Source organism: Trachinotus anak, unplaced genomic scaffold (genome assembly GCF_046630095.1).
Source record: "Trachinotus anak isolate AG129_WGS33_773 ecotype Australia unplaced genomic scaffold, CSIRO_AGI_Tana_v1 ptg000021l, whole genome shotgun sequence".
Lineage (NCBI taxonomy): Eukaryota > Metazoa > Chordata > Actinopteri > Carangiformes > Carangidae > Trachinotus > Trachinotus anak.
The window spans coordinates 17,487,069-17,600,848 of NW_027273872.1; the positions used below are offsets into that span (position 1 = coordinate 17,487,069).

The 113,780-nt window shown below is 41.2% G+C and overlaps 5 protein-coding genes across 8 annotated transcripts; 4 read left to right on the plus strand and 1 right to left on the minus strand.

Annotated features, from left to right (window-relative positions):
• Window positions 1-6,268: 6,268 nt before the first annotated feature.
• zdhhc15b (zinc finger DHHC-type palmitoyltransferase 15b) lies at window positions 6,269-12,453 on the plus strand. Its single transcript, XM_071506615.1, has 11 exons — window positions 6,269-6,430; window positions 6,852-6,878; window positions 6,996-7,090; window positions 7,187-7,307; window positions 7,633-7,702; window positions 8,000-8,032; window positions 8,117-8,237; window positions 8,434-8,566; window positions 8,744-8,870; window positions 9,148-9,266; window positions 11,191-12,453. Exons 1-11 carry the CDS (start codon window positions 6,313-6,315, stop codon window positions 11,232-11,234), a joined length of 1,008 nt encoding a protein of 335 aa, XP_071362716.1. The 5' UTR covers window positions 6,269-6,312; the 3' UTR covers window positions 11,235-12,453.
• A 1,059-nt stretch (window positions 12,454-13,512) lies between these two features.
• uprt (uracil phosphoribosyltransferase (FUR1) homolog (S. cerevisiae)) lies at window positions 13,513-19,079 on the minus strand. Its single transcript, XM_071506614.1, has 7 exons — window positions 18,497-19,079; window positions 17,238-17,280; window positions 17,080-17,149; window positions 16,794-16,856; window positions 15,541-15,702; window positions 14,689-14,787; window positions 13,513-13,741 (listed from the first exon to the last, which is right to left on the minus strand). Exons 1-7 carry the CDS (start codon window positions 18,733-18,735, stop codon window positions 13,635-13,637), a joined length of 783 nt encoding a protein of 260 aa, XP_071362715.1. The 5' UTR covers window positions 18,736-19,079; the 3' UTR covers window positions 13,513-13,634.
• Window positions 19,080-19,092: 13 nt separating this feature from the next.
• abcb7 (ATP-binding cassette, sub-family B (MDR/TAP), member 7) lies at window positions 19,093-42,129 on the plus strand. 2 transcript variants are annotated; one of them, XM_071506611.1, is made up of 16 exons: window positions 19,093-19,291; window positions 21,158-21,241; window positions 21,322-21,399; window positions 22,973-23,092; window positions 26,806-26,938; window positions 28,781-29,049; window positions 29,739-29,827; window positions 30,047-30,134; window positions 32,957-33,131; window positions 33,585-33,742; window positions 35,346-35,509; window positions 35,663-35,792; window positions 36,249-36,420; window positions 38,255-38,358; window positions 39,088-39,195; window positions 40,569-42,129. In XM_071506611.1, exons 1-16 carry the CDS (start codon window positions 19,142-19,144, stop codon window positions 40,785-40,787), a joined length of 2,241 nt encoding a protein of 746 aa, XP_071362712.1. In that variant the 5' UTR covers window positions 19,093-19,141; the 3' UTR covers window positions 40,788-42,129. The 2 variants fall into 2 exon arrangements, with proteins under 2 accessions (XP_071362712.1, XP_071362714.1); XM_071506613.1 differs by lacking the exons at window positions 19,093-19,291; window positions 21,158-21,241; window positions 21,322-21,399 and adding an exon at window positions 22,679-22,837 and having other exon boundaries at window positions 40,569-40,938.
• Window positions 42,130-51,191: 9,062 nt separating this feature from the next.
• On the plus strand, window positions 51,192-102,817 carry nexmifb (neurite extension and migration factor b). 2 transcript variants are annotated; one of them, XR_011694723.1, is made up of 5 exons: window positions 51,192-52,226; window positions 90,509-90,639; window positions 95,307-99,525; window positions 100,051-100,833; window positions 101,839-102,817. XR_011694723.1 is itself a non-coding variant. In XM_071506933.1 (4 exons), exons 2-4 carry the CDS (start codon window positions 90,558-90,560, stop codon window positions 100,226-100,228), a joined length of 4,479 nt encoding a protein of 1,492 aa, XP_071363034.1. In that variant the 5' UTR covers window positions 51,192-52,226; window positions 90,509-90,557; the 3' UTR covers window positions 100,229-102,817. The 2 variants fall into 2 exon arrangements, 1 of the variants encoding a protein (XP_071363034.1); XM_071506933.1 differs by having other exon boundaries at window positions 100,051-102,817.
• Window positions 102,818-105,624: 2,807 nt separating this feature from the next.
• rlim (ring finger protein, LIM domain interacting) lies at window positions 105,625-113,231 on the plus strand. 2 transcript variants are annotated; one of them, XM_071506935.1, is made up of 4 exons: window positions 105,625-105,912; window positions 107,144-107,369; window positions 109,361-109,465; window positions 109,553-113,231. In XM_071506935.1, the coding sequence occupies exons 2-4, from the start codon at window positions 107,201-107,203 to the stop codon at window positions 111,340-111,342; spliced, it is 2,064 nt and encodes a 687-aa protein (XP_071363036.1). In that variant the 5' UTR covers window positions 105,625-105,912; window positions 107,144-107,200; the 3' UTR covers window positions 111,343-113,231. The 2 variants fall into 2 exon arrangements, with proteins under 2 accessions (XP_071363036.1, XP_071363035.1); XM_071506934.1 differs by having other exon boundaries at window positions 105,628-105,912; window positions 107,141-107,369.
• The last annotated feature ends 549 nt before the right edge of the window (window positions 113,232-113,780 follow it).

The window sequence follows — 113,780 nt, forward strand, 5'->3', positions numbered from 1 at the left end:
AGTGTCCTTGGGGGACGTTGGGGGCTGGAGTACAATACAAAGCAAACAGCGTCTAAACCTGTGAGATGATAGACTTTCCAGCTGCCATCTGTGTCCAGCCTTTCTTTTCCCCAGCCTCTGTTTGTATCTCACCAGCGGCACTTAACAACCACTTCCTTTTCACTCAGTCAAATAAAACATATTGATACAACCAATCGTATTTATGGAAAGTTAACGTGGGGTGATGAAAATCAGTTTAAGTGAGAGGATTGCCTTTTGTTCTCACTGTCTCTGATTAGAAAAGGGTTATCTCCAGATCAGATTTTCCATGTGGTATTTTCAGTGGCAGAGATGTGGTTAAGTTTAGACAGAGCACAGGCAGTGTTTCAGCTTTCAAAGCGGCTCTTGAAGGCGACGAAGCTGCTACAATTGCCCTTTGATGTTCTGCACCGAATATTATCATGTGGTTAGACACAATGTAGTACTTTATCACTTGGCAAAATGCAATTAATCTGTTTGATGACAAGCACAGAGATCGAGAACAATGATAGTGATGAAACACGTTTTCAGTTTAGATCCTGTCGGCATCAAGGCAATGAAAATAGCTCCACGCAGGTTTTCAAGGGAGCTTATGATACAGAAATCGCCCATGACACGCACACAGTGTAATGAAATGCCTTTATTAAAAAAAATTTCCATGATTGTTGAAGACACACAGGTCTCCACCCTTGAGCAGATTTATTTTCACACATGCTGGGTGAGGTGTCTGCAATTCCTCCCCACCCTGTCATTGTTTGTTCTGCTGTTAAGTGTGAATATGAGCAGAAGCCAGGCAGAAATATATTGTTTTGTTTAAGGACTTCTCCCGCTCCACTGAGTGCTGTTTGCTGATGTCACTCTAACCCAACAGCTTTCCAGACGTCTGTAGTCCGCCGTGTCCATTGTCGGGGTGAGAACCGGACCTTGAGGCTCAACATTTCACTGTATGATGTAAAAATCCAGAAATGACATGCATTATTCTCCCTGGTTCCAACATTACTTATTCATACATGCATAACGCACCAAAACAAGTTTCTAGACATTCCTCAGTGCAATGCATTGGTGTTAATAGGTTAATGGTAGAATGCATTAAGTCTTTTTCTGTGTTGTGTTAAGCTAAATTGTAAATGGCGTGTGTGACTATGTTCTGTGAAGTCAGAGCTATGTTTTCTTGTACTGGTCTGTCCCTCTAATTACTCCTATGCTCATGTCTGATTTTTGCAGACATATCTTTTCTCTAAATATGGGCGACTCGGCAAAGTGACTCTTTGATCAACCTGGACACACACCAATGACAATATGTTACAACAAATGCAGACTTTCCAATATGCGTTCCATATTGACTTCAAACGGATGTACACATGATGAATTCCCTGTCCAGACACTGAAGCACGCAGGGAATGAAATGGAAATCATATCAACCTCAATACCGCATCATCTTGTGGCGCTGCAAAAAAACATAGAAACAGACATACAGTCTGCAAACACGCAAAACAAGTAATACCTCTGTTCCCCCTTCCTCACACACATACGTACATGAGCCCTGTTGCTCCCACACACACACGCCTCCCAAATGAATCACCCTCCCAAGTGCTTAGCATCATCAGCATTCCCTGAATCAGCCATGACTGCGGAGCACAACTGCATGACATGAGAGTCTCAGGGGTCAAATGAAATGCACACTCAAAGTGCCACTTCATCTTCAAGGCATAACAGTGAGCAGCAGCTCAAGTGCAAACTCAAATAATGCCGGATTGTGTCGGCCATTGTGCTCCTCTCACCAGTTAAAAAGCCTGCATGTTGGTACATTGTAAGCCCAGGCCCTTTTGCACTTTTCTGCAGCCACGCATGACTTCTCCCCTAACGGGCTCTCCTCCAGCCCCTACTGTCTGTTTATGTAGACTACCACCAGGGCGGCATGGAATGCACCTCCAACACACTCCGCTCACACACATCTCTGAGACAAGGAGTCTGCCTCAACCTGCTGATATGAGCTGTTTGTGTTTCACTTTTACAAGGGGCTAAATGTTTTGATTAAAAGGCCGTTACTATTTTGCTAGTCACAATGGCTTTGTAGTGGAGGGGTTTGCAGCCGTGCTGATGGACGGACGGCCGCTCCCTGCCTCCAGTGAGCGGCTGACTGAGAGAGGAGCTGTCATCACCCGGCTGCCGACACTGTAGCCTGAAGAGAGAGGAAGGCAGGGGTGCGTGGGGGCGCAAAGAGAGAGGGATTTGGATGGAGAGCAAGTGACAGACAATGTGTGGAAGTGGGAGAAGATGTCAGGGAAAGGAGTAGGCCTACAGAGAGTGGGGAGAGAACATGTGTGATGGAAGAGAGGAGGTCAGTACTGGGTGCAGCTCACCTCACACCCCTATCCCAGAAGGCACTGCAGAGAGGGAGTCTGCATTACGTAAAGGGGGGGGGGGGGGGGGGGGGGGGGGCAGGTGGTACTATGAAGCACACAAAGCCTCTGTACACAGCCTGTGATCAACAGTCCTGCTGGGCTGTTAGAGTCCACGGTTAAATGCTTCAGTGACTCTGGGGTCCCATGACATGATGAAAAGTTTCACAGCATTCAGTAATGGGGAGACTATTACACTAGTTTCAACGCATTGTGTTGGACGGCCACGTCAGAGGATGACGGCATGCCATAAATCTTCAGAACAAAAGGAGTAAGCTGGGGAAGCAGCATCTCTCTGAAGGGTTGGAGGAAAAATTAATGTGGTATATTAAAGATGAGAGTTACTCACTCTTAACCAGAAATCAGTGCTGATAGTGACATCAGCTGTGTTTGTCTTCCTGGAATAAGATCGCTTGCTCTCCCTCTCTCTCTCTCTCTCTTTTTTTATGTCTTAAAAAGATAACTGTGAGCCATAAAAACACAAGTCTATGTTCAGACAAATCTAATTACCAGTTTAATTGGATACACTGATCAAACAAACTGCCATGTAGCCTCAGTCTCCTTTGATGCAGATATCAAAACTTACATAGTGGGAGGAACACTGCTAATTTATTCACATGCAACTAACATATGAGTTATTAACCATATTCATGTTCAAATTTGAGATTGTTTAAAGAGCAATCCGTTGTGAGCTGCCCAGATGATTATGTTTCTCTTAGAAATGCTCAATGTCATTGGTATTAAAACAGTCTCACAGTGCCTCCCATTGGTGACTCCTGCAAAGTGCAGGCAAGATGTTCAGCACAGAAACAAACTGAGGCAATAAAATGTCCACAATTTTACCTCTGTGTGAACATTAAGTGTTGAAAAAATGTCTAAACTGATTCTAGGTTTGTCACTATATGATCCAAATGAGATTATTAAATGTTGCGTCATGTCGTACAGGTGTTGAAATCATTATTCGAGAGGTGTGGAGTGGGATGAGGGTTGGAGTTACGGGTTATGGTTAACACAGTAGCACTGAGCAGAAGAAAACACAGCAAACTGTTCTTCTTGGTGAGTCTCAGGCTTTTCAGTGTGCAGCAGCACATTGTCATCAACTGTTCCTTCAGCATCATTAACTTTGTTATTCCAAGGAGGCAAAATGAAGACAGATAAACAGACCATTGAAAAGGCTGTCTGTCATAGGGCTGAACCCTGACACTCTGGAGACAGTAACACACAATCCCCTTTACCTCCTCTGTGATGAGCTGACGCATGAAGCGCCTACAGGTTTCCCCTCAGACCTCGAAGGTGTAACAGGAAGCTATTGTGGAAATATCAGTCACAGCTTTGGTACTTTCCAACCATATAGCCTCAAACTGAGTCAGCCAGGGAAGGCTGAAGCAGCTTCCGATACTGCTAATACAAAGTCAGCAACCTATGCTTTGACTCTACTGCAGGATATGACTCTGCTTGCAAAGTTCATATGCAGTGAATGGTACCCTGTCATCTGTTAATGTAAACAGAAGTTAGGAGAACATTTTTGCATAATGTGTGCTGCGCATATTTCCAACTTTCTTACCAATGCTTAGATGTTAAACGACCCTTCTTTAATAATAGACAAATGTCGCTGCATTTGCCGTCATCTTGCTGTCAGTGATTCTGCTGTTGTTGTTTTGCACATGTTTACTGGAATACAGATTGTTCATATAATGTACTGTACATAGCGTGTCCAAGTACAGGATTCTTCACTTATGTAGCAATTATTTTCTCTTTTCTTTCATTATATTTTCCTCTGATGTATCAAATTAGTTTGTTGCAGCAATGCATACACTATAATGACCCCATAGTATCATTAAAGTTTAATGGAATCCACTCAAATCTGGAAGCTTTGCCAGCTAGCTGTGTAAACTGGGGAGGGCCGCGATGAAAGTCAGTGCAAAATTATCACATTAAGCTTAAATACGAAACAACCCGAGATGATGTAATTCACTCAGCGAGAGGGTGAACATGATTCTTTACGTTGAGAAGCTAATTGACTGCAGGAGCATTCGGCACTCACTTTCAAAGAACCCTGATCCAGTTTAGCTCTTGGGAGGTCAAAACAATTAAGTGATTTCTTGTTTGTGTGCGTGCGCCCTGCAGAGGTTTTGTGGGGTGAAATCCAGCTGGTTGTGTAACCTATAAATCAAGCACACAGGAGTAAACAAGAGCACTTAATTGAAAAAAAGTTCTGTGTTAAAGTTAAATTAATCCTGGGTTCAGGTCCAGTCGGTGAACTGTGCTGCTCTCAGTTATTGTCAGCTGTCTACTGTCCACTATCTCATAAAGGAAAAAACTTCCTTACTCTGAGATTCTGATAGCATAGAGCCTGGCTGATAATATAGGTGTATCCATATGTGCCAGATAATTGGTAACAAGAAACCGCAGTACAGACATGCGAAAGTTATGCTTGTGAAGATTTAGAAACACTGTTGGACACTGTTGGTGTTGCATTTTGTCCATCAGAGAGAAGTTACAAGATTATTTTTCAACTGTAAAATATCTTGCTACAGTACATGTGTTGGTCACATATTTTGCATTCATATTGAAACATTAATATTATATATTGTTGTCTGATACTTGTCTGACTTTCAGATTTTGATATCAGCCTCAAAATATCAATTTTGGTTGGGCTACTGTACTGGAATAAACCACTGTGTTAGCTCAAGGTGTGAAGACCTAATAAGACCGTGAAATAAAATGTGGGGACAATTCTAGTTAAGTCGTGCTCCTATGGGCGGGACCCTGCAGGACTCATGTGAATGGGCTGCACTTGGGTGGCTGGAGCTTTGAGTGTGGTGGCCATTAATTGTAGGAAAGGTTTGTGGTTTGATCCCAGCTCCCCCTGTCCACATGGCAAAATGTCCCTGAAAAGACACTGGACCCAAAATTGCTCCCAAGTTAAGTATACATTTATGGCAATAAAATTATGTGTGTATGTTTTGTGTATAAAAAAGAAAGAGTTAAACAAGTGTAATGTAAATGCCCTGGTACTTATACCTCCACACATTCAAAAAATGGTTGATAGGATTTTACACGGAGGACCTGTCAACAACCTTCCTGGTTGTTTAAAGAATGTAAAACCAGAACTAATAAAGCAAACACAGATTAGAGACTATGGGTAATGTTTCTTTTCTGAAGGTTGGTGCCGTGCAGCACAATGAACGGCTACCTGTAATAATGGTGGAGTCAAACCCTCTGTTGAATATAAAAAATGTGCTACCTAATGGCATCCCCATACAGAATGTATATAATTCTGTACTTTGTGTTTGATTTGCTTCCTGAGAAATAAGCCCAGACAGTTTGACTTACAGTAGAAGGAAAAGCACTGGTGTTATGACATTAAAGATTGCCCTGTTAAGCACCAGGAAATTAAAGTCGACCATCATTAACTGGATGATTTATCCTCTGACATGCCAACATCTCTTGTGTTGGAAATGCCTCATGTATTGAGTCTCTTCACTTGAAATATGTTTTTCTATGCGGCTTTCTATTATACATGTGAGCTCAAATAAAATGTGCCTGAGTAAATAACAGGGACAACAGTGGAAGGTCCAGGAGTCAGGACTTAGATGCTGAATGTATTCCTCTGTTGCCAGTAAACCATACTCGATTTTGGAGGTTGAGGGATGTTTATGCTTTGCTTTGGTTATGATACACTAACCTACACTTTCCTAAAATTCAGCCCTGTGTGAACATGTTACATTTCGAGTTGTATTACTTTTATACTGTAATATTATTTCAGATGGCAGACCACCAAGACGCCGGTCTCTCCGCTGTAGTGCGGCAAATCGCTCCCTGATGCCACCGATGGTTCAGCCCCAGGCATGGTAGTCGATCGCAGATAGGGACCGCGGTTAGATGGAACATGGCTCTCTCCAGAGGTTTGAGATGCTGTCAAAGGGTTTTCTCCTGGATACCTGTGCTTATTATAACCTCCGTGGTGTTGTGGTCATACTACGCCTACGTCTTTGAGCTATGCCTTTGTAAGTACGACGAGCTGTGGTCGTTTGTTGTGATCGTTTCAAACGTGGACGTCGCAGATCACCGCACAGCAGTGTTGACAAAAATAACGAGACTGAGAGGCTGAGCAGGAGCTAGCAAAGCAGGCGGAAGTGCTGTAGGGTGTGGGCTTTCATTTGGGCAACGAAAAAATGTAGCTTCTAAAAAGTGACTCGTGATTTATTCTGTCTTTGCCGCTAAGAGCTCAGTATTAACTGTTTAGCCATAGAAAGACTGTTGATGTGCCTCTGAGCTACAACCTGTCAATATAGCTGGTCGTGTTAGCCAGTGAAGGTTCCTCTATTGAGTAATCAAACCGTTGTCAACACTAACAGATAGCTACACTGTTTATTAGTCTCTTGCATCCGGCTAGTGTTTTGATGCTAATTTAACGTTTTTTCACAGTTACACTCACCAACACATTGGAAAAGGGTGAGTTCCCCTCTCATTCTTGTGCTACAAGTATTGTGCCTCACCTAACAGTAAAGTAACTTTTATGCCATTTTGGTTTTTGCATGTATTATTGTGACTGGTGTTTTGTGCTTTCAGTGGTCTATCTACTAGTATTTCATGTTTGCTTTGTGATGTTCTCCTGGACCTACTGGAAGTCCATCTTTACCCCTCCTTCATCACCATGCAAAAAGGTACCCTGACCTCATAAAGACTGAATTTATTAACTCATTGACTTATTTACTTGCTGTAGATGTGACGTTGATCATGATGCATGTTTGTTGCTCTAGTTTCAGCTGTCATACTCAGACAAGCAAAGATACGAGATGGAGGAGAGGCCAGATGCCCAGAAACAAATCCTGGTTGAGATTGCAAAGAAACTGCCCATCTTCACTCGAGCTCAGTCTGGAGGTAGACCGTGCTGTCAAGTAATCTTTTTTTTCCTTCACATGGTATTATTCGCTTACTTGCTATGTCTCAAAATCACTGGCGTAACAAGACAGGTACATTAGCCGCAGTCCGTCATCTCACACGTAATCTGTGTGCGTTGAAAGCAAGTAGGAAAGGGCAATTAGCTTCGTGTGCGCTCCAGAGCATCCCCATCCTGAGTAATCAGCCAATGTATCTCTTTCATTAGTGCTGATTGCTAAGACTAAGTCCGAGGCCGCAGGAAGTATGTGAAGGGTAAGCTCAGCTCAAATGTCGTTCATTCAACTGGCCATCCTCTTGTCTCCAGCTATCAGGTTCTGCGACCGCTGCCAGGTACTGAAGCCTGACCGCTGTCACCACTGCTCAGTTTGTGAAACGTAAGTCACCCTTTCCTCCCCAATCCATTCAACTAGAGAGATTGTCCTAGGCAAGGAGATATTTGTTGGCCAGGGGTTGTTGTGATAATTAGAAGGTGTTGCTTTGTTGGCACACTGTCTCATTGAAAGAATATCCTAATGATCAATCAGGACACTGGTTTTACCAAAAGGAATCAGCAGACCCCTGTAAAGATGGATATATTAAAAGCTGGAAGTCAAATTCAAAGAGTTTTGCACTGTCCATAGTTGCTGTGCTGTGAAAATGATATGTAGAGTTTTTGTGTTTTTCTTTTAAAGATGTGTGTTGAAGATGGACCATCACTGTCCTTGGTAAGTTGACTTGCCTGTATTTCCTTGTTAGAATAATTTTGTGTATTAATTTTAATCTGACACCAGAATTTCATTTTCTTTTAGGGTGAACAACTGTGTGGGCTTTTCCAACTACAAGTTTTTCCTGCTTTTCCTGTCCTACTCCATGCTGTACTGTATATTCATTGCAGCAACAGTCTTTCAGTATTTCCTCAAATTCTGGGTGGTGAGTGTTATTTTCTGTAATTTATTACTCATGCTCAACATGAGATAATGCAGTCATATGATGAGTTTGAGTTGTACATAGTCAGCACAATAGCACCTACACAAGAACAGAGAACTAAGCCCTCTGTCATGAATTATACCTTTCTAAAGCCCACCATTTTTCTCAAGTTTCTAGTTCTCCTGTTTCTCTCTCCCAGGGGGACTTGCCAAATAAGCCCGCAAAGTTCCATGTCCTCTTCCTCATGTTTGTGGCGCTCATGTTCTTCGTCAGTCTCATGTTCCTCTTTGGCTATCACTGTTGGTTGGTGGCCAAGAACAGATCCACTTTAGGTGAGGGTTTACATATTTATTGGAAAACTCCTTAGATCCTGCTCATTAAGCTGCGTTCTCACTGCCTACATGACAGGCGAATCACTTTTTGTTGTTTTTTTTTTTGTTATGATTGTAAATCCTTTTTAAAAGTAGATGAGGGGAGTTGAAGCATGAAACCTGCTTTTCCTTTTTTAGAGGCCTTCTCAGCTCCAGTTTTTGTCAATGGACCAGACAGAAATGGCTTTAATGTTGGCATACGCAAAAACCTGCAGCAGGTATTTGGAGAGAATCGGAGACTGTGGTTCATCCCTGTCTTCACAAGGTGAGTTTGCTGTCAAGAAACAGCGACCTAAGATGCATAATTAGCTGATTATTCTCCTGCTGCCCATTTTGCATTTGTTATGTACTGTTGAAAATGCTGAACTAGAGGATGATAATACCATGCAGTACAGATGAGCATAATAATTAAAAATAATCACAGCAGCTTTGGAGTAAATGAACAAAATATAGAATGAGGGATTGGATCATTGAATGGGATTAGGTAATGGGCAAGGTTCCTTAACTAGCTTCCATCTTCTTTTGTGCAATGTACACGTCAGCCAAGGGAATGGCCACTACTTCCCCTTGAAGAATCGGAGTTCTGAGTCCCAGAACCCCTTATTAGCTAATGAGGACATGTGGGAGGAGTCAGATGATGGCTCTGAGGAAGGAAGCTTAGGTGAGTAACTTAAATTTTGTCATACTGATACTTTCACACGCTCGCTGTAGTACCTAGAATACAATTGCTTTCCGGTATCTTTAAATCTTCAATAAATCAGGAACTATCTGCTTTGTGTGTCAATGATTTATTTTCCGCAAGTTCAAAAATGAGACAGTATTTGCAGTGTCAACCAAGACCTGATAAACAGGATCAACATTTCTCAGTAGCAGCAGAGTCTGAAGAGCGATTAACCTCAGTAAATGTGGCAGCTTTAGTGTTTCACCACAAGATAAAGTGCCTAATCCATAAAAATATGGGAGATTGGTGGCATCCGAAAATACAAATTTGAATGTGAGCTGTTTGTCCTGCCTCTAAGCTCTTTATAGATGGTGAGCAAGCAAATGCCTTTCCTGAGTAAACAAGTGTTGCCAGGATTTTTATAGTGTTGAATCCAGAGCTGAAACAATTACACAATTAACGGATTTGTCAATCATTACAAAATTAATCAGGAACTATTTAGATAATTTGTTAATTGTTTACGGCATTTATCAAGCAAAAAAGCCAAAGAGTGAACAATCAATTAACTGAATGAAAGTGTATTAATTGATAATGGATATAATCAGTGGACAAGCTGAATGTGAAATTGTCTTTGAAAGAAAGTAGGTGTTTGTCACAAAAGAGTACTCTCAATTAAACCATAATTGATAAAGTGAATTTCACAGTTCCATACTAAAAAGCTGCAAATCTTAGTGGTTCTGTTGCGCTGCTTACTGTCCTCCTATAATCGCTATAATCTTAAAAGTATATCCAGTCCTGCTAATGAGGTTATTAAGTTAAATAATGTATTACCAAACAGAAATAGTAATCATGTACTATTCTTTACATAAGACATGGGAGGCATTGTTATTATTATTACTGCCAATCCTGCTCTAATTGATAACTGTAATTTTGGTTTTGTCTAAACCCACTGATGTACTGCATCTGCCATATTTAGAAACCACCAAACAGTTAAAAAAAAAATCCATTAAAAACTTCTTGAGAAACAAGACCTGTGTAGCTGTCTTCCCAAAGCTCATTATGTGGTTAATTATTGTTTTTATTTGGTAATTTTCACCTCTCAAATTACTTTGCACTGTTACTTGTGGTGAGACTGATAAGTCAAAACAAAACCAAAGATAGTAAAAGACAAATACATGCAGGGATTGCTTCACTTAAACCGCTCTCTCAAGCCTGACACAAATGTTTTACCAAAATGAAGGTTCCTAGATTCCACTGCCTTTAAGTCTAACACAAAAATGAGTACAGACAGTGTCAAATTAATGCCTTCATACTAAAAAATTGCCTTAGTTGTTGGCAAAAATATTTCTCAAAGCTTCAGTGGCACAATAAAATGTAAAGACTTTATTTCATTTCCACTAGTTTGTTGTCACCAGTTCTAACAACACAACAACAACAAAAACATAAGAATTTGCTACTGGAACATGGAAATATATTAGTACAATACAACTGACCTGGATCCATCCTAAGACCCCAAATTTTTCAAAACTCAAGGGGGGGTTAATTTTCAAAAATGACAAAACAAACCAGTATTTTGTGCAGAGGGTCACCTTTGTACACCTTCTAGCACCTTCACGGTTGGCAGGACGACACTCTTTGTCACCTTGGATTTAAAAAGGCTGAGGGGTGTGATTGTGAGCGTTCTGTGCTTCAGTAATCACACCAGACAACTGTAGATTTGTACAGTATTTGTTCAGTTTTAGTGATCATCCAGTATAATAGTTGCTGTTATTAAATTTGAACTATAATATTCTGCTACCACCTGGTGGTTATATGCAACACGATGTGAACTACTAAATGAGCTGAATCGCTTACAACAAAAACTGTGGGGAAAAAAAAAGATTCATTAACATGTTGACATTTCTTTTCTTTTTTTTCATTCCAGTTGAGGACCAAGACCCCTCTGTTACAATAGAGATGGAGGAGTAGTATTTTAATGTAAGGACAATTTACACTGGTACAGAGGATGTAGATTTATATTACACTCACTATGTACCATGAGGCAAATGCATTCCAAATCATATGGATGCTCAGACACTGAAAAAAAACAAAAGAAATCTAAAGGGGGCCAAACGAGTGGATTAAAACCTGCATTTGGATTATCATTGCCACTTTTACCCAGGCATTTACCATAGTGAAGAGCAAAGGAACTCATTGGATGACCAGCGGCAGCAACATGTCTCCTCATGGATGGACAAACAGTATCAGTTTCATTTGGACAAAAAAAACAAAAACAAACTTAAAATATTACCTCACATAGAAAAAGGCAACTGTTAAGTACCACGGGGCGTGTATTTGCTTTACTTCTTGTTATTCATCTGCAAGCACAGTCCTCTGTGAGATTCTGAATTACTGTTAATTGGGAAGCTTCTGTCTGGCACTGTGCTTTTTTTTATATGCCTCTCTTTCAGTGTTGGGTTGAGTTTACAGTGTTGCACCTTAGAGCTCGGTGTGTGCAGGGTGGTATCTAATGTGACCTCACGCCCATAATGCTCCAGAGTTCTCTTGTAGTGATTCGGTTGTCTGGCCTCTACCAGTTTGGGTCTTGCAGCATATTAACATAATATATATATATTTTTTCCAGTGAACATAAGCATATTAGAATACCTGACTTAACCTGCGCCTTATTAATATATTTATACCTGTGTTTTGGGAGTCCACTTCTCCTAAGAATGTATCCAGCATCCTGCTTTTGAGTAGATGGTGCCTAGGCACCGATTTATGAAAGAACCTATCATATGTTTGAACAGAGTATTTCATCATTAACGTTTGATTTAGAACGCCTTCACCAATGTCTGATCAGACAAGTGACAGTAATCAAAACTAGCATACAGCTCATTACGTTTGATAATCAATGCTGACATCTGAATCAGAGTATTACAGCAAACTTAATATAATATAGATCATTTTTCAGTGGAATCATATCCTGAATATATACATATATATCATGATTTAAATGCTGGTGGCTACAGTGCTGATTAAAATAAAAATAAACGGCTCGGTTTTGACTTTTAAGCCTGGGATGAGCACACAAGACATACTGTGATAAACATTTTTTCTCACAATCTTGTTTTCAACCATATCAGCCATCAGATAGCAGATATCATCAGATAACACTGCTTTGTGGATGCAAAATGATAAATAAAAAGTGAAAATATTTTTCATTATAGGCACAAAATCACATTTAGGAGAGGACATAGGTTCTTCTGTGTCTGTTTTTCATTTTTGTTCTTTTTAAACATGCAGATGAAATGACTGATCCTCATCCACTGGTTGGTAGAGGTCAGTGGTCTTCTGCAATATGATGTTCTGATTTTTTACTACCTGTGTTTATGTGTTTTGATATTGTCATTGAAACAGATTCTCCTTATCAAGATTGTTTGTCTTACGGACTTGTGTATTTAGCCAGTGTACTTTATTGAGAACCGTTTCTGTCATTGAGTTCACCCATTTATCAATTATGAGTAAAACGTTAGGCCTTTATCAAACCTCAATGATGTACGGTCATGACACTTTATCTTGCTTCATCAGATCCTTTTTTTCTACTGTGTTGGGTAAGCCAAATCAAATGCTGCTCATGTCTGAGAAATCGAGTCATTTATTGCTTAAACCTGTGTCGTTTTTATCTTAGGTATGATTCGGTGTTTGAAAGCATGTATAAAACATTAGGAAAGATGTGGATGTTGAGTGTTTCATATCGTCTTGTGTCTATTTATTGTTATAATGTTCAGCTTTTTTCCTGTGTATTGAGTTTACTGATTCATAACTGCTGCAGGCAGTGTCTGTTTATTTTGCTCCATCAAGTGACACTTAAACTATTGAAGCAATGTGCTTTTATCAAAAAGTAGGATATTTATAAAACGAGAAGATGACAAATTATACACCAATTGCAAACAGGAAATAAGAGTTCAGCATCACTAGAGCACATATGGTCCCTTTTAAATGGTCTTAAGAGTTTGTGATTGTGGCGCTTCCCTTTTTTTAAACGCCTCTGAACCAAGAAAAATACTGAAACTGATTCATTTGCTGTTCTGTCTGTTAACAAATATAAATTCTTTATTGATCCTTCAGTTGTTGTAACATGCAAAATAAAATGCTCCATGTTGAACTCTTGTATATATGGTTCAGTGTTTTTTTTCTTTCCATAGCAGGAGTATATGCAGAAAGAAAAAAGCATAAACAAATGATTAATTCTGTATCCTCCTAGTAACTTCAGAGATAGTGTTGCATTATTTATTTTGGCACAACAAGGTGAACATGAGATAAATCTAAATTAACAACAAAATACACTCAAAACAGATTGCCCATCATGTTCCTGTTGTCCTCGGTTTAGTCGGTACCAAAGTACCGCTGTCCAAAATGTGTCGGAGCCACTGGGTGAACCTCTGTGGTCAAGATGGTGATATCTGGGAACTCCTGGATTATAGATTTGGCTCCTAGAAGATAAGTAAAAGGTGTTACAATATGAGATGGAGTTTTAGAGTTATTCTAATGCATTAGTTCTGTCAGGAGTTGTTAAAAGTGGTAGCTGAAAATGAAGCAACATAGGAAACTAGCAGCCAATATAAAACTTATTTTCTATGGTGTCTCCAGAGGATGAATCTCGTTTACTTTAGTGATCCCTCGACTTTCCCTGAATGCTACTAACCGTCCTTGAGGTTGACAAAGCACAGCGAAAAGGAATTCATATTTACTTAAGTGTTAGTGTAATTATTAATAAAGGATGGCGTGCCAATTCCTCTGGCATTACATAACATTTTCCTCTCAGCCTGCTAAGACTGTAGTGGCCACTAGGAGGCTTTAGAGAAATAGAAATATTTTTATTGTTCGTCTTCAGAAAAATCTGAGGTTATTAAAATCAACAGACTTCATTCTCTTAGGAGAATTAAAGGGCTTAGAAACTTTAATGGTAATATGGTAATAAGCCCTTCAGATTTCAATATGTTAAAGTGGAAATTTTGGCTCAGTGACAGCAGTAAAAGAAAGGTCAAGGGCTTAAAAAAACATTTTAAATCCTTCTCTGGGAAAGCGTGAATATCCACATTAAATGTCATGTAAATCTGGCCTGTAGCTGATGGAGAGACGACTCCCAAGGCCAACAAATTACCCCATCATTTTCAATATTACAGAGCTTTACAGAGCAGCTATTTATATTTAAAATAAAAAAAAACCTCTTGTTCATTAATTTAAGACCATTGTTGGTTGATCTCTTGGACGAAACTGATGATCAGCAGTACCACTGAACAGCAGTGTGGTTACCAGCTGTATGTTGTATCATGACAATGATACAACAGGAACAGAAATGGAGAGTGTGGCCTGGTGGGTAAATAAAAGTAAATTGGTGATGAGCTGCAGTTGCAGTGAGCTGGCTGAATTGGTATACCATGAGGCGTGGAGAAGAGGCTGAGGAGGATAATATGTCTGGGCTGGACTCCGTGCTCTATCAGCACCCTCACTGCTTCAATCACTGTGTTCCCTGTGCCTGCAAACACAGAAAATTCAAGGTTCGACATTTGATTCACATTCCACCTTTTACAATGTCACTACATTTACAGATATAAAAACTGTGTTAAGGCAAAACTTTCCGACTCACTTTTACAATGAATTGGGTTAATTAATATTTCATTAAATACAAAAGATTTCAAATTAAAAGCATTACCATTTGACTATGTGCTTTAAGCTGATGCATTTTGTTAGCATCACAAAAAGGTACTGAGCTGTGTGTTGATTGATCTGCCTATGACTCTGGGCACTTGGCAGGCTTTAATTTCTGACACTGTTAGCTTGCCTCAATGTAACCCTATGTTCCATCAGTCTGACATAATAAAACATAATTTCAACCTGGCTTGGCTGAAATCTTTTTTTTTTTTTAAAACAGAGCAGAAAAACACAGCTTTTTGACATTGGGAAACCAGAGCTATTAAGATACTATTTTTGTTGGCCCTCATTATGCTATTCAGCAGCTTGGTGGCTATCTCACAGGCAGTGTATAATTTCCACCATGAGAGCTATAATTATCAGAACAGTGTGAATGGGCCTGTATGATGTGGAAATGCAGACTTGGTGTGAAGGTCAACTCCAGGGAGATTTCTCAAAACGAAGAAATACATGGAACTGTTTTTTTTTTTTATTTTACATTTGCACAAAAATGAACATCTCTTGACATTTACAAGCTACTGACGAGTAAACTGGAGTCATCAGCGGGATAAACTGTGCTCAGCCCTCTGTTACTTACTGAGGATGGGGTACATAAGCAGCACTTTTCTTCTGTACACATCTGGGGGAAACTTGGCATAGTAGACCTTGGCTTTCTGTGTCTCCTCGTCGCTCTGGATGAGGATCTTGCCAATGCGGATGGAGCGGCAGCAGTCGCGAAGACCCTGCTCCATGGCTTCACCTGTGGGGAGACACACAGAACACAACTGGGATCAAAATCTTGTCCATTTAATTAAAAGTGGTGTGTACAACTGTTCCAGTGTTACTTTTTTCCTCTATACTGATTTACTTGTACCTACATGTGATGTATGTATGACTATGCCCTTTGCAGTGAGAAACACAGAAGCTCAAGTCCAAACAAAAACTTGAAGAGATTCTTTTTACACCCTGTAACAATACTTGAGCAATGGTACACTTCTATTTCAGTCCTCCAATGGTTTGTGGTGTACTGATTGTTGTGATAAAATATATTGCAATTTATTTTAAACTTTTTTGACTTCAAATAATGATAAAATTGTCACGTCTAATCTAATGAGGTACTGTAGATGTCATTTCATTCATCTCACTCTGTAGAGTGCAAGGCTAGTGCCAAACAACATACACATTTTTGTGTAATCCTACAGACAAACAAACAAATAAACAAACACGAGTGAAAACAAATCTTCCTTGGTGGAGGTAATGAACAACTAACTGTATAAAGATCAAATTAAATTCTGTCTCTGAACACAAAGTCTACACGCGTGTTAAGATGCCACTGTTGTCCGGACTTCCATAAAAACCAATAGGTGCAGATGTTTTAACTTCCATCGTAAACTGCTGATGCCTTGCTTTAGATGCAGTGTTTCAGCTGGGCTGTGTGTCGAACAGGCCTACGTTATCATAAAAGGAGGTTATGTTATGTTAAGATTTTTGCATATGACTGTGATAACAGTCTAATTAAATCTGAAGGAGAAAGAACGGGAGCGAGTCGGTTCCGCTGACTGCAGTGTCTTCAGAGAACATGCTCCGCAAGGTACAGAACTGCATCTGTCTCGTCCCTCACGAAACATTTTTCTGATATATTATTTAGTACTCATATGATCAATTCAATTTCACTGAGGGAAAAGAACTGCTGATAAAAATGTACAATTGAGCGCAGCCAATAGCCTGTCTTGACGTGTAAGTACAGTACAGCATGAGTGCACAATTGGGACAAATCACATATGCATTGAAGACATACTTCATGCCAGTATAAGAAGAAAAGACCCTATTTTTGCAGGTGGTTTAACTTACCACTCCTCATAATGCTGACTCCACAGTTGCCTCTTTCAAACTTGACACCTTCATACTTATACCCTGCAGGAAAAAAAATGAAGTAAAATGTAGCTGTTCTGAACAAACCCACTCAGTTATATACTATGCTGCAGGTAGAACTATAAAAGAAGCCCTGCATTTATGTTATTCTAATCGGTCAACTCTGTCCTGCTGGGACCAGGAGGACTGTACATGTAAGAGCTCAGATTCAGTGTCCAACCTTAAATCGTGCCCACTGACTTTGTTGCGTGAGAGGCGTCCTCACCTGTTGGCGTGGTCACAGTACACTCCGAGTACGGGAGCTGATTCAAGCCCTCTTCAACTACTAGTCTGATCTGTTGTTGGACAAAAAAGTGATATTGATGTTCGAAAATGTACACACTCACACACTTATGTTACGTAGTAATGAAGTCATGAGCTTACCAATCGATCGGCACAAAACACAAAATCTCCTCTGCTGGTTGTCCTGAAAATGTAAAGATTAGTTTGATTAGATCGATTGAGGGCATTGGCCAATACTCAGCACTGTTCTGATACCTGTGACCTTGTCTCTCATTCAATTTGAAATCTTTATCGAACTGTGTGGAACTGACTGGGGTGATCCCTCTATGTGTATGGGTAAGGTAACATTAGGTTGTAAGTACAATAAGTGGACATGTTCATACACTATCCTTATTTTTATTGTTCTAGGGTGTTTACAAATTTATTATTAACTATTGAATTTGAACAAGTATTTAACCCCTCAAAATCCTGTTCTCTGTAATTGCCCCATTAAGTTACTTTAAACAATTTATCAAATATACTGTTTATCTCTTATCAGCTTATCCCAGCTCTTCATTGAACCTACATAATGTCCACACAGAATGAGATATTAAAACCAGACTCCATGTTTTTTTTTTTTTTTATGGCTGCATCATTCCTTTTATGTGGAAATGTTCTACATGTCTTGCACAAATTTCCCCAATAACTCAGCCTGACATATTTCACATATTTCCTCACTGGAAATTGAAATTAAGGTCTGTTGGTCTGAAAAACGTTTGGCTGCACAGCATGAGTTTATTGTATAGGCTGTCCTACTGGCAGGACAGTGAGACTGAAGATGCTGATGTTGACTCATTGGATAAGCACCGGCGCTGATACGGATCATATATCAGGCAGGTGCATCTACACTTCACACACACCATTCAAGTGTTAGAAGACCTTTTACTGTGCAGAACTGTCGATATGATTTCTTTTCTTCTTGGACTGTTCTAGTTTAGGGAAATGAAGAGCTGTTCAACTCTTCTTCTGCTTCTCCATCATATTCAAATCACTGATGATATTTTTAAGAGACCGTATACTCACAGATCATATTTACTATTCTTTCATAGCAAGGAAATCATATTGCAATTATTTTAGCTGACATTGCAATTGCATTATGAGTCACGACATCATTTTCACCATTTTTGTTAGGTCTTGTACCAAACTAGCATGTTCCTTTATGTTTGGAGAATAGGATTTTTAGGCTGAGGCATCTTTGCAGCACCACAATGCTTCACTGATGACATGTTGTGATGCATTTTATGCAACTCCTGCGATTTGGAAATTGCACTTGGCCACATTGAGATTTCGATAATAGTTAATAGATCAATTGTCCAGCCCTGCTGTGGTCTGCATGTCAAGATGGAAGAGTGTGGACTCACTTGTCTCTGATTATAGTCTGTAATTCACGGATCTGGTCGTTCAGAGGAAGCAGTTTGAGCTGAGGGCCCAGATTATCTTGGCTGACTGGCTGCGCGGTTGCATCACTTGGTTCAGAGCTGGTCAGCACTACAGGGGCGCTGCTGCCGCTGCTGTTGTTGTTGTTGTTTGCAAACCGTACTTGCTTCATGGGGAGCTCCTGTCCACTGACACCGTTCACTTGCTGATCATGGCAAAGCATCCTGAGCTGGGGTTTTTTTTTTTTTTCTCTCTTTTCTTAAATCTGTGCTAAGGTCAGATACCGCTTCTTGACCGAGCGACCCGCTTCCTACAGATGCAGCCGCTGCCTGACAAAGACGAGCGAGCTGACAACGTGTTCTTCCTTTTAGCTTCGACTCTTGTTTTGAAATGAAATTATCCGGCTCGCCAAGCTACCGCATGAAGGCTGCCCAGTCAGGCCACATTCACGGACCTTAAGATACTCAATCACGTCGTGATAAAATCAAACTAGCGGCGGAAATTTCCTCTGGTGTCACGTAAAGCCGCAGCCCCTGCTCGCCTGCTAGCTGTGTGACACTGACAGCGCCTGTGAAGACCGGATATGACGTACCCGGCGTGTTGACTGACCGCCTTCCTCCTTCGCCAACATGGCGCCGATGATGGCACCGCTAAAATGTGGCTTTCACTTTCAAAGACGAAAACTGGCGCTTCTCCTTCGACAGACGAGCTCTTATCACATTTGGAATAAAACCTGCAGTGGAAACGGGACCGACAGTAAACGCCAAAACACATATCCGGTGAGTGGGGGCTCTGGGGGGGCGGTCGGTCGGAGAGGACACAGTGTTTTGGTGCGACACTCACCAGGCAAGGACAGGGGTGGAAAGTATTTCTAACTAACTTTCAGGGAAGTTAGATTTGATGATTTGGTCATTGTTTCTCGTTTGTTTGTTTGCAAGAGCGGTGATGCCATGTAAATAATAATAATAATAATAATAATAATAATGTCGGCTAACTAGTGGCTACGATATCTACCACCGGGGTCAGAGTTAGATAAGGCTGACTGTCACACGCTACTGCTGATGTAACTGTCATCACATGTTCACAGTCTGTTATTGATTATTCTTTCAGCAAACACTCAATTTCAGTTTATTAGGTACAAGGTTTATAAGGTATCTCACTTAAGCTAAAGTCAAAAGCCCGCTGCGCAGCCTCACTTCACGAAGACTAACATGTTGATTTACCCATGGTCATTTCGAAAGCTGTTGATTTGAATAGTTTTGCGGTACCAAGTGGTGTTTGTGATATTTTGTTCTCCCCATTTATTTAAGTGAGGCCCCTGCATTAGCTTTAGTTAGGTGTACCCGGTCAACTGGTAACGAAGTGTGTTTAATTTGGTGAATAGGATGCCCTAGGCAAAAGTTGTAATCTTACCAAACAGAAAAAAATAAGTCGCAACGATTGTGAGAATCAATAGTTTCAGTAAATTTTCAAGCAAAAAAAAAATAAATAAATAAAAAATAGTACAACAATGCCAAATATTCTCTGATTCCAGCCTCTCAAATGAAAGGATATCCAGCTGTTCTGTGTCATCTATAATTGATGATGCTCTCAAGTAGTTGGTGTTTTGATCAAATAGAATAAAACATTTGAAGACTTAATAATTGGCTTTGCAAAGTTGTGATGAGAATTTCTTTTTTTAATATTTTCATAGACTAAACAAGTGGTTCTCAAACTGGAATGTGGTGTGGACGACCAGTGGAAAAATACAGAATGAAACTAAGCTGAATAAATGTTATACATGTAGGGAAAATAAACAAGCAGGAGGCTGCTGATACTATCTTGCTGACCTTTATTTCACTAAAATGCCAGAACAAGTCTGAGAACCACTGGATCAAAGGATTTAAGCAATCAATCAAAAATTATAATATCAAAAATTAAGTCAAGTTTGAGCTTTTGTGATGTAGGCTCAGTTTGCAAACAAATCAAACAGCTGCAGTTCATTTATTAAAGTCATTTTCATGACACTGGTTTATGTGTAAATTCTACTTTTCACAAATGCTGTGTTCTTAAAGTATCTGTCTCCATCATGTGCTGCGTCATAGATAAGAGGGGGGCTTGCACTGATATTGTGTCTTCAAGGAGATAAGACAACTCATATCAGACCAGAGTCTTAGTTTAAACACAGGTTAAGTTTAAGTTCAGTGCTTATCTTTAACTACCCAGAGTATGATACTTGTAATATCAAGCACTCAGCACTTGAAGGCGTCTTCGTAGTTTTCATCCTTCATAAACCATGACTGTGCTTAAATTTTTTTTTTTTTCATAGGCTCACAAACACGATATACAACCACATGCTTTTAATTTTTTTACTTTGTTCATATGTTTGTTCAGTACGTCCCCAACCTTTGCATAATATTTGAACTCTGACTTTGTTGACTTAAAACTGTTAAGATCTAGTTGAAAACATGGCAAAGATGTTTGAATGTTTAGTTTGTTTTCATCAGAATAATTGTATTTGTGGTTCATCTGACCTTTTTTGTGGATTATTTGTTAGTTATGATTTTCTTATTGGGTTTCAGTGTTTGCGAATGTTCAAACATCCATAAAAATCAATCAGCAGAAATTAGAAACATCAGTCAAATGAGCCATCTCATGTGTTTCAGTTGAGTACGCCTCCACACTTACGAACAGCCACATGGAGTACAAACAGGAGCGAAAACTGTCGTCGGATTTTAGAGGCAACAAAGGTGAGTATTTGTGAGAGATAATCAGCGTCTGTTATAAAAATCCAACCCAGAATAACAACATATGTTTTTTTTTTCTACAGCATTTGCAAGTGATCGACAAACGAACATGTTGGCATGGAAATGCGGGAGGAGGGCTGAGCGCAGATCCAAAAAATGTGGTGAGTACAGTAGCTTCTTTTAGTCTTTAGGTATTGAAAGTTTTTGTGCCTCTATTTTTAAGGATCAATTTTGCATATGCATACTGAATAAAGAGCACATATGAACTGAAAATAATGCAGTGGATTCCAGCTGCAACCAATGATTCTTTTAAGTACTGATTCATCTAAGAATTTCAAAAATACAGACAAATGTCATTCACAAATTACCAAAGCTAAAAGTGGTGTCTTTGCTGATATCCATGTTTAGCAGTCCAGTGTTGTTCAGCTGTGTGGTCGGGATGCCAGCAGGGGTTGCTTTTCGTGCTGATGGAATCACATAAGATTTCTATGGCTGATATATTGATTTATATATATATTGTCATATTTTAATCAAAAAATTACATAGGTTGAAATGCCTTATAATTTCTCCATTCATACTCTTCAGATTCTATGTAAAACTATTCCTTACTCAAAATCACATGACCGATGACAGAAGTTTGAGAAATCCTTGACAAGTCACTGAATTGCCCAATTCTGGGTATTTTCTTGTCTTCACATGATAAGTGTGTGCAACTTATTTATTTATTTTCCAAAAGAGACATCAGTAGTTTAAAAAGTATCTGTTAACAATATGAACATTTCTATAGCAGACATGCCTAGTATCCTCAGGAAGTATTCAGATCCTTTCACATTTTGCAGTGTTGTAGATTTAATTTTAAGATAACTAAATTAGCTATTTTTGCCCATCAGTCTACACTCAATAACCCATAATGACAAAGTTAACATTAAAATCTCTTAAAAAAATCTTATTTATGAAAATATTCTGACCCTTCGCTGTCTTTACAGTATGAAAGAGTTTAACTCTGAAAGCTGCGTCAGACTTTCAACTATTTATAAATAAAACAAAAAATGTCATGAAGTCAGACTAACAGACTTTTATTATACATTCATTGGTTTCCTCCACATATGATAAAGAAACCTTCAGTTGTCCATGCAGCTGTTAATGTTAATCCTCTCTTTCCAGTGACACGTATAGCTTGATTGTGTTTGATTAAAGGCAGGTGTTGGGCACAGGTTCAGTGTAATTTGCTTGGAGGCGCTGCCATACAGCAGCGCTCTAACATGGTGCCACCATATTGAGTGGATTAGAGGAATTACTGCATATTCTTTGGCCTATGGAGAGTCCCTGTGGCAGGTGTGTGGTGGAGTGTGGGTAAACAGCCATGTTGGCACCAGTGGGCTCTCAACCTCAGCTGGGATGACAGCCCAGGTGTCTCCTAGGACTTGTAGTGTCAGGCTGGATCCCCAGGTCCACCTGGAGTCTCTGCTGTCGTAGCTTCTCCCAGATCTCCCAAGGGAGTCCCGATGACATTTGATGTTCCATGTGTCTGCCCAGAGAGCCATCTTTAGGTCATCGCTGAATGCAGAACAGTTAGTTGCCAAAATCAGCAAACATAAGGTCGGTTAGAAAGTAAACATTAATGTAAATACTACCCTCCCTCCCCAATTCTTCACTTTACAGAATAGACTAATGTATCAAACTAGGGGTACCATGTTCTAAGAACAGGCTTTTCTTTTGTTTTCCTCTCCACAGCTGAAAGAGGTGAATTCAGCCAAGATCCTGTCTGCAATGCTGTCATACGTGTGGCCAAAAGACAGACCAGACCTGCGGGCCCGTGTTGCCATTTCTCTGGGCCTGCTCGCTGGAGCTAAGGTAAGTTTATAGACAGTGTCATGGGTATTAAAGTTGGGTTCTTGAAAGTATTACTTACTTGTTATTTTTTGTCACATAAAGCTAATTCCATCTGTTTGATCAGCACTAAGTGTTGCTATCAAAGCATACAACAAGATGTTTTTATTTGAAGTCCACCCAGTTAACTTTGAGGCTCTGGTCCCTGTTTTATATTTATGCTTGGTTACACTGAGTCTTACTTCTGCTTTGTTGGTTTCCTCCATCCTAACATAAAACTTTTCTAACTGTAGCTAATGTTCTCCCTGATTATATTAGGGCCCATTTTCTCAGATACAACTTTGTCAAGATTAAGGACTGAAGGTCTCATAGGTTTCATAGGGCTTATATTCCCTTCTCTCTTCTTTATTCAGTGTACATCATAATATTAAAATAAAGTTTATTTGAGAATATTTAAATAGTAAAATGGCAAAGACAAGAGAAATGTAGCAAATACTGTACCTCTCACCACCAGAGCACTGATTTAAAGTGGTTAAAAATAATGAAGAAATTCACAACCCACCATCCATAAAGCTGATATTGTTCTTTACGATGCAAACAAATATTGTTCACATCTGTGTTTGTGCCACGGATGATGCTCTTGATGGTTTTGACAGTGTTACAGGTTAAAAAAAAAACTGTGGACTCATCCTATGTGTGAAATGATTGTAGACAGTGCTGCTATTATCTCTAGCTTCGTGGCAACTTGAATAACATTCTCATCCAGTCCCACAGTTTTAGAGAGCTTCGTGCTTGTTGCTGTTCATTTTAATTTGTGCTTGTTTTGAAAAATCGAGAACACAGAGAAGAGAGAACTGGCAACTGAAAATAGTGATCATTAATTTTTCCTCTGGTAAAAAAGGTATTGAGATCTTTTACAATCAGATGTCATCAGTGTGGTAAATACCCACAATCCTAATAAGAACAATAAGTCATGTAAGTGGCTGCTGAGATGATGTCAATTAAACCCACAACTTTTCCAAGTGTCAGAGGACAAAACAACTTTCCTAAACACTAACTCATGTTTTAAGAGAAAAGGCTGCAGCGTCAGTCTCTATTAAAACCTGTTTTGCAGCAGAATGTTGCACTGCTAGCTGAGGCAAATGTCTGGTTTTATTATCTGTGAGTGGCATGCCATTGTTGCTTGGCACTGCTGTTGGAAGACAGGGTTGATATGAAAAGCCTGGTCATGACGTGGGTTTGCGCTCTAGTAAAGATGCTTTGAAATCCAACAGCTGAGAGTTGGCTGCTCACACAGCATTGCTTTCATATGTTGCTGGAAAATGAACCCCAGAGGACAAAGAGCAAACAGTGATGTGGGTAGAAAGAAACTAGATACCATCTTGTGATTGGCTCACACCAATTGCGACACCCAACATGTTGATGTTTCGACCCAATGATGGGTAATGACAGTGGCGTTTTGTGACTGTGTATCTTGCATGGCTGTGACACTATTGCAATGACTAAATCTGTCCACTGCCTCTGTGGTAGTTTCCACTACAGTAGGTGTTTCCAGGACCACATTTTACCATGATCACACACACATCTGCCCTACCCTCCACCTCCTCTAGGGAAAAATTATACAAAGTATTACAGAGTACATTAACAAATAATACTGAGAGTTTATACTGGCAGGGGATCAACTAACACAGAAACACAAACTGAACAAACAAAAAATAGATACAGATAGAAATCATAATTGTCCATCTTTGCCAGTGCATATTCCCTTAATGGAAACTGTACCAAGGAGTCCCATATTTCCTTGAATGTTTCCTTTTTTGTTTTCGCAGTATGTAAGCAATTCTTTTAAAATGCCATTAATGAGGCCATCTTCTTGCTTCACTTGCGTGTGGATGCTTTTCTCTAATCACTGTTTTACAACTGTTGGTGTTGAGAGGGTTGATCATTCTGAAAATGATCTATAATAGTGTTAGACTCAGACTCAGTACAGCGAGTGGTGAGTAAATTTTTGTAAAGGTCAATTCTAAAACACAATAAAGTTTTGGTGCTTTTGATAAAATATTTGAAATTGGACATATATATTCTCGCTAAAACAAATAACTTCTCCGCTCTGACCTCCTTTTCTCAAGCAACACGAGCGCTCACCATGATTAAACTGTGTAAATGACTGGTGTCAGAATCACTGTGCACTTAAAACAGATAGAATTGAAAAAATAATTAACTACAAGCAACAATCAGTGCATGATGTATTTCCTCTTCCTTTGTTGATGGTCTCTAATTTACACCCTGGAAAACAATCACAAATTCTCAGCTCCTAAATAAGCTTGTCCTGCTGCTGCTCAGCATGGCTCCCTCTAGTGTATGCTAAGGAGGAGAGAACACACACAGGCAATCCAATCTTCTCCTATTTAACTGCTTGTCTGGGGTTAGCCTCAATGTCTCCGGTTTGTCTGTTTGAACTGAAACCACCAGCAGTGTGGAGGCAATTTTTAAATCAGCTGAATAATTATGTGGTTTACTGCATCTCCCCTCTGCACTCCACATTATCAGTGACATTTTTATTTCAAACAACTGATTATATAGAAGCTCTTGTTTTTGTTGGCCTTAAATGAAGCCCTCTCTCTCTCTCTCTCTCTCTCTGTGTGCCAGTCTGTGTGTCATGCTATAGACTCAAGCTAATTCCTGATAGCCTGTAGGGTCTACTTCACTACTTGACACAATATCTGTATTATGAGATGACATATCACTAAGTACAGATTGACATGGTGTCGATTTAATCTCCAGTGCTGGCCGTTAATGGATTAAAAGAGCACATCCAACCTTATCATGTACTAGTGGTAAAACTGGGGACATGTTTTGGCCCTGTAATAATAGCCTGAACCTATTTTTGTCATGTTCTGTTGTCTTGGTAGCAAAGTAGCAGATATTGTTTTTCCTTGAGGGACTCAGAGGACTTCCATTGTCTGAGAATAATACCCATGTGTATAATGCGAGATCCCTGGTGATGTAGCTTTTGCTGTATAAATGGTGCATTTATGGTGTCCTTTTATATTTTTATATATATATATATATATATATATATATATATATATATATATATATATATATATATATATATATATTTTTTTTTTTTTTTTTTTTTTTTTTACTCTGTTTTTATATAGTTGTTGTTATGATTATTTGTCAGAATTATATCATGCAGAATTTGACAGGGGTAATGGAACAAAAAGAAAAGTTAAAGAAAAGCCCTCCCCTATGTTGGGGGTTGAGAGGTTCAAATGAAATGGGTTTCAAATGAAAATGCTAAGCTGTGTGCTGCTGTGTTCTCTGGCTGTCCTAATGCGCTGCGAACCGCCTAGCCTGAGTCACACAGCTGTCCCCGTGCTTTTAATTAGCACTAATAACCATTTCAATTCCATTAGCAGGAAGCACCAGCCCCAGCACAGCCAGTCAAGAAGAATACACACTCACACAGTATACCATACTTACATACATATCCTTCATGCACCTGAATAGGTTATGTTGGATTTACTGCCTAACAACAGTGGAAATCTATCTTTCAAAGCACGTTGGGTGTACATACATAGATACTGTAGAGAGGCACTGCAGAGGACAAGAAAAATGGCACTGGACTATATTGAGCATATGTCTGTCTAATAGGCTATTTGAAACTATTTCCCCTCTTTTTTTCCTCCTGCTCTCTGAATGTGTTCCTCCCTCCCTCTCTGTCTTCCCAGATCACCAATGTGATGGTGCCCTTCATGTTTAAGTATGCAGTGGACGAGCTTAACCAGATGTCGGGACACATGCTGAACCTGAATGACGCGCCAAGCACTGTGGCTACCATGGCAACGGCCGTGCTGATTGGCTGTGAGTCCCAGACTTGTATTGCACTGGCAGGTGCCGCGCTCATCAGAGGGGACTGTGGGACTGCCTGTTATCTACAGGATGACCTTTCCCAACACATTCATATCAATGCCGCTCCACAACCTGCGCCTCCCCTTCGCATTATTTACATTATGTGCTCTGCGTCTGAGTTCACTTCTATTAATCCACATGGCCCTCTCGTGAGTACTGAGGAGTTTTCAGTATGATACCTGTGTGCTCCCAAAGCAAACAGAGCTGGATACATTTTCAAAGCAGCGGGGGAAGAAATTGCTAATGTCCTTTGAAGTGGTTGGATATATTTTAGAGTTACACAGAGGCCAGGGATGTTTCTTTCACTTCATCCCTTGAGAGTGACTCCCTTTTTTCTCTTCTCTGTCCAAATGGGCATAGTGAATACAAGAGGGTCCAGGGCTAAGATGTAGCGGGAATGTGAAGTTCCTTCCTGATTAGAGGATTTTTTTTTCTCTGAACTGCTGATGAAAAGCAGAAATAAATAAATAAATTTTGTAAATGTGACAACCACTGCAAGTCACTTTGGCCTTGAGTGAGATCAGCTTGGATGCAATGTACACTTAGCCCTGAAGCCACTTATTTTAATGAGCCCACTTAGGTCTTGCACACTAATGCTGCCTCTTGAATAACCGGAGCACATGAACAAGACTCCAGACAGGACGAATTAGGATGACAAGGAAGAATGAAGGGGATACTTTTTAAGAAATGAATTGCATTTTTTTGTTCCTTCTTTGCGACACTTGGGGTCTGCTACTTAGAGCCTGTGGTGATGGGTGTAATTTGGCAGAAAAGGTTGCACAGTGCTCATCCTACCTTGTCAGATGTGGACACATTGTTCATTAGAAGAGCATTCCTATTTAACGCCACATTATAGCCCCGTGAAGACCGGCAGACAGAGCGATTATTACCCTGACTTTGGTCTCAGCAGACAAGTCATGTATTCGCACAGCTCGGTGAAATCACCACATGAAGGCCATGTGTCATTCAAACAAAGACTAATATTAATTTGTGACAGTCATGCTAGCCATCTGCTTGTATAACAGTTTATGATAAATGTAAGGAATCAAATAAAAGATGTTTCATGGATTAGATTAGATTTGTGATTTTATTAAATTGAAACTCTTGTGTAGATTCCTTTTTAAAGTCTCAAATTATGCAATAATAAAAACCTCATGGAAAGGTACGGTTGTTTGCATCCACCCTCAGCATCCCAGATCTGCCAGGGAAAGTAGACTCAGACAGTGGTGAAATTAAGTCCTTTCATTGACAACTTGTAGTCACATCTTTTCATGTCACTCTTATTAAAACCTCCTCCCTCTTTTCTAGTATTCTGCTGAAACATGTAGCCTGCTCTCCGCCACAAACACACATACACACACACTCAAAACACTTGTGTACACTCAGATACCCTCCCTTCCCTCAGTCTGCAGTGTGCTGGTCTGCCATAGTAGTGAGGCTTCAGACAGCATCCTGCTCTGTAATTACAGAGGCTTGGGGAGGCTGCTGCTGTAGCATTGCAGGGTTTGCAGACCAGAGATGATGTGAAAAACCGGTCCTGCCACATCGTGCAAACCTTCACTTTAGAGCAAGTGACAGATGTCAACCCTGTCTAGTCTCAACAGTCTCTGTTGAGTGTTACATCCTGCACGACAGGAAAGGTATGGGTCAGATTCTTGCTTTGCTGCTTCGTAACGGTCATGTTGGTTTAGGATGGAGATAGATTCTTCCTAGGTAGCATCCAACCCTGCTGTTTGTACCTCCCTGTTTTTCACAGTAGGTGTGCTAAACTCTCCGTCTCCTCGTCTATCCCAGATGGCGCGTCACGGGCTTGTGCGGCCCTCTTCAACGAGCTGAGGAACACTGTGTTCGGCAAGGTGGCCCAGAGCTCCATCCGACGCATTGCCAAGAACGTCTTCCTCCACTTGCACAATCTGGATCTGGGTTTCCATCTCAGCCGCCAGACAGGGGCGCTGTCCAAGGCCATCGACCGTGGCACACGGGGCATCTCCTTCGTCCTCAGTGCACTCGTCTTCAATCTAGGACCCACAGTCTTCGAGATGGGCCTCGTCAGTGCCATTTTGGTGAGTTGTAGTGTGAAATTGACACACAGATGATGGTAGTCATTAGCTCTGGTCATTAAGTTATTGTAGGATACGACCAGAAACGCTGCTTACAATTTTCTGGCTCTTACTTCTTGATGCTGTTACAGATTCAGTCCTTAATGTTAGCTCAGGACCCTTCCATCACCTTGACACTCTTCAGAGCAGATTGTCCGGAAATTAATTTCAGGGATATTGTCTCATTTACATTCTAAATGGAATATGAATCCCCATGAACTTTTGGTGGCAACATAGAGCCCATTAGTGTCAATGATGAATCCCAAAGCTTTGTAGGAGCTTAATGTCCTCCTGCAGAGTATGCCCTGAACAGATGCCCCCCTCCTTGGCCAGCACTGAAAGAAAGGCTCTTCTATAGCTTCCTGCCATTATTCCACTCTGGACCCTAATGTCAGTTTGCCTGTAATGAGGGCAGACTTCATTGCCCAAATAGCTAAAGCATTAGCACGATTACTTCTTGTAGTTTCCCCTCCATTTGTAACACTCAATTTCATAGTGGAATGGTCAAAAACAGTACGCTCTCAAAATACTTTGTGACGCCAGTGTCGGAGCCCGATGGTCTGATGTGGTCGCTTTTTTTTTTATATCACAAAGCTGTTGAGTCACAGCTTGTATAAGATGCTTTGTCTTAACTGTGCTTTTCTCCTCTGTAGTATTACAAGTGTGGTGGACAGTTTGCAGCAGTGGCCTTGGGTACCTTGTCAACATACACTCTTTTCACCATTCTCATCACACAATGGAGGTAACACAAGGACTTTTGCACTTTTTCTGTGTCTGTCTGTAATTCAATTTAAATTCACTGTAAATCAATTCAGTCTTTTTTTATTGCTTATTTTTGCTAACACTTGACAAAGATTCATTGAGTAGGTCTGGATTGTCTGTACTGACAATAACAATGTTCACACGCAGGCTGAAATATGTACTTAAGAAAGGGCTTATGTCATCGTGTCTCTGCATGCAGGACTCGTTTCCGGATAGAAATGAACAAAGCAGACAACGAAGCAGGCAATGCAGCTATTGACTCCCTTCTTAACTATGAGACTGTTAAGGTGAGATCCGTCCCCCAGCATGCACACACATCATCACTATCATACACCCCTTTTTCTGCTCCCCCTCATCCCCGCCCCTCCTCACGTCTTCAGTCCTTTGGTTTTTTTCTCCTCCTCACTCATCTTTTTTTTCTGTTCACTAGAGCCAGGCACATTGGCGTGAACAAATATTTACTCGTCTGTGATAATAGTGTTTCTCTGGCATGATTGCCACTGTCAGAATTTGTTTTTTTAATCTCTCGCCGTCTCTTTCTCTCGCTCCCAACACTTTCACACACAAACTGTGTCAAAGCAAGGGCTTAAAGTTAAACTGTAAAGTTAAATTTAAATATCTCTCTGCGTGGGAGGAGTGACATTTATGGCTGAAGGGGCAGAAAGTCACAGCCAAACTCTGTATTCTCCCTAGTTATTATAGAGCAGTGTCAAAGCAACGTAAGCCCACAAACACAGGTTGGTAGTGTGGTCATGGAACCAGTAACATGTTTGCAAATGTATCCCTTCTGCTGCATACATGATGTTTATACTTGATTCATCCAGTCACATTGTTGCCTTTAGAATTTACACATCGATCAGAATCACTTCAGACTGTCCAACAATTAATCATAACCAGTAGAATCTCTCTGTATAGTTGAGTGATGTAGTTCCTATGTTTAGCTGTTGTGATTCGCAGTTCTTAGATGCACGTCTAAAGAGATGACACTTGTCCTCAGAATTGACGAGTCTATCAGTCTGATCTTAACCATCCAAGAGAAGATATGTTCTAGTTAAATCCTAAAAACGTATTTGTCTCAAAGTGATGGGCCGGAGACTTTTAATAAGGCCAGGGCGATGTCTTCAAATGGCCAAAACCTACAGCTATTCAGTTTTCACACAAGACAAACAAAGAAAAGCAGCAAATAATCACAATTGAGGAGATGGAATTAGGTATTATCTGGCATTTCCTTGAAATTGACTAATTGACTAACATTTCTATCCATCTACAGCACATTCAGAAAGTGTTCAACCTCCTGATCTTTTTTCACATGTTGTTAAATTGCAGTCTAATGCTAAAATTCCCTCATCAATCTACATTCAGTGCCCTGTAATGATAAAGTGAAAACTGAATTATAGAATTTATTGCAAATGTATTAAATTTTTTTTTTTAAATCTATCTATCTATCTATCTATCTATCTATCTATCTATCTATCTATCTATCTATCTATCTATCTATCTATCTGTGTCTTTAGCTTCTCTATCTATATTTCTCTCTCTCTCTCTCTCTCGCTCTCTCTATCTATCTGTCTATCATTCTCTGTCCTTTTCAGCTACTCTCTTCTCTCTCAGTGTGAAATTGTCCACTCTTTTTTGTAAATGTCATTCCAGTCACTAAGAACAATGAGACATTTATCACCGGACAACTCAGGACTATTTTTCTGGTTTAGTCACTGACCCAAATTGTACCTGAATTATATTATATTTTGGACTGAAAGTCTCTGCCACTGGAGGCTTTATTTTGAATAGAAATGTCTGCTGAGTGCCAGGGTGGTTTCTCTCACAGACACTTGACCGCTGTGATGCAGTGTGAGTGTAAACATTGCTTTACACTTTCTCAGTGGCATGGTTATCCTAAATGTCTATCTTTTGCAGTTTCAAGTCTCTTTCTAGGTAACCTCATTATACACACAACACATACAAGCATAATCAGCATCCAGTTTTGGGTGCTTTGTTGGCTGTTCCAGATATATTTTGGTACCCATGTTATTTTCTTTGCTGTATTATTTTGCGTCCTGTTTTTCTTAATGTTTTGTTCTGTGTTATTTTGTGTCATCTGTGTCAATGCGGCCGGATTTAGCATCACTCTGAGCTGTGAGTGTGCATATGTAATTAGATCTCCGCCCACTCAGAAATCCGTTCCACTTTCACAAAGGGCTGGATGAGAACCTGAACACTGTGCCTTGCACTGCTTCAGTTTGTCCTCCATGTGCTACTTTCTTGCCTTTTCTCTCTTGATTCCCTGCATTTCCCTATATGCAAATCAGTGGCAAGGCGGTAGCAGCACAGCACCACTGCCGTTAGCTAGAGAAGCAAATCGCCCACTTAACCAGAGCAGGGAAACAATAGTGCAAACTAAACAAACAGCAATATTAGGTAATTGGCAGCAGAGTGGAGGAGGGTCGTTGTTATGATTATGCTGTGGTTTTATGTGCTGAATTTAAGAGATGTGCTTTTGGCTGATTCACGAGGCTTTTTTTTCTCTAAATGATAGCTGTATGTCTTATTTAAAAGTGTGCTTCTTGTGTGGTGTAACACATTAGATCTGTACTCTGTTGGTAGGTGTCTGTGTAAGCTGCTACAGATCCAATAATTCTTGTTTAACTTTCAAGGGTTGTTCTTACAGTAATAACTGCCTGATATTTTATAATAATTCAACTTTTCTTTTGCCATAAGCACTATCCTCTGCCGAAGCTTGAGATCCACAGCCTGCTCAGCCAAGCAAGCGCTGGATTTTGTTCTCTTGCCCTCTCTTGTCCTTTAAGATCAGTGGGGAGGAGATGAAGATATAGAGACATGAAAAAGTGCTTTAGAGGCCAACTGAGACCTAGATTACAGCCAGAGTGGTCACTGAGAACAAATGCAGCCTTGAGGCAGGCTGTGCTAAAGTGTCCATCGGCCTGACACTGCTCTCCATGCTTCCTTAACCTTTAACCTTAACCATATTTTGTGTCTCTCCATTTTTCTCTCTCAACTTACACTGTCCTTCCTTTTGTAAATCCCTGTCTGTCTCCATGCCCTGTGCTCCCTTTTCTCCTCCCTCACTTCATGTTCCTCATCTCTGCTGCAGTACTTCAACAATGAGAAGTACGAAGCTGAAAGGTATGATGGGTTCCTGAAGATTTATGAGTCATCCTCTTTAAAAACCACATCGACGCTGGCCATGCTCAACTTTGGCCAGAGTGCCATCTTCAGCGTCGGCCTCACTGCTATCATGTTGCTGGCCAGCAAGGGCATTTCAGCAGGTGAGTGAGTTTGGAGTAAGGTCTGGAGGGGATTTTCCAAATTTGGGGAAAACATACTATCAAGAGCTGTAAACAATGAGAAAACACATCACCTGATCTGAATATCCCTCTTCACGCCCATGATCTGTGTATACAGCAAAATTGGGAAAATTGTGTATTTGAAGGAGGAAATGGGGAAAAAAAGGAAAGGAAAAAAAACACCTCAAAACAGAAAGAAATGGAGCAAAACACAGCAAGCATGAAAAAGTGGCACAAATAGGAAATAAAATAGCCCTGATGCAGAAAATGAAATCCAAAGGGGTGGAGATGTATTCAGACTGTAACAGGCTTTGTCTACTTTCATACCTTGGAAGAAGAAATCATTCCAGAGTTCTTTTCTAGATACATACATGACACAATAGAGCCAGACTATGTGCATCTGTAAAAAAAAAAAAAAATTTCGCTGTTGTGTAGGTACAATGACTGTGGGGGACCTGGTGATGGTGAACGGTTTGCTCTTCCAGCTCTCCCTCCCTCTCAACTTCCTGGGTACGGTCTACAGGGAGACCAGGCAGGCCCTAATAGACATGAACACTCTTTTCACGCTACTCAGTGTCGACACAAAGATCAAGGTAACTTGACATGCAGTTTGCCACACTATTGCAGTGAATCACAAAATGTTTTCTGTTTTTTTTTTAATTTTTCTTTTCTTCCTTCCTCTAACAAAAGAGAACAACAGAGATGAACCTTTGCACAATAGAAAGTTCAATATAAAAATTGAAACAAAGCTAAACTCCAGAACTCAGATGTTGTAACAGTGCATAGTGTTTAATTGCATGAGTGGTAAAAGATTTTAACACTGACTCACTAAGGACTGAGTTATTCTTCTGGCTGCATGACATGACTAACCTATCCACATGTGCTGTAAAAAATGATAGGTTGTAGTCAAACCATGTAATTACGTGCTTGATGTGACTCAGGTGCTTCCTCATCTATTGCTGCTTGTAGCGAATGACATTACACTGACATGACACACTGCAGCAGAGCTGTGATTTTTGGTGATTTATTCAGAGCATTTGATCAATAGGCATTTAGTCTTAATTTTGACTGATTTTGTGGAGCGTAAAATTTTTTTTGTCTTAATCATTAGCTCTAGTAACATCTGCTGCCCTTTATATGGGTGTAGTGCTACATTTTGTCAACCTGTCTATCTATAAATTCACATTGAAATTCTAAGTCATATTCAAATATATGAAACCAGCTCCTCTTGTTTAACGGAGCCATTAGAAATTGCCAAAACACTTCAGATTTCAAACACTTACGCCTGGTGTTTCTTCACTGTAATAGCAATCAGTTGTTTTTGTGAGACGTTTCACTGCATTTATTTATTTTTATTTCTATTTTTTTTATGACGCGACAGCCCATCTTGCGTCAGAAGAGCACACTTAAGTGCAAATGCACGCCTGCTGCCTAACAATATGAATGCCATTCCCATCTCCAGCCTGTAATTACAGTAGGAGAAATGAATCTGTCCAGTTATTTTTCACTCATCAGTAATACTCCATTGTGATTCCCTGTGGAATAGCACTGCCCAGCAGGCCATTACTGTCTGAATCCAATTCTTTTTTTCGTACAACACATTGGCCTATTATGTAGATGTAAAATAATTTAAAACTCCCCCTCACTTGAAACTGCTCCACAAAATAAAAAAATTATTATTTTGGCTTTTTTCCATGGGGAAGGGTGGTGGTGGTGGTGGTGGTGGTGGTGGTGAAAATTATCATCTGTTTATACTAATGGACTGTGAGTTATTTGTATTAATTGGCTGAGGTGGATTGTGGGTGATTATGTTGCTATTAGGTAGCATAGAAACAGAGCAGAACAGGCTTTTACTCAGGATAAGGACACGCTTTATTCATTGCTGACCTTGGCTGCATCTCAGCACTATGGCTCAGCTCAGTATGTGCTGAAAGTTTTCACGCCTATTGATCCTTCAGTCACCGTGAAGGGCAGCGTGCAAAGGTTCAGACAGTCTTTTGAAACGACCTCTTGAATTTGGTGTGAATGTCCCTGCTTTATGCAGTCTGTGTAGGTTCTGTGCTCCAGCATTATCGCTCTTTACAAGGTGTTGGAGTAACATTGCATCATGCTGGGCCTCTTCTGCCAGTGGCTGTTCTGTATCTATCTCCTCTGTTTCCGTTTCGTCTGTCTCAACCCTCTGATGGTTTGCTCTAGGAGAAGGATCTCGCCCCACCATTAGCTGTCACAATGCAGGAGGCCACCATCCGCTTCGAGGACGTGTATTTTGAATACTTGGAGGGCCAGAAAGTCTTAAATGGAGTGTCCTTCGAAGTGCCTGCTGGGAAGAAGGTGGCCATAGTCGGTGGCAGCGGGTCAGGGTAGGTCAGCTCTCATAGAAATACACTGTCAAATGTTTAGCTAGGAATGTGTGATCTCATTTGTATGTGTAGTCGGTCTTATCATCAGTAGACTGCAGGGGTACAGCTCACAGACAGAATGATGCTGATGAGTGATTTCACGTCTGCTTGCAGGAAGAGCACCATTGTGCGGCTGTTGTTCCGCTTCTATGAGCCCCACCGGGGGAACATCTACATAGCGGGGCAGAATATCCGAGACGTCAGCCTTGACAGCCTGCGGAAGGCTTTGGGTGTCGTACCTCAGGTCTGAGACACACCAACACAATCAAATGATAAAATAAACTAAAACATAGTAAATATTGAAAAAGTCTTTTTATCAACACCACCTAAATTGTTTTTCTGTATTTGGAGCTTCTTCACCACAAATGAAATTTAGTTGTGTCTTAGCAATTTTAAATGTAATATATTTGAAAGTTATTATTGATGATTACATACAACAAGGGGGCAGCAAAGAACAATGTAAAATTGATAGTTAACAACAGCGTTCAAAATAAGCTGAATTCAGATAGGTTTTCACTGCAGTGAGCTCAGAGGCTGATCTGAACAGATGGTACATGAACAGTATTTTTGTCATTTGCGTTGTTTCTCTTTCTCCCTCCTACCCCTGTCTTCGTATCTGCAGTCCTCTGTTTCTGTCTCTGCTGCAATAAAAACACTCTCTGAAGCCTCTTTTTTTTTCATCTAACTGTGTTGTTGTCAGGATGCTGTTCTGTTCCACAACACCATCTTCTACAACCTGCAGTACGGGAACATCAACGCTACACCAGAGGACGTGTACCAAGTGGCACGTCTAGCAGGCATCCATGATGCTATCCTCAGGATGCCCCATGGCTATGACACCCAGGTTGGGGAGCGGGGCCTCAAGCTGTCAGGTTTGCTGCACCATTATGACTACTGTTTAAATATGGTCTCTCCGCACAAGCAAGTGAAAGAGCTGTGTGTTTTGTGTATTTCCCTGGATGGTATACTAAACTGAGAAAAAAAAGGAAAAACCCTGGCTGTTAAATTCCAACATAGAAATTAAGGAAGAGCTCGGAAATATATTGATAGAGTAATGATATTATATTGTCTGGAATTTTGATAATTGGTTATTATTTTCATTATAGATTAATCAACCTATTATTTTCTCAGTCAATTAATTAACAGTTGCTTCTATAAAGTGTTTCATAAAGCCCAACTTGACATATTCAAATTGCATGTTTTGCCCAACCAACAGTCTAAAATCAAATCATTTTCTATCATAAAAGAAATACAAAACCAGCAAATTTGAACATTTTTAAAAGCCACCACAAGAGTGTTTGATAAATGATTGAATCTTTTTATCACAGTAGTTGCTGATTAATTTGTTTTTCTGCTTTCAATGGTTGCTTTACAGCAAAATGATAAAAACTTTCTCAATCTAGCTGTTCATCTTCATTACATTAATGACCTTTTTAGTGACCAACTCATTATCAGAAATAGCAGAAAGCAGAAATAGTCCAACCCAGATTATCATCACACTGGTATTGATCATGAGGTTTCAAGAATAAAATGCTTTGATATTTCATTATGTCAGTTTTGCACAGCCAAACAACTCAAGGCAGACTTCACATGCTTGGTCATTTCTATACAGGTTCTCGGAGAAATAAATAAATAAATAATATAATCAAGCCTAAATCTTTCACACACCATCTAAAATGTCCTCCATCTGCTGCCCAGGATGCACTGTGTATTGTCGAATAGTAGTTGCTGTGAGAAAGGACTTACTGAAACATAAGCATAACAAACTGAGAGACTGCAAGATGCAGCCCTGTAAGATTTAGGTTTGCACAGCTCTAAATTATATAATTATAATTTCTTGATAAATATGGGAAATGAAATAGTTTTTAAGTCTGTGATTATGAGCTGTTGTCTTTGGAAAGGAGGTAATAATTTAAATCCATTTAATAATTTAATTTGACATCCTTTTATGACACTAAGCCATTATGAGACTTAGGGCTAATCTCCAGCAGCACTTTCATTATTTTACCATTTTCCTGTGTGTAGTGTATGAACTTGGCATGTTGCCTTACAGTTATAGTTACCTGCATTTGATCTGCAGCGATATCACAAGACTGTGTAGTATTTGGCTCCTAGCATCAGTCTGCAACTCATTTATCCCTCGTAAACACACAGTGTGTGAGCACTTTTCACTCAACACTCAAGACACAATTACTGGCAGCACAGATTTCTTGATGCAGAGTTGACTGAGAGAGTGAGTGAACGGACAAAATAAAGACATGACTAACTTCTCATTAATTTCACTGCTGCTGTACGTGACAGCTGCCAGTGAGTTTGTGAGACGAGGGGGTGTTCAGAGAGTGGGGCAGTCTGGGCTGTTAGGCTCCTAACTTCCTTCATTGCTGTTTTCCACTGCCAGCAATATTTATATCTGCTGAACGCAGCTTGCTTTCAAGAGGCCACACACAGCTCATATGTAATAAAGGCCGAGTCAGACACAGTGGGAGATATCTTTGCATCCTGCTGATTTTTCCTCACAATTAAATTAAAGTGTGTTCTACCAGTCTGAAGCCTGTAGAATTGGTATTGTTGGAGTGTTGGCCTCTGTTTGAGGTAATTATCTGATGCAAAGGGCCAGGCAGAGACCTGCTGTATCTTCACATATTCTAAACCTTTTGTCTTTCGCCTGGTTTGCTTGTACTGATGGTGTCTGTTGTGTTGTTTCAGGAGGGGAGAAGCAACGTGTCGCCATCGCTCGCGCAATACTAAAGAATCCACCCATCCTCCTGTATGACGAAGCAACATCCTCCCTCGACTCTATAACAGAAGAGGTGGGCCTGACAGTGCACGAACACATAACACACTGACAAATACTGGCATGCATACAAAACATACCCACAAGTGTCCAGTCTCTGCTGCACGTATAGGTTGACACCGCACTCTGTCTGCGTACACATGAAGCAGAACAAACACCCACTCAGTCACCTGCTGTAGGTACACGATAATTCAGCTCACTCCTGCGTCACAACCCCACCACCCCACCCCCACATCCACATCCACACACACACACACACACACACACACACACACACACACACACACACAGAGCCATGTTCTCCTTTGCCACCTGCCACTGTTTTCTCCTACTTAATCTCCAGCTCAGCTTAAACTGCACAGTCTTTGTAAATGTTACAGTTAATGAGAAAGTTCAGCATGTCCTCTCTGAACTTCAAGAAAAAGAGTGGGGCAGTCGATGTGGTTGTTAATTGAGATTTTCTGTTGCTTTTCATCACGATTGTGTTTTTAAATCATCATATGTAAACACTGGAAAGAAAAACATATGAAGGTGGATGTTGCTGAGCAACATTGTGTTGACTTAGCCACTTCTTCAAATCAAAGTTTGGAAGTATATTTCATATATATCCTGTCATTCATGGACTTTTTTTCTTATTATTTTTTCAGACCAGCATTATTGCAAACCTGGGGAACTATTTTCCTTTGGATTAGGGGGTACTCTTGTTAACAGAGTGATAATTGTATTTGTCTTTGTGTGCTTTCAGAACATCCTGAGTTCAATGAAGGAGATGGTGAAGGACAGGACATCAGTGTTCATTGCTCACAGGCTTTCCACAATTGTGGATGCAGACGAGATTATAGTGCTCAGCGAGGTAAGAACTCATCCACTTATTTTTTACTTGATCTTGTACCTTCCCTGATTAACATTTCTAGTTCTAATGTCAGTTCCATAAAAGCAAATTATATGACGGTTCAGAGTTTCCAAGTATAAACATGCGGTGTGTTAATTGCCAGTCCAATTAGACGATTTTGCATTGAAGGGAAAGATGCTGACCTGCACTCTGCGTGACCTTCAGCACACTGTATCTGCCAGCAACAAGAATTTAGCAAGTAGCCTGTTTTTGCTTCTCATTTATTTTCAGTTACCTTTCTTCAACGTACGTGATGAAAACATGCTTTGTTTAGCTTTTCTCATTAACTCCAACAACAACAGGACACTGTTAGTAGAAGTGAATGTATTATTTTCTCCATAAGGGCTCATTAAAGCAGTCAGACTCGACTGGCTGTTTTGGTCAGATGGCGTGTCTTGTTTGTCTCGGTGACTAATAATGTATGGGCCAGCTTCCCAGACACTGATGAAGCCTCATCCAGGACTAAACATGTCTTTCAATGGAGATTGCTATTCAAATGGTTAATCTATGCAGCTTTTGGACAGATGTGTTTAAGTCACGCTGGAGGTGCCATGGAGACAAAGGCGGGAATTTTTTTTAATGTGGAAATAATCTTTGTAGTGCATTGTCACTGTATTATGTATCAGAAAATCTCTAAATGCTGCAGCATGTAAAGCACAAAAAGAGACAGAGTGAAGTCAGTTATCATGTGGAAATTGAGTTAATATGAAATGTAACACAGGTGAAGTGACATTTTCCGCCAGTGCTCAAGTCAGATGGGATAAAATGAGAAGAGGTTTCTTTGAACTGCGGCGAGTGAGCATGTGTTGTTCCATGTTTCCAGAGTCAGATGGCAGGGATCAGAGGGTCGTGGTGAGGAGGCATGTTTGCGTGTGATGTCGCCACAGCGTTTGGTGGTGTCACCAGCAGAGGACTGCCTGGGGTGCTCATTAAAATAATGAGCGGAAGCAGTCACGTGCCCGTCTTGGGTGCACTAAAGATGATGCCAACACCTCTGCATGCTCATGGGAGGTGGGGGAAGGGGGTGCCTACATTTGTGTTTGACTGTGTGGGAGGGATGTGTGTTTCTTGCGTGTGGATGCGTGTGTGTGTCTATCAGGCCATGTTTTTGTGAGAGGAATGCAACAGTTGTTGGGGAGGCGGCAGGGACTCAAAGGGGAGGGGGGGGCTGACTGACTCTCCACAGAGTGTGGCCAGTGTTGTGTGGTCACAAAGAGATGCTAACTATAGGACTCTGTGTGCGTGGCCCTTTCATTCTAACTTCATATGTTCAGCCATTTTTGTGCTAATTTATGTTTCTTTTTGTCCTTGATTCTCCTCCTTTTCTCTGCCAGGGTAAAGTGGCAGAGCGTGGTGACCACCACACCCTCCTCAGCATCCCGGGCAGCTTGTATGCAGACCTGTGGAACACCCAGAACAGCAAAATCCTGAACAACAGCAAGAGCTCGCACGAGCCGCCGGCTGAGCGCCTCTCCCAGAAGGAGGAGGAGAGGAAAAAATTGCAGGAGGAGATCCTCAACAGTGTGAAGGGCTGTGGGAACTGCTCCTGTTGAGAGAAGCTGCCACCTCCATGTCTCTTCATCCCTCACAGATGGCCTACGCTGGAATCCCTAGTCTGTGTGGTATTGGGGAGGGAGGGGGGACGTACATCCCCACTACCCACTCCCACTCCAGCCAAGCCTCCACCCATGTGAGTGGCCCTCCTCCTCCTCATGTGAATAAAGGCCACTGCTCGCCAAAGTGAAGGAGGAGGAGCAGAACAGGGAGCAAGTGTGTTTAGCACTGGCTGGTGTCCAGAGATAGAGCTTCTATGCCAGTTGCCTCAGCTGAAGCCAAGCATAAGAGACCTTGTATATCACATACGTGTGTGTAAGACATCTGTTAGTCAACATGGTTGCCCCCCTCCTCCTCATTTTTGACATCAGGTTTATTGACATCCTATATTGCACTGGAAACAGATGAGAGTACACTTAATGACTTACATATGCCTTGATGTTGACACAAAATTTGTATTGATTACATTTTTAAATTATTTTCCAAATAAACTGAACCTATAGTTTTCTTTTTTATCTTAAGGCTGTGTACATATTGCGATTTCTTCTGCAGTCAGGTGATCACAGTTAGAATACAGAACACAAATATTGTGTTGCCGTATGTGTTCGTTTGAATAACACTATTTCATAATAAAGCTGATACTTCAGTGGGATTCAGTCTTAATGCACATTGCCCATGACACTCTTCTAAAAATATCACGTTTGGCAGATAATCAAGTCTTATTGGCAAATCACAACATAATATGGATGTATGGTCTCATGAATAGCTCCTCAGTGACTTAGCAGTATGGCACAGTTACATTCATGTAAATATAACACTCTGAGTATGTAAAGAGTTAACTCTAATAAATCATGAATGGGTTTCACCTCACTGGAGCCACATTAAGAGGCAACAACTTGAAAGACTCCTCTGGGAAAATTTCACAGTCATATCATTTAGCCTTGGATGATGGGTCTCTTCCAGTGAAAAGTTACATTTGAGATTTTAATAGTGCTAAGACAGCTTTTTGGATTGTATGATCAGAATACAAAGACTTCCTCCTGAAGGTTACTTGTAAGTGTACATGTGTGTCCTCATTTTCTGAGGACTGTTTTGGCTGTGATATGCACATTCTGTTAGGAACCTTGCTGTAGTATTGTATCTATCAATAAAAATGTATTAGTCGGGTGTCTACTATACACACAATGTAAAGCCTGTGTTATAGTATTATGTTGACTGTGTAAGTACACTGCAGACAGACAAATACATGTTGGCTTTTTATCTAAATAAGGTTTCCAGATGCTGCTGTTATGATCAGGGTTTGGTGATATGACGATATAAATAAAAAGAAAAAAAAAAGTTTTTAATGTCTGTTGAATTAGACTGGTGGTTCACCAGATTAATGAACATATTAGAGGGTCACAAGATGATTAACGAGCCAAATAAGAAAAAGAAATATTTCTGCTTCTAAAAGGCATGACATTTATCTTTGCTTTTTGTTTGTTAAAGTAATGGTTTCAGTACTATTTATGAAGTGTGAAGAGGAAAAATGGACTTGCACCCAAAGGTATAGGTTAATGTTTGGTTAACTCACTCTCATGTCTGTTTGTGAAATATAAAGCTGAAGCCAGTAGCTGATAAGCTTTGTTTAGCATAAAGACTGGAAACAGAGAAGCAGCTAGCCTGGCTCTTTTCAAAGGTAACTGAAGCTGAAGTGTTAAATCCATAAACACAATAGTGATCTTCACATTTTCTCATTGTGTTCATTGTCTGGCGGACAGAATGACAGTGGATCTGCCTCAAGAATCCCTGCAGCTCTCTGGATCCTCCTCTGGGACCAGATACATTAGAGGACACTCTCTGTGAGGCCTTTCGGCGGGATTATAATTGAAACAGACAATAACAAAAACATTCACATAACGTGACAGACCAAGCCCTGCTGCGCCGCATAGTGAAGCCTCCACCACCTCCTGAGGAAGTCACACATTATAGATGAAAGTAGACTTTGATAGGGCCCTGCTTAAAAGGAAACCAACTGGATGATTACTGGTTGGATGGGTCTCCTTTCATGCGTCTGATGTCCAGGCAGATGAGTTGATGTTAATGGCATCCTTCTAATCTAACCTAGGAAGAGATTATGAGACTATTTATTAGCGACTCCCAACAATGTTCAGCTGCTGCCCCTAACAGGTTATTCACTAATTATTCAGTGAACATAATTCACTATGATCTGCTTGGGTTCTCTGAGACAGCCTTCAATGCTACACAGAGCAGAATTATTATTTTTTTTTGCTTTTCTCTGCTGAGGCAAAGCTTTGTGTGTGTTTGATACGGTCAAGGACATAACACTCTCAAGTACTGAAGTTACTGAGCAATCTGATATGGACCTACACAGGGAGGGTGTTTGCTTTGTGGCTATTTATGTTTAAAAAAACTGAATCACAGAATCTGTTGTTCAGTGACCCTCAATTGTTCTGTATGGCGTGCATGTGATTAGCGCTGTTGTGAGCTGTTTGTCTGCATGTCTTCAGGAGGTAATGAGGAAGCCATCTCCCTGTTACCGTGCAGCCTTCTGCTGGCGCAAAGGAAGACAGGCACACAAAGGCCTTTAATAACATCCTTAATATGGACCACAGCAGGAGAGTCAGCCCCTAATGCAAACCACGACCTTCTACTGAAGGAGAGATTTTCAAAGAACATCCTGCTGATGGGCAGATAGGGCGATGTCTTCTTGTTGCACCCACTCTTTCCATCTGTATGTGGCTATATCTTATTATCCTGCATGGTGAGCAGACATGGTTTTAATATGTAGTATCTCTAAATAAGAGCTGCATGTCCCATGAAAACTCAGGGTGCACAGGTGATAAGGGGGGGGGGGGGGGTTCAGCCACACACGTCAAATCCCCACTGACCCTTCCGTGGCCTGTTGCTGAAGTCTGCCGCAATCTTTTTCGTCAAGATAACATTCAGGGTAGGCTGAGACTCAGGGTGATCCCTCTGCACCAGACAATCAGCTCACTCCCATCCCACTACAATGAAACTAGTATGTGGCCAAGGGCGTCTACGGCTTGATAAATATGCATTGATGCCTCAGAGAAGATGTAGTTATTTCCACCGTTTTGTGTGGGAGTGTAAATTTATGTGCGTAATCCCTGTGTACTATATCAATGCTCCTGGTCAAAATGAGAATGAATATTCAAACATGCATGCACTTACACACACGGCTGATCCTTTTAAAGTCAATAAACACAGATATAGTTGGTATTACCACCTCTGCACATTTACAGCACACTGCAGATGATGCCATCTCTGAGCAGAGCCTGGATGATCCAGGCTACACGTGTGTAATATGTATGCTTGCAGCGGATACTAAACTTACAAATCTCCTGTGAATTTAGCTTCTACTCATAGGCGAAAGGGCTTTCTTCCTTTTTAGAGTAATAAAACTCTTTTCTACATCTTTTCGTTCAAGGTTAAATGGTTTTTGAACTATACAGTCATTTTGAAGAAGTAAAGAGTTCATATGTTTGCCAAAGGTATGAACTCTGTTTCTCAGCTCATTTATTCAATTTTCTACAAAACTTTTGGTATTTTATGTGAGATGTCACAGGCTGGCAGAGACAAACCTGTAGGGCTAGTACAAGCTACTAAAAAGGAAAATCCACATTCAATACACGGGAATACAAACAAAAATGGGACATAACAGATAGCAAACAAATAAAGTAAAATAATTTTAAAATAAAACACATTACATCACATCAATGTTACAGTGATGTTTGAAAAGGTGATGGACCTGAATAAGCTAAGCTGTAGGACAATTAAGTGAATAAAAGTAGGTTTTATTTTCTTCTTTTTCTTAAAGATTTCAATTGATGGTACATCTTAAAATGTAATGGAAGTTCATTCCAGATATACAGGGCACAGCAGGCAAATGCAAAGGCCTTATAAGTTAAAAGAAGAACCTTAAAATCAAGTCTTGCCTTCAAGGGTAAGCAGAGAAGAGCGGCCAGGATGATTGTTACATGATAAAAGGTTTTAGTTTTTGTCAAGGCTCTAGCTGCAGCTTTCTGAAGAAGCTGGAGATGTCAACCAGAAAATCCAGAGAAAGGGGCATTACAATATTCAAGCCCACAACTGCATGGATTACAGTTTCAGCATCATGTAATGACAAGCTGGATTGAAGCAATATTACTGAGATGAAAAAATGCTGCCTTTGTAAAAGCCTTTATATGAAACTGGACTGTCAAAATGACTCCAAGATTCTCTGTAGTCAAGCTTTTGGAAATATTGAATAAATGTCTGTATTTGTCTTGTCTAACAACTGTTTTATCAGAATTTAGCAGCAGAATGTTCATACCGATCCATTTTTTATTTTTGATTGCGTAGCAATGAGAATTAAAATTATAATATGTAAGTTTTCCACATTCAAATGTCTACAAATGACTAGACCTACATTATATATTTTTTTAGTTATATACTTACCTTATCCAAAGTGTTTCTAGCAATTCCTAAACCAGAGAAATAGAGATTTTAATCATGGTTGCCTGTCAATGATGTCTTATTCCCTATGTACATGCGGCACATTTTAAAATACACTTTTTACACCTCAGTTGTTTTCAACTAAATATTTTAACCGGATGAAGGATTTTAGTCACTGGATGTCTGGATTTAGGTTATCAGAGCCTGGCAAATGGCAGGTTAGGTCCCATCCACCCATGGATGTCCACGCATCAAATCTGAGATGTCCTGTGTCTAGTTAGCAGTTAGATTAGCAGTTTTAGCTCCCTACTCTTCCCTGATGTCCTGTGTCTGCTGTACAGCGCTGGTGAATCACTGATTTTGAAAATGACATTGCTCTGCCATTAATCCCCTATTCCGGTAGCTTTGGGGGGAGGACACCTGTGGATAACTCAGCTGCTGGGAAAAAACTCCTGAATGTCTTCATACATTAGCTGATAGTTAGGTAGATTAGCAGTCTAAGCTCCCAACCCTTTCCTGATGTCCTGTGTCCACCATACAGCATCGTCGAAACACTGATGGGAAACTGCTTTCAGTGCTTTTAACGGTTGTAAATGAAGAGGAGGAGATGTCTGCCGAGAGTTCAGCTCCAGGTAAAAAACTCCTGAACAACTGACACTGAAGGAATCCAAACCTTATCCTTATGGCATCAGTGGTGAAGACAACAACTCCCATGATCCTACGCTATTTCATGACATCACCCAACGCCATCTTTTGTTTTGATTGAGAGATCCCTAGCTGCAGAAGTTACATACTTTGCACTTAACACCATATTTGAAAATGATGTCACCAGAGCGAGACATATAGATAGAAAAAAGTATGGAGCCAAGTACCAATCCACGGGGTACACCAAACTTTACTTTAGAAAATTAAGAGATAGATACATATGAATGAGCCCATGGAAAGATCATCAACTGGTAACAATATGCTTCTCCAGGCAGGTTAAAAGTCTGCGGTGTCAAAAACTGCACTCAAGTCAAGAGGCAGCAACAATGATGTTCTGTCAGAATCAGCAGCAATTAATAAATAAATAAAGTAATTCTAACATAAAAGAAAGAATGAAAATTGGTCTATAATTGTCCAGTTTTTTAAGGTTTTTTTAAGCAGGGGTTAAGTAATGGCAGTTTTAAAAGCTGAGGGCACAGAGCTCATAGGAAGGGACTTACTAATATCAAGAATAGGACTCTTTTAAAAAGGAAACTTCCTTAAAAAGATTATACATTGTAGGGGCTAATATGCGGGTTGTAGGTTTGGAATCAGTTACCAGGCTGGTAAAGGCCTCAGGGGAAATTACTTCAAACTGTGAGAGTGCTGTTGGTCCAAGTTACAGCGCCTGCATCCATCAAAGAACTGGAGAGTTCATAGCCATCATTCTGAGAGGAGTGTGGACCGTGATTTTATCTCTAACTGAGTCAATCTTATTTGTAGGGAAATACAGAAAATCATCAGCATTGAATGACGAGGTAGTGGCTGGGCTATTCTGTGTGAGTTTAGCAACTGTATCAAGCAAAAACTGTGGATTATTTTTATGAATGCTAATCAAGGGGGAGAAATATGCTGTCCCAACAGCTGAGAGTGCATGGTTATACCTATTAAAACTCTTGACGCAGGCAAATCTCTTGTTTTGTCATACGCCATCTGCGCTCAAGTTTTCCACAAATCTGCTTAAGTGCATGGGTGTCATCAAGAATAGAAACTCTACAGAGTTCAAGTTGCGTTTGGCTTAAAAGCCGCAATTTTCCCGTCTAAGCTCTAAATCAGACCATCAGGCCTTGAACTGATGATGTCATCGGGTGTCACAGGTCGACTGACAGTGAATTAGTGACTGAATCTGTGGACATCTATAAATGTCAGTCTGCCAGCTGTGAATAAGAAAATGTCCCAATGAAATCACTATGGCTGCAATCAAAGAGTCCCATGGGAGTTGTTCCATTATTCACTGTCTACAGAGCAGCTTCAGTCTTTGTGCCTATGACTTCATCATCACTACTGTCTGCCTCTCTGTTGTACAGCTTTGTAAATTTACTGTATACTAAATATTACAGAAATAACTTCTAGGAGTAATGGCGTCTTGAGCAGAGAGCAAGAGCACACCCCCGCTCTGTATGTGTCTGAGTTTCCCTGTTCTTTGGTCTGGTAGCACTTGCTGTTTTTCAGTGTGTGTGCATGTTAGTGCATGTGAGCCCCAGTTGTTAAACTGTTGGTCCTCCCAACATTTATAACCACACAGACACCGTCCACATGAGAGATGGATCAGTTCAGGAAGCGGAGTTCAGGTGAAAGTGATCTTCTAGAATTTCCTCCACAGAACAAACCGCGTTTTGGGGCTAAAAAGCCTCTGACAATGAAAATGTTAAGACCACAGGCAGACAGGGATTTGGTTCGGCCAGTGGACCTTCAAAACATCCGTCAAGTTTTTAAGTTTTTACCAGCTCCGCCAGTGTCATTGGTGCAACTGGTCCCAGCGGATAAGTCCAAGGCTGAATTTCTTTCCCAGGCCAGCGGCAGAATCAATACTGGTTTGTTTTTATTGAGATGGAGAGAACTCAGAGCTGCTAAACAGCTTCAGTTTGACTTGGAACTGGCTTTTCTTCACCTCAGTGTGAAAGTATTGATGACTACAAAATCTATTTTTCATCATGACCGGTCACAGTAGGTATGATACCGCTAGCTAACTTGCCCATATAATGAATTTGTTTGGCAAACGTTAGTATTGCTAGCTAGCTTATTGCCAGCATTGCCTAAGGAGCATATCACGGCAATGCTAAAGTGAGCTAATGGTTGTGGTTAGAGTGTTGTTTTTTTTAGGTTATCGTACATACAGGGTAAGTTAATTCAGTTGTACTTCCTGTGAGTTTACCGGCTGCTTTCACTGGGTTTTGTTACACCTTGCTGACTGTGAATAGAAAGGGGTGGAAGGGGGGGGCAAATCGAGGCCCGAGGTGTGGTCGACTAAACATTTGTTATGGTCTGAGTTGTTGGTTGTCTACTTCGACATCTAGTGGGGCACTGCTGAGGAGGATTCACATGCTTGTTCTGGTCACGCCCCATCATTCAGGGGTGTCTTTAATACTGTTGGATGGGCTCCCATGAATCCGTATGAACCTGTATGTACATTTCAGGGCTGCTTTTTGAATCAATCTCACCACATCTCATACAGAGCTGATAAATCAGACTAAATGGCCTCTTCTTAGACTGTTTGGTCAGGCACAGTGATGCTAATACACAGACGGAAACATGCAGGTTACAACTGTCATAATCTTATTGGAGATTTCACACCGGCTGTCAGACCTGGTGAGCTTCAAAGCTTGAAATTTCAGCATTTACATTCTGCTCTCAGCCCTCATCGCCTTTAATTTTACATGGGCTTGAATGCCAGACTCACCTCCTGTAGATTTATTTAAACTTTAAACTGCGGTACGGAGAATGTGCCCACTTTTTCATGTTGTATTCAGAGTTACTTTTCAGCTGCTCAGCCTGCAAAACCTCATCTCATTATAATGTAAAACATTTTATTACTGTGCCAAATCTGCCAGCTCCTGTCATTCTGTGCTGGCTCATAATATTTTACAGTACATATCCTTACCTCGACATCACCTCTTTTCACCACGACTTATGTCACAACTGGTCACAAACGTTTTAAGTTGTAGCATCTATAACATTTGACTAAAACTTTGACTAAAGACAATACCAATTTAATAATTAACTCATTTACAAATGCGAAGAAGAGTATTTGGTCAAGCAATACACACTGATCCAGTTATGTGTACTACTGTGAGCCTTTGTTTTAAACTCTGGTTACTGAGACAGGACTTAAAATCATGACACCTTTAAACAAAAACAAGTATATGCAATATATTGATTTTTATATGCAATATATGATTTACGTTGTCAGCAACATGTCACAAGTTCTTGTTTTACAATGTAATAACAAAAGAACGATATGTATGTGACTCATAACTCATACACAACATAATCCTACAAAACCAAGTAGAAACTACACCAAAATTCTCAGCATTAGAAACATGGACAGTGAGATGAAATCCCTCTATGTAAGAAGAATTTGGACCTGTGCATTAAAAGAACTTGTAAGTGAAGCTTGTTTGTCTGAAATACAGAATTGCAAACAGTGCCTCGTACTTTGTTTATGATCACCGCACATCCCATTTTTATTGTAGCATGCTTCTTCAAAAATATTCAATGAGTATGCTATAAAGTCCTTTTAACTACGAGTTTGCCTGTTATGGTTTTGAAGCTTTTAAAGAGTGTGTACAGGGCTTGAGGAGATAATATAATAACATACAGTTTATAATAAACTGTTCTCTAATGCATTTTGTGTAAACCCAATAAAAAAAGCTTTAGAATTATTTTTGCACTAACTGGATGAGTTATATTCTCTGTTACAGCCACATATAGTCATTCTTTTTTTTTTTTACTGTGTTTCTTACATACAAATATCTTTAATTTAGTTTCATTTCAAAGAGAGTATTTCCTTTATTCATTCATAAGAATGCTGATATCTTTTAAATACTGTATCAAGTCACATTCATGACTTAGGAAGGCATATGAAACACAGGGATGCTATTTTCCCAGGTTTATAGTTGATATAATAAGTTAGATGGGAAATTTGGTGAATTGTATATTTCCTACAATAACTATTATGACTCTGTTTATGATGATAATATTATAGTTTCTGATCAATTCTTTATTTTATATAAATCATGTATTGCTGCCATCTTCACAGATAAGCAAACTCCTTAAACTCTGAATTGAAACTTTTTAACACACAGTACTACTTAGTATAGTTGAGTTTATTATTTCACATTACGATCATGCAGCAGTAGTGATTATCTCTGTTTACAGGAAAGACATGAAGAAACTTGGTAATTATAGCAGCATGAAAATGTTGTTTGAGTTGGTTTGAGAAAATGAGTTTTTTTTTATCAACTTGCAGTTGCTTCAGAGATGCTGTAAGACAATTTGTTTTCCTTAAAAACATCGGTCCTGGTGACTGTAGTGCAAAAAAAAACAATAAGTAATAAACAGTAGGAAAAACAAGTTAATTAATCAATAGGTCAATCACAAAAAAGTTACCTGCAGCAATTTAGATGACTGACCAATCATTTAAGTCATTTTAAAGATAAAATGCCAAAAGGAGAAAAGAAAAAAAAAAGAAAATACAGCTGATTTCAGTATCTCAAATTTGAAGGCGTTTTTGGTTTACAGACTGTTGGTGATAAAGAAGCTGTTTAAACATATGTCAACTTGAGCTTCCTACTCTCTGACATTTAATCCTGAAAATAATAATCAGATTAATCAATAATGAAAATAAGATTGGTCTAGAGATTTAGCTGTAAACTATAAAAACTATAAACTATAAAAATGCCAGTTCTCAGAGTCCCCATGTGACGTCTTCAAATGCCTTGTTTTGTCAGACCAACAGTCCAAGACCCGAAAATATTCAGTGAAGAGTGACATATTACTGAGAAAAACATCACGGTTTAACACCTGAAACCAGCAGATATAAGGCATTTCATATAAGCCATTAACCTGTTATCCAAATGACTTATTATTAACATTCTGTCGACTAATCAGTTGAAATGGTTTCAGATCCTATATTCAGTTTCTAGAGGCGGAGCAATGAGACAAATCACAGACACTTAATCTGAACATTGTGGTAACCATTTAATCATTCAGTCATTTTTAAGGAAAAATGCCAAACAGCTGGTTCCAGCATCTTCTGTGTGACAATTTGATGCTTTTCTTTGTCATAAATGATAGTGAAGATCTTTTTGAACCGTTGGTCAAATCAAAGTAGAAATTTGTACTTGTCACCATGTGGCTCTTATATTGGGAAATTTACTACATCTATGAAGTGGAAGCGCTGTTTTTTTAATTAATTAATTTATTTTTTGGGGGGTCTGGCTTCCACTAACTGACTTTACATTCAGTCTGAGGGGGACCGGATCTACTGACCAAGAAGTCACTGTAGAGGTCTGTAGAGTTTTTCATTCAATCGGTTATTCAGTGATTTGTCATTTGCAGTTTGCAGATCCAATTCATATTGAGAAAGAGAGAGAGAGAGAGAGAGAGAGAGAGAGAGAGAGAGAGACCTTCAAGTCTATCCAAATATTGCCTCCAGTCCGGCAAGTGTTATGAGTGGTCCTATCATCCAGCATAGGCATACCCGAGTAGCCTATTCATTATTCATGTCATTGCAGTTGCCCTGTTATGATACAGTCCTATTTGGAGAGGGCTACCTGATTTGCTCAGCGCGTCCGTCAAAGCCGTGCGTGGCCCTGCGTCGGCTGGCTGTGCGCGCTCATAGGTCGGACCTAGAAGAATCGGAGGGGGAGCAGGCGAGGTACGCGCCTACGAGACTGCGCGCCGCAAGGAGGGGGAGAGGTCCAGCTGCAAAAAAAAAAAAAAAGAAAAAAAAAAAAAAAGAGAAAAAAGAAAAAAAAAAAAGGAAGAAAAAATACGCCGTGACAATGGCAACATCAAGCATCTCGTAAAAGGCAGATAACAGGCGAGGGGGGCGCTGGGAGTCGGGAGTTTGAGTGGCGACGGCCCCTATTTGTCCCAAGAAAAGCGGCGATATTAGGACATGCTGGCTGCCCTGTAGCGCGTTTCCTGGAATACGAATTCTTCCGTGATTGAAAATGGAGCGGCGGGGGAGAGGAGAGTCGCGCTGTCTCCATCACTGAGAGGCGCGTCCACCTGCTATTACTGGAGGCCCGGGCTGCCGCTGCCGCTGCCGCTGCTGCTGCTGCCGCCGCTGCTGGTGCTGGTAGCGGCGGGGAGGGTGGGTGGGGGGAACATGCAGGGGAAGTGCTTGCATTTCGGGGGAAAGACGCATCTCTGATACTGTCCAAAGCAGCGGAGAAGGATCTCATTGCGACGGGGGAAAAAAACGCAGTTCGGGCGCATACGCTCTGGAGGTAGGCAGAGGAAACGTTATTATGCTGCTTTTCAGCGTGCTGTCTGTATTTGAACAGGCAGCCAGCTCTATTAGGCATGCACATGACAGCTCGATTTATACACACACTGATTTATATATCCCTTGCTTTTCCTGATTTGATCTGATCGGACATTTTATTCAAAGGGAGAACACACCAAGCATGCGGTGTAGTAGCAGCCCTGCCTCCTTGGGACAGCTGTCGAAGCCTACATTCATTCGTCTCTGCTCCATCGATTGCCTTTTTCCCTGCGAAAAATACCCCCACTTGTTTAAAGCCCAGGCTCGGGCTGTTCGCTTTAGGCTCCGAAATACAACATAAATACAGATGCCACGTGTGGTGGCTCATTTCGAAGCCAGGGATCTCGCACTGTTTATATGTTGTGGAGACAAACTGTGGCCTGTGGACGTCATTTTGAATCAACGCTATGCATCCCGAGCGGTGCTGCCCCGAAATGAATAAGAAATGAATAAAGGGGAATAATCTATAGTCCACACTAATGAATGATTCATGAATGGGCTATTGAAACCCAATGGGATAACACATCATCTTACAGCTAGGCCCCTCCACTGTGATATGGCGAATAAATGATTCATAAATGGGTTATGGGCACAAATTCTTAAAATTGGCCTAAACATCACCGTAGCAGGGGCACGCACAGGTGCACCAAAGCGTGTGTGAATGCCTGCACTGTGGGGTCACTGGATCAGTAGCTTACTGTGTCTGTGCTCCCCTTAAGGATGCCTCATGACAGATGTTTACTGGATGTCCCAGTCAGCCACACTGCCAGCCAGACAAGCCATGTAGAAAATAATGAGCTGCAGCCCATAATAACAGCCTCAGTGCTGTGGTTTTGTGGAGGTGTTAGAATTAGTTGTTAACTTTGTTTTAAATAGGATTTTAATTGGCTTAAATTTTAACGAGCTAGAAATTTGCCTGGCTGATGTTTATTGGAAATCCTCTCAAGATGGGATTTTCAAATAAGAACTTGGTGAATTTATTGCCACAATTAATGATCTGCACAGCACAGTTATTGACCTGGCATGACTTGGTTTGATTTATGTTCTGCAGCATTTGCAGCCTATTCGACAGCGTGTTTTTTTGACTTTCCAGCATCCACTGGGTACTTGTTGGAAGATTTGCTTTCAAAATAAAATGTAATCTTAAACTGACCAGTCCAGGGGCCAGTTGTAGTGAGCTGTTACGGTGCCTGTCGCTGCCCTCTCCCTGTCTAATGTGAAGACAGCAGTGGAAACCAGATGGAGGGCCATGAATTGATTGAGTCAAAGGGAGCCTATAAGAGGGCCAAATTGAGTTGACACGTTGATGTGGGTGTCATTATCATGTGTGACGGCACAGTGTGCCATTGGGCCTGAGGCTACATGATGTGTGGAGGGGGGAGAGGGCCTCCTGGCCCTGGTCGCCCGGCCTTGTTTGAGGATCACAGATGCGGAAACTAACAGGAGCTATCATATCAAACTGTGTCTCCATTCGGTGATATGCCGCCACGCCGGCAATGGAGGACTGTCTTTACAGCATGTGCCACAAACATCTCCGTCCTGATCAGTCTCATTGCTTTCACTAAAGTGTCATTCTCTGTTCACTTTAAATTGGGTGAGAAATTGAGCCCAATGACACATTTCAGCACCATGGCCCTGTTCCACAGTAGCAAGGACAGCGCTGGCAGGTTTTCTGAAAATGTGTTTAAAATGCTATCCCAGCGTTATGTTGCAGCAATAAAACCAGCAGCTTGTGTACATAGTCTCTTATCTTCCCCTGCCCATGTGTGCACTGTGGCTTCTCCTCTGCTTCAGCCTTAGGCACGTGTTGGGCCTCTACTACCACGTCTGTCGGACGGGACAGAGTCTCAGTTATACAGAATGAACTGATCCTCATCAATCTTCCTTTTTTCGTACAGGTGGACACATTATTCATATATGTGAGGATCATGCTTCTAATTCATATTTTACACCATGTATGTTCTGCTCACTGTAAAGCAGAATAAAGATGAGAAGCAATGATCAGGATACATTACCGGTGTATTGCAAACATTTATTTTATATGATTGATTATTTTTTTAGTAATTCAGTGTTCCCACGTGGCAGAATAGTGGCGAGACTGTCTTTTAAAGTGCACAGAAACTGCTTTTCCTGCCTATTTGGAGCCCTGCTGTGTTTTATGTCTGCAGTTTTCTCTGCACATTGTATAGCTACAGTAAGGGAGCACCTTGGCTCTGTCCCAGTTTATGTAGAAACATGCTGAGCCCATCAGGATCGACTGTATGTTTAAGCACACTGTGTTTATGACAGGCCACTGTATGCAGAGGCCTGCTGCGTCGACCCCAGACCTGCGTTTGGGCTGTGACATGCTGGCTGTGGCCCAGCGCAGGCTGTCTTTTTTTTCTGCACTGCTGCTGCTGCTGAGGTCTGTAATTAAAGGCAGAGGTAAGTCCAGGGGAGAAGGCTGGGCTCTGATTGCTTTTCATGGCCGCGAGGAGAGAGCTGCAGCATGTCCTGAGGGACTGAGGCGCTGCTGAGCTCTTTGCTGTCTGCTCTGCCCCCCAGACGCAAACTGTTCCAGGAAGACACACACACACACACACACACACACACAGACACACACACAGACACACACAGACACAGTTGTACTCATACGCTACTGGCATACTCATGCGCACACACACGTAAACATACTCAAATACATCCTGCTGCGCACACACACACACACACACACACACACTCACAGATACACACACAGTGGCTGACAGAGGCAAAAAATTACATCTGTAGCTGACAGGCAAACTGTGCTAATCTACTTTAAAGAATGCCCTGTTTTAGAAAATATGTGTCAGTATGAGGCAAAACTGTTACAGTGCAGTCGTGTAATGGATTAAAAACAGCGCTATCAGAAAGACATTAAGGATCTGTCCCTCGATTGGTTGCTGGTCAGCATTGACGGAGCAGTTGATGTGTGATTGGGCTGAGTATAGATGTGAGCAGAGGCTGCCTGTGGTTGTCTTGGACCAGCGCTCTGCAGGGGGATGCTAACCCCCCCCCCCCGTCCCCCTCCCTCGCTGTCTCCCTCCCTCCCCCAGCAGCAGCCAAAGCGATGAAGGCTGCTCTGCACAAGCAAGGGCCTAGGCAAACATGGACATGCTCACGTATAGGATCTGGGTGGGCCCCAGTGTTTTTAGGGGAAAAAGGCCCCAGTGCTCTCCTCTCCTCTTTCTGTGGATTCATTCATGACAACTGACTGGTTAAAGCTACACTGAGGGTTTAAACCGTCACATGCCTTACAAGTCCTATCAGAGAGAATCCCGTGGAAGGCAGAAGCAGGAGTACTCTGAGGATAGGAGGTTTAAAAAAATAAAGAGAGAGAGAGAGAGAGAGAGAGAGAGAGAGAGGGAAGCAGTTGGATACTATTTGAATGCCAAGTCCAGCCACGTTTTTGCGGCGTGTTCATGAATTAGTTCTGCCAGGATGATTAAAGTAATGCATCAGGATTTCTGCCATTAACAAATAAAAGTCCAATCAAACCGGGGTCTATTAAACCACTTTCCACGTTGCCTACTTGATCTCAATGTGTAGGCTGATGGCCACTGGGACCAAGAGCACGCAGGCTTGACGTTCATTGCTCATTTCCTGCTTCCACATCAGACCCTTATATTACAGATGGCTAGATAATGTGAAATTTCCCCTGTTTTACTCACACTCTCCCGGGCCCCCTTGTATTTCAACTCGTGGGACTCTTGAAACAGATAGTGAGATGTGATGCTGGGAAATTTGAGAAGGAGGTGGTGGAAAGAGGTGGGGAGTTAATGCAACGGACACAGGTGCACTGACATGAATGGTGTGAAAGCGGCATATTCACAACATGATTCGGGAGGGAGGAAGCTATATGACGGAGCTGGATTTTAATTGGTTTCACACAGTGTGCTCCCATGTATTGTTCCTTTTGTAATGGCACACACAGTGGCAATAACAGCTCTGGTTTTTGTTATATAATAACACTAATAGATTCATTGCCCCTTGTCTAATTTGAACATGTTTTCTTTTTTTAATCTTTATGTTGGAGCCGGGGGAGTCGCATATCAATGTTACGCTGGACGTGTATACTGTCAAGGTCCCGCATACTGCAGTAATAAGCCACCTTCATTAGCCTTATCTTTGATTTGGTGGATGGAAAAGTAAGGGGGTGGGGATGAGAAAAGGAGTTGATGACGACAAAAGGAGCAAAACATAGGGCAGATTGTAGTGTTAGAAAGGAAAAAAAACAGAGGAGAGGAGGGTTGGACATGGTGAGAAGATTAGAGGAAGGGTTGGATGGACAGAGAGAGAGAGGGGGGACTGAAAAAAAAGGGAGAGACATGATAGTTACTATTGGTGGTGGGGGTTCAGGGTGCGTCCTCCCAGCACAGCCGGTCGGAACAAACACACGGCCATGAGACAGACAGTGTTGTTTCTAATAGGAGAGAAACTTGCTGTGCCCTGGATGTTTCCCTGCACCTTTCATTTTCTAAATGCTGTTTTGTCTGTGCGCCACTTAACAAGCCACCAGTGCCTCAGAAAGGAACCATGCTTTATTTGCTGCTGTACATAATTACCAGCCATTCAAGACAGACTTGTTTGCTACTCTAAACGATGTTGTGAATTTATGTACAAATAAGAGACAGGCTATATTTTGCTGTAAATCTTTTCAGGGCCTACAAGTTGAGCGTTTACAATTCACTGCCAGCGTTTGGTCTAAGATTCGTTGTAATTCGTTTCACTTTAATTGTGGTGCTGTTTGTGGAGACTGTGTCATTTCGCCCTAATCAAGCATCACTGGTAATTGAATTGAAAGCTATTTTATCATACGTTAGGTTGGTGTAGAGAGCAGAATGACAAAAGCCTGTTGAGCAGATGCAATAGTCTTCCTGTCAGAGGCAGTCAGCTGACGACTCACACTTTACTTTTCATTTACCATAACGCGCCAGAGGCAAAACATAATCCTTGCGTGACACTTCTAAGCAGAAGTCAAATGAGAAATGTTTTTGAATATCTTAACACGGAGAATGTGAATTGAATTGCATACATGAATTTCAAGTTGGATTTGACCCTGATCTGTTGGATGATGTTGCTGATGATACAACAGCATGACTGCTATTCTACTACGGGTAATAATTATAATCATTCACAGCTAGTGGTCCTTGTCACAGGAGTGGAGCACAATGGAAATAATAATTAGGACTTCTCATTTCAGATGCATCTCAGAAGAGTGTATCAAGTGTGTTCTGTAGCTCTTTGACTTCTAGGATGTACAGCTGTGTGTATACTTGCTTGTTTGTCTGTGTGTGCTATTGCTCAAGTGCGCCAATGTTAGAATTTCTGCTGGCTCTGGGTTTTCCTCAGCTTTGTGACTCCTGTTATGTCTCTCTCTCTCTCACACACACATACACACATACACACACACACACACACACACACACAAACACACACGCATATATTTTAACATCATGACAGTGACCCAGTCTCTGCTGTCATAAACAAGTAGCTAATTGTAGCATAAAGAGACATGAAGGGCCAGGATGCCGGCTCCGCGTTTATTCTGGGCTCACCCCTGACAGCAACACTCAGTGACGTACTGAAGCTCTGTCATGCGCAAACAGACATTTTTCAACCCCCTATCTCTCAGTGCTCTTCTAACCCATTTCCCCAAGTCATCATTCAGCAACACTGTCAGAATGCAACCCACATATATCACAGTTGAGCCAGTAAAATGCTCTCCAGAAGGAGTCAAATATGCACCTTAGCGTAGCCGCCGCTGATAAAAGAGCTAATTTATCATTTAGTCACACAAAGCCTCAGAGATTCTTTGTAATATTTTTGTGTACTGGAATCCAGGAGATCTGAATTTGCTGAATATCTTTCTGGCTTTCTGGGTAATGCCAGAGTTGGTCAGTTGGAGTATTTAGCTTTGTTTTTGAATGGGATGCCACATTTATTTTTCAGTTTATATTTGTAGTCTTGATGCCCCGCCAAGACCAAAGACAAAGGAAAGTATTGTTCTACAGTCCTGTAACACTATAGGTTTTCCAACTACTATGATTAGGGCTGTGTCTCGTATCAAAAACTATAAAGTACTGAAGGCTGGGACTGGATGCTTGGTCAGATTCCTGCTTTTGTTTGCTTTTTTTTCATCATGTATTTTCTGATCAGAACCCTACTTTAGTTAATCAATTAGTTGATCGGCAATGAATAATCTGCAAATATTTTAATAATTGTTGGATTAATTTTTCTTGCAAAATTGCCTCCATATTCCAGATCTTACATTGTTAGGATCTGCTGTTTTTCTGATTTGATTCTGAACTGAATATTTTGAGGGTTTTTGACTGTTGAAACAGAAAAGAAGATGTCACCTTGACATTTTATAAACCACAGTGAGTTTGTCAATCGAGAAAATAATTACCAGATTAATTGGTAATGATAATAGTCCTTTGTTGCACTATAGTTAAAGCAAAATATAAACTTTGGCATTGGTGCCAAAACTCACGTTGGAAATCTTCAAACGACAGCTGACCCGAACAAATGCTATGCAGATGTGCTGTGAATAAGCTGTATTATCTGAAATGCTTAGTGGTTCACCTACTGTAAGTAGAAATGGGTGTATATACACTTACTAGCACTGGTGACTGACTTTAGAAAGAGTAACTTGGTTAAGTAACACATCACTATTTAGAGCAAGTAATCATGCGGAGTACATAATTAGCATCAGGAGTAACATTCCCCTGCAGTGTGATACCTCTGTGTGTGCAGCAGGATCTTCTTCTCATCCAAAGTGTCCAGTAATCTTCCAGTGTGAGCATTTCTATGATGATAAAGCCATGTTTCTGTCACTATGGGCTAAATACTTCAGGAGCATCGCAACACCAGGTATTTTTCTTTTATATTCAAATGACGTTGTGTATAACCTTCTCCTCTGAGATCTGTCTCTGAGGTGTATATATGTATATATATATATATATATATATATATACACACATGCTCGTTGATGAGCGGGCCTTTCTGCCTTTTGTGTGCACTATTTGGGATTTGCTTATGGTTTATTTATGCAGGTAATTCCATTGAGAGGGGAGAGCTGGTGTACAGTCTGCATGCATACTTTGTAGCCATATGATCTAATAGGTTTAAAAATCACTATCAAAGATGTATGCTGCCGCAGTGTTTTTGCTACAGTGATGAGGCCTCTGGAGAGGTGATACGGTATCTATGTGCATAGTGTGTGTGTGTGTGTTTGTACATATGAATTATCTGTTGTAGGGGCAGCTGGTGCACTGAGAAGCCCTCTGTGCTGACTGTTAATCCCAAGGCACACCAGGTCTACCTGGACTTAGTGACCTGACAGAAAATTAGCAATACCAAACACCCGTCTGTCTCTCTCTCTCTTATACTCTCACAAATCTGCCCACAACTATTGAGACTCCACAGTGAATGCAGTGACAGTCTGCCAAGCGCTTGGAAATATGAATGTGTATGTACGCATGTGCACATGCTTATTTGGCCCCCTGAGCTTCTATGTGGGCACGGAAGTTTGTTTTTGTGTACACATGAGTCAGTCGGCGTTTATATTATAATAATAGTAATAATACAATTATTTTTCTCATCTTACACTGTACAGAAATGATAAAGAGTGAAGAGTGTTATTTGGATAACACCAAGTGCCTACAAGGAACACATATTCAGAGGACAAAGGCACTATTGTCGAGAGAAAAGTAAAAATTTTGTAACAATTTACACTTTGACTCCCTCTCTCGGGGCTTTAGGAAATGTTAATTTAGTTCCCATTATAAAATGTATTTAAGTCAGACTAAGAATTAATTCCATTATTCTAGGAGGCAGCTGGGGCTTCTGTATCCGTCGAGACGGTTTGCTGCTCCCTCCTGAGACCTGTGGGTTTTCCCATCACTTTTAAAATCAATTACCTTTCTAACTCCCTCGCCTCTCCAACTCTCTCTAAGTACTCTCCTCATATTCTTCATTAGAAAACCCACCACTTCACCTATAGCTCACTATGAACACCTCAACCGGAACTGTGTATTTTTAAGTGTTCGTGGCACATTTGAGTGCCTCTCTCTGATTTATTATGTCTTACACAGTGGCGTACAGCTGTAGGCCTTTTCACAGATTGTTCTCCGCCACTGTTTTCACAGTATCTAGACACTGTCGCTGTCTCAAATATAAATAGGAAGACAATATGTGGCTGGGTAAGACCTGTTAGCCCTATGTGACACTAAAGCCACAACAAAGACCCTGCTGTACTGCTGCTGGGGAGCGACTGCAGCCCTTGGGAGAGATCATGTTATTCTCCCTTGTGCACCATCTCGCAAACATCTCACCGCACTAACTGAGGGGAATAAGCATGGATGGGTTTGACGGCTGCTTCCTATTTTAGTCATCGGCAGGTAGGCGGATGAGTTGAACTGCGGAGGATCTCTGTGCAGCGAAGTCTTCGTCTAATTAGTTTGTCTAATTATGTCTTTGTGCTGGAAATTTCTCAAATTAGTGGTATCGTGCAGAATGTGAGCATGCTCATTATGGTTGTCATGAGAATTGTTGCGGTGGTTGGAGAAGAGAAGAGAAAAGGAGAGGGAGAGAAGGAGTGTCATTGGAACCAAAAGCTCTCCATGGTCCAAATCCCTTTATCAAATACACATATCTTGTAATGGGAGATGTGGCGCCCAGCTTCGTCCCTGGAATTCACAGGGAAAATGCTGCTTTTGCCTGTGAAACACTTGACGCCCCTCCTCTTCCTCCCTGTGCAGGCTGGGGGGGGGGGGGGGGGCACCTATTTGTGGCAGACCACAAAAGTTCCCCTTTGATTTTCCCTCCTTGTGCGTCAGCTGCAAGAGTGTCACAGCATCAGGGATGTAAGTGTCTCACATGGAGACACTTTTTGATTTTCCCTCCTTGCGAGGTGCCACAGCATCAGGGATGAAGACCCCCTCTCCTCCTCCTCGCCATCACCCACGACTTTGAGCTGGCCACCAAGCGAGGACAAGCCCCCTGGATCGCCTGCTAGCCACCCAGCCATTTCCCTCCCTCCTCTTCATGGCTTCTCCTCTTTCTTCCCCTCTCTCCCTCCTCATTCCTTCCCCACCATCCCTCTTTCTCTCTCTCTCTTTCTTTCTCTCAGTCTCCCTTTTCCCTCTATCTCTCTCCCTCTCCTTCCCCCACTCCTGGGCCTTCAGTAATTGGTATTCCGAGTGGCAGCTGGGATCCATACAAACACAGCAGACAGAGGGAGAGAGTGAGCGAGGCAGAGTATGTGTGTGTGTGAGAGAGGGAGAGAGACATGGAGGCAGGGAGAAAGAGAAAGCCAGCAAGTCAATACGCTGGTTCATTAGAGCACTGAGTCACAGTGGCCGCTGCCTCGTTTGTTTGTGTTTGTCCAATACTCTGTCTTAAGCAGAGCCCACCGCCTCTGTCCGCTCACACTGGCAAACCTGACAGCAACACACCCCAGGCTGCCTGGTCGCCTGTGATATGGGCTTTTCTGTGCCTGAGAGTATTTGGACATACCGGCTTATGAAATAATTACCAAATCAATGGCTTTGAATTAAACCCCAGCAAGGCCTTTTCTCATGATTCTCACCAACACCAGCCCAAGTTCATGTCTAGAACTGGGCCGGTATAAGAAACTGGCATGACATATGTTTGCTCATCTGTATGTTATTCCATAATCATGCTTTGATTGAGTTTTTATTTTCCATGACTGATTATATGTCAGCAAAATGGGATATTTTAGACTGGATTAACTGAGGTGTTGATGAGACACGCGGCGACAAAAAATAGCAGGTCTGATTATGAAGGTAAAGAAAACAGGCCAGTTCTCTGAAATGGAATTTAGAGACAAGAAAAAGAGTGAGAGGTTCCATTAGGAAACAAAAATAGGACTCTGCAGTTATTGAAAATATGAAAGTGGATGTTCCAAAAAACAAGAGGGAGGAGTGTTCTCTGGTCATGGCAAGCTGAGAGCAGACCACTTGTCAGGATATTGAAAGAGAGAGCGAGAAAGAGAGAGGCAGGTTAAGAGAAAGGTCTGAAATGACCTGTTCCTCTCTTCAAGGCCTGTTTATTTTGGAGGAAATAGTAATATGATGGTGGCTGTGGTTGTCTGGCTAGGGCTGCTGGCTCTCAGGGCCCTCATGGTGCACAGTGACCTCTCATTACCACTGCTTGAGGGAGCGTGAAACGGAGGAGATCACTCCAAAGGGCAGCTGTGTAGATGCGCCTAACCTTTTTAAACCATTGGAATACGTCAACCATACAAATAACTCATTAACCTTATCCATTTAAATGAAAAGCTTCTACTTTTATCCCACACCCCCTTCTTCTCTTCAGTATTAGATTTGTTTAATTGGCCATTGCACGTGATGAAAATAGCGAGCCCCTTCGCAATGTGGTGTGGTCATGGCAAGCCATACAGCAGGGCAATTGGGATTTGGCCCCCTTTGGCCCCGACACTTAACGAAGCTGGTTTAAGATTTGGGGGGGGATGGAGAAGAGAAATGGAGGGTGGAGACAGTATGTTAGCATGTGTGTGGTTCTGTTGTTTAGGAAGTGGCCTCTGGCTCTGTACAGAGGCACAGGAGGGCATTGATTGGAGGAGCTCAATAGCTCGAGCCTTTTAATCACCTCGCTCAGAGGCTGCATTGTCCCACAGGCCCCGAGAATATGCGCTGCTAATACCCCTGTGCATATGCACACAGCCACTGGCTCCCAGGCTTCTGCAGCCCCTCACAGACCCACACGGCCACCAATCAATAGGCCTGATTACCTACAGGGAGGAAGACTGGGCTTTGTTCTCATTTGTCCATGGAAAAGCTTGCACCCCTTCCCTCAACATCTTGCCAACTTCCTCCATCCTTTAGACGCAATATGGTAACGTTTAATGACTGTGACTGTGAAATTTGACCTGCTGCGCCTAGACTCGGATCTGCTGCTATCAAACGACTAAATGCTTGTTCTGTGACTCTAGAATAATTGTGCTGTTCTGACCCAGTTGTAAAGAAAACATTTAGACTTACACATCAGGCTTCTAAAAATGGCATTTCTCTCACTCTCACTCTCTGTTTTGCACTCCGTCTCCATCTCTTCTCTCTCTCCCTCCCTCAATCTGTCTCTCTGCCTGCTTGGCTGTCATATCTCTTTATACTGTTTAGAAATGCTGTACATTGTGTTACAGGGTTGTGACTGATAGCCTGCCAATTTCAGCTGTGGCACATCAGAGAGGCTAACCCCCATCTCCTGAACACAGAGAGACCCACATTAAAGCCGTGACAGTGTGCTCCTTTCACTGCTCTCACTGATTCCATACTGCCTGATTAAGTGTTTCAGAGGGAAGCTGGGTTTTCATTTATTATTGGTGAAGGCCACTGGTAGCACAGAGGCCAAAGACGCAACATACAGGAGGGTCTAGATGCAGGAAAACACAGAAACTCCCTCCTGGCATGGTTTGTGTGTTGTAGACATGCTGCAGCTTCACACGAGCGATAGACACGAATTATTGTTCTCTCTCATCAGAGATTCTGAGGCCATTTATATTTCCATCTGCACAGCCTATCAATAAGCCTCTAAGCCGGGTTTCAAAAACTAATAACATCAATGACTTTAAAAGGGAAAACAAATATCAAAGGAAGGCGGCGTATTAGTGAGCGGAGATGGTGGGTGAATATTGAGATTTGAGTTTGTAGACGGTCTGAAGGGCAGAATAAGGCTGTTGTTCCGTCCCATGCCCTCATCATTATTACCTCCTTAATATACAAACACATAGTACTCACACTCTTAGTCTGACTGACGCCCTTCTCTGCATTTTTTGGTCTTGTCTCTCTGGATTTTTTCCCCCCTCTGCCCTCCCTCTCCCATCCCATCTTTCCCTCTCTCTCTCTCTCTCTCGCTCTCTCTTTCACTCTGTGTATCTCCTTTCTTCTCCTTCTGTCCTCTACTACCCCCCTCCTTCCACCCCGCCTGCCCCTGTCCTTTGGTTTTGAAGCCAAGTAAAGGAGTAGCCTTCTGAAGCAACGGGGAAATAATTTGTGGCTCTGAGAACAAAGGGAAATCTTTACTGTGAGAGTAATGGAATGGATTTTGTGATGTGGATGAAAAACATGTCTTCATTTTAGAGTCTCATTTTGAAAAACAAAATACTGATAAAAGGTTGCGATTTAAAGAGAACAATGATAAGGTGTAGTATCTGATGGATAAAATATATCCTTTTCTCAGGATCATTATTATTAGATTTATAGATATAACTTAGAGACATATATTATTCCAAGAAATCACTAGTTTTTGTTAACTATTTATCAGCTGCTTATTATTTATAACTTTACTGAGTGTTTGTCATTGTTATTGTGTTTTGATGGGGAAGTCTGCATCCAAATTGCAGCCACTGCAATTTTGGGACTAAAATACAGGTTTTAAAAGCACCATGTGCAATCCATTATGGTTGCGTATTGACTGGAAATTCCTCAAAGCTCTCGACAGACCTCCATGCTCACTTATTGAGCTGTTATCAATGAGCTGCTTTTGTCTTGGCTCAAGAGACTGTGGACATATTAGCAGGACATTTCTGGTGCTAGAAAAGAGGGAACTGGGGAGCCAAAGATGCAGTGGATCTGTCCACCAAACGCTCGCTCCTAAGTCTCCTCGACTGATATTTTCTATTCACTGATGTCCCAAACTGCAGATTTCTCGTGGCCCCCTTATCTTACAAAGTTGTTTTATTTTTCCACCAATGGCTATCTATGTGATGGAGCCTGTAGGAGAGCTTCTTAAAGAGCTTCATTAAGCCAATGTGCTATTGTCTTTCTGCACTGAACACCACTCATGATACTAAACTCCATTCTCATGAAAAGAAAGAAATTTCTCAACAGAAATTGCAGCTTTTAAAACTTACCTTGAGTATTCTAATGAATACATCAGTTTGGGACTCCTCTGTGTTCCCGATTGTCAAAGTAACCTGAAATTGCGTTATTAAATAATCAAAATTACTGAAAAAATAATATGTGCCATTACTTCTGAAGAAAATGAAGATGTGTGCACAAGTAGTGTTTTAGGATTTAATGACCCTTTTCAGTTTATTGTAGGTTGGCTCTCTAAATCTATTGGTAACGGCCAAGTTGTTTTTCATTGTGAAGTTAGAAAAGTAGTGTTTCCTGACACAGGGAACAAGTGGACACACTGACTTATGAGTGACGAGTGACAGACTACAAATTTAACCAGCAGTCAGTCTGTTCTTTGCCTCACAACCTTGTTCAGGACATGGACAAATGGACAAAATGATTTTCAGACATTATAGATGTTGTGACTTGTTAACTGTAATGTTTTTTGTGCTAAAAAAAACTCAAGCTACCTTTGCAATGGTGTAGAATTTATAGTTAATTTGGGCTTGACTGGTTGTTTTCTTACTTTTCTTACTGAAATGTCCTCTAAATGTCACAGCTAAATAATAAATAAATAAATAAATAAATAAATAAATAAAAATAATGGTTTGGTCTCCACCAACTCTTGAGAAAAACCTGCCAGTTGCTAACTTTTTCTCTTGTTTAATTACGGGCAAGTTGTGAGTTTTTTAGGCTTATAAACATAATCTTGTTGAGAGTGACTTGGGTTAAACCATTAAGTAGTTGTTTTGAAACCAAACGATGAATTAAGTATTAATTGAGGCCATAAAGGTCAGTAGAGCTGCACAGGTGATAATTCTCATGATTAAAGTACAATTAATTAATATAAAAGTGTTAATATAAAAACACTGAGTAATGCTGGTTTGAGGGATGTCTTCAGAGACAAATTCCTACTTGTAAAAGATATGAAGTGAATGATAAACTAACTTAAGGTAAGGTCATGAGCATTTGAGCATGAATGACATCATAGCACCAAAAGATGTTAGCCTTGAGCCACACCCTCATTTACCCCCCTGTACTTAACACAGATATGAGAGTGGTATCAGTCTTTTCATCAAACTCTCAGACTGAAAATAAATAAAAATCTTTGCAAAATGTTAAACTATTTTTTTTAAATCATGTTTTATTTCAATTTAACTCCTTACAGAGATTTTGATGTGTCAGAAACTATGCTGTGAAATAAAAATGCTTTATTCAAGAATTCACAATGAAATGATTCATTGATATACAATTCACAGTATATCTGAGGAAAGTTTTACCAAAAGTTTCGAAATACCTGAATAATATGATAATTATCTAATCTAATAATTATCTATTAATAAATAACAATCAAATAATTACCTTATCTAATAATCTGTGCCATTTTCTATTTTACTTTGAGAAAATATCACTTGCTCTTAATATTAACTTTCCATGAATAGTAGAAAATTATATTTTTTTCAATCCAGCGACTGATAGTATTAACCAAACAATATGACCTCCACAGATAAGCTTTGTCATTCTGAGTTACTTAATGTTATGAAACACCTCTAAATTAAATGCTTATTGGACAAACTTGGACGCAGCTACCGTTGCACCACAGAGAGGAGGGAGACTTTGTAATCAGTGCAGCAGCAGCCTGTCCTGCATCTCTCCTGCAGCCTCTTTCCCCTCGACACTGGCTTTCACTAAGTTGAAAGAGGCGGTGGGGGGAATGACCTCAGCTTCCTCTCTGCTAACTGCTAGAGTCACAGTGTGAGACATGTATAATTTTCATCCATTAAAACATTCGGCAGGGGAAGTAGACCTCACAGCGAAACACCTTTACGGTGCTTTTGTCACCAATCATAAGAGATGTCTGTACAGTCGATTGTGTTACTGCATCACTGTTACTGTTTACAACCAATCAGAAATTGAAATACAAGTTCGTATTTATTTTCTTTAACACTGAGATACAGCCTGTCAGTGTTTAAGTGGCTTAGACAATTACTAATTAATTAAGACTGTGAAATATTTTCAGTTCAATTAACACATTATTATTGTCAATAAGTGAGACAGCTGCAATGTATGTCTGCACTGTGGTGTTAAAGTGGAAAATGTGAGTTGATTGTTTTTCTTGATTTTCTTGCAATCATTGATGACCACAATGCAGCAGTGAAGAAGTTCAGTGTAGATTTCAGCTACTTATTTTTTCGACATGCTTGTTTTTTTTCACACAGATCTCTGTGTAAAACACATCAGTTCTTGTCTGGTGTTAGATTTTTCTTGGCAAAGCAGAACCTTTAATGAATTGGCGTTCAAGTGACAAAGCATAGTGGCTGTGTTATTTATGACAGAAGCAAAGGACGAAGAAGGGTGACATTGTTACAGATGGATGGATCAACAACACATCAGACTGCTGCTGTTCGTTTCTGATATTTCATCGTCAGTCAACATTTTTAATTAAACGTGACCATGAATGTTCCATAATCTAATCGTGTCACAAAGACGCAGCATTTTCAGAGCATTTTGCTTCCTTAATTTGATGGGTTTTTTTTTTTTTTTGCCAAATATAATGTTGCAAGTCAGTTTTGTTTGATGGAAATTTGGAAACCTTTGGAAGGGTGGGAATAGTAAATAAACTGCATTTTGTCATTGTGAAAAAGACGAAAACCAAATTTGGCACTTTTTAATTTTCCACATAAACTAAAGCTGAACTATGAGCGTACCAGTGGCATCGTCATGGTTACAGTAATGAACTTGTGTAAACTTGTACACTTGTCACAGTTTGGTTAGGTTTAAGCACAAAAATAACTTGGTTAGGTTTTGGAAAAGATCGTAGGGTTAAAAGAAGTACTTTCTTAAGGTTAGCAGACCTTCGTTGGTGGTTGCATTGATGCAAAGCATGCGGATAAGGTTAAAGTCATAGTTAAGAAAAACAACACTGGCCATTGTTTTCTTGGAAACAAACAGCAGTGTGAAAGTCCTGTGGTTGGGGGATTCATCCATCCACCGCAACCTCCAGTTCTTCACACAGACATTTTGCTCTTTATGCTGCGTCACCTTACTTCCTCTATTGCTCCTGACATAGTTACTACAGCTGCTAAAGGTCGCCTGATGATAAAATGTAACTATAAGTTGTAATGACCAGTTTACACAGATGACCTCTCAGCCTCAAATGGACTATCCTGAAAATTCATCGACACTGAAAACTGGTTTTTGCTCATGAACTCACGAAGAGTTGAAATGGAGATTCATGGTTATCATAGGACAGCTATGTTTTACAGCTTATGTCAGAATTTGTAATTAAACCTACAGCTTGAGGAAACCAACAAACATGCTAAAAGGTGGTCAGGAGATTAGACTGTTCATGTCCTGAAAGGATCTAGAGGATCTTCCATCCCTGCTGTCACTTTCTCCACATGTCTTTCACCATCTCTGAGCACCAGGAGAGAGGGTGTGAAATAGGATGCTGCCCATGCATACAGCTATTAATCACAAGCCCAGAGGTGGTAAACACTCTTTGATGGTCATTAGAAAACAGTTCTATTACAGAGGTTACTGTGTCTAGCGGTTAACCTTCTCCTCTTTGATGTATAGCCGCGTGGGTTTTTAGAGCGGGAGGAGGAGGAGGGGAAGGAAGGGTGGGGGGGGAGCATCCTCACCTAGACTGGAATGTCCCTTTCAGCAGCTTTTGAATCGTTGTGCAATCATAGTGCAACCTTTTGTTTCCCTCCCATAATGCTCCTCCTGCTAACTCCCCCCCCCCACCCCCTCCCACCCTCCATCATTCCCTTCCTCCCCTTTTTCTCCCTCCCCCCTGTCATCTGAAATGTGCCCTGCATAAGTGGAGGCAGCTGCTTAAGTGCTGAGAGAGGGAGGAGAAGGGGAGAGTGGAAGTGGAAGGAGCAAGGTAAGGGCCGAAGAGAGAGAAACAGAGTCTGACTCACAGTTAGCTTTGCTTTCCCTCCCTGAATGCTGCAGTATCTACTCCTCCCATTGCACTCAAGGTCTCTCTCTCTGTCTCTCTCACTCTTTCTTTCTCTCTCGTACACACACTCACACACATGCTCTCATGTACGCACACACACACACACTTTTGCAAGCATAAATAAGCTGGGTTCAGTGTTTTACTTGAGGATTCTGGGTTGGTGAAAATAATTGTGTATTGTGCTGCCTTGGTGCATTATTGACTTGAGAGGCTTTATTGTCATCTTGTTTTTTTGTTATGAAATTTTAATGCGAACCCTCATAATTAGGGTGACTGTATTTGATGCAGCTACCAGCCTTATCTCTGTTGTGCTTCAGTGTTGGTGGTGGTATATGCAGGGCGACTGATGCAATAACACATGGTTAGAGTAGTGACAATTGTCTCTGTCAATAAAATGTCAGATGAAATGTCTCTGGAGCTTAAGGGCAATTTGGCGAGGGTTTGTGCCTGTGTCTTTAGTGCTCTTGTGGCAGTGGGCTTTATAGCTAAAAGCACACTCCCCTGCAGTGGAATTACATAGTGGCGCTGATGCCAGCAAAAGCCCAGGGCTTTTATCAGCTGTCATTCATACAGGAGAAGCTGGATACAGGGAGCAAGGCCACCACAGCATGGCACAGGACAAAAGCCTAATACTGGACTGTAATTGTCAGGGAAAAAATGGCATGTAACAAGGTCAGAGAGGAAATGTGATGAAGTTGATGCACTGCTCCAATGACAAAACCATACCGTAGCCTTGATCAACAAATGCACTTTCAAAGAAAATGATGATAATAATCTTATATCCATCACATCTGTTGGTTGGATATATGAGGACTCATCTCAAATGTTGTTTCCTGCAGGTGCCACAAACCCCATAAGCTGAATATGAACATCTACAGACGTTAATTGTCAGCTGCATGCCTGCTGGCTTAATACTTTTGATCTTGAAATCTGCACATAACCCTTATACCAACCCACATAATATTAAATACATATATACATTAAATCCTAGTTAAAACAGGGTAATGTGATTTTTGATAATAAAACTGACCGCTATGTGTTAAATACAAAAAATATTAGTACCTCAAAACCTTCAGTGGTACACTAAGTGCTAACGGAAGTAATTGATGCTCTGTATTGACCATAAAGTACGAAGTACATCAACACCTCATATTTTATGCACCTACTTGGATCAAATATATTTTTTAGTCGATTAATCAATTTGTCAAACAACAGGAAATTAATTTGCAACAATTTTGATCATCAGTGTTTTTCTTTTAAGTCACGTTTTAAGTAAAACTGACATAATTTGTGAATATTTGCTGTTTTTTGTAGTTTTCTTTTGTTTATAATTATATTAAATAATGACGGTAGAGAGTCGACAGGAAGTGAGGGAAACCAGGGATATTGTAGTTCATGGTCTGCGCTTTAACCCCTTCCATCAGGGCACCCTGTTTTTGTAGTTTTCTGTGATACTGAACTGAATACTGACAATACACACTTCAGCTTGAGGAAGATATAAAAGATATTTTTCACTATTTCCTGACAATTTATTGATGATGGAAATAATTGTTAGTTGTATTTTTTGTTCTGAGGAAAAAAACAGGTTGGTTGTTGCCAGTTTATAGCTACAAAATCATACATTGAATTTATATATCGATAGCATTGTTGTTTTCTGTCGTGCTCCAGCAGTCATCTGCAGGTCGCTGGAGGTCAGAGGGGACTTAGGCACAGTCACATGTGACTAGAGTGACCACAGCAGAACTGTTCAAATTATTATTTTTGATTGACCACAAGCAGCTTTTATTGAAGATCAAACTACATCGGACTAGATTTTACAGTGGATTTTCAGTGATTATCCCTCATCCATTAATCTTCATCCATTAAAGAAGGAGGAAGTTGTTGTTCTTTTATTCCAAAAAATCATAAATTTAGTGTTGCCAGTTAAAAAATGTGGTCAAGGAAAGCGAATGTTTGTCTCTCTCCTGCTCAGAAATCTCATGTTTATTACACAATATTGAACACATGCTCCACCTGTGTTTGACCTCCTCAGCCCACTGGTATCCTGACTGCTTGTTAGTATTCACAGGTCCGCAGCTGTACTCTTCTAAATAAGCTCATCAGAATTCTCAACTTTTATTAAAAATGGCTGCTGCTTGTGACACTACAAATTCAACATGAGCATGTCAAGCAACTTTGTAGAGAGACTGTTTAATGGTTGTCTTGTGAAAAGTTAATTTAAGAAACTGAATATGCAACAATCTAAAATCTTATTGATATAGATTCAGACGTAAGAATTTGTGGTTGAGGTGTTCAAAGGTCACCATAAATCCAATATTAATTCAGTAGTAATCATATGATAATCCTGTATTATTATCATTATGTGCTTGTGATACAGATGTCTGTCCTTTCACATCAAAGCTAAGCAGCGTTAAACCCAGTTTTGGAATGTTTGGACTGAGATCAAGTCAGTGTACTGTAGAGGTGATGCCTTGCTGCAACAGTATAAACCTGTGGTTATACACCCAGTGGCAGTGTGGATGTTGTGCACAGTTGCAAAGTTGATGCTAAAGGAACAACTTGCAGCTATATGAAATATTGTTATAAGTCATTTCTGTTTTGTTTAGCTCAGTTTTTTAGGCTAAAGGTGAATTGAAATTGACATGCTGACATTAACATTAATGTTTTGACCCTGGATGATTAGGGTCAAGGTCTCTGACTTTGCAACACTAAACTGAGAGTCACTGACGTTCTGTGTAATATTATTATGGATGCCTTTTCTCTCTTCCTTTCCTCATAAATATTAATGATCAGGCGGCAGGCCTACAGGTCAGTGTGGGCAATGAGGTTCTTCTGTCAGATCACTTAGAAAGAAAATTCATGAAGCAGAGGGAAAATGCCAAGGACTGTGACATACAGTTGTACACCTCTAGTAGAGGTGAGAGTACAGACATTCAGTTTTAAAATAATATACAGGATTCCTCCCAACAATTCTGTTTTCTTGAAACTGGGTGGATACTTGAATACAAAAATACAAATTCCAGGTATGCATGGGTGTGGCCCAAATATATTACCAGTATTGGTGACCAGATGCGAGTGCTGCAGAGTCTGGCAAGTGGGGGCTGCAACAAGATGAACACATTGTTAGTTAGGAATAAATTATCAGCAAGGCAGCTTCAGACAGGCCAATCAAATCAGCTCCTCTTATCCTGTTCAAAAGCAGCAGATAATGTCCTGATGAGCCCTGAGGAAAGCACAGGTTGGCTTCTCCTACGAGGAATATGCAACAACCCAAATATACTTTAAAGGACAGATGATGTTTCTTTCCACGTGTAATGATGTACAGTAAGCTGTTTTAAAAGCGAGGGATGCTCACACAGTGTCCGTCTGTAGCTTTTGATGTCTGAAATGATGAATAGGCCGTCTGCGTTCAGTCAGTACTATCATAATATCCTGTTTGTTTGTTTGTATGTTTATTTCCCCGTTAAGTCCTGAATCACAGCAGCTACTCCTCCTCAGACTCATATACGATATAGATAGTGACAATACAAATCCACAGCACTTACACACAATTACATAATGACATTTGCAATACAACACTCACTGACTCACAGCAACACCCTTGTCCTGTGTGAAAGCAGTTACCTGTTTACTGCAGGAGTTTACATGATTGCATTTCTGCTGTTCCCATAACAATCCTTTTTTCAATTGGAAAATGTAATTTCAATATTATTGTTATTCTTTTGGTTATCCATAAAAATAGATTTTGAATCTCTTTTGTGAATCTGGGCCTCTAATACCGTTAGTAATGTGCACAGTGGAACGTGAGTGGAATAGTTTGTCACTCTAGGGCCATGTACAGAAATGATAGGTACACACAAAAACCATGCATGCACCTTTTTATGCACATGAATTGGTATGTAGTTTAGTTTTTTTAGACCAAATCACGTTAGGTATAGTGAAGTGAAAATACAAAATAAGGAGACACATGGAATTTAACATAAAGCAAAGTAGCCAACTTCACAGAGCTTGCATTTGTTTTGCTGTTTACACAGCAAAACAATTCATAAACTGAAATAATTGAGTTAATGTGGTCAATATTTCCTTTACGATTGGTTAATATTATATCTTCATTATTGTGAGACATTCTATAAACTGTTTCCATACCATTTTAATATTTACTCATCACAGTTTGACGCCTGTCTGGAGCCTGATGAAGACGCCTCTTGTCCCGATAAATGAAGTTCAGAGTAAAACAGGACTTCACAGTTGCAGTTATTGTACTAAAGTGAACTGATGAGCTCCCATTAATCCAACCAACAATCTATAAAGTTGCATTTCTTTTTTGTCTTTCTTTTTTTTGCCTGATAACTTCTCAGTGAGTGAGATAGAGTGGAATCATGCAGGCCTTTATAATTCTAAAGAAACAAATGCGTAAGCATATTTCTGGTCTTGTGTGTGCACACATGACTTTAATCATGAATCTACACAGTTTCATGCATCTGGCCCCTGGTGTGTAGAAAAGTGCCTTGGTTTGTGTATTTATTTTCCCAGAGCCTGGTGCCTTTTTTGGAAGATTTTACTGGATGGTGCCTGTATAACCCACAATGCTTTGAAAACCTGTGTCCTATAGCGCCCCATCCTCAAATTAGAGACAGTATGATGCACACACCAGCCACACCTGCTGCCAACTGATTTCAGTGATCAAGTAAAAGAACAGGTCATCACACACTTGACCTCAACAGACCTTGCTGCCATAATCACATTAAAAATAGCACTTTGATAAGTGTGCATTAAATTAAAGATTTACTGTAACGATGTGTTTATGTGATTCTGGAGGTGTTTTCGTGTGCACCTCAGAAATCTAATGCCAAATTTCTCCTTGGCCTTGCGTTAACAATAGTAAAATAATAGAGCAGTCGGAAACACAAGAGCAATTTCCTGCCGGAATAGTGACCAATATTGCACAACTGTAGATTTGTCACTCTGCTGAGTAAGATATGCTCTGAAAAGGTGTTAGAGCTAAGGCTAACTGGTCAGAGCTCTGATTTGCTGGTTTCTGGTTGGCACTGACCCATGATGTTAGAACAGCTGACTGCTTAAATGCTTCTGGATCTACTTTTTCTTCTGAGCAACTAATGATCGTGATTGTATTTGGCACTTCATGTTTTGTGTCAGATTTTCAGTGGCACTTACTCATACACACACAAACATGAGCCCTCTCACTGACACACCCCGTCCCAGACACAACTTTATCCACCTCGTGATGGAGTCGTTCCCACTTTGGATTTAAAGTGTAATTTTCCATTTTTGACTGTAACAACGTGGCAGAATGAAGATGTCTTCGATAACATTAGTCAGCCACATGCTCATAACTCTGATGCAGTTATTTATGTCATTGTATAAAGAGTGATTGTTTGGGAAAATACCTTCTTCAGGATAAAACAGGACAGGTGCTTCAAAACCTTCAGAGGCCAAAACAAACAAAAAAATGTTCACAAACTGGGAAACCAACAAGCACAAACTAGAAAAATACAGGATACAAGTCAAAATAGGAAGGAAACCACAAAATACAAATCTGCATCTGGACATTTAAAGCTTCATTTGAATATTTCAGGTAAAATAAATCCAGATGTCAAATGAATTATACAGATTCCTGCCCTAATTTGAATGTAAGATGTTTTCTAGAGTGACTTATATCCTGTAGTTTTCAACTTTGTGCTTGATGATTTCTTGACATGGGCCTTTTTGTTTCAGGCCTTGGTCTCGTGAGTCGATCGTTCTGGTTTGAATCATCTGTATAAATGCTTTTCAAGTGACTGGAGGAGTCGATCTCAATAAGTTCAAGTAAATAATTGCATCGGGGTAATGAGTTTGCAACATTCTCCTAGTTTTTTTTTTTTATATCTATCAGTGAGCCAGCAACTCACAAGAAGAGGTGAGCAATTTTTTTTCCCCTCTGTTTTTTGGCAGATAAGTTGTAAACAAAATGGAAAATGGAGAAAGAATGAAAGGTTTTAAAAAAAAAAGGAAATTAACAAAGACTAACAGCTTGACATATTTCAGCAGTGTTTCTACAAGTGCAGCATGGATAAGACATTTTTATATCACTACCTCTGCTACCATCCTGAGAAAACAGTGCACAGAATTTGTGTCTTTTTGTCACCACACAGTACATTACTGTCAAACCGACACCACCCCAGTTGTACCTTTCTGACACTGTACCAACGCTGCTACTTCCTGAATTTATTCAGAATGCAAATAATAGTAAGACAATCGGTATTTACTTGCACATTATCGCACATTCAGTAATTGTTCAATAAAAGCCTTCACACAACTACTTCAATGTTTCTCAGTAACCTGAGTTTACCCGAGATTTGTATTTGTGACGATCAGATTTGGTGAAGGAAGGGTTGGTGATTACGAGACGGAAAAAGAAGGGTCATTGTTGTTGTTTATCTTTTTGGCCCAGATGATTTTTCGCCTCTCAAAAAAAGCATCTGTTAGTGCTAATGCCTGTGCCAGTGTTCATGTATAGAAATACACTTTTTAAGATCATGTACAGAATCACTCGAGAGAGGTGAGACTAAGCTCTATACATGTGTAATTCACAAGACTGACAAGTAATCCAGGTTAATTGGGTTATTTCTACTGTAATTTGACTAACATGTCTACATGACAGTTGAGGTAATTGTCGTATCGCTTTAATTTGGTTATAATGATAATGCAAGGAGGCTAAGGAGGAGCAATTACCTACTGCCCTACATTTTATCATTAGAAATAACAGTAATAATAGCAAAACTATGTAACCACAGAAAAGCCCGTTGGGAATGCAGTCAGAAGGGCCTGCTGCTAATGACAAATAATGTCACAGGAAGGAAAAATGTGAGCCTTCCTCTTGAGTTTTTTTACCCTGGGTGTTTTTTTTTTCCAAGGGCTCATCAGCAACAGTGCAGTTATGTTGCAGGATCTCTGTTATTTGGGATACGAGAGTCTGTCTGTGCTGCTGCTGGGGGAGCGTCTCTGAATGGCTGCCCTGAGTGCTGAGCAAAACAAGACACAGAGTGAGCTGCAGCAGGCAGCTCTGGAGAAACAGCAACACTGCTATTCAGCCCTTGGCCTGTGCTCCAGAACATTGTGTGTACATCTGTAATCTTACCTACCCCCTGGGCTCACAGAGGAGCCCCCCCCCACACACCCTCTCTCTCTCTCTCTCTCTCCCTTTCTCGCTCTCTCTCTGCCATCACCACCATGTTCTCTCTGCCTCTCATTCGCTCCCAGCCCTCATGTCCATATTCTTTCTCTCCTTCTCGCTCAGTCGCCCTCATCATCGCGTCATTCCCTTTTTCTCTTACACAAAGATATAGTCAAGCAAATACACCCACACACTTTCTCACATTGACACCCATACACAAACACACCAAGGGCCTTGAAGATACACCCATGTGTGAAGATCACACAGCCTTAATGTGTCGGAGCCACTACAGCCTGCTCGATTTTTCTGTTAATTAAAATGAAACAATGACGTAAAGGGAAAGCTTTCCATTTTGGGGTCATCGTTTAGCTCACTGCTACGTGAGGCTCGCCCTGATTTTTTCCACATATATTTATGTGCGTGCATGTGTTGAAAAAGCAAACGTTTTTTAGCTGAAATTGAACTGGAGTTGCGAGTGTTTAAATATACATGAAGGAGAGAGCTACATGAATGCGATCCTGTTCTGGATGGTGAGCAGTTATGAGCTGTGTCATGTGTCGGCGCTTTCGACTGCTCTGTGCAGGGCTTTCATCAGCCTCTGCCTCTGTCACTGAGACATTCCCTTCTCCCTCCCTGCTCCCAGCTCCACTTTACACACTGTAATAAGGCATTCATACTCTCTCTCTGTTGCCTTGGCTGTTTTGCTGCACCACTACATTGCAGTCCAAGTGTAAAAGCCTGCTGTTGTGTCAGTGAACGTATGCAGCTCTTTGATGTGCACTGATGTTATTTTACCCTATAGATATACTGTATATTTATACAGGCCTATAAGTTATATGTATACCAGCTGCAATTTAAGGATTCTATTTAAGTGTATGTCATTCTATTTATCTTTCAGTCCTTTGTCTTTTCTCAGATGCTCCAGCCGTACAAGGTGATTGGCTTGTAGCAACAAGGACATCATGTGCATTGACATATTGTGATAATCCATGTGATATATTGTCATCTGCTGGTTAATATGTACTGCTGTTTCCTTGGGGATTAGCTGTGGTTGTCATGTTCCAGCTAAAAGATATCATGAGATCACGCTTCTGCCTGCACTTTAATGAACCTTTATTGTTTTCATTGTATTACCAATCAATCATCATTTGATGCAATCACTGTTGTGTTTTTTTCTTATTTCACTGTATGCCAAGTGTACCGTTAGAACTATTTGTCTGGTTTTAGGGTTTGTGTGTTTACCTCTAATGGGAGGCATTATAAAACACATCTTTTAAGCTCCCACAGAGTTCAAAACAACAGGAATGTATTTTTCTCTCACGTCTCTTTCCTTTTCTCAGACAGCAGCAGCTTTCACAATTGAATTTGAATGCCATGCTTTTAGCGCCAGGGTTGTTTGATTATCCACAGACAGGGAGCTGTGCTGGATTCCATTCCTTTCATCATGCTTTAACCAGTGTGAGCTGGCTCCCCTGTCGTATTTTATGAGAGGTGATTTCAGTGCCTCTCCTTTATGCAGATGATTTTGGCTGCCTCTCCCCAGTCTAGTCTTCAAGAGGTGGATATTGGTTTTGACAAGAGAGCTAACCCTGCTACCTTCGCTCTCACCAGGCTGTCTTCCTGACTGCCTCGCCAGGTTGGATATTCTGGGCCATATGTTAATGTGAATTACACTCAGTGAAAGGGAGAATGCCGGATGCATCTACAGGTGTTTTCAGAATGATGCTCGATGACAGGAGTATTACACCGGGCTGGAAACCTCATTGACCCTTCGCACTTCCACAGTGAAGAGAGTGACTTTATATACTGCCACTGAGCCATATATGGTCTTTATGTGCAATAATACTCCCAGTTAATATCCCCATCGGATGACAGGGGTCCAATGTATTCATCCAAACATATGAATTACAGGTTGGCACAGAGCCTGTATATGGGATCATGTGCTGTCACTTACAGGATTTTTTCCTTCCAGTGATAAGTGTTCGTACTTCTTTTGCCTAAAGCCACTAGATTTGTGCACATACACTACGCAGGGCTGGCTCCTATTAGATATAGCCCCTGGTAAGCTGCATATCTCCTTCATGGCTTTATGCAGGAGCTACCAATAGTCGGATGTAAATTTAGTGAATGGGCATAATAATAATGATAACATTAATGGGGGTATTTCTGGTCCTGGCTCAACTCTGCAGAAGCTCCAGTGTGCTTAAAGCCACATATACAAACTGTCGAGCTCTTTTATACAGCGACTTGACTTAAAAGTTACTTTTGAATTCATGTGCCTGTAATTCAGACAGCATTGTTGAAGAATACGCAGCATTCACACAGGAGGGAGATCATGTTTCTGAGTTGATGCTGAAGCTTGAACTATGAAGTCAGTCATACAGCGTGTGATAATCACATCTCTCTTTCACTCTCCCTCTTTCCTGTTACACTGACTAAGTAGAGGGCTTTGCATGATTGCTTGGATGAGTGTTTCCCCTCAATGTTGCATTGCTATTGTCCACTTGTCCCTCCTTCATCTGTGTAATTGTATGCATGAAGTTTCCACTGTAAATCCCAGCTGTTGGCAGGTTGTCTGCTCCTGCAGTGTAGTGTATTCTGGTAAGCCATTGGCTGAGGGCTATTGGTTTTTCTTAAGCTGGCAAACATCATGAAAGATAACACAAAGAGGAGCTAGGTAGGTCAGGTTTTTTTTCCTGCTTCTCCAGTCGAATAGATTGGAAAAAAGCAGGCGGCATTTGTCTCTCCTCTCTGCCCGCTGAAACAGATAGAGTAGCTGTGTAGAATAAAGGAGACGCTTCTCTCTCTATCACACTCCATCAGCATTATTTACCAGACCTGCCAGTTGCTTTGTACAGCACCTCTCCCTGCCAAGTAGGCGACTGGCGTACGACCAGGGGCTAGTGACAACAGGCTACAGTGGAAAGCAAGGAGAGCTGTGTGGATGAGCCAAGTCTATTCATTCCCCTAGGCCGCTGAGTGAAGCACAGAACTCTATCTGCTCTCACTGTGGAGAACATAGCACTTTATAGATTTTTTTTTATCATACACTGTGCTAGAAATGATCATAAACCTGGCCTATCTTCTGGAGTCAGAGTACAAATGCCACAGTGAGTGCAGTGTTATAACATTAATAGGTTTATAATAGCTGTTAAGAGCCGTATTTGTTAACCCTGAGCTTAAGTTTAAAGGACTGAGAATAACCACATGGCTTTGAACGTGTTGCGTACACTATATGTACTGTACTTGGGGTGAATCACGCGTGTCAGAGAGGATGCAATAAATGCATGTTTTGTTTGTCATCCCCAGCCACACTCCCATCAGCCCTCCTCCCAGAAACCTATGGAAACATCAGCACTCAGGGCTTGGACACAGAAAAGTGATTTTTTTCCACTGTGTGTCACAGATGGTGGGAAAGCCTTTGTAATGCTAATATAATATCACACTGTGTCGGCCTAGCTCTGCAGTTCACTCTGTGCACTGAGCAGCCTGGCTGTGGAGTGATTTACCAGTATGGAGAGAAAAAGACCTCCCTCGGTTCACACTGAAAAGCCTGCGTGGTTGGCGGGTCCTGCCGCTCGGCCTGCTGCGACTGGGCCCGCCTTGACTTTATTGATTCCCTGGTCCGTCCAGTGCTGCGTACTGTTAATTAACTCCGTCACATTGTGTATGCTTATAAAAAAGGGACTAGGCATTAAAATGGCTGGAAGAATACAGTGGGTGAATTTTCTGAAACCAATGAGCTGTGTATTTAGGACAGTTATTTTAAACAAAATGAAAAAAATATTCACACTGTATCGTGACATAAATGCACAAATGTTCTTACATGAAATAAGTTTTTCTTCCTCCTATGGTAAGAAGATGCTGGCAGTAAAAAGGCACCTGACTATCTATTATTGTGGCTCTTACTACCACTGTTATGCCACCTCCCAACAAACGAGCCAATGGCAGGCCACTTCCTTTGGTGTGAACCAATGACTTTGTGCCTCCTTCTGTGGCAGCAAGTCAGCTGCCAGAGAGGAGGAGACGGGGACATTGATGTCTTTCTCTAGCTGCTCCACGTCACATTGTTGTCTATTCGATTTCCAGCCCTCATCTCTGGTATTTGAATCACAAGGGGGAGCGTTTCATATCCTTGCTGGGAGAAGAAGGGGGATCTTGTCTATCTGAAAGAGCATGCTGGATTAAGGGGGTTATTTCCCCAGAGGGGGGGATATGAGAGTGAGTGTCACTCAGACAGCACTCACTCTCACACTGCCTCTGCCTCTGCATGTTGCCAGGGAGCCCCAGCTTTGACTTCTTCCCCTCTCCTCCCCTTCCTCTCCTTCATCATGTAATCCTCAGCTTTTTGCTTTCTCTCTCTCTCCACTTCCTCCGTCTTGTATACATCCGCTTCCTACCACCTCGTCGCGCTCCCTTCCTTCTTCCCCTGCTGGTTCAACGCTGCTCTACAGGGAATGGAGAATTGCGTTGTTCAGAGGATGGTTGTTATTCCAATCACACCTCCGATGGAGCGAGGGTCCAGTAAAGTACAGAATAATTGGCAGGTTCCAGCAGCTACAGACAGCCATGCTATTCTAGTGTGTGTGTGCGTGTGTATGTGTGTGTGTGTGTGTGTGTGTGTGTGTGTGTGTGTGTGTGTGTGTGTGTGTGTGTAGCTGCGATGAGAGGTGGCTGCTGTAGGTGCAGCATTCAGAGGTCATTTCATTAATTACTAGCTCTTGTGTTACGTGCGTGTTCTCACATTCTGTTTGTCAGTCTGTGTAGTGATGACATGTAGGTGCTGACAAAAGAGCTCGCTTCTGATAAAAAAGGACGAATAACCACTGATGTAATAATTAAACCCACATTTTCACTGTTTCATTAAAGCAGCCAATACTGTGACAAACTGAGTAGTTGAAATTTGGCTGCAGTTTTTGTCTGCTTTTTCTTATTTAGCCCACCTCTGCGTCATAACTCACTAGTACTATTTGTGTCTGTGTTGTGAATGTAATTCTGTATTTCAGACAGTAGAGTAATGGTGCAAGATGGAGCAGATGTTTGGTAAACACACACACCTAATTAGCTGAGGGTCATCCTGGGTCAGAGGGCAGAGGTCGTATGCGCTCACTCTCTGCCTTCTGAGAGTCCCTGGCCGATAGGACTCTGGGGTGACCACTGATACACATCAATGGAGTCAAGCAGGGCAGCTAATCAAGCATGTGGGGTGTAGGGCTGGGGACAAGCATCAGGGAAAATAAACCAGTGCTATCTACTGGCAAACACATTGACCCGCAGACTTAATGGAACATGTCTCCCATAGGTGCATTGCTCTATTGATTAGCCATTGATGTCAGTTGTAGCCAACACTGATATTGAGTGTGATTTTGCTGTTTTTCCACCATCTCCACCATTGGCAAGTCTGTTCTTGCAGAGGTTGAATAAAAAGGGATACACTATATCTCTGTGTTGCTACATGTGCTGTTTTTATTCTTCTCTCAGCTGTGATTGGCTACCATGGAGGCCAGCACCATAGCGACCATCATCACTTCTTGTTCTGATGCCCTTTTCCTGCGATCTAGCCTCACCTTTAAGGGCTTCTCATTTTGAGGGACTTTAACTTTAAGTTCTTCCACGACCAGACGTGCACGAACATGTGCACACAGTATATGCACAATATCGAACACAAACACAACCTCACACAGATCAGCCCACAAACACACACTCCTGCACACATTCAGATGCATAACCAGAGTCAAATGCTGCCACATGTTCATTTAGTTAGGAACACGCACACATCCACAGACACACAAGAAGAAAAGAAAGGCAGTGGCCCTGAAAATTGCATAAATGTCAATTATTCTGAAGTGTATGTGAGAGAGGTAGAACAAAGTGGTGGTAATAAAAAATATTGATCACTTCAACCCATAATGTGTCTGACAGGCATTGTTGTGGCAGAAACAGGCATTGACAGAGTGCCATTGCAGGCATGTAAACCTGCAGGACATTATGTCACTGTATTAGCACTGATCACTGCAGTGTAATCCCCCCCCCCCCCCCCCCCCCCCCCCCCCCCAGCCTGATTTAGATTCAGCAAAGCAAATGAAGCGTAGGTCTAATAAATGCACCTGTTGGAAATATGATAATTGCATGTCTGATGGTTGACCTTTTTTTTTAGCTATTGCAGTAAAGATTATTTGATGCATGGGCTACAAGCTTGTGTTGCTTTGTGTGTAAAAGTCAGGAGTTTATAGGGCTGGTCATGATCAGTAGTTTTGGCTCTGTGTTTCTGGGGGGTGGATGCATCTTCTGTATTTACCAGCACTTACTCATACATCAGCATCTTTTTAACTGTACTGAGTGGGAGCACTGTGTATGTAATGAGTGTGTATGGGAAAGTGTGTGTGTGTGTGAGCTTGTGCGCAGAGCTGCTTGTATGCAGAGCCTCATTAAATACGCAATCGTTTCATAAGACTGACCCTTCATGAGCAGTGGGTGGACCAAACATAGATTTGCTCAAATGAGCAAATGAATCTGTAATGTGAGAGTTTATGGTGTGTTAGTCCATGTATGTGTGTGTACATGTGAGTGTGTATCAGCATGTATAAACCTACAGTGCATTGCAATTCCTGTGATCGAATAATTTAGCTTTTTGTGCCTCACCCAGTGTTCCCCCTTTGTGTGTGTTCTTGTGCGACGCTTGTTATAGCAACCTCAGACTTTGAGATGTGCTTTTGTTAATGTCATCACATTAACAGGGTACTGGTGTGTATTCTCATGTACCATAAGGAGAGTGCTGTACATGGGAGCAGGATATATCCATATGTTAGTGAGGATGCCATTGCCTCTGTCTCATTAGCAGCAGTGCTGAGGCCGCGAGCCGCTTCCTGTGCTCCGTTGGGACAGCTGATGAGGCCTGACTATGTGACCTTTAACAACCTAATCAACTTTTAACACCTTGCCTACTGTCTGCCTTATTGCCATTCTTCTTCGCTGGCAGGGCTCCATCCCCATTTAGACTCCATCACTTTTTTCTTTTTGTTTTAAGCAGGTGTCTTGTTTTGACTCATCATCTCTACATGTATGCATGAAGAAGCACTGTAAACACATGCAGCAGCAGCCTCTGGAGGCATGCAGTGATGCATTGCAATCGGCCGTCTCCCTCCTCACTCTTGACCCCCCCTTCCACTTATTTCTCTCCTCTCCTTATCTCTCTCAGCCTTCTTCTCCTCGCTGTTGGAGAGGTCAGGCTGTGCAAATGATAAACAGAGAATCAGACTGAGTCATCAGTTAATATATGGCAATTTAAAAGTTATATGTCATTCAACATGCACTTGATTTGACACTGGACAAGGAAGCTAAATGAAAAAGGTTATGATCCATTAAATGTTGTGCGTGCATGTATGTAAAGCTAACTTTGAGAATAACAAATTTAACAATACATTAATCTGCTGTCTTCTTCTGTTAGCAAGTGCATATTTTCCATTATAATAAATACTTAATAACAAATATCACCATGGAATGCTGTAGGTACAATATCTTCTTCAATGAAACAGCTGCAGCAATTCACTGTGTTGGTTAATTATAAAAATGCACTGTGATTTTGAAATTTTAAAAAAAATATTTTTTACATGTTTAAATCAAACAGTGTCTCATGTTTAAAAATGTAATGCAAAGGAAATAAATGTTTTATTTGTTAAATATTTAATAGCCAACAAACACAGACCTGAAGTGGAGGATTTACCTGTTCTGGCTTTCCTCCAATGAAATATAATCATTGACACAATAACACAAACAAAAGTAAAATACAGTGTAAAATATAATTCAGTTTAATGCAATAGTTACAATATTTCATAAATACTACCATCGTCAAGACAAAGCACAACAACTTCCTATGTAATGCATTACAGTACAAAACAATTCACCAATGAGGTCTTAATGTTACTCTACTTAGTCCAGCGTGGATAGAATAGAATGGAATGCAATTATGCAATTCAATCCAATGGCATCTTCAACAAAACATTAGTTATCTATTTTGCAAATGTGGTATTTTAGAGTATTTGAGAGATATTGTGTTGTATTGAGTAATATTTTACAGGTGTTCATGTTTTGGTGTCCACCTGCTGGTGTACTGAAGTTGAACTTGGTTTGCAGTAAGTTAAGGTTATGTTATTACAAACGTCCTTTAAATGTTGAAAAATCCATTTGCATTTGGAAACCTTTTTTTTTTTTTTTTTTTTAAATTTGACCTACAGTATGTGCAGGTCACCCCATACCTTTTAGTGTCAGTCTAAGCTAACAAGTCCATTTGGCCACTAATAGCTGCACTCTGCTGCTCACAGCTCAGTGGTTGCTTGTTCCAACAGGAACCTTCCTGACCTTGTGTATCCTAATCTGACCAACCAAGATCCAGGAATAAAGAATCAAAATTGTGCCCAAAATATTACCTAAAACCTTACCAACTGCAGATAGAACAGTTAGAAAGGCCATTTCAATTTCTCTCCCTGCAAGAACCTCAAAGCAACCACAGCTGGATTTTAGTTAGATCGGAGTCTTAAAGACCTTAGGGGTCTTTGTGTCACACATACTAGAGAATTCTTGAGGTTGAGGGTTTATCATTGACCTTGGAAACAGCAGCATCATGAGAATTAGTTGAAATGGAAATTTTCTAATCACATGACCAAAATACTATATATTCATTGTATATGATTGACAGGACAAACCAATTGACAAGACCTCCACAAATAAGTTGGTGAATTGCTCCTTTAAGTAGACATGAAAGCGAGACAATTTCAGGAGATGTGGGCTAAAAGCACATGAGTGAGTTAAAATCCACTTGTCTCTGAAGCCACACGCTGAGCCAGGATTAAATCCTGCTAAAAGTGTTACTCACATACCATATTTCAGCAGTCTTGCAATCTCATTAAGAGAAAAATACTAATGGACTGAGCAGTCTCCTGAGAAAAAGCTAGATTCTGACATATCTGCACCTTTATTCTGAGGCAGACAGAGCCCTTAGAGGTAACAGTGGCGACAATTGTCCAGGTCTGGCTCTGCAGGTTGTGCTGTGCTGATAAAGATCCAGCTCTATAATCCTGATTCATACTCAATCTCTACCCATCAGGCGCTTCCTGGGCTCTTCAGCTGCCTGTGATTGATGATGATTATCTCAAGCAGATACAATATCTTTGCCATCACCGTGGCCATGTCAGGGGTTTTAGGTGTGGATGTTTGATCAAATACAGCACCAAACATCTGGCAGAGAAGCTGTCCGGTAGCAGAGGCACATGTAGATGGCACCACTGAATTAAGATAAGAAAGTGGGATTTTTTTCTCTCTCTTTACATATGTCAGAGACAAAATCATTGAGATTTGTCTTCAGCTGTGGCACAGATATTACCTGACAAACAGAGTCAGCCAAGTGAAGCTTTGTGTTGAGAGGCAGCTGAAACAAAAACACAGGCATGATTCAGGACACCTACACCTGCTAATGTAGATCTCTTACGGCCCTGACACACTAAGCCGCCAAATTATCGGAGCTGTTGTGTTGATCAGCTCTACACTTGATTCTGTCATGTGTTTGGATTACAAAGAGGGTTACAAATAATATAATTCAAATTTTTTTTGTAATTCACTGTTAGTGTTTTGTGTTAGTGGAATTGATCAAACTCTTTTTGAACATGACATAATTCATTGTGCTGATTATGAGTTGAAGCAAACTATAATTACTAATTTAAAGATGCTATAATCAATATTTTTTGTAAAAACAATGAATAAAAATACATGTAAGGGGTCAGTGATAGGGATGAACCCACAGAGAATTGATCATGCTTCTACACAATCCCTGTCACCTCCATGGAGCTTTATCATGTTTATTAACTCATTGTTTTTGTTTTATAGCTGCAATTTTAATGTTTTGGTTCAGTATCACCGCCCCCTCATCACTGTTTCCAGATTCTGCAGGCAGCTGTATTCAGCAAAAAACAACTCTAAAAACCTACACTATACTCTACCTGGCCAGCATCAAACAGCAGACAGACAAAGTGAATAGCTAGTGGAGCATTTATCAGCTAAAGGGTCACAGTATTTCCCTCAGGAGAACAAAACAGAGCAAAAACAGAGTAAATATTGGACTTATATTCATCAGACAGACATAAATGCTTCAAATAAATGCTAATCTTGCTCTATTTCTGCTCAAGGCATGAAAATGCAGCTGTTTGCTAACATGTTCAGCATTTCAACTCTTTACAGTGATAGATAATATGTTGTGTTTATCGATTGTTATAATGCCCCCAAGGTTTAAGTTCATGTTTTACGTGTGTAGAGATCTAACTGATGTATTTCTGACGGATACTTTATTGTGATAGTATATTGATGAAGAAAAAAAACCCCTTTGTTTTAATATTGTGATAGTGATCTCAGCTTTATCTGCCAGCCCTAACTACAAACAACTTTACTCATGCAGGCGCAGAATATAAGCAAGTTGATGGTCAACAGGCAGTCGGCTGTAGTGTTTGCATTGTGTTTAAATGAAGCATTTAACCTAAGGACTAAACCAACGTGAGGTGATGCAAAGTGTTTGATCTGTCCGCCATTGGCGAGCGCTCCATCTTTGAGGTTGGCCTGGTGAGTCAGGACACTCATAAGAGGAGAGCTCTGACATATCAGTTGTAAGGAGAACTGTTGACCTTCGACAGAACAATGCTCATGTTTGTGAGAGAGAAACAGAGTGGGAGGAAGAGAACCAGAGAGTTACTGCTTCTTCTGAAACATAGAAGGAACAGAGACATTAACAGGAGAGGGACTGTGCAAGACCTCAGTAGTCCACCTGTGAATTAACCAGAGAGTATCCATAGTTAGTTGATGACAGGGATGGAGAAACAAAGGAAGTGGCATGACGGCTTAGGTGGCAGCACTGTTGCCTGATCTCAAGACAGCAGTGGCCTGTTTGTGTGGAGTTTGTATGTTCTCCCTCAATCAGAGACATCTGCAGCTTTCTGGGTGTTGAGGAATGGTAGGAAGTGGGACGTAGGAAGTAGGACGTTAAATTCAGAGACCCGGGCAAGTGAAAAATTGTTTTCAACATAGAAGTGTCTCTACTTATATTAAAAAGGAGCCTAGACTCTCACTACCATTCACAGTCTAGTTTTCAGTGAATCTTTTCTTTGCAGATATAGAAATTCTGGCCAGTAAGATGAAAGACAAAGAAGTTCATACCTGCAAATATAGTATGCCTGAGAATACAATGCATGTGTGTGTTATTTTTTAAAAATGTATATATGTATTACTGTGTACCTGTGCCTGTATTGGATTTGTGTTTCTCTGTACTCCTGCCACGTACTGCTGCGAGCTCACAAGCTCAAGAGTATTACCGTGAGTTGCGTGTGAGGCAGGTTACTCAGCCTGTCTGCAGCCAGCCGCTGAACCTGTTCTGAAACTGTATACCTGTGCTGAAAAGAGGAGTCGCCATTTCAGCACTGTCTGTTTGGATCAGTGTTCCCTGTGGCGCTATGCCCTCTTTGAGAGCTCCTCTGTTGGGGATCTATTCCTTGGCCCCTGACTCTCTCCCTTTATTGACACAATGAGCCCTTTGTACCGACATATACTACTGCTGTGGGGCCCTGCTTCGTATTTTCTGCAATTATACACGATCCAACTCCAGCCATCCCTCTTGTTGCTGCTTCATTGGAGAGAAATGCAATCGAATCGAGGAGAAATGCATTGAAACGAGGACACAGGAAGAGGCTTGCAGGAATTTGATTGTGGTGCTGATAAGTTCCATATAGCGCGAGTAAACATGTTCTTATCTTGTTATCCAGCTTGCACATTAACACATGGTGTGTGGAGGAGGTGGAGGAGGGTTTAAAAGAATAAATCAAATCCTAATCATTCTGTTTGGCTTTTCCCACTCTCTGCTCTTTGTCTCTATTTCTGTTTCGCATCGTGCAAAGAACCCCGGCGCACACGCAAAGAACAATGGAGAGGTCAGAAGCACTAGCCATTTTCCTGCACCTGCTGAATGCTCCAGAAATGAGTGCACAGTGATTACGTGCCCTAATGCGTGGTGTTTAAAGAGCGGTTTCCTGCTGCAGAGTTAAATGGTGGTACCCTCTGTGAAGTATTAATGATGTGGATGGATGAATCAGGTCAGCACAAACCTGTTGACGGCAGCCGCGGCGCTCTCTTAAAGCTGCACCCAGACATCAGGCTTAACCGTTTGGCAAATTGGACATGCTTGTTGGCTGTAGCTCCAATTTATGTGCACTCTCTATTGCAGTTAGTCCATCTTCATTATTGAAATGGCCTCTCGTCAGGTCTTGACAGAGTGGTGGAGATGGTGAAGGGAGGGAGAGAGGGGCAGCATACAGGAGAATCATGAATAATGTGGAAAATAAACACATTTGAAGCTGGCTGGCAGGAGGGGTGTTGGGAGTGTTGTCTCTCCGCCACTCTCTATTTCTCTCTTCATGTGATTGTATGTGCAGCTTCTGCCAGTGGATGCTGATGCTGTGGATCCTCGGCCCTGGGGCTTTGTCTACCACACATGCAATTGGACATAAACACACACACACACACACACACACACACATAACTTGCTACACATCCACAAGCAGCTCTAGGCGCTGAGCTCTGGCAGGACCTCTGTAGCCTGACCAGCATCCCAGCTGTGTGTTGTGTCACTGCCACTCGGAGACACACTGCACGGTGGCTACAGCCTATTTTTAATAGGGTGCTGCTGTGACTTCCCTTTTTCAGAGACTTAGGGATTGTTGCATTGATAAGGACGGGCTTAGCTCATCTGGGTCAGCCAGTTCAGGAAAGGATATCCAATTCCAATTCATGCTTGTCGAGGAAAATGTATGTATTGCCAGATGTAGAATTGCAGTTTCTCAGTGTGCTGAATTGGTACAAGATGACCCCAAAACCATCTCTTAGCTAAGCTTCAGCTTTAGGAGTAGTAGCGCCTCTCAATGAAGAGAAGAACAGGTTGTGGCTGGGTCTACCTACAGGGTCCCTGTACCTGCTGCACACATGAGCAGATGTGATGGCTCATGAGGTAATTACCCACTGAGCCGGTGTGTCTGCTAGTATAAGCTGAAGCGGGGGTTCCCTTCAGGTAACTCTGCCACTCAGGTCAGTGAACAGCTAATGACATTTAGAAGCAATAGGATGAAAGAGATGGCAGTTGTTTGTAGTCAGCTGCACACTACCTTTGTCTTATTGTCTGCCGTCTGTCTTAATCTCCCATCTCACACCACAAGGAGATCATGTTATTAGATCCCCTCCCCTGGCTCATTTGTCATCCTGCAGCACCACTCCTCTGGAGAAGGACTGCAGTAGCTGAAAAAAAAAGAAAACAATATAAACAGGCAGGAGGCCACAGCATCAAATGTTCATCATTTACTGGCCCATAGTCTCTCGTGCCGTCATTATTCTTTCAAGAATCACTCTAGATTAATATGCCTTTTCTTCTCTGTGCCACCCCGCCCGATTTCAAGAGGCTGACAAACTTCAACCTCTCTCCTCTCTTTTATCTTTAACGTATTGTTTTGTATGACATCGTGCCTAGTGCACTGCATCCTGCTATATTTACTCTCAACCATCCCCACCCCCACTTTCACAATCTCTTGCTACAGTAAAAAGTATTGTTAGTGTTCACAGTTTGCTGTCACCGCCTCAGTCACATCACTTTAGTCTCTCCTCTTTGAGGTGGGTTGGTTTTGCTTGCTGCCGAGGCACACGTGAGGGAGGGAGTCAGCTAATTACAATAAACAAATATGCTCAGAGCCGCCTATGTAAGGTTCGCATAGGTTAACAACTCTGCTATAAATGTTAAATGAAGCTTAAAATAGAATAGTATGGCATACAGTTGCCATAGTGATCTCAGCTGTGATTCTTTGTGTACTTTCTTGGTTGGCAAAGTTTAAATTAATTTTAGACACGATTCTGTGATACAGAGAAGAAATGACTGATTGTTTAGCGCCCCAAGGGCTTCTTTGATGTCTCTATCATGTTTGGAGCTTTTTCTACAATTACTGCAACTTTGTGTTTGCCTGTTTCTTGTGTCAGTCTTTTTTGTGATGAAATCTAATGCTGTGCCATTAATGTTATTCTGCATTAGAGACATGGCAGTCACCCTTTATTGATTCCCTTCGTACTCACGTCTCTTTCGTTTTCTCCCTCCGTCTTCTCTGTTTCTCTCTGGCTTTCTCTTTCAACAGGTGGGACAGTCAAAATGATGCGTAGGAGGTGCAGCGTAAGGCCGTATTGATGGATGTATTAACAGACAGCAGTCTCACATTGATTGTGAAGACTTCAGAACCAGAGACTGCAAATGTATTGGAGAATACAGGTGAAACTATTCATTTTTTTATAGCTTGTAAACATAATATTCATTCATTACTTCTAACTTCTTGTTAAACTGAGCAATGGAGATGAAAATGTTAATTTTGCCTTTTAAATTTGCTTATAACATTTACAGATACTTGGTTGTTGACCTAAGAGAAGAATTTTTAATTTTCCCAAGAATAATCAAGCATTCGTTAGAATAAATGAAAGCTTAATGACAACGATTCTCTCTCAGCAGCTTGAAAACTTTGAAAAGACAATTAGTATTACTGCATACTATGGAACTCGCTTTCTTGAATTAGCTTTTCACCCTCAGTTTTAAGCTGTTTGACAAGATATGGGGAATGTGAAACACATCCTGTCTTTTTTAAATGAAAAGTGGAAAAGAAACATTGAATGAAGCTTTTTAAGCTATTGTTAATCCTCTCTCTCGATGCTTCCACAACTCAGAAATTTGACATTTACCTTTTGGCATAAAGAGGTGCAAATGTGAAAAAGGGTGATTTATTCTTTCACACTTCTTCACATTCATTAGCATACACAAATGAAGGTTTCTGTGTAAAATACTGTTTATTCAGATTTATGTAGTTGTTTAGCTTTTGTTTTTAGGTTGCACCCACTGCTCATAAACGATGCATCATAATATTCACATGGTGCAAACTCTTGATAAAAACTTAATTCAAATTAATCCAGGTACATTTGCAGTACAGAACGTTCCCTTTGCGTGACAAAAAGCTCCACTGCTGTGGTGCAGTTTCCAGAACACATTCAGCCACTACCTACTGCCCCCTATAGTTTACCTCTACTGAGCACCACTGATCCTTAGATGAGGTTTATCTCGGTGTTTCAGCTCTGGTCAGGCTCACTAGGGACTGACCGGTTCCCACTGTGTGAATCACACAGATTATCCCCAGCACTAGTCTGTTCCTGGAGAGGAACTGAGAGGAAGAAAGAGAGAGAGAGAGAGTAAGAGAGAGAGAAGATGGAGAATGAGAGTAGGAAAAAGAGAAATAGAGGAAAGGGTGAGAGCAGCTCCATTGAGCAGGAATAGGGCAGCTCTCTGAGGAGGATGGCCATGAATCATGCTGCAGTTACTCACCACTTGTTATGAACATCCTGTACTGGCTGGATTGATTTCCCCCCGACCATTCACAAAATGTCATATAGTGAAGATGGAGCAAAAGGTAGCAAGTGGCTTCTGTGGCTGGCCTACCAGCTGGATTAGGGAACGCCCCGGGTGGCTGAGCTGCAGAACGGCTAGCTCGGCATTTTACCACTGTAAAAGCCTTCATATTACAGGGATAAGGAGCAGGGAAGTTGGAAGGGATGAAGATAGTGAGCAGAAAGGGGAGGAAGACTAGAAAGAAAGGGGGGGTCGGGGTATGAATGTGGAATGATTTCAAAAAGCCATTAAAAGGAGAAAGCTGTTTTAATTTACACTGTACTTCATATTGTGATATTTGAGCTATTTTATTCCTTTGGTCAGGTGGAATGAATGTGTGACTTCAATCATGTTGATGTCAGGGACAGATGGTCGTCATATAGACAGTTATATTTTCTGTTCCTATTTATAAAGTGCTTATAAAATGATGAGAGGAAAAGATGGATATACGTGTGTATGTGCATGTGTGGCTGTGAGTGCTTGTGTGGCATCTGACACACTAATAGATGAGGCCACAGACGCCAACTTGTCTCTCTCCTCATGTCCATGACCATGTCCCTCTGCATGGGCTCTTCTCCCCGGAGAGGCGCCTGGCACAGGGCGGCTCGGCCTTACCTCAGGTGGATGAAGCCCTGAATTGCCGTGGCCAGAAAGCGAGAGAGGAGAATCTGAGAGCTCTGAGCACTAACTGGTCTGGGCTGGTCTGGTCTGGTCTAGTTTGGCGGTGGTTGGGCTGTCTAGCATGGCTGGGCTTGGCAGGGCTGGGGATCAGAAGATCACTGCCACCTGCCAGCAGCCGGGGTTCTTCCATATGTTCAGTGGTGAATGTCCATGCCAGCTTGCATGAGCTGTGTCACATCCAGCCTCAGTTTCTATTCAAGGAGCACTTCTCCTAATAACACAGTTATAAACCTACAGCTGTGTTAGAATGATCTCAGAGTGCATAAAGCTTGTTTTTTATTAGGATGCGAGCTGCTCTTTCTGTAAGCTAGATATTGAATTCTGGCAGCAGTGAGCATTTTGGATGTTTATCTTGTTTACATTTGCCAGCCTAGATGCAGTGCTAACATTATGCTGTACCGTATCAGTGAATATGAGGCTGCCGATCCCCCTTTGACCTCTAATGTCAAACTCAATTTGTCAACTACAGTCATCGTTGTAAAAACCCAAGTATGTGTGTTTGTGTGTGTGTGTGTGTTTGTGTACCTGTCTGACTGACTGATCTGTGGCACATTCTGAACAGCTGAAGAGCTAATGGTCCAGCTGGAGACAGATGGCCTCTCGATAACACTATACCCCCAAGCCAATACTCACACTCTATCATGCACACATGCATCCACGCATGCACACACACCCTTTCTCTCTCTCTCTCTCTCTCTCTCTCTCTCTCTCTCTCTCTCTCTCTCTCTCTCTCACACACACACACACACACACCAGAAAATCACATGCATGCACACATTGGATAGGATAGATTGTTAATCCATTATAAACCCTGAGGAAACACATTTCTCAATATGAGTTTAATGTTTCACAGCAATTTTGAACAATCTTTTGGCAATATTAGGTGGCAGCTTAGGTTTCATGTGAGCATGGGGAAGAAAGGAAGTTCATTTCTCCCCTTTTTTTGTAATTTCCCTCTTTCTGTGGCCTTGCTCTTTTGTAGGGCTAATGAAAGAGATAAGTAATCATTTCTTGATATGTGTCTTGCCTATGAGTGCTGGAAAATTACTTGGTAGATTTCAAGTACTGGGACTGTTTGCATGTAATACCAAATAAATCCAGATAAATTGTGTCGATGCCTGGAAAAATGTAATTGTAGTCTTGCTCCTGTCTTTACAATAAGTGCGATACAATGCCATGTGGCTGGTAATGTGTCAGTAACATGCTTTTGCTCAGAGGTCATTTTGGCTCACAGATTGAAGGGAACTGATGGCAAACGCCTCGCTGTGTTGCTGCTGCAGCCTCTGACAAGTTGCTGCTATAACAGTTTTCTGACTATGAGAGGAAGAGAGAAGATGCATATTTCTCCTGAGGTTTTCTTCATTAAGGATGACAGTAGCGCAGTTGTATGCTTTTAGTAGGCGTTCTGGTTGCTCCAATGTGTCTGCAGGCCGCAGACCCAGAGAGACCTGCTCTCAGAAAATTCATTACCTCGTTAAATCACTCTCAAATCATATCCATATTCAAAGATTTACTCACCACCAATACAGCCATGTTGAATGCCGTTTGTTAAGCAGTCTCCCCCTCAAGCATTTATCCCTACCTCAATAATGATTAGGCGCATCCATCCTAAAATGGGGGACGTTGCTAGTTAACCTCTGTGAACACATTAATTGCTGTGGTATGTTTTTCAATTTAAATTTTTTTCTGGCACGGTTTTAAAGAGTGTGTGAGGCAGCAGCTTGGGATTGTAGAGGGAGGCAGGTGTAGATGATATTGGTTATACAGTCTCCAACATATGGGCCTGTCGTGTCCCATGTGTACGTACCTGCCTCCTCTGCTGTCATCTAATTATGCAGAGCAAACAAAGCTATCTGCCTGCTGCTACAAGCCTGCTTCTGTGGGTTTTGATTGTTACTCATCAGATGGATGTCTTCAACTGATTAAGACATTGTCACCATCGACCTGTAGAAAATCACCAAAACCTACTTTCAATTTAGTCATTACTGCTATTGTTGCTGTGTCATTTTGTGGTATCTTGTTACTTCAGAGTTAAGCTGTATCTGTGTCTATACAGATGAAATGCTAGAAGGAGGAGGAGGTAAAGCAGGATTACTGCATTATTTGATGTCATACATTGCTCTTCGGTTGGTAAAGGAATACATATAATACCACAGGAGTGATGATTTCTGATCTATCATTATTTTTAGTAACATTTCAGAGTGCCTTTTCCCACTCTCTGTCTATGAATGAAAACTTTATTTAACACCAAATTCAACCCATTTAGTAACTATTATCTCATGAAACAAATGTTGCATAATTGTACAAGTCATTCCATTGATCACTAACACCCACTTCCAGGACACTCAGAGGGAGTTGTTGTTTCTGAGAACTTGCTTCCTGTAGGCTAAGAAAAACTCATCATTTTGTTCTAATAAAGAGAACAAATGGATTTCTAGGAGCTCTTTATCACTTTCACTTTCACATGTTAACTCAATGGGATGCTGGAGATTTTACTTTTCTTTATGTTTTCTGAGAATTTGGTGTGAATTTAATATGGCTGTGTCAAGTCTTGCCTGGTCTAGACTTTTACATTTGAACATCAAGCAGTAATGCAGTACCCAACTTGTCATTGCTAATACCTGTTACTGAATCTAGTACCACAACTGAAAGTCAATGTTTAAGGCAGGCATCACAAAATGACATTTTGAGCTCTAGGGGGTTAATTGACACTAATTGCATTTCAACAGCTCAGAAGAAATGTCAGTGTAACTACAGAACAAGAAGTAATTTAACTTCAGACTTATGGTTCAAAGAACTAAAATCTTTTATTCTTTTTTTTCTCCTAGGGGTATGTGAGCAGGGTGGTGATCTGAGTCTGTGTGGGCTCGTTGATGCTGCTCTCCCTCCATCTTCGCCTCCACCTGCTGCAGAGACTTCCCAGCGAGCCTGCCCAACACACCAGAGGACCACACCTACATCGCCAAGCCTCCCCCTGCCCATTGGCACTGACCCCTCTCTGGGCCTCACAGTGGCCCCCTGCCCTCCCTCCGATGACTCTCCAACTGTAGTTCCCCACCTCCACCACACTCCCACTCCTATATCACTTCCCACCCCAGCTTTAAGCTCCTGGGGCTCAACAGGAGACGCCCAGAAGAGTCCCCTTCCGCTGCCCATTGCCCTCCCTCTTTCAGCTACAATGATGGAGCCTGGCACTGTGTCTGCCCTAACAGAGGAGTGTCTCCTTCAGCCTTCCCGCACCTGTCTCGGCTGCTTCATTGAAACCCGTGATGCTACCGACCCTAATTCCATCCAGAACACGCCCCATGACCCTACCGCCAACCCCGACACAGAGACTGGGCTAAGTGTAAGAATAGGGGATGTGAGCCGAGAGGACTTTTCTGACATCAACAACATCAGCATCCAGTGCCTGAGCCATGCGGGGGAGGCAGTGAGTCACTACGGAGAACAGCTCCTCTCTGACCAGTTACTTAGCTTTCCTCTGCCGAAAGCCCCAGGTGAGGGCAAGAGAGTGGATGGAAACAAAACAACAGAGGATTGTGATGACCCAGAGGATGATGCAACAGCTAAGAACTTGTATGAGGGACTGTTACTGGACAAAGTGAGTGGAGAGGAGGTTCTCCTGGCTAATGCCGGTCAGGACTGGGGCTACTTTGAGTCCTTCATCAGCGAGAGTAAGATGGAACTGCTGGACCTTTGTTCTAAGAATGAACTGTCAGTCAACCTTTTCTCTGAGGAAGATGTTGACAATCTATTTGATGACGAAGATGATGATTCAACTTTAAGCAGCGACGTCTGTTCTCTGAAGATTCGTTATGAGTCTTTCCAGGACAACATGAGGGAAAAAACAAATGTGCTCCAGGAGGAGACACAGTTCAACTTCTTCCCTAGTGTCCTGGCCAACTGTGCCAAGAAAGAGGAAGGAGTGGGAGTCTTGAGGAGGAGTGCTGAGGAGCTTCAGCCCAAAACTGATGAGCTCATCCTGGAGACAGGACAGGAAGGAAAGGCTGGGGACTGCAGTGGTAGGAGCCCCCTTGACGGCTCTCAAGGCTCACCTATGTCCACTCCCAAAGTCAATTACCTAATGGACTTCAATTCCACAGAGGAGTCAGGAGAATTCAGTGATGACAGCTCCTGCACTGGCTCCTCCTCAGACACTCTGCAGGAGGGCAAATTTAAAAAGGGCCACTCTAAGAGATTTCTCAGCCCCTCCAACCCTCTTAACTATGGCTTGCGCTCCAAGAGAAAGGTTCGATACAGCGATGATTACTTATATGATGTTGACTCGCTCGAGAGTGAGAAGAACGCAGAGAAAAAAGAGAAAGCTCCTGCTGGTCAGAAAGAGGAGGAGGATGTAGACTGGTGCCCCAAAAAACGTCGGAAATCCTGTCGCAAAGAGCCACCTGTGGTCATCAAGTACATCATCATCAACAGGTTTAAAGGAGAGAGACTCATGTCAGTGAAACTGGGCAAGTTAGACCCTGTGGATGCTACTGTGAGCTTAACCGCGGACTCAGTAAGCAAATATGAGACACTGGCTCCTTTGAAGGATTTCTGGCAGGAGAGGCAAAGAGAGAGACAGGAACAGCTTAAGCTGGCTGCCAGAGATAAACAACAACGCGGTTTTCATCTAAACGGACGCCATCATCGCCCTTTTAATTCTAGTCATCCCAAAAGGAAATACAAGATTGCAAACAGGCTTAAGGTTCAGAGGATTCATGCTGTGGAGCAATCAGCAACAGCACAGGGCTCCCCTCTCTCTGATCAGGGCCAGGGAGGTGTCACTAAAGAGGAGGCCACCCCCACGGTAGGGGGAATAATAGCAGCCCCAGGCCTCCCAGTCACATTAGACACAAACTCCATCACGCACACAGTTACGGCCAAGAGCCGCTCCCAGGAGAGAGAGGAGAGGGAGGGGAGGAGATTGGGAGGAAATAAAACAGTCAGGATAAGGAAATTCAAAAGCGAAGCCAGGCTGAGGAGCAAGAAAATGAAAGAGGCAGAGGGAGAGGAGGGGAGGAGCGTGACAAATGAAACGGATGCCTGTGTTGCTGCAGCACAGATTGAGGACCCTACTGCTGGGTTAGAAGAGGCAGGCATTAGCTCAACTACAGTCAAACCCAATTTCTCTGACAATACCGCCACTGCTCACACATCTGAGGAGAAATTTCCCTTTGTTTCGTCCACCTGCTCTCCTGACAAAGCCCCCTCCTCAGAGGACGTGGAGGCGGGTGTCCCTGTCATCCCAGGGGGCTACCTGCAGACCCTGTTAGATGCTACAGACTCTTCTGGTGGAGCAACTATCTCTTATTTCCCCCAGCAGCCCTCTAGGCAGCAGTATCCTCTGGGGCTGTCGCTAGAGGAGAAACAGTTTTCGTCTCTGCAGCTGGCTCAGAGTTGCGTCCTCTCGCCTCCCTCCGAGTCCGAGCTCCAGCAGTCTCCCCAGAACTGCCCCAGCTTCCCCCAGATGTGGCACCCGCAGCTCTGTGCAAGTCATAGCCAGAGCTTTGGGCCAGAAACCCCTGAGACCCCTATCTTACCCAACAACTTCCCAGGTGCTGTGCCCCTGAACGACAGCCTGCCAGTGTCTAACTACAGCCAGCTCAGCCCTGAGGCCGACAGGATGCTTTATGAGAAGAGCTACCTGACTGAGGCTGGGCTGCAGCCCAGGGCAGATCTGCAAGTGTGTCAGTCTGTCTGTGTGGAGGGCCAGGTGCAATACCAGAGAGGGTCCCTGTGCACAGACAATGGCAGGCTCATCAGCTATGACTCAGTGGGCTCTCTGTCAGCCTCCTCCAGCAATTACAGCTCCCTCAGCCTCAAGTCTTGTGAGCGGGAGGGTGAGGAGGAGGGCCGAGACAGCTTCTTAGCTCACTGCAGTCCTAAAGTGGTGATTCAGCAGAGTGTAGACGCCCTAACCCCACTCAGGGAGTCCTCAGACCTGCTGGATATCTCCAACTTCACCCCTGACAAGTTTAGACACTCATCACTGTCAGAGCTTTCCCCTCCTGAGACCCCCAACCTGTCCCCCCAGGTGGTGGGGCGTGAGATGAAGATAGCAGGGAATGTTGGAGAATTCCAGGATGTGAATGATATGACTATGGACTGCAATAGGGAGGTGAAGTGGAACTGTGATGTTATGCAGCAACAAGAGCACACAGCAAATGCATACACAGTGGAAGAAAGCCAATTTCCACTGCACAACTTCAACAGTCAGGATGTGTTAGGTTTAGATAAAAAGGAACTGGGAGTTACTGAATTTGACGAACAGACTGGTGAGATGCTGCCTGGTGTGAAAAGCATCAAGTCAAAGAGGAAAGGCAATTGCAAACAGACAGCTGCAGGACAGAGCCCAAAGAAAGTCAGAGCTCCCAGAGCTCCCAAGTCAGAAAAGGCAAAGACCCCTAAACAGAACTCACGTTCCACCAAAAAGATAAAGGCCATGTTAGAGGGGAAGGCAGCAAAGAACCAGGCAGGTGGTTGTGGCACAGGCCTGACTGACAGTAGCAGCACTGGGGACTGGTCTGGCACCGGCTGGTCAGAGAGCAACAGTCTTGTAGGGGACGACCAGAGAGAATTTGAGGAGCCCTCTAATATTCTGTCCAACATTGTCTCTGGCATGGCTGAGGTCCAAAGGTTCATGATGGCCTCCATTGAGCCACTGTGGAATCCCATGTCGGAGGCCTGTATGCCCTCCGAGGCCAACAGCCTCAACCTAAAGACCCTCAAAATCTTGGCAGGCACAGAGGCTGACCTGAAGAAAAAAGGAGCCACGCTAACGGGGGCTGGGAGAGGCAGAAAGGCTGGGGGAAAGGGAGGAAAAAACCAGGCCAAATTCAACCCATCTCATCCCTTATTCCCCCAACTAGCTCTGGGCTGTAACATGTTTGATAAACCCAACTTTATTAACCCTGGGCCTGCACACAAAAAGCTGTACCGCCACAAGACCAGTGCAAAGTTCCCTCGGATTGAGACACTGAAGGGGAAGCGAGGTGAGAGGGACCCAAATAAGGACATAGCACTGATGACCTCTTTTGAGAAACTGAGGTAATATTTTGTTATCAGCTGCTGTTGCACCCCCTTCTCACTTTCCCCCACTACCTGCTCAGCCCTCCCTCCCAAGCATACCTACACTGACGCTATGCCAGAGCTGCATGAGTACTACGTTCCCCCTGACTACTCCCACTTCCTTTTAACCCCCCCGAAGAGGAAATTAATATCTGCATGAAAAACTTCTTGTACTTTGCAAACTACCTATTGAGTGATTGTGTCAAGCTTGATTGAGATTTGAAACGACCACGGCTGCATTTTTCTTGCTTTTGTTGTTTCTGCTTTGTTTGTTCTTCTTATAGTCGTTTTTTGTTTTATTTTTGTCTGAAAAAAAAAAAAAGAATAAGCCTTGAAAACAGTTCTGTCGCCTTTTTGAGGAACTTTGTTTTTGTATTTTCTCAGCAGAACTAACTCCCCTGAATTATGTATTTATTCCCCCTTTTCCCTAAAGATGTAGCTATATACACAAATGCATTGAGTGACATCTACGCACCCCTCCTCCTCATCTGTTTTTGTATGCAGAATATGGATGTCCTGTTGTTGCTGTCCTTCATACACTGCCTGGCTCATTTCAAGAGGGAAACCTACAATTAATGAGCCCTATCTAAGCCCAAGACATCTTGAAAACACAAGATGGGACCATTTTGTATTGATGACATATCAGACATTGTCTTTTTTTTCCCCCTCAAAGTTGGAATGACTCCCCATTTCCTTTTATCAAGCATTTTTTTTTCTTCTGGAGTTTAGAGGAACTGGTTACCTAAATTTACATTTTTACGCCTTGCAAATTCATAAAAGCTCCACCCTCAGAGTATTTTTGTCAATGTTGTTGTACAGGGACATGCAATATTTGCAAAAAAAGATAATTATAATCTTAAAATCAATGTGCCAAAAGTAACAATGCTGTGTAAATGACCTCTTATATATGTGTGAATATTGGCTGTTCCTCTTTTCTATCCATTGGAATATTGGCTGCTCGGGTTGGAGACTACTTACAGAGACTTGCCACTACAGGAATTCTTTATTTGGGACTTTTCTCTCTCCTCTGATGAAAGGCACCAACAGCTGGCAGTGGTACACTACCACTCACTAAACCAAATCAGAAAGACTCTGAATTCTCCTCGTTTCCCCCACTTTGTTTGCCAAATTCAATTTACCTCAACATCGCCTGGCACTGAGAAGCAACAAAAGAGAGGCAAAGGGGAGATCTGCTCTGAAGGCTACTGTAGAGGAAGAAGATGAAAAAAGGAGATGTTCAAATGAGCTTTCTCTGGACCAAGAAGAGTGTAGTGCAGATGTTTGAGGGTAAGCAAGGAAATTATTTGTCATTTGCCAGAGGCTGTGCCTCACCGAATAGCTGTTTTGTACTGGAAATTCAAGGTGGTTTATTACTCATAGAGATTCTGATGCACGCATCAGTTGTGAATGGACATTACATTTTTGCAGTTAGGTTTAATGTGAATGTGAAAGCAGTCTTCAGTACAAATGGAATCAGTAGTCTTGTAAATCAAGGAAAGCATGTCGTTGCATTAGCTCCACGTGGGAATCTTACTTCTATCTTACCCGAAATGGTAATTTATACAGTAATTTTTCTTGACATTCTCATGTAATTTATTTCCTAACACTGCCATACTTCACAAGATGTATTCAGTCTCTGATTGTTTCGGTTCAATTTTCATCTAATGTCTAAATTTAACTTCTTTCTTTTGAAGGTACTTTCTTTTATATGTTGTCTTTAATTGTCGTCTCAGTTTTAATTGGTCAACATTTTGGCAGAAAATATTGTCAAAGTCAAGGCCAAATAAGGGCACCAAATGGAAAAACAAATGTACTGCTACAGTCGGATCCAGTGTATTCCCAGACCATTTATAATAATTATTTGGGGGTCATTCACAATCTCACTGCCCTTAAATAAATCCACCTGAAATGGACCTTACAATCATATCTAATCGGCTATAAAATTGTTTGATTTTATATAATGAATGAATTTCAGGAGAAATGCAGAGCCCTGTCAACTGGCTACAAGTGTATCTTTTACAAATATATACTCAAACAATAGGCCTATAGTTTCTCTCTCTTTTGAAGGTTGAATTTTATTTTTAAACTCAGCAGTAATTGCATGAGACTGCATGGAGATGTGCGGACAAATTGAAGCTTGATTTAAAAACAGACCTTGTCACACTGGATATGGTAATTCTGACGCACAGGTGATAGTAATTGACTGCTTGCATATGGCAAGATTCATAATCAATCTTTCTCTGTCTCTTCTTTCTCTCCTCTCTGCCATGATCCTTTGTTTCTTTTCTCCAGTGTATCAGGGTTAGGACCAAGACAAGCTGCTGATGGGAAGCTCCACATGGGCTGCAAGCCCATTTAGTCTGCCTTCTCTCATTTCTGCCTATTGTCAAATTGAATGTACTTCTCTGAGTTCATAGTTTTTTTTTTAGTTTTTTTTCTCTTCTTTTTGTTTTTAAAATGTGCCACTGTTGAGCTGCCTCATGTTAATGGTGCTAAGAAAGCTGTCAATTGTTTTCTTTTTTCTTTCCTTTTATTTTTTTCCCAGAGTTAACAAAAAAAAGAAATGCAAAATAGATTAGGTACCTAACCCTCTTTATGAATGTATATTATAATGTTATGTTTGATGTATTCACTTCATGATTCTTTGACAATGATTGGAATTACTTTTGCTCTTTTCATTAAAAGATTACCGAGCTTTATATATACTGTCTAGAGTTGTTACCAGAAGGAATCTTAATGAACTCTTGACACTACAAAATCTTGTATATTTTTTGTGTGCCAATTTGTAACATATTTTGTAAGTGTATATTTTTCTTAGAAAGTGCTGTGAAGTATTTGTGTGTGTGAGTAACCTTTTATGCGCCTCTATGGGCAGTGGAAAGGATATACAATGACAAGTTTCTGGTTTTAAAAACCAAAATATGAAAGTATCAACAGAAAACTAGAAATATTTACATTTTGTTGGGAGTTTTGTAATAAGACCATGATCTTGTTGTGAGAGTGTTGTGTTACTGTGCAAAACACAAATAAGCAAAGAAAAAAAATGAAAACTTGGAAAAAAATATAATTTGTGAACAATTTGCTGTTTTATAGATTTTCATGTAAATTATTTGAGTATTATTTTGTTTTTTGTTTTGTTGTAACTGTTGCAAAGGTTTTAAATATTTGTGATCAAGCCTGTATGGTGATAATGTAATATTGGTAACTTGCTGAGTTTTGTAATAATGTTTATGGAGTAAATATACAAATTAAAATAAGATTTTGAATGCTGCTTTCTGAAGAGAGTTGGGTTGTGTTTTTTACCGCCCACCCTTTGCTGTAGCCAGTAACTACAGTATAAACAGGAAACATAAAATCTCCATACCATTAACTTCTCTGCAAACTAATTCAATCTATTTGAAATAATAATTATAAATGTTAAATTAATATGTAATTAGTATTACAGACAGCTCACTGAGATGTCAGGAGTGAAGTACCCCCCACCTCCCCCGCCCCACACATAAGTGGTACGACTATAATAATTGCAATAGGGAAAAATATAATACTTTATTGTCAGTGTCTGGTCTTGCCACAAAAAAGTCCAAGTATAAATACAACCTTAACAATTCCAATTAGTCTGTCCCTATTTGTTACATTAGGGGATTCTTCAAGGAAAGGCATTTTAATTTCTGCACGAGTCTGGCTCTGGCTCATGTTATTTTAATGTCATATCTAATTAGCACTCAGGGTCAGGCATTGCTAGAGTGACTGCTCATCCATAACTCTGAGCTGGGCTGGAGTGGTCCACACTGCAACTCATTCTGGCATGCTTAATTGGAGCTGGAGATAGTGTCTCAGACCATAAACAGATCCTGTGATGTATGCCTCCAAAATTGTCAGGTGGTATTAGCATTGTTTTTGTTCTTTAGTCACCCATAGCAGATAAGGGAGCAAGCAAATTATAAGATGGATCGTCTAATGCAACGGATGAGGTACACCTGTGGTTATTAAATTAGATCCTTGTTGTTTTGTCAATGTGTGCTCACATTGCATAGACAGTCATAGGTGGCTCTCTCATTAGGACAATTGTTTGTGTGTTTGTTTTGTATCATTATGGAGAAGCTTACAGTAATATTATAAAATAAACAGGATATGTCTATTTAGGCAATGCTTTGTAGGTATGTAGCCACTTATTTAGTCAACAAACAACACAATTAGCCTTCTCAAAGACATTTTTGTTTGGCTGGCAGATTTGTTCTAAAAGAAAATGTATTCAAATACTAACCTTCACAGACTAATCTGATGTGTTAAATTCAGTAAGATGACATTGCACTAATCCTAGGTAAATCTTTTTGTGTGTGTCAAAAACACCTTCAAACTACTTTCAGCCACTGCCCAATAGCATCTTTTAGCTTTACTGATAGTTGTGTATCCCTGTTAGGTAAAATGGAAATAAATCCAGAATAATTGCATTTTCAAACACGTGTCTGTGATAGCTGCAACTGTGGGTGCTAGGTAGTTTTTTGCGCATTGGTTTAAAAATGGCCTGTAAGTAGATGCCACCCACAGCCAAAGGGTCATCACTGTGTCTCTACTGGCATGCTGATGTATCAATACTGTCCCACCTCCACCCACACAAAAGTCTAGGGCCTGCTATAAGCCTGTGGTGTTTCTTCCTTTTAAAAAATCTATAGTTCTCCTAATTTTTTCTTGGATAATTTTAATGATTAAGGGAAATGAACACGATACTCTCTGTCTTTGACTTGGTATGAGACTTGTTTCTGAATCCTACAGCCAAGTTGTATGTTTTGACCTGTTTTGACCTGGATGTTTTTGCCTTGCATTTTTATATATGTATGAAGACAAAGACATAGAACATGTGGAATAGTTTTTGCAGATTAACATCAATATCCAAAATTAGTTCATTTCAATTCAAAATGTAATTACAAACATAGTATGCTGTATTATATATAGATCTCCTCCAAATACAGTTGCCTACTGTGTCCTGCCACAGAGTTATGTGTACACGAATATCCTAATTGCAATTATCATACACAATTTTGTGTGTTCAAATGAATACAATGTGTTTGCTAATGATTAATAATAATTAAGATTCAATTAACATCAAGTTAGTAACATAGTTGGTAATGGACTTTTCTGGAAAATGTTTTTCAGTGTTGAAAATAATGAGGAAGTTAAACCTCAAAGGCAAAAACATTCATTTTCAAAGTAGTTTTATGCACTTAATTGTAATGTTCCCATCTTCTTTGATCCAAAAGGGGCATTTTCTGGGGGTTTTCTTGGAGGTTATCATTACTGTACTTTGATGTGTTTTTCAATTTTTTTTTTATGTGCCTTGATAAATTGTCCATCCTCTGACAATGTTTTGTAAGCAGTGGTGTGGCTGTGCCTGTAGTTGTGAGAAAAGACTACCATGAATGCAGTTTTGGTGAAAGAGCCAGAATAACCTCCTCATCAGTGGCAATGGCATCACCACTAGTTGTCCAGCACTGGAGATTGTGTGATAAAATAAGGCATTAATGATGCAGAAAATGTCAAACAGGATCATAGTTATTACACTCTCTCCAGTGCCATTTGGAAATTACTATCTATATAGACACTTTGTCTGTGTAATTATTATAGAAATATTTAATCCAATGTGACCATTTGCTATCATCTCTTGTTTTACAAGAGAGTAGTTTACTATTTAAAAAACACACTGGACTGTTATAATAATGACACAATACTTAATAATAAAAATATATTAGTCGCTGCAATTTATATGTGACATAGATCACTGGATGCTAATGGAAAAAAATCCCAAGCATGCTTATGGACTGATTTTATTAAAAGCCTCCACATTATGATATATAGTCTACTGGTCATTTAAAGAGACTCTTTCACTTGTACTTTAAAGATATGTGTCTGGATTTTTCAGAAGGTAAAAGTATTTGCATTTACAACCGCATCGTGACGCTACAGCTGAACAGCGACACACCGTCCAACACAAACATCCTTTTTCTAATACTCTTCTCAGACGGGTAAATGTAGTTTAGCTGCCCTGAGCTGAGTCTCTCAGGCAGCCCCGCTTATCGGGCTGCGTACGGCACACCCCGCCTCCTCTGTAACGATTGGCAGGCATACAGTTAAATCATTTAGATTGTGCTGTGGCCTATGGTTAGTGCGGCGCCTCTGTCTACCCGGGAGGTTAAACTCAGGGAAAAGCGTTTGTGTAGTCTCAGTTTCCGGAACATCATTGTAGCCTTCCCAAAAGAAAGAAAATGGAATCCTGAAATCGCACTTAGCTAAACAGCCAAGCGTTTCTCAGAGGGTATCAGAAGAACAGCTGGGCAGTGCGATTACATTGCTACTAACATCAGTGAACAGGTAATGTATCAGTGATTTGGTGTCATGTGTTTATTCATTGTGGTTACCTTTATTTTCGTTAGCTAGCTCATTTTAGCTTGTTTGCTCTGGTTAGGTACTGGTTGTGAACGTCATTGATTGACGTCGTTTGCTTAGTTAGCTTGCGGTGATGCTAACAGTGGCATCGTGTATTTTTAATGAAACATTCGAGATTTGTTTGTTAATTTTCAGTAACGATAAACAAGACAAATGTCTACTTCACGTCACATTTCCTAAAATTAACGATATTATTGCCAAATAAGTATTTACATCAAGTTAATGCAACAGAGGACACGTATCACGAAGTTACTGGCTAAGTTAGCTTTAGCTACTATGAGATTTCCCGTTGGTAGTGAAAGCGGTTAGCCACTCGGCTAGTTAACATGAATGCTAGCAAGCATTAGCGTAGTTAAAGCTCTGCACAACTGTGGTTGTTTTACCATCTAATAGGCTTATTTCTAGTCCGCGATACAAATGGTATCACACTCACTACATAACCATTCGCTCTACCATTTGTTTTTATTACATATTACCACAAGTATAGTGGCATCGCATCAATAACTAGCTGTGGTTGAAGTTGACAGTGTTAGCAACCGTGTACAATGCTTATAGCTAGCTAGCATAAACTAAGCTAGATGATGCCATTTTGTTTTTATACCGACTTTGACCAATATACTGCTTTCCCGTGGGATATAGAAACACACAAATTAATAAGCTATGTACTTACCGTTATTAAACAGCCACATTTTCTATCATGTTGAGGAAAAGTGCTTTGTACATCACTGTAAACGTAGCGGCTGAGCTAGCTAGTGCTGCGTGAATAATTGGTATCAGTTTGTTTTGCAACCAGTGGATGTAAACCGAGTTAACATAAGCCACTGAGACAACTTTCCTCTCAGATGTTGAGCGTGTTTCATTGTGGTGCTGTATTCTGACCCGGGGTTTCTGTTGATGACATTCCCTAGTTGATAATTATGTACCGAGGTAGCCATTGCAGTCATTATAGATTAGAAATGAGTGGAAATGCTTAAAAGTGTCAAATAAGACGCTTTCAGGTGCCTCGGTAGTTAATCACTTTTTCACAATCCTGTTCTACATCTGGGGAGCCTTACTACCTAACGCCTCTGAACTAGATGCAAAAGTGAACTAGCTGGGCATAACCATTTGTTCTTGATACACAGCTAAACTTTTTTTTTTTTTTCCCTCGCAGCAGCAACTGGATTTCGCTGAAGATTGGAGAGCACCCCTTAACCCCCCTCCCTTCTGAATCATGGAAGGGTCAGACAGTCTAGATCAGAGTGGCAGTGACCAGCCAGAGTCACAACGCAGGAGGCAGCTGGACCGGCTGGACAGGGAGGAGGCCTTCTACCAGTTTGTCAACAATCTCAGTGATGAGGACTATCGTCTCATGAGAGACAACAATCTCTTAGGCACTCCAGGTAAGAAACCTGTTATCTAATTACACTAGTCTTAACTCTTGTGAAAGTAATCAATGACTGTGGGAACATTAACATGTGTATGACTTGAAGCAACCCAGAGGGGAGTTAGTTTTAGTTTAAAACAGGTAGGGCTTGGTATCAGTACTCAGTACACTGCAGGTATTCAGGTTACATCCACACTATGATGTTTTCATTTTAAAACGCATCTCTTTTGCTACGTTTTAATCTCCCGTCCATACAACTCCAGAGTTTTTGAGCTTTTTTAGTTTGAAAACTCTGGGGTTGCGTTGGAGTCTGGACAGTCAAAAATGGAGACCTCTGGAAAAGATGATGTGGACACACCTGGTCGCTCCCTGATTGGGTGTTAAAAGCCTCAGCTACCAGTCGTGAAAACATGAATTACAAGTATTACTGACCTTGTTGTCTGGGCTAGCAGCTGTTGTTCATTGAAATCCTGCATGTTAACGCTACAACTGCCTTTTCTTTCCTCTTTGTAGTATTTTCTGCAACTAATTAGATGAGTACACCTGAGAGTAGACAATCAACTTCCTGTTTACACCGGCTCACGCATGCCCAGTGTACATAATTGGTCACATATGTATGCATTTTCATGTTTTTTTAGTATGGACGGAGATCGTTTTAATTTTTAAACGAAAGCGTAGTAGTGTGGCTGTAGCCTCATTGTGGTCAAGTGAGGTCACACAGATGCCTGTTTCAGTTTCAGTTTCAGTGTGTGATCCTACTAAGGTTGTGTGGACATAGGATTCAGTCCTTTTGAGTTTAGTTTAGTTTCAGTTTAGTTTATTTTTTTTCCTCACTTTTAACAATTAAATCCTCTTTATCTTACAGTATCCAAACTGTTGCTAAAAAGATTTTTAGAAGTTCTAATATAGGTTTAGACAAACTTAAATCATGGCATTTATTATTAATTTCATACCCTGTGGCTGTTATGTGCACTGGTGCATCGCATTAAATGTCAACTAGTGCAGCTAATAAGCAGGCTACAGTGCCTTTTTGAATAAAGTAGTGATTTAGAACAGGCACATCTGGTCAATAAAAAGTGAAAATTTTTCTTAATAAGTAACTAAACCAAATTATCTGTTATGTTGTGTTGTGATGTCACATAAACTGTACTGCAACACACTTGCTCCAGTGTTGTTGTATAAGGTTTATATTCACTTGGTGTTGATATTGATTCAAAGTACTACTACTACTGTTAATTGAAATTTCTATAATAGGCTAACAGTACTTACAAAGTCCTACAAAGAAGTGCCCAAGACAGTTTGCTGTCTTGAAATCAACATTATATCACCTCATGACCTATTGGTAAAATCTATGTCCTCCTCCAGCTTCACAAATTTCCTACTTGCCCAGTAGAACGAGAAGTCATAATAAAAGTTAAGCTTAGGTACTGTTAGTTTTGGATTTGTCAGTCTGCTCAAAATGCAACAGCCTACGGCCTACTGAAGACGCCCAATCCGTTTCTGTCCCAGGACAGTGGGAAGGGGAATGTAAGTTTGGAACGTCCTTTAGTGGAGCACCCTGCAAGGAGAGGGCATTGAATGGAGAGTGGCATGCCCTGGTAAGTCTGGAGGTTTTCAGTATTGTCCTGTTGATGTGTGCAGAGACAACCAAACAGATCTAAGAACCAATAGAGTACCAAAATGAAACACCGGTACTTTTCTTTTCAGGCAAATGTCAAACTTAATTTTTTTTTTTTTTTTTTTATAGTTCTCTACCTGGCAGATATATAGTTATTACAGTATGTCCCTCTACGAATGTTTCCACTTCCTGTGTATTAACTTAGAAAAGTTATTTTCTTATTAGAGGGAATTAAACTGGCTTATGCTCCCGGCTTATGCTGGTGGTCAGACTTGTGAAGAGGACGTAAATACTTAATAATCTTCAGGAAAGGAATATGTGAATTGCAAAAAGTACATTTTTCTTTTTTAATATCAGACTTTTGTTCTGTTTTGTAATGTCTCTTGCAGGGGAGGTAACAGAGGATGAGCTGTTTAATAGACTTCAGCAAATCAAAGATGGTCCAGAACAGCAGAATAACACACCTAGTGCTGAACCTGGAGAAGATCCAGTCGGTAAGTTTGCCATTTCTTTTCTTTTTTGACTATGTGATTCACAAATTCAGATATGATTTATCACTTGTTAACTCTGCTGATTTTCAGTACAACCAGAAAGCTCTGAGGATCCTGCCAGTGGGGATAGTCTCCTGGACTGGCTGAATACAGTGAGGCGCACAGGCAACACAACCAGAACTGGTCATCGTGGAAACCAGTCATGGCGGGCAGTAAGCCAGACCAACCCAAACAGTGGTGATTTTCGCTTCAGTCTCGAAATCAGTGTGAACCGTAACCTGGCTGAGCAGCAGGCAGCTGCTGAAGGGGAGCAGGAGTCTCCAGAGGGGTCTCCAGAGGAGTCTCCTGAGGAATCTCCAGAGGAATCTCCAGAGGGTCAAGAAGTGGCAGCAAATGCTGAACCACAGGTCCCCATGGAGACAGAAGTGGTTGAAGAACCAGTTGTAGAGGAGTTGGCTGTCATAGTGGAACCAGAGCCAGAACCAGAACCAGAACCAGAGCCAGAACCAGAACCAGAGCCAGAGCCAGAGCCAGAACCAGAACCAGAGCTAGAAGAGGTTGTTTCACAAGAGATTTTAGGAGAACCTCCCAGCTCACCTGCTGCCCTGCCAGTACAACCCCCGCTCTCTCCTTCTCCTTCTCCACGCAGAGGACAAAGGAGAGCCCGGAGCCGCAGTCCAGAACCACGCAGGACCAGGGCCCGTACAGCCAGGAGCCGCTCCCCTCTCAGCTTGGATCAGCTGGATGGTCTTGCTAATCTACGCCAGCCTCATAGCTCTCAAGGCCCTAACTCTGCCACCAACGCTCCCCCTGTACCTCAAGTGGAGGGCAGTTCACGGACTCGACAACATATTCTTTCCAGGCAAAGCACTGCTGACAGTGAAGTTCAGCCATCTAGGGCTGGTGCAGAATCAGTCCCAGAGGCCCAAAATGTTGAAACTCAGGAAGGAGAAGCTGCTGGGGGAGAAGGGGGCGGAGAAGGGGGTGGAGAAGGGGGGGCAGCAGGGCGCCGTCCCCCTACTATTATGCTTGATCTCCAGGTGCGTCGTGTGCGTCCAGGTGAATATCGGCAAAGAGACAGCATTGCCAGTCGTACCCGCTCCCGCTCCCAGAACTCAAACAACACATTTCTTTATGAGAGTGAGCGTGGTGGATTTCGTAGGACTTTTTCACGCTCTGAGCGTGCTGGTGTGAGGACCTATGTCAGCACTATTCGCATCCCTATCCGAAGAATCTCTGATGCAGGTTTGGGAGAGGCCACTTCAATGGCTCTCCAATCTATGATTAGGCAGATTATGACTGGTTTTGGTGAACTTGGCTACCTCATGGATTCAGACTCTGATTCTTCAGATTCAAACCGTGGAGCCAACACGCCTTCGGATCTGGGTGAAGCCCTCAACAACCCGGATGCTACTCCTGCTGCTGCTCCTGCTGCTGTTGTCGATGAACCACCTGTGGCTGCTGGAGTCAGAGCAAGGACAGTTGAGACTGATATGGTTGAGGGCCTTGCCACAGCTCCACCTGCTTCTGGTGGCAGGGCTCGACCTAGACCACCGATAAGCCTAGAGGAACCCAGCTCATTGCCCTTCCTGCAGCTCGCCCACTTCTTCCTTCTAAATGATGACGATGAGGACCAGCCCCAAGGGCTTACAAAAGAGCAGATTGATAACCTCTCCATGCGCAACTTTGGTGAGAGTGATGCCTTGAAGACTTGCAGTGTCTGCATAACAGAGTATGCAGAAGGTAACAAGCTACGTAAGCTGCCCTGTTCTCATGAGTACCATGTGCACTGCATCGATCGCTGGCTGTCTGAAAACTCCACTTGCCCCATCTGCCGCAGGGCTGTCCTGGTGTCAGCCAATCGAGAAAGTGTGGTGTAGTTCATTACAGACTGCAGGCCTTTTGTCTCAACTGAAATAATCTAATATTCCAAGTCCATGAGAGGCTTTTGAGGAAATGTGTCTCCACTGTTGAAATGTATTTCTTTCATACCATTTGTGAGTTTGATCATAATGCAGTTGCAGGTTTGATATGGGGTGCTCCATACAGTTACATTGGGACATATTCACTCTCTAGTAAGACATGTATTAATGCAGTCCAAAGGTAGACACAAGCAATGCATGCTGTTTAAATCAACCTGTAGTGACCAAGCAGTTTTTTGCACTGCGTCAAGCCATGTGCACAAGGGGATCTGTACTTAATAAAGAATCACCTGGTTATAAATACTGCACACCTGCAGGTAGTTCAGGCACTTCAAATCTGCTCTTTTGTATTAGCTCCTAAATGGCGCCTTTATATACTATAAGTGGGGTGTTGGTACAATTCTAAGTCACACCAATTCAAAGTATTAGCTGTAAATAAGCTTGTAAAAATAATTTTGAATCATACTATTTGTATCATTGAATTGGTTTTGGACTGTAAATGATGTCATGAAGATTAGGGTAGTGTTGGCTGCAATTACTCTATCATAGCATCTCTAAATTTGGTGTAGAACAAATAGGTGGTGTCAGTGTACACAGCAGAAGTAGAGATTGTGATGTCCACGGGATGTAGGACATTAATTGGTTTGCCATTTACAGTGTGACTTGTACTCCCCTTTTTTTGTTTACCTGATAGAAACAAACTAATACTTTTGAGTGGCATAAACCATGGAAATTCTCAGTGTGCTGAATCATTAAAAAAGAATGTTGTACAGTAATAAGGGAAAGAGAAATTCAGCCAAGTTACTTTTGCAAAGCACAAGTTTATTTTGGACTCGTATAACATCTTTATTTTCTTAATCATTAAAATGATTGAGTAGTATTCATACCAGAAATTAGGGATGTCTCGATATTGGTAGTAGATATTGGAGTTGTTGGTATGTGAATTTCCCCACCTAGAAAATACTGTACTAACAGGCATGACATTTCAGACATATAAATATAAATGCTTTTGCCCCCACCCCTCCACCCCCACATGTAAAAGGACATTTACTTTTTAATGTAAAATAATTTCACAATAATTTTGTGCTACCATCCATTAGCTATTGGTCTTTTTCTTAATTTTGCCACTAACATGATGGATTGACTTTATTAATTGACTGATTTAGGTTCTCTAAACTGGTTTTGGCATAGAGTGAAATGACCACAAAAAAACTAAATTGAAATGTGGCCTTCTCAATGTACAAGTGGCAACTTATTAATCCAAAGGTTCAGGTGTCGGAGAATTCACATCATTGTCCTTCTGTCTCGGTAAGGACCCAGTAGAAAGTGAGGAGCTCACCCGCCGTGCGCTCAGTCTTGCCTCACGAGCAGATGCTCCATATCAGTGTGCAATACATGCAAAAGTGAAAGTAGGGCAATACATACCATGATATAAATGTATGCTATTCTTAAAAACCTTGTTAATGGCTAAAATCTTAAATGAAGACTTATTATGTTTTAAAATGTGTTGAAGTTCATTTTATTTTATTTAGAAGTTCTGTAGATTTTAATAGCACTGTTGATGAACAAGAACACTGGGGGAAGAAAAGGGCATCACTTTTAATGCCATCCTGTCATGTTTCTTGTTTCACTGTTTGATGTCTTTATCACAATTATTCCTCCCCTTCTTGGGAAGTTTGAATGCAAGACGTTGTCATTGTTGAAAACCATAAACATGTAAATGAAATGTATGTTCCCTCTTAGGCCAGGCTTTGGTTTTGGCCTTGTTCTGTGACCCACCCAGTGCAGTATGTTAACTGGGTGTTAAATGAAACTAACCGCTGAATTAAAGTTGTTATGCTATTAAATGCATTGCCGTCATGCATTCTGTACTGACAGTGCTGTTTGATCATTATAGTCTGCATCCTGATGCTCACTTTATTAGTTATTATTCTACCGTATCCAAATTTGCTTTTATTTTCATTCTATCTTTAATGTGAATGTTTGACATTTTTTCCTGCCAGTTCATATTTGAGCTTTTTAAAATGTAATTTATTATATGGTCCTTTAAAGCTGATTCAACAACTTTGAGTGATGAGCAGGAGGATGGTGTGTTTGTGTTCCCTTCCCACAAGTGTTATTAGATCATACTCATTGTACTCTGTATCACTAAATACAAAATACACTCTGCCCACTTTATTAGGTACAACTTTCCAACAATACAACAACTCTGCTAGAACTTCTGCCTCGCTGAGTTTATATTTTTTAAGGTTTCAATTTGAAATCTGTTAATTCAATTCTATGTTTATTACTGAGTCTGCACTTAAACATGATGTTAGCATAGTATATTTTACGGAGAGAGTGTTACATTCTTGAAGGGAGCAGAATACTGGAAACACCTGAATATAATGCAGCCA

Bases quoted from the DNA above. Each gene is read 5' to 3' on its own strand.
- zdhhc15b (XM_071506615.1), top strand. From the start codon at position 6,313: ATGGCTCTCTCCAGAGGTTTGAGATGCTGTCAAAGGGTTTTCTCCTGG. The intron at 8,033-8,116 runs GTAAGTTGACTT...ATTTTCTTTTAG, and splicing joins ATGGACCATCACTGTCCTTG to GGTGAACAACTGTGTGGGCT. The intron at 8,238-8,433 runs GTGAGTGTTATT...TCTCTCTCCCAG, and splicing joins ATTTCCTCAAATTCTGGGTG to GGGGACTTGCCAAATAAGCC.
- uprt (XM_071506614.1), bottom strand. From the start codon at position 18,735: ATGCTTTGCCATGATCAGCAAGTGAACGGTGTCAGTGGACAGGAGCTC. The intron at 17,281-18,496 runs GTGAGTCCACAC...TTACATTTTCAG, and splicing joins CAGACTATAATCAGAGACAA to GACAACCAGCAGAGGAGATT. The intron at 13,742-14,688 runs GTATACCAATTC...CTTATCTTCTAG, and splicing joins CCTCTTCTCCACGCCTCATG to GAGCCAAATCTATAATCCAG.
- abcb7 (XM_071506611.1), top strand. From the start codon at position 19,142: ATGGCGCCGATGATGGCACCGCTAAAATGTGGCTTTCACTTTCAAAGA. The intron at 21,400-22,972 runs GTGAGTACAGTA...TCCTCTCCACAG, and splicing joins GCGCAGATCCAAAAAATGTG to CTGAAAGAGGTGAATTCAGC. The intron at 33,743-35,345 runs GTAACTTGACAT...GGTTTGCTCTAG, and splicing joins GTGTCGACACAAAGATCAAG to GAGAAGGATCTCGCCCCACC.
- nexmifb (XM_071506933.1), top strand. From the start codon at position 90,558: ATGGATGTATTAACAGACAGCAGTCTCACATTGATTGTGAAGACTTCA. The intron at 90,640-95,306 runs GTGAAACTATTC...TTTTTCTCCTAG, and splicing joins AAATGTATTGGAGAATACAG to GGGTATGTGAGCAGGGTGGT. The intron at 99,526-100,050 runs GTAATATTTTGT...TTTTGTATGCAG, and splicing joins ACCTCTTTTGAGAAACTGAG to AATATGGATGTCCTGTTGTT.
- rlim (XM_071506935.1), top strand. From the start codon at position 107,201: ATGGAAGGGTCAGACAGTCTAGATCAGAGTGGCAGTGACCAGCCAGAG. The intron at 107,370-109,360 runs GTAAGAAACCTG...TGTCTCTTGCAG, and splicing joins CAATCTCTTAGGCACTCCAG to GGGAGGTAACAGAGGATGAG. The intron at 109,466-109,552 runs GTAAGTTTGCCA...GCTGATTTTCAG, and splicing joins ACCTGGAGAAGATCCAGTCG to TACAACCAGAAAGCTCTGAG.